The sequence below is a fragment of the Monodon monoceros genome, unplaced genomic scaffold, assembly GCF_005190385.1.
Source record: "Monodon monoceros isolate NGI ecotype Baffin Bay Population unplaced genomic scaffold, NGI_Narwhal_1 Super_Scaffold_1, whole genome shotgun sequence".
Taxonomy (NCBI): Eukaryota; Metazoa; Chordata; class Mammalia; order Artiodactyla; family Monodontidae; genus Monodon; species Monodon monoceros.
This window is the reverse complement of record NW_021703765.1, coordinates 81,812,252-81,928,847: the sequence shown is the minus strand read 5'-3', so window position 1 is coordinate 81,928,847 and position 116,596 is coordinate 81,812,252. Positions and strand designations below refer to the sequence as shown.

Here is a 116,596-nt window from a genome sequence, read left to right as displayed (position 1 = left end):
GCGCATGTGCAATGTCTCCCTTGCCCCAAGGATCAGAGATGTATGACCTCTTGATCTTTTAACAGGATTTAGTCCCACTCCATCCCTGCCATAAAAATGTCCAATGTCCGGTTATTTACCCTATTTCTCTTACTGGTTTTTATATCGAGGTGCAGATCTCAAAATATAGACAGGAGTCCAGTCATAAATATGTAGTCCTAGAGTCTGTTTGTCTCTTGCTTCAGCAAATGTAAACAGGGGGCTGGTGATGAATGTCTGGCCTGGAGTCCATCTTCTTCTCCCCTCAGGAAGTGTGAACAGGAGGCCCGTTGTAAACGTCTAGCCTGGAGCCCATCTACCTCCTGCCTCAGTGTGATCTCCTATGGAAGTGCCAAATAAGTACTTTTCCATGATTTCGTTCAGAACTGAAAGCTTTCATGGATATGTTGAATTTGACGTACACTTTGATGAAGGGCAAATACATATAAAAGAAATGAAAGGTGGGTGAATATTTTCTGTGGCATACAGAGGCATGAGCTGAGGCATGGGAAAATGCAAGGCTCATTTGGTTACAAAAAGCATGAGTAGGAGAATGGGATGAAATTTTATCAGTGGTTTTCACATAAAACCTGTTTTTTGATAAATTGGTATATCTGGCCAATTCTGCTAACCCAGTGAATTGCTTATTTGGCACACTGGCATTTGGCAAATTGGTTTTGGATGAATTGGACCACTTCTGGTATCAACTGACATAGACATTTGTTATTAGTTCAACTGTCATCCCCTCCCTTAGGCCCTCCCCAGCCAGCCAACAATTAAATACACCTTCCTTCCCCTTCCCCAAGCTACAAGTATTTCGCTCTGCTTCCTTCATAGTCTAAGTCTAAATCATTCTGATTATTAATTTCTTTACTTTTTTCTATTCTGTCTTCTCCCACTGCCATGAAATTCCATGAAAGCAGGGTTCCTTCTCCTTGTGGTGGCACATGGCAGGCAGGAAATATGTGTCACATGAATGCAAATGTCCCCTACAGCTCACTGATCTCTACCACTTGATAAATGGAATATTTATAAATGGAATATTTCCTGCCATATCAATAAACAAAGGATGTCACAGTCACCAAAGATTGCAAACCTCTAAAGTGAGCCCATGAGCCCTGAGGAAACTCAGGATGTGAAAATACAGGATACTGGCCCCAGAGAGCTGAAGTGCATCTCAAAGGAATGATTTCAGTGAGCCCAGACTCTTGTATCTTCCCATACATAGAAAAGCGCTAAATCCCTTAACTTGAGATGTCTGGTTTTCTTTAATTAACAAGAATCTTTCGACATTCCCGGCTACCCGCCCTTTGTTGCAAAACTCTTATATATCCTGGCTCCCCCCTCACCTCCTTGGAGCAGGTTCTCAGAGTCATCTGAAGCAGTCTCCCGGGATGCAGTCCTCATTTTGCCCCAAATAAAACTTAACTTGCAACTCTTAACGTTGTTCATTTTTCTAAGGCAAACACCCAGAGGGCACAGGCCACTTTCTTGTGCTTTCTGTATGACACTCAGCCACTCAAGATCACCCACAACTCGGTGATACACTATGTACTGGGTGTTAAGACAGCCCTAATCCTTATGAGCCAAGTGCTTCTGGTGAAAGAGGTATTCCTACAAGCAGAGGCCTCATTTAATCCTACAGATTTAAAACAGCCGTACAAGTCCTCTAAGGCTTGCCATGGTTTCCTCTCTATACTCTTTTTTGTTGTTGTTGTGGTACGCGGGCCTCTCGCTGTTGCGGCCTCTCCCGTTGCGGTGCATAGGCTCCGGACGCACAGGCCTAGCGGCCATGGCTCACGGGCCCAGCTGCTCCGCGGCACGTGGGATCTTCCCAGACCGGGGCACGAACCCGCGGCCCCTGCATTGGCAGGCGGACTCCCAACCACTGCGCCACCAGGGAAGCCCTCTATATTGTTTTTAACAGGGCAAGACACGGGGACCAGATGAGGTGACTTGCCACCCTCTGTCTTGATTTGGCTTCTTATGTATTTGCAAAGTTCATTCTTCAGGAGCCAGGCTCCCAGGAGAAGGACTGTATTTCCTGAAAACTTGTCTCTAGTGCAGTCAGGGGGCACAAATGGTGAAGGGGGGTATAGATGGTGTAATAAGATGCAGAGAAATCTTATACACACACACACACACACACCCTTCCCCCACCATCTCATTGTAGGTGGTTACAATTCAAAACACTGCCCAGACTCTCCACCCTAATGGCCGTTTTTTTTCACCCACCGCGCTAATCACCATCTGAAACTAAGTCCTTGGTGTGCCTCCAGGGCAGCACGGTTGCCGGGACAAAGTAGCAGTTCAATAAATACTTATGGGGCGATGAAAGATACTGAGGGTCCAGAATTTGGCTGTCTGTATTATAAGTCTCTACTGGGCTATTTCTTTTGGAAATTTCGGGCAATTGAAATCTTTTATTTTTATTAGCGTTCTTTTACTTATTGTGTGCCTTTGTACCCGAGATTCTTTTGTTTTTGTTTTTTAAACTTTTAGAATGCCACGAAAGAGTCTGAATTTGCTGGAGGGGGTCCTTAGAAGGAGCGAAAGCGCCCTCTGGACAAAGCCGCCGGCCTCCGTCCCTCTCTCCTCCAGCTGGCACGACGGCACCCTCTACGGCCTCTCCCAAGATACCGGACCCCGCCCCGACCCTAATGGAAGCCTAACCGGGTGCAACCAGCCCAGACAGGAGGCGGCACCCGCGGCGGCGGCGGCGGAGGGATCCGAGTCGCACGGTCGAACCACACTCAGATCGCACACTGATTGGCTGGCAGAGAACTGCCCTCGCATCAGCCCAGTACGTCGCACCGAGGAAGGCGGGCCAGAGCGCCACCAATCGCAAGGCGTTGCGGTGCATCGAGGCCTCGCCTCTCAGCCAATCGAAAAGGGGATTCGGAAAAAGCCGTGCCCAATTGGCGCTGGGCCGCGGGGCGGGGTCCTACTTCGACCTCTGAGGCGGAGTGCTGTCACCTTGATAACTCAGTCCTGCAGCAACTGTTTGTCTCCCCCAATCCCAGAATACTCACCGTTCAGTCGAGCCCCGAGCTCGACTCCTGTGGGGCTAAAGGGGGGATTTGCGTCTGAAGTGTCTGAGACATGCTTAGTCTTTCATGTAGATGTTCAGATGTGTATAGTGGGATCCTAGTATGTGCGAGACTCAATGCGCTGGGGGAATCAGAGGGAACCCGACAAAGTCCCGTGGGAAGAAAGTGAACAAATTCATCAGATCACTCAAGTTAGTGAGAGGTGCCCGAAGATAATAAAGTCACAGATTAGAGAGTGGCGGGGGGTGGAGGTGAGGAGGGGGCTACTTTTGATGTGGGCATGGTCTGAGTTAAACTTTGGGCTCTTTAGAATTACAGATGTGATCCGTGCCGGAGGCATTTGAAGCTCTCCCTGCCCCAATTGGTCCGACCACACTCATTCCCCCTCCTGAAGACAAAATGAGCTTGAGAAGCTATCAGCTTGCCTCTTTAGGGCAGGACCAGGATATGTTTGTGTTTCGTACACGCACATATCGTAGGTTTCCAAGGTTGTGCTGCCTTGGGGTGAGATCTGAGGAGCTGAGGGATCTTGCAAAGGTGACTGTGGTCGGATCCCATGACACGACTAAGCGATGCAGGCATTTCAAGGCAGGCCTGTGTCTTGTTGGAGACTTAGATCTTCACTTCCTTGCGGAATGTCCCACCGCCCCAAGGACAAAACCTTAGAAAAATGACTCTGCTTTTCCTTACAGGAATTCAATCTTTCAACATTTATGGAGCATTTCTTCTCTAAATAGTAATACACTACCTACCCAAACTCAGAGGCTGAGAAAGAGGACCAAGCCACTTACATTTTTTTGTGTATAGGATAAAAAAAGTGAAGAAATGCTGGAACTGGGTTATGGGTTAAATGTCTCTCTTTTTTTCTTTTTGCCACCCAGCTCGTGGGATCTCAGTTCGCTGACCAGGGATTGAACCCATGCGAGGGCAGTGAAAGCACTGAATCTTAACCACTAGACCACAAGGGAACTCCCAGAAATGCCTATTTTAAATGTTTATATTGAATAAAGTAATGCTTTCAATTAATGCTAATTATTTTAATACAATGTTGGAATATATACACAGTGCAATGCTTTGTGCTATTCGGGGGAAATTTTTAGGATTTATTAAAGATTTTGATTATTATGTACTTACAACAGAGGGTGTGTTTAAAGTCGTGTGATGAAAATGGTATACTTGCAAAACAGTGAATCTGTGACTGTAGAAATAATCACTCTTAGAGATAAGTTCACAGGCTAACTTGAGACTTTTGTGAAGGTGGGAGCTAGAGCCAAATTAAAATAAATATATACATGTGACTGAAAATACTAAAGCAGAAGAAGGAGGAAAGTGACACTCCAGTCATATAACTCTAGAAATAAAAAGATAATTTAACCTGAGTTCAGAGCTTCTAGCTCTGGTAAGTCTCCATAATGATCTGTTTCCTTTTCTGTTATTTTCTCCAGTTCTGTTGTCTTTTTTTTTTTTTTTTTTTTCATTTTTTGGCCATGCCGCGCCACTTGGAGGATCTCAGTTCCCCGACCAGGGATTGAACCCAGGCCCTTGGCAGTTAGAGCACCGAGTCCTAACCGCTGGACCACCGGGGAATTCCCATCCAGTTCTGTTCTTTGAAACATTTTCTAAACATACAGATATGTATAGAATATGTACGTATAGCTTATATTTGCATTCTCAGATTTTTAAAATCAGCACTTTTTAATGGTGGTATTATTTTCTGACCAGCCTTATAAACAGAGACTTGCAATCACTGAAATAAAACACTTCCAGAAGAATTTCGACACAGAAAAACAAGTGTAAGAGAGGAGAGAATTCATTGTCATAATGCAGGGCAAACTGTAGGCACTCAATACGTATTTATTCACAGATACATTTTTACCCATAATCTGATAGGGGCCTTTCTGACCTTTGTCTAGACCTGAACAGGTTTCATCATTAATCCTTTCTTTAGATTCCTTTTCTTTCTCCAATTGGTTGACACTTAAATGTTGATTTCATTCTCTTTTATGAGATAACTTTTTTTTAATAAATTTATTTATTTTATATATTTATTTTTGGCCGTGTTGGGTCTTCGTTGCTGCACGGGCTTTCTCTAGTTGCAGCGAGGGGGGCTACTCTTTGTTGAGGTGCGTGGGCTTCTCATTGCAGTGGCTTCTCTTGTTGCGGAGTGTGGGCTCCAGGTGTGCGGGCTTCAGTAGTTGTGGCACACGGGCTCAGTAGTTGTGGCTCGTGGGCTCTAGAGCGCAGGCTCAGTAGTTGTGGCGCACGGGCTTAGTTGGTCCACAGCACACAGAACACACAAAATCTTAGTGCATATACACCACTGAAGAATAACCCCAAATCCCTGGGCCCTGAATGAAATTGGCCTGCCTTGAGGAGCCCTGGGATTAAATACTACCACTCTTAATTTCACTCTGGTTAATAATGCTAAGCCTCATTGTGTTGCAACTGGAATAGATGGGACAAATGACATGTTTGGGGGGAAAAGGAAAGCAAGCTTATCCATTAGACCAGGGGTCCCCAACCCCTGGGCCATGGACCGGTACTGGTCCTCGGCCTGTTAGGAACCGGGCCGCACAGCAGGAGGTGAGCGGAGAGCGAGTGAAGCTTCATTTGCCGCTCCCCGTTGCTCCCCATGGCTCGCGTTACCACCTAAGCCATCTCTCCACTCCCTTGCCTTTTGTGGAAAAATTGTCTTCGATGAAACCGGTCTCTTGTGACAAAAAGGTTGGGGACCGCTGCATTAGACTAATGATGTAAATGCACCTTTTTGTTCGATCACCATAGATTGGTTTCCGATTTTCTGCACCAAGGGAAAGATAGGTAAAATGAAATTAACAGCCTAGTTCCTAGAAGACTATCGGCAAAACTAAACCCTCAAGAACAATATATTGTGTCGTGTCATGTAACAGTGTTACATTGTGTTATATAATAATGTTACATAGTTTTATATTTGCACTAAGTGCAACCACTTGCATAAAAATCACAGAAACACGATGGGCACATAAGGCAAATAAGTCAATTTAGGAAGTGCAGCCATTGATCAGAACAAATTTACCAATATCCTTAATAAAGGAATAAAGGAATGGTTAAATAAATTGTGGTATATCCATAAAATGGGGTACTATCAGCCAAAGAATGGTACAGCAAACTGAGGGGTATGTACAAAAAAACAAACAAAAAACAGGGACCAGAAAAGTGTGTATAATATACTATTATTTGTTAAATAATGGTATACGCATACCTACTACTGCAGGCATTTGTCATCCCTAGCAGGAGTCATAAGAAACTGATGAAGGGGTCGCCTTGGGGAGGAGAATGTGGTGGTCGGGGGCAGGGCAGGAGCAAGACCTGGTGTTCACCCAACACCCTTTTGTTCCTCTGAACTGTGTACTATGTGATCGCTTAACTTTGTCAGCAGGTCTTGAACTTTCTGGTTTCAGGACTGCTATAGATGGAATGTCTGTGTTCCCCCAAATTCACATATTGAAACCCAACCCCCAATGTGATTGTATTTGGCAATGAAGCCTTTGGGAGGTGAACTGGTCATGTACGTGGAGCCCTCATTAATGGGATTAATGCCCTTATAAGAAAAGCTAGCTCTCTTTTTCTGCCATATGAAGACACAGAAAGAGGACAGCTGTCTCTGAAGCAGGAAACGGGTCCTCACCAGACACCAAATCCGAGGCTGCCTTGATCGTGGACTTCCCAGCCTCCAGAACTGTGAGAAATAAATCTTTAGGCCACCGAACTGATGGTATTTTCGTTATAGAAGCCCAAACAGATTAAGGTGAGGAACTTTATATATTCTTTGACTTACTGAAGACCCCAAAAGCTTTTGTTTCTGTGGCTTATGAATTAGAATTCGAATCTGTCAATTAGAATTAACAATCAAGTTAGAAATAATTACCAAATTAGAAATAAAAACTGAGAACCAATATATAGGTATGTATATATATATATATTCATTTAAAAATAATAAAAAGTTCATTACATGGTACCATAAATAACATATTTTTGGAAAAATAACTATACTTTTCAAAACAAAAAAAAATTAGTGAGAAGAGTGTCATCGTTTTCCGTTTTTACAAATCTCTAATATCTCCCGTAACGAAAACAGCTGAATCTTCATCTCAGATGCAGCGGTCTATCTATTATGATATCACACGTCTTGCAGCCTCTGGAAAACTCCACTGTACATTTGTGAGAAAATGAGAGTGAAAAATGCAAACAACTTACGACTAATAGCATTTTATGTAATTAGAACCCAGACCACACTCTGAGAACCGCAGGCCTAGGCCAATGAATGAATAAAGGAATAAATGAGTGAACACTTCTTCCCCCCCCCCCCCCCCCCCCCCCCCCCCCCGCACCTTGTGGGGTCCCCCCCCCCCCCCCAGGCCCCCTGCTTTGGGAGCATGGAGTTTTAACCACTGGACCACCAGGGAAGTCCCTTCTTTTTTGTTGATTTTTTTTGTTTTGAGTGAACATTTTTAAGCATCCAAGTCTTCCTCCATGTGAGAAAAAATATATATGTGTCTATATATACACATATATTATGTATCTATACATACACACACACACATATATATATACACACATGCTTGTGGGATAACATTCAAATGATTTTACGTAATTCACACGGGGTGATCTAAGCAATATAAGGAAAGGATTTAAAAACTAAGTCAAGGCAAGGGAAAAGCAACAAATAACACACAAGGGAATCCCCATGAGGCTGACAGCTGATCTTTCAGCTGCAGAAACTCTGCAAGCCAGGAGGGAGTGGCAGGACATATTTAAAGTGACGAAAGAGAAGAACCTACAACCAAGATTACCCAACAAGGATCTCATTCAGATTCAATGGAGAAATGAAAACCTTTACAGATAAGCAAAAGTTAAGACAATTCAGCACCAGCAAACCAGCTCTACAACAAATGCTAAAGGAACTTCTCTAGGCAGGAAACGCAAGAGAAGGAAAAGACCTACAAAAACAAACCCAAAACAATAAAGAAAATAGTAATAGGAACATACATATCGATAATTACCTTAAATGTAAATGGATTAAATGCTCCAACCAAAAGACATAGACTGGCTGAACGGATACAAAAACAAGAACTGTGCATATGCTGTCTACAAGAGACCCACTTCAGACCTAGGGACACAAACAGACTGAAAGTGAGGGGATGGAAAAAGATATTCCATGCAAATGGAAATCAAAAGAAAGCTGGAGTAGCAATTCTCATATCAGACAAAATAGACTTTAAAATAAAGACTATCACAACAGACAAAGAAGGACACTACATAATGATCAAGGGATCAATCCAAGAAGATATAAAAATTGTAAGTATTTATGCACCCAACATAGGAGCACCTCAATACATAAGGCAAATATTGACAGCCATAAAAGGGGAAATCGAGAGTAACACAATCATAGTAGGGGACTTTAACACCCCACTTTCACCAATGGACACATCATCCAAAATAAAAATAAATAAGGAAACACAAGCTTTAAATGACACATTAAACCAGATGGACTTAATTGATATTTATAGGACACTCCATCCAAAAACAACAGAATACACTTTCTTCTCAAGTGTTCACGGAACATTCTCCAGGATAGGCCATATCTTGGGTCACAAATCAAGCCTTGGTAAATTTAAGAAAATTGAAATCGTATCAAGTATCTTTTCTGACCACAACGCTATGAGACTACATATCAATTACAGGAAAAAAAACTGTAGAAAATACAAACACATGGCAGCTAAACAATATGCTACTAAATAACCAAGAAATCAAAGAGGAAATCAAAAAGTACCAGAAACAAATGACAATGAAAACAGGACGACCCAAAACCTATGGGATGCAGCAAGAGCAGTTCTAAGAGGGAAGTTTATGGAGGGAGAATGACCAAATGCATGCATTTATACGTTCTCCAACTGTCAGGAGAAAAGCTTGTTGTACGTAAACTTTGATGATACAGAGGACACACTCTGTACCTCCGCACAGTCCATCCAGTGGAAAACTGGGTGTGGAGTCTGCAGTACTGAGTTTCGGTCCTGGCTCCCCACACTTCTTTTCTTTTTTTAAATTTTATTGGAGCATAGTTGATTTACCATGTTGTGTTAATTTCAGGTGTACAGCAAAGTGAATCAGATATATATATATATCTCCACTGTATCGTCAACATGAATCAGTTATACATATATCCACTCTTTTTTAGATTCTTTTTCCATATAGGTTATTACAGAATATTGAGTAGAGTTCCCTGTGCTCTACAGTAGGTCCTTGTTGGTTATCTGTCTTATGTCTAGTCGTGTGTGTATGTTCATCCCAAGCTCCTAATTTATCTGACCTCTCCACCACGTTTCCCTTTTGGTAACCATAAGTTAGTTTTCGAAATCTGTGAGTCTGTTTCTGCTTTGTAAATAAGTTTATTGATATCACTTTGTTAAAAAAATTAGATTCCACGTGAGTGATAGCATATGAGATTTGTCTTTCTCTGGCTGACTTAACTTCACTTAGTATGACAATCTCTAGGTCCATCCATGTTGCTGCAAATGGCATTATTTCGTTCTTTTTTTATGGCTAAGTAATATTCTCCCCACACTTCTTATTAGCTGTGCCATTTTGTCCAAGGAGCTTAACCTCTCTGAGCTACATACGAAACAAGAATTTGTTGTAAGTCTTAAATTTTCTCAGAAAATGGTAAACTGTAAAACAACAAAAACTATCTATCATTATGCCCAGCCGCCACTCTTCAGCACAGAGAAGATGGTTGTTATTTGAGGTTTTCTGGTTGTCATCTTTTATAGTCATTGTTTTGGTGACTAATGAAGATCTTTACTGATACAAGTTTGGAAAAAAACCCTCGAAAGCCACAACTTCACCAGGAGAGAGACCATAAAGGGTATAATGATTTCTGCCATTTGATGTTGGGCGGTATTCCTCAACGTCTCTGAGCCTGGGTTTTCTCGTTTGTATTACAGAGATAATCCCTTCTTGGCAAAGAGAGTGGGTAGCTTCAACAAGCCAGGGCAGGTAGAGCAGAGCTGACACACAGAAGGCTCTGTTTATGAGAATTACTGCTGTCACTTACAGGGGCCATGTAATCACCAACCCTCTCCTCCTGTTACCTTTCTTTTCTTTTTTTTTTTTTTTTTGGCCACGTGTGAGGCTGTGAGGCTTGCAGAATCTTAGTTCCCTGACCAGGGATGGAACCCACGCCCTCAGCAGTTGAGAGTGTGGAGTCCTAACCACTGGACCGCCGGGGCAGTCCCTCCTGTTACCTTTCACGTCAACCTGTGGGACCCTTGGTCTTAAAACTCATCTAAGAGAAAACTATTGAACACTCTGACCACCAAATGCGTGGAGTTTTCCCTCACATTAAGTATTCCTGACACCGACTACCAGAAGTTAGTGCAGACCCCACCGGTTAAAGGGTCAGTCCCACAAGACCGTCCCCCCCCCACCTTCAGATGCAGATCAAAAGTAGGTGGGTCCCCAGGTAGCCCACACTTCTGTCCAGCCTGGCTACGAATCAGAGTTTCCATGACACCCCTCTTCAGGTTCAATAATTCGCTAGAATGGCTCAGAGTACTTGGGGAAACAGCTTTATTTACTCTTACTAGTTTATTACGGAGGATGTGACAAAGGATAAAGATGAACAGCCAGCGGTAGACAGGGCGAGGTCTGGAAGGGTCCCAAGTACAGGAGCTCTTGTCCAAGTGGAGATGGGGGTGCGCCATCCTCCTGGTACAAGGATGCCTTCCCCATCCTGGAAGCCAGGGGCTGGGGAGCTGAAAATTCCAATCCCCTAATTGCACTGTTGGTTCTTGTGGCAGCCAGCCCCCATCCTGGGGCCCGCCGAGAGCCACGTCATTAGCATAAACTCCAGTAAGGTTGAAAGGGCCTGTTACGAATAGCGAAAGACGCCCCTTTCGCCCCCATCACTCAGGAAATCCCAAGGATTTTAGGAGCTCTGGGTCAGGAACCAGGAATGAAGACCAAATATATATTTCTTATTATATCATAAAATCACATCATCGCTCCCTAGGACCACCCCCCCGCATTTCTCTAATTCCAGCTCGATAACTGGAAATCCTCCAGCCTCATCTTTATCTGATGCTCTGGCCATTCCACAATGGTGTGCAGGACAGAGGACCACTGTCAAGCTGGAACTGATTAACCTGAGGGTTATCAGGGTAGATTATCCCAGGATGAGACAATTTCTAGGCCCAGACTCAAGTATACTTTGTACTGTGCAGATGAATTACTGTCCTGAGTTACAAGATTCATTTGTTTCCCAACAAATACGCATCGAGCCCCTGCTGGGCATAAAGATCCCTGAAGTCATACTTCTTCCCTCCCCAGGGGCCACATAAGCCCGCAGAGCCAGGCATTACCACCACTATGCTTCCGTGTAATGAGCACCTGAGTGATTGAAGTTGGCCCTGTTCCAGCGCTCTTTATATAATTCAGTGAGGTCTGGGAAAAATATAATGAAAGCCACAAATGCAAACCACATGTGTAATTTAAAATTTCCTAGTAGGGACTTCCCTGGCCGTCCAGTGGCTAAGACTCCGCACTTCCACTGCAGGGGGTGCCGGTTCTATCCCTGGTCTGGGAACTAAGATCCCACATGCTGTGCGGCAGGGCCAAAAAAAAATAAGTAAATAAAATAAAATTTCCTAGTAGCCACATCTTATTATTTTTATTTTAATTATTTTTTAAAAAATTTTTATTGGTGTATCATTGATGCACAATGCTGTTAGTTTCAGGTGCAAAGCAAAGTGAATCAGCCATACACATACTCATATCCATCCTTTTTCAGATTCTTTTCCCATATAGGTTATTACAGAATATTGAGTAGAGTTCCCTGTGCTATATGGTAGGTCCTTATTAGTTATCTATTTTATTTTTTGGCCACCGCCGCAAGGCATGTGGGATCTCAGTTCCCCAACCAGGGATTGAACCCTGGCCACAGCAGTGAAAGAAAGCACCAAATCCTAACCACTCCCTATCTATTTTATATATAGTAGTGTGTATATGTTATTCCCGATCTACTAGTTTATCACTTCCCACCCCCGTTTCCCCTTTGGTAACCATAAGTTTGATTTCAAGATCTGTGAGTCTGTTTCTGTTTTGTAAATAAGTTCATCTGTATAATTTTTTACTAGATTCCACATATAAGTGATATGAATCATATATTTGTCTCTGACTCACTTCATTTAGTATGATCATCTCTAGGTCCATCCATGTAGCTGCAAATGGCATTATTTCATTCTTTTTTATGGCTGAGCAATATTCCACTGTATATATGTACCACATCTTCTTTATCCATTCATCTGTCGATGGACAGTTAGGTTGTTTCCGTGTCTTGGCTATCCCAAGTAGTGCTGCTAAGAACATTGGGGTGTGTGGATATGTCTTTTTTAATGTACTCTTGCAAAATGATTAATCAGGTGTATTTAACTCACTCAAATGGGCAATGTTGTCATTCCTCCTTCCCGTCCCCACTTTCTCACCCAGCACTGATGCTGTGACTCACTGCTGCGTTGTCCTCCATGGTGTGAGGTCCCTGCTGTTCGCTCTCCCAGTGCTGGGCCAAGCCAGGGGGCCTCCAGATAACGTCACCATGACTGGCCTCAAACTGTCCCCTGGAGACCCCTGTGAGACTTTCTTTGCAATATAAACATTCCCAGGAGCAATACTCTCAGGTCATAAGTGTGTTTAACGTCTCCGTTCTCCTTTTACGTTTGTTCCTGAATGTTTGCTAAGGCTAGGGAAAATTTTTAGTACCCACAAAAGCATTCCAGTTCAGGGCGGGGTGGAGGTGTGTATATCAGTTGCTATACCCTGCTAGGATTGCCTGAATTAGCAAATAAAAATATACAATGCCCAGTTGAATTGCAGATAAGCAACAACTCTTTTTTGTTTTTCCTTTGGTGTAAGTGTGTCCCAGCTATTGCACGGGACATACTTACACTAAACAAGCATTTGTTGTTTATCTGAAACTCAGATTTAACTGGGTGTCCTGTATTTTATGTGGCAACGCTACCTGCAATCAAACAATTAAATTCAAGATTGTATGACTCTCCTTGGACTGGGGAACAGAATCACGGGATCAGCATTACAGGTCAAGATTGGGAAAACTCCACAAATGCTTGGTTGGAAGTAATGAAATACATTTAGGAAGTCTGTACAACAAAATTACCATAAACATTTATTAAGCTGTAATTTTCACAATATTTTAATTCTGTTCTGAAATCGGTCTACAAATATCTCTACATAACACCAAAGCCAGTGATTTAATAAATAAGAGGGACGTACGGATCGCTCTGCCAAAAAAATAAGCCTTATACATTTATGTCTATTTATGGTATTTGTAGAATCAGTTTCCCAAGGCTCATGAAACTAAAGTGCGCACACACCACATACGCACACACACACACCACTATATTCAAATCAAGTGGATTTATAGTATCAAATTAAATGCTACGTAAAATTTATAACCAGATACACAAAATAGAAATTTGACTCATGAATACTGTGGATGATGGGTACCATACCTCACAAATATGATTTCCAGTTAAGAGGGAAATAATTGCTTCGCTGGGTTTTTAAGTGAGAGCTAATCACCACCACAAGAAATCAAGTTAATTACAGTATTCAAAGATTTAGCACACATGCGGATATTAAACTGACACGACAATAAAACCTTTAAATATGCAAAAAGACATTAGCACATATGGTTCATAATAACATTAGTTGCCGCAGGTCTTCAGTAGACGGTGCAAAGGACGATCGGCTTTTTATGCCACCACCAGGGAAAAACTGGTCCTGGGGTATCTCCTACATAGCGAGGAATCAATGAAGAGCAGAGCACAGAATGGAGTACGCTGGACAAGGTTTGTTTATCCCCGATACTATACATCATATTGCTGGTTATCCAATACTAATTTTAAGGGTACTGTGTTAGATCCTGCAAAAATATAAACTTCTATTATTCACAAGTGAGGAGGAAAGGTTCGACTACTCAAATGGCCATACACAAAAATGATGTTGTCTTATTTTAAAAAGCTGGGGGAGCAGGTTGACACCTTTAGGACCTTAAAGAATTCCTTTTATTTTTCATTTTCTTTGGCTGCGCCGAGCAGCTTGCAGGATCTTAGTTCCCCAACCAGGGGTTGAACCCGGGCCACGGCAGTGAGAGCACCGAGTCCTAACCACTGGACCGCCAGGGAAGTCCCAGGCATTCCTTTTAAAGTGAGCTGGCTGGATGGGAGAGCTGGTTTTTGGATTAAATCAGCCAATTCAAAACCCATCAGGGAGAAGCGCTCAGGTGTCACGTTGTAAGGCAGGTATCATTCCTCAAAAGCATCTTAAGAAGCAGGGGGAAGCACGGAGATGAAGCAAAGCAGGATTCCCACTAGTGAGAAGGTGTCTTCGCCATGTTTCGGATTCTGCACTGGACATCTGACATGTTATTCCTAACCAGAAGGCTGCTGAATCACGGGGCCAGACTAACGACCAAAGTGATTTTCATCTTTCCTGCAAGCCAGCCCTCGTGGGTGTGCAAAAGTCCTATTATAACCCTCCCAAGCACTGACCCCATCCTACATGTTCACCCTTAGTTCCAACAGGTGATGTCCCCAACTAGCTACTTCCCACCACAGTCAGAAGAGCACAGACCCAGTTCCCCTCCGTCTGCTTCCTGACCCTGTGTGTATCAGGCTTCCTGTGGTCCCACGTGGCATGGTATGCTTGTTGTCTCCAGGAAACTGCGGGTATTAAAAGCCTTCTTTCAACGGCACTAACCTCTCTCCGTGCTGTCACTCGGTCACCTTCATAAGTTAAGACCCCTGGCATAAGTCACAAGGCTAGCTTTCAGGAAATTCTGTTGCTGCACTTTGCTACCAGAAATGACGTGGGGTACAAAAACAAAAACCAGCAAACCAAAAAACCCGGAAGGCAGGTAACGCTGATTGGTACTGGAAAATATATTTACAGAAGGCTGATGTGCCACGAAAGCCTCTTTGCTAGGATGTCAAGGAAGAGATTGCTCCAAACGTTATCCCCAAACACCCACAGAAATCCAGCAATCTGGAGGTAGCTGGTCCTTTTTCTCTTCTGGACTATTTTCTGTTCTCGGTATTTACTGTGATACTGAAGCACTGGGCAATTAACATTGATGCCTTGAAGATATCTAAAAAACTGAGTCTTAACTAAAACAGAGATCCACAGTAGTTTTCGTCAGGATGTTTACATACCACGTTGAAGGATGTGTTACACTAATATGTTCTACAGCCCTGAAGATATAAAAAAGGTTTCTCTTCAAGGTATGAGATATGGTACAAAAATACATTTCTCCATGTACAAAAGAGAGAAAAAAGGAAGAGATGAGGAAGGAAGCTTACCCTACAAGCTTCCATGGAATGGAGAAAGCAAAAAAAAAAAAAAAAAAAAAAAAACCCAAATTATTTGGGGTTAAGAACACGCCCAAGCAAAAGTCAAATTTACGCATTAAAAAGCAGGCGTTATTCAGATCGAACATCCATGATTTCTATCAGAATTTCAAGGACTGTTCTGCCCTGAAGTGATACCTCTAGTGAACTAATTAACTATTTAACTTTTGTTAAAAATAAAGACATCATTCCATTCCTCTGAGTGTACTGAGCTATAAAACTGGCTCCACAGCCTACACTTAGCCAATCTGGAAAACAAGGTGCATATTCTCAACAGCAATTTCCAGTTGATGCTGTGGCCTGAGAGTCCACCAGCACCTAGACACGTGAGCCTCCCTCGATCTACTAGAAGTTAAAATGGTTTTCCTGCCTGGATCTCAGTACAGCACAGTGCCCATCAGGTTTCCATGTGTGAGGGTGGGTGAGAGAACAGAGTGGATGTTAGACCCAGACCCGTAATTTAAGACTTAAAAGCTTTGCGCAGAGAATGTCAATTTCCCTTCTGGCTAACAGGAGCAAATACCTAAATATGCCAGATACATAGAAGCTAAATGCACAAAAGGAAGGAAGGCAAAGATGACCTCCCTGGAGTTCTTCACACCCTGCGCTAAAATAGATTTGTCTGTAAATATCTAACTGACAAAACTGGAACGGTTTCAATGCAAAAAACACGGGGGTCAAACGCCCATGGGTAAAGATTTGCCCAAGCTAATTCTAGAGAACATGCGTTTCAGGAAGCGAACTGAATGCAGGAGAGTTTGGGTCCCGTTATTGTGCACCTTAATAACAGAAGTTTCATAAACATCCTCAGAAAACATTTGCTTCCGTTTTCCAGGTACTTGTAACCCCAAGTAAAACGTCACAGAAAGGCGGCACAGGAGGAGTTGGCAGACAGCTGAGTTTTCCCCCAAATGATACCCGGACCAAAAGGTCTTGGTCCTACCTGATCTGACAGGGGTCTCTGCAAACCTGCGTAGAGGGGCTCCTGTGAGGGGGCTGCCAGGGCACGACGCAGGTAGGCAGGGAAAGACAGTCACGACCCCTGGCAGCATCCTTTCCTTGCTCTCCTGTGCTTGTTGGTACCCAGAAAGGGGCATCTCCACTAGCCCCTGATCCAAGCCTTGCAAAGCCCCCTCTGTCCAGGACCCCACAGCTGTCTGCCCTGCACATACCTCTCTCTGCCCCTAGGGACCAGCTAAAAATGAGGTCACCCCAGACTCCAGGCAAAAAGCACCTAACACATGTACCGTAAAAATTTCAGGAAAAATAATTCAGATCTTCTCCAAGTCTGGCTTATGCCTTCTTACTGTTCCTGAGAATGCGTTATAAGCAGCAACAGACTCGAAAATGTTATTAGCTGCTATGGTTGGTTTTCCTTCTAAGGTCCTGAGTCACCCAAAACCAAGATGAAACAGATAAACAAAAAACCCCAGAGAGTGTATCTTTCCTGTATCAACCTAGCTGGCAAATGGCGAAATTAGGACATCAAATAGATTCCTGAATGAGCTTACCCAGGCGGCTCCCGGCATCAAACCCCAAAGACATTTCTTTGCCCGGTCCTTGAATTTCCCTTTACAAAATGTTGAGGTTAAGATACATCAAAGTACAGAAGGGGGAAAAAAATCTTAGGTTTTCTACAAATAGTGATTTCTTCATTTAGAAATAGGATTGAAGGGGGCTTGGCTGGGGTCACTAGGATCCAAAAGATGTTTAGTTTCATCCTTGAAACCCAATGGCCCACATTCAGAAGCGACAACATTCATCAAATCGACATCAACGAAAAACAACGTGAAATGAAGGTCACAGCTTTGGAACCTGAAAAGACTGCACACAGACCTCACCCACCAATCCCTACGCTGCAAAAACAAATGCTTGCCTTGAAACTCTTCCAAAAGGTCGAATTAGCAATTTCTTCCCCTCCATGTAAAGTTTTAAGTTTATTAAAACTTAACTCCATCTGCCTGTGTTAAAAAACCTTACAAAAGGTGTATTTAAATGCTTGAAAAAATTAACTTTATGCTCTATGCACAGATAAACTTCTCTTCCTGTACAGCTAATATGGTTATATCCTTTGTTTAAAAAAGATTTTTTTCCACTAATGACACTTGGTGGGTAGTTCTATACCAACGATCTTGTCCCATTCTTCTCGGAAGATGTCCTAAGAGTTGACACGTGGCTGGAAACACCCTCACAAAGCGCCACTCTCCTGCTCAGACATGTTTATTAAGATTGTTTGGGGTTTGGCGTTCTTTTTTTCCTTCTTCTTTTTTGTTTCCGGAGAGAGGGCGCTGGGAGGAGGGGACCCGGCCGGCTGGCTGGTTGTCACTTGCCGTTGGAGCGGTCAAGACTCTCCAGCACTCGGTTGAGACGGATGTTGAGCAGTCTGACCTGGTTCTCCAGCTGTTCCAGCTTCTCCTCCACGCTGGGGCCACTGGGGCTGCTGCGCCAGTAGAAACCCATGGGCCCGGTCATGAAGTAGATGGCCACCACGAAGCACAGCGGCAGCACGGCATTCTCGGGCTCACCCTCGTACTTGTGCAAGATGTACACGCACGACATGGAGAACAGGATGACCCGCACCACCCAGAAGAAGCGGCCGAACACCACGTGCAGGACACTGAAGGTGAAGCCCAGGGTCAGAGACAAGAACCAGTAGGCCAGGAGGACGACGCCCACCAGCAGGAGGGCACGTGTGGGGCTGTTGGCCACCGAGCTTGGATTGAAGTACTGGGACAGGTTCGAGACTGCAGGACAGAACAGAGGGACAGCAGCCGGTTACACGGGGTCAGGGGGTTCTCTGCAAGCTGGGGGTGGGCAGCTCAGCTCACTGGCTGCCTCTGCCTCTGCTACACCCAAGGAATTAAAGTTGGCTGCCTCATTAGCCTTTATACCAAGTCCCGGGAAAAGACAGGATAAGACAGGGCAACGCTGTCATATCGTGGGTTTGAAACACCTTTCAGGTGGGGCAGAGCCTGAAAACTGGCCTTCAATTTCCTTTCTTCCTGTCTTCCATAGTAACAAATGCCCAGTGTTAGGCTGGGCACACGGCTGCCTAGGATAAGGGCGTTTCCCAGCCTCCCTTGCAGCTACATAACTAAGCTTTGGTCAAGGAGAGGTAAGCAGAAATGTTTTGGGATGGCTTCCTAGAAGTAGTGGGAATATGCCCTTTACACCTCTTCTTCTTCTGCCTGCTGGAATGTGGATGTGATGGCTGGAATAGAAGCAGCTGTATTGTGTCATGAGGGAAGGGAGGTCACCTATTGGGGAGCAATAAGATGGGAGGGGCCTCGGACCCGAGGAGAATGTGCTACAAAGCCACCTACCTGCCTAACCACCTACCTGTGAACTTTCACATAAGAGAAATAAGCTTCCATCTTGTTGAAGCTGCTGTTATTTGGGGTCTCTGCTACTCACAGTCAAACCTAATTGTAACTGGTACCCACACATGAAGTTCCATCTTAAGAATGGAGTGAGGGCTTCCCTGGTGGCACAGTGGTTGGGAGTCCGCCTGCCGATGCGGGGGACACGGGTTCGTGCCCCGGTCCGGGAGGGTCCCACATGCCGCGGAGCGGCTGGGCCCGTGGGCCGTGGCCGCTGGGCCTGCGTGTCCGGAGCCTGTGCTCCTCAACGGGAGAGGCCACGGCAGTGAGAGGTCCACGTACCGCCAAAATAAAAGAATGGAGTGAAATGGAGGACTTGCATCTTCTGCGTGCCTGACTTAAGAAAATTTTCAAATAGAAAATTTAAAAGGATAGTAAAATAAATACTCCTATCAAAACCACCTAGGTTTAACAATGGTTAACATTTTGCTCCATCTCTAGTCACATACCTTTTTTTTTTTACCAAACCATTTGAAAGAGGCGCACATCCTACTTCAGCATGCAGCTTTCTTTACTAGTTTTATTGAGATATAACTGACATACAGCACTATATACGTTCAAAGTGTACAGCATGACTTAACTTACATATATTGTGAGATGAACACAAGTTTAGTTAGTATCCATCACCTCATATAGATACAAAAAAAAAAAAAAGTTTCTTCCTTTTCCTGAGAACATTTAGGATCTACTAACTCTCCTGATAACTTTCAACTATACGGCAGAGCAGTGTCAGCTACAGTCATCATGTTGTACATGACATCCCCAGGACTTATCTATCCTACAACTGCAAATTTGTACCTTTTAACCATCTTCCTCTAATTCCCCTGCCTCCCACTTGCTGTCTCTGGCAACCACAAATCTGATCTCTCATTTTATAAGGTTTTTTTTTTTAATTCCACATATAAGTGAGATCCTACAGTATTTGCCTTTCTCTGACTTATTTCACTTAGCTTAATGTCCTCCAGGTCCATCCACGCTGTTTCAAACGGCAGGATTTCCTTCGTTTTATGGTTGAATAATACTCCATTGTATATATACACACACCAAAAATTCGTTGTTTTTTTTTTTAATTTTATTTATTTTTGGCTGCGTTGGGTCTTCATTGCTGTGCGCGGGCTTTCTCTAGTTGCGGCGAGAGGGGGCTCCTCTTCGTTGTGGTGCACGGGCTTCTCATTGCAGTGGCTTCTCTTGTTGTGGAGCACGGGTTCTAGGCGCACGGGCTTCAGTAGCTGTGGCTCACAGGTTCTAGAGTGCAGGCTCAGTAGTTGTGGCGCACGGGCTTAGTTGCTCCGCAGCATGTGGGATCTTCCCGGACCAGGGATCGAACCTGTGTCCCCTCAACCGGCAGACAGATTCTTAACCACTGTGCCACCAGGGAAGCCCACACCAAAATTTCTTTATCCATTCACCTGTCAATGAACACTTAGGTTGTTCCCACATCTTGGCTATTGTAAATAGTGCTGCAATGAACATGGGGGCGTAGTTATCTCTGTGACAGGGTGTTTTTGTTTCCTTCAGATATATTCACAGGAGTGGAATTGCTGGATCATATGGTAGCTCTATTTTTAATTTTTCTTTTTTTTTGGCCACGCTGCATGGCTTCTGGGATATTAGTTCCCAGACCAGGGACTGAACCCGTGCCCTTGGCAGTGAAAGCGTGAAGTCCTAACCACTGGACTGCCAGGGAATTCCCTATTTTTAGTTTTTTGAGGAACCTCCACACTGTCTTCCGTAGTGGCTGCACCAATTTACATTCCCACCAACAGTGTACAAGGGTTCCAATTCCTCCACACCCTCACCAACATTTGTTATCTCTTATCTTTTTGATAAAAGCCATGCTAATAGGCATGAGGTAATTAATATCTCATTGTGGTTTTTTGTTTGTTTTTCTTTTCGCAGTACGCGGACCTCTCACTGCTGTGGCCTCTCCCGCTGCGGAGCACAGGTTCCAGACGCGCAGGCTCAGCGGCCACGGCTCAAGGGCCCAGGCGCTCCGCGGCACGTGGGATCTTCCCGGACTGGGGCACGAACCCGTGTCCCCTGCATCGGCAGGCGGACTCTCAACCACTGCGCCACCAGGGAAGCCCTCATTGTGGTTCTGATTTGCATTTCCCTAATGACTAGTAATGTTGAACCACTAGTAATGTAGTATTGATACATTTCTTGTTAGCCATTCATACATCTTTTTAAAAAATTAATTAATTAATTAATTAATTTTTGGCTGCGTTGTGTCTTTGTTGCTGCGCCCGGGCCTTCTCTAGTTGCGGCGAGCAGGGGCTACTCTCTGTTGCGGTACGCGGGCTTCTCATTGCGGTGGCTTCTCTCGTTGCAGAGCACGGGCTCTAGGCGTGCGGGCTTCAGTAGTTGTGGCACGCAGGCTCAGTAGTTGTGGCTCATGGGCTCTAGAGCGCAGGCTCAGTAGTTGTGGCGCACGGGCTTAGCTGCTCCGCGGCATGTGGGATCCTCCCAGACCAGGGCTCGAACCTGTGTCCCCTGCATTGGCAGGCAGATTCTTAACCACTGCACCACGAGGGAAGCCCAGGCCTCCAATCCTTATTAACGATGGGCCCCTTTGTGCCAGGGCAGAGCCAGGTCCGAGGTTGCAGCCTGGAGGAGGCGGGCAAGACCCCACTCACGGGATCTCAGAAGGGAGATGCGTAACACACACACACGGGAGGGAGATGTTACAGCTGAGGGTGAGAACTGAGGACCAGGTTCCTCACACAGGGTAGTCAGGAGGGGCCTCTTGAAGGAGGTGTCACGTACCAGAGACCCAAGCATGGGAAAGATGGGAGCAGGCAAAGGGCTGGGAGGATCACCCCCAGCAGGGAACACCTGGAGGGACTGGAAGGTACCAAAGACCCCAGCGTGTCCAAGAACAGGATGGGGGCTGGGCAGATCCTTGCTGCTTGCAGTGTCCTTGGTGTGAACCTGGTCGATTCCAAGTGCAGCAAGAAGTCGCTGGGCAGCTTTAAGGACAGTGACCTGACCTGCCTTCTTTGTTTTTTTTTAAAATCACTACTATAAAAGCAGTAATTAAAAAAATGGCTCTGAGAACGGACCCTAGTTAGGAGCTGTGCAGGGAAGAGTTCACCCAGCAGGCCTGAGGCCACTCTTTAGAAACACCTGCTGGCAAGGTGGGCCCTTGGCTGGCATCTGGGAACTTGGATTTCTGGAGTGTGAGGTTGTGATGCATAATAAGAAACATGTATTTGGTGTCCATCCCCATTTCTGGCACAGGCTCCTAAGACCCTTGGAATTCCCTAAGTGACAAGTGCAATACAAGTGTCTTGTTAATTCATAGCCCCTTTCACCCACACCTGTGCTTGTTAATCACGTGATTCTGGAAAGCCTCTCAGGATGTAGGCTGGTTGCCAGGGGAACCAACCAGATGATTAGAGGGTTGGGCCCTCTAACCTCCAGGAGGGGCTGAAGGTTTAATCCATCACCAGTAGCCAAGGAGACAATAGAACTCAGAACTGGAAGCTCCGAGTCCCTGCCCACCAACTCTGCCCCATGCATCTCCTTCACCTGGCTGTTCCTGACTTATATCCTTTCATAATAAACCAGTAATCTAGTGAGTGAGTAAACAGTGAGTAAACTTTCCTGAGTTCTGCAAGCGGCTCTAGCAAATTAATTGAACCCACGGTGCGGAGGGGTCGTGGGAACCTCTGATCTACACTAGTCTGTCAGAAGCACGGATCTGTGACTGGGGTCTGAAGTGGGGCCGATTGTGGGACTGAGCCCGTGACCCGTAGGATCAGATGCTACCTCCAAGGAGATAGGGTTAGAATTGAGTTCAACTTGTGGGCACCTGGTCAGCGTCCTGGAGGGCTGAGTGAATTGCATACACATTGCAGTGAGGGCTCCCTCCTCTCACCAAGAAGAGGGCCTCCCTGGCTTGGAGGTTTTTACAATCAGTGTGGTTCACGCTGACGCCTGTTTTCCTTCGGGGAGTCGGGAATTTGGAAGGTGCAGGCAGAGAGCGCCTACATGACCAGCTGCCAATAAACACCCTGGAGGCTGAGCCTCTATTGGGCGTCCCTGGTAGATGACACCTCATTCGGGGAATAAAGGGTATCCTGTGTGACCCCCACCCTGGGAGAGGGCTCTGGGGGCCTGTGCCTGGTTCCCCCAGACTCCACCCCGTGAGCCTTTTCCCTTTGCTGACTGTGCCTTGTGTCCTTCACTGTAATACACCACAGCTGTGAGGATGGCCGCATGCTGGGTCCTGGGAGTCCTCCTGGAGATGCACAGAACCTGGGGATGGTCTAGGGGGCCCCGACACAGACTGCTGCAGGCTTCCTGGAGAGAGGCAGCAGCCTGGACCAGGGCCGTGAGCTTGAATTCAAAGGGTTCCAGCAGCTGCCATCCAATTCCTAGACCAGGGCAGCAACCCCCTGGGGGGTCACACATCGCTCCTTCAGCCCTTTTGATGATTGTGTGAGCGTCGCATTCCCTGTACGAAATCCCTTTCTGTCTAAGTAACTGGAGTAGTTGGTTACGGACCCCAACAACCTAGAGACTCCACCTCCAGTCCCCGAGGTTTGCCTGGGGGCACACAAGTTGGCACTGCCCACCTGCACCTTATCCTAAATAGCATCTGGGAATCTCAGCTACTTACACACACAACAATGACAGTAAAAAAGGTCCTCTCGTATCCTCACTGCCCCCCTAGTTTTCTCTTGTGCCACCCGCCGTGGGTACCACTCCCATAATTTGACAAGCACCAGAATGAAACGGTGCCTTCAAATGAATGCCCCCCACCTACCGTCAAGTCCAAGGACGTCCAAGAGCTCTGCCCAAACTTTCCACAGGGTTTCCACAAACATGTCCACTCCCAGCACGAACCTCTCGGTCAGCCTCGTCAGGAACTGCAGAAACGAGAGAGAGATCATTACCGACCCGGCCAAAGCTCCCTCCTGCCTAGTCCGGCCAAGCTTACACTTGGACGAGAAAACACAGCCGGCCGATGACGAAGGCCACCCCAGGACTGGCCGAGTAGCCCAGGGGACTGATGGAGCTCGGGACTAAGTGTCCAGGTGCCAAGAACCAAGCGAATCTAGACAAATCTCCCTCCGACGGGGGAAGGGATGCATCGGGGGAGCCGGGAGCTCTCTGCAAAACTGCTCACTCCACCTCCGGTTCCTCCTGGAGCCCTTCTAGGCCGACTCTTCTGTCAAAGTCTCTGCCTGATTTCTCATTTTTAAACAGTGGGAGATGCTGCAACCAACCTATTTCGCCCGGAGGCTGGGACGTTGCTGCATGGGAGCAACTCTGAAGGGCGAGAACTGTGGTTCTCACACTCAAGTCCCATCAGCATCTCCCTAGCGTGTGCAAACAGTAGAGAGAGGCCACGTCCATCCCAGCTTTAAGGACCCAGGGCTACTGAAGCTCTCCGAGGATGAATATGAGGTGCACTTTCATTTCACTGTATTTAAAAAAAATATTTATCTTTTTGGCTGCGTTGGGTCTTAGTTGTGACACGTGGGATCTTTCGCTGTGGTGCCCGGGCTTAGTTGCCCCCACGGCCTGTGGGATCGAACTGGAGTCCCCTGCATTGCAAGACGGATTCTTAACCACTGGACCACCAGGGAAGTCCCATTTTGCTGTATTTTTTTAAAAATAAGTGATATTAAAAAAATAATAATAATAAGTGATATTCTCGGACTTCCCTGGCAGTCCAATGGTTAGGGACCCGCGCTTTCACTGCTGAGGGCCCGGGTTCAATCCCTGGTCAGGGAACTAAGATCCTGCGTGCCGTGCAGTGCGGCCAAATTTAAGAAAAAGTGATATTCTATACACATGGTATAAAGTCTCACTCCCCGCAACCCAAACCCCCTTCCAGTGGCAGCGCTGTTACCACTCGCTTGCGGATCCTCTCTTAGATGCACCGGGTGAGGAATGGCAGAAATATTTCCCCCATAAACGGCAGCATACATGTACAGTTCTGCCGTGTCTCTCATGGAACACTCAGCCTTGATTATTCAACTTCAGGCAGGACAGAGCGGCCTCATTCTTTGCAAAGATGGCATACCTGCAGCTGCCTATCCAGTCCCCTATGGGTGGGCACCTAGGTTATTCCCAGCTTCCCAGGGGGACCCGAGTGTTGCAAGGCTCACGTGCGGAGGTTAAATGCCTCGAAGTGAATTGGTTACAGCATTTAAAATTGGATATCCTGGTTGGAGCCATCCTCTAGGACAGGGGGAAAGAGGAGTAGTGTTGAATCAGTGGCCATGAGAGCAAAGGATGCCATTGACCTCTGTGCTACTGCTGTCGCTTGGCTGACAGCATGCGGGGTTGGGAGCTTAACTGTCTGGGTTCAAGTCCCAGGTCTGCCCCTTATTTGCTGGGTGGCCGTGGGTAGAATATATATGTGTTATATACCAGGGCTCCACCTGACAAGTGGAGTTATTAAAAGTACCCATCTCAGCTGGTTGTTCTGCGCGTTAAATGAGATTTGTGTGAAATGCTTTGACGCACCCAACAGAGGTTCAAACTGTCTACTGACATCCGATTTTTTTTTTTAATTTATTATTTATTTAGGCTGCGCTGGGTCTTAGTTGAGGCATGAGGACTCTTAGTTGCGACATGCGTGGGGGATCTAGTTCCCTGACCAGGGGTTGAACCCAGGCCCCCTCCAGTGGGAGAGCGGAGTCTTACCCACTGGACCACCAGGGAAGTCCCCGATCTTCTAACAGAAGCTTTGACCCCAAGACTCTTCTGCAAGGACATCATCCTTTTAGCCTTAAATTTCCTAGCTGCAAGCACCAAAGGGATTTGTATATTTAAAAAGACCACATGGATAAACCTGACATATCCACACAATGGGATATTATTCAGCCATAAAAACGAATGAAGTACTGACACATGCTTCGACAAGGATGAAACTTGAAAACCTTACACTAAGGACAAGAAGCCAGATACAAAGGACCATAAATTGTGATTCCATGAATAGGAAATGTCCACAAATATAGGAAATGTCCACAATAGGCAAATCCATAGAGACAGAAAGTAAATTAGCAGTGGCTAGGGGTTAGGGAGAGAGGTTGAGAGCTAAAGGATTTCTCTTCGAGGTGATGAAGATGTTCTACTGTTGACTGTGGTGATGGTTACACAACCCTGTGAATATATGGAAATTATATATGAACGATCTACTTTAAATGGATGAACTGTATGGTATGTGAATTACACCTCAATAAGCTGCTATTTAAAAACTGGAAGGGTACTAACATAACATCGTAAATCAACTGTACTCCTATCTAAAAAGAGGTTTTTTTTAAACTGGAAGAGTAAAAAAAAATAATGGAAGGGTTGATGTTAAAAAAAAAAAAAAAGGAGGAAGTATGTGTGTCTGAGAGAAGAGAGGGTCACTGTCCGTCTCTTTGGCAGGGGTAGGTGGGTGAGGGGATTTCAGAGAATGTATCATCACCTGGAGAGAAGGCACACTGGTGTTGGTTTAGTTATAATTCTTTTTTGGTTAGAGATTTACTGACATATCATTTACATACCATAAAGTTCCCATTTTTAAAAGGCACGATTCACAGCTTCTTTTTAGAAATTCCCCATAATCTAACGTTAGAACATTTTCATCGCCCCAAAAGGAGTCTTGTCCCTGTCAGCAGTCACTCCCCATCGCCTCCCACCCCCAACCTAGGCAACCACTAATCTCCTTTCCATCTCCATGGATTTGCCTTTCCTGGACTTTCCATACCAGTGGAATCAGGCAGTCCGTGACCTTTTGTGCCTGGCTCCTTGCACTCAAAATAACATTGTCAAAGTTCACCCGTGTTGCAGCATGTATTGGTACTTAATTCCTCTTTCTTGCCAAAGAGCATTCCCTTTCAGGGATCTACCGCGTTGTTGCTCCTGTCGTAATTCTTTAAAGTACGCGTGATTTGTACACGTTTGCCAATAAGTAGCAACTTGTACATTTTGTTCAAGTGGAGGAAAGAGGAAAGAGCTCCATACCAAAAGCTACTGGGCTTTTCAAGGGCACCAGCTCTCCTAGAAAGGGTGTGAGGAAGTACTTATTTGGGGAGGAAGAGACAACAGTTGCTGCTGTTGCTGACCCTGTCTGTGCCTCCACTTTCTCAGCTGTAAAATGGGACTAAGATAAGACAGCCATAAGAACCCGTAAAGGCCTCAGGACATGGGAGCTGCTTAGGTTGCTTGTGTCAGACCCGAGGATTTGCTGGGTGGCAACCCAGCGCTCCCAGCAAGGATGGAGGTCCGGCCCTCTCTCCAAACGGAGCCATCCCCTTCCCACCTAACAAACGTCTTCAAGCAGGTGCTCAGAAACCCACAGGCTCAACCAGGGTCTGGTCTGGCTCAGAGGAAAGTCAGGCCCACCCTGGGGACCGGCCAGGGCAGGACAGGGTGTTGCAGGGACAGACCCATTGTGGGCCTTTTGGACTGAGTGGTGGGAACCACACTTGCTCTCTGCCCCGGGGGCTGGCACCACTCACTGTGGCTTCCCCTTGGGCAATGTGACTCCTTGGCTCCCTTGTCTGTGTGAAGACACAGGAGCCCTCAGGGAGTGTTGCGGGCTGCACCGTGTTCCTCCAAATCTCAGCAAGGGTGAAATGGGATCAGTATGAGGGACCCTGATCCAACAGGACTGGTGGCCCTACAAGAAGAGATGGGGACATAGACACACACAGAGGAAAGACCATGTGAGGACACAGGGAGAAGCCGGCCATCTGCCAGCCAAGGAGAGAGGCCTCAGGAGAAACCAGTCCTGCCAGCACCTCGATCTCAGGTTTCCAGCCTCCAGAACTTCCAGATGATACATTTCTGTGTGAGCTGCCCAGGCTGTGGTCCTTCCTCATGGCAGCCCTGCAGACTAAGACGGGGGTTCAGCGGAGCCCAGACCCTGAAGCAGTTCACAGAAATCACGTGAAAAGCTGAACCTACGACACAGGTTGTATGTTTCCTACAACCTATAAAATACGGCCAATATCTTATAACTATGAATGGAGTATAACCTGTAAGAATTGTGAATCACTATGTTGTACCCCTGAAATTTATATAATATTGTACAATTTGTATAATATTGTACATCAAGTATACCTCAATAAAAATTTTAATAATAAATTAAAAATTTAATAAAATTAAAACAAAACAAAACTTGGGAGTTCCGTGGTGGCCTAGTGGTTAGGATTCTGCGCTTTCACTGAAGAGGCCCGGGCTCAATCCCTGGTTGGGGAACTAGGGAACTAAGATCCCACATGTGCGCAGCAAGGCCAGAGAAAATAAATAAATAAAAATGAAGAGAGAGAGAGACTTAAAAGACAGATCAGTGAAATGCAAGTGTGGACTCTGGATCCCAATTCAAACAAAGCAGTTATGCATAAAGACGTTTTGAGTCGATCAGGGAAATCGGAAAATGGACTTGGGTTGGTTATTAAAGAATTGTCGGGGCTTCCCTGGTGGCGCAGTGGTTAAGAATCCGCCTGCCAAAGCAGGGGACACGGGTTCGAGCCCTGATCCGGGAAGATCCCACATGCCACGGAGCAACTAAGCCCGTGTGCCACAGCTACTGAGCCTGTGCTCTAGAGCCCGCGAGACTCAACTACTGGAGCCCGCGAGACTCAACTACTGAAGCCCGCGCGCCTAGAGCCCCTGCTCCACAACAAGAGAAGCCACTGCAGTGAGAAGCCCACGCACCACAACGAAGAGTAGCCCCTGCTCGCCGCAACTAGAGAAAAACCCACGCACAGCAACGAAGACCCAATGCAGCCAATAAATAAATAAATAACTTTTTAAAAAAATAAATTAAAAAAAAAAGAATTGTCATGAGCTGTGACGATGGTACTATGGCTACGATCTTTGCAAAATGTTCACCTGTTAAAGACGCGGACCGAAGTATTCAAAAGTAAACCATTATGTCTTGGATTAGCTTTAAAATATTATGCCAGGCTTCAAAATGGCAAAACTGAGTGATGGGCACTGGGGTTCATTATACGTTTCTTTCCCCGTTTGTGTCTGTTGGACAATTTTCAGGATGAAAAGTTAAAACGAGGGAGATTCAGGCGAACCAACTCAGGAGGCCTGCGGCCGTGGCCATGGCTACGGGACAAAACACAATTACTCCAGCTCAGGGTTTCATCGCCCTCCTCCTAAATCTGGAGGACGTCCCGCATCCTGAGTTCTCCTCGACCCTACCACCCCCAGGCACGTGCAAACTGGCTCCCAGGAAATCAGGCTGTAAGGGCACACGTGTCTTCACGAACAAGGCAGAGAAGGGGCGAGTCTCTGCAGTTCAGAGGTTGCCCAGGCATCTGAGGAACACAGTGAGAGACGCAGGTTACGTGAACTGAAGGTGCTGGAACACACGTGCAGACCACCTGCAAGAATGAATTACAAAGGGGAAAAGCCACCTCCAGGACGGAAGGCCTCAACTGAAGATCAAAGTCATGGGACAAGCCGACACCCTGTGCCTTGATGTGCTGCCCCAGCAAGGACACAAGACCCTCGCGTAGAATTCCTGCTGGAATTGTAATTCCTCAATCTAACCCTGGGGATGCAATCAGGTAAGATGAATCGTACGAAAATTCAAAAGTCAACTGGCCTGTCCCAACCCCACGGAGATACCATGTCAGCCCCACTAAAGTGGCTACACTAAAAGAGACAGACAACCATCAACAGATGAATGGAGAAAGATGTGGTTCACGCACACACACCACCCCCACACACATACCCCGGAATACTACTTGGCCATAAAAAAGAATGAAATTTTGCCATTTGCACCAGCTTGGATGGACCTGGAGCGTACTACGCTTAGTGAAATAAGTCAGACAGAGAAAGACAAAAACTGGGGCTTCCCTGGAGGTCCAGTGGTTGAGACGCCACGCTTCCTGTCAAGCAGAAACAGAAACACAGATGTAGAGAACAGATGTATGGATACCAAGGGGGAAAGGGGTGGTGTGGGAGCAACGGGGATTGACACATACACACTATTGATACTATCTATAAAACAGACAACTGATGGGAACATACTGTAGAGCACAGGGAACTCTACTTAATGCACTGTAGTGTCCTAAATGGAAGGGATATGTGTATACGTATGGCTGATTCATTTTGCTGTGCAGTAGAAGCTAACACAACATTGTAAAGCAACTATACGCCAATAAAAATTAATTATATAAAAAAAAAAAGAGGGCTTCCCTGGTGGCGCAGTGGTTGAGAGTCCGCCTGACAATGCAGGGGACACGAGTTCGTGCCCCGGTGCCGCAGAGCGGCTGGGCCCATGAGCCATGGCCGCTGAGCCTGTGCGTCCGGAGCCTGTGCTCCACAACGGGAGAGGCCACAACAGTGAGAGGCCCACGTACCGCAAAAAAAAAAAAAAAAAAAGAGACTCCGTGCTTCCATTGCAGGGGGCGCAAGTTCGATCCCTGGTCCAGGAACTAAGATCTTGCACGCCGGGTGGCTAAAAAGTTAAGAAGAAAGAAAGAAAGAAGGAAAGACAAATACTGTAATGATAACTGTTATATGTGGAATCTAAAAAATACAACAGTGAATATAACAAAAAAGAAACAGATACAGGAGAACACACTAGTGGCTACCAGTGGGGAGAGGGAAGGGGGGAGGGGCAAGATAGGGGTAGGGGTTTAAGAGGTACAAACTACTGTGTATAAAATACATAAGTTACAAGGATATACTGTACAGCACAGGGAATACAGCCAATATTCTAAAATAACTATAAATGAAGTATAGCCCAAAAAGATATTGAATCACTATGTTGTACACCTGAAACTAATATAATATTGCAAATCAACTATATTTCAACTAAAAAATAAACTAAATAAAATGCATCCAAGGGGTGGGGGGAAGACAAGAACATGTGCTGGCGAGGATGGGGAGAAAGGAATCCTCATACACTGCTAGTGGGAACGTAAAATGGTACAGCTGCACAGAGGTTCCTTGAAATGTTGAGAGCTGCCGCATGACCCAGCAATTCCACTCCTAGGTACATACTCCAAAATACAGAAAACATATATGTGCATAAAAACTTGCACATGGGGCTTCCCTGGTGGCGCAGTGGTTGAGAGTCCGCCTGCCGATGCAGGGGACACGGGTTCGTGCCCCGGTCCGGGAAGATCCCACATGCCGCGGAGCGGCTGGGCCCGTGAGCCATGGCCGCTGAGCATGCGCGTCCGGAGCCTGTGCTCCGCAACGGGAGAGGCCACAACAGTGAGAGGCCCGCGTACCGCAAAAAAACAAAAACAAAAAAAAAACTTGCACATGAATGTTCAAAGCAGCACTATTCATAGAATCCAAAAAGTGGGAACAACCCAAATGACCATCAACTGATAAATGGATAAATAAAAAGCCATAAGAAGGTATGAAATACTGACACAGGTTACAAAAGGGATGAACCTTAAAAACATGATGCTGAGTGAGAAAGAAGCCAGATGCAAAAGACTACACTGTATGATTCCATTTGTAGGAAACGCACAGAATAGGCAAATCCATAAAGACAAAGAAGATGATGGGTTGTCAGGGGCTGGGGGAGGTGGGGTGACTGCTAATGAGTATAGGGTTTCTTTGGAGGGGGGATGAAAATGTTCTAAACTTGATTGTGGTGATGGTTGCACAGCCCTGTGAATATAATAAAAATCACTGAACTTTCAGTGAATGAATTGTATAGTATCTGAATTACAGCTCCATAAAGCTATTAAAAAAAAAGACATAAATGTCAATGTCATAAAAGCCTCCCTTACCCCCAAATGGGTGAAGGGACTTTGACAGACTAAAGGGAACTAAAGAGACAAGCGTTGATTGGGTGCTGGCTTTTTTTAAAAAAGCTATAAAGGAAATGCAAATATGGGCTGTATATTACAAAATATTATTGTACTAAATTTAAGTTTTGGGGTGGAGGGGCCACAGTATTATGGGTTTGTAGGAGAAAGTGTCACGATGTCTGCAATTTACTTTCAAAAAAAGCGTGTGTATGTGTGTGCTTGTTAGTGAAAGAGAAACAGTTTGGGGGGGGGGAAATGGTGAACCCAGGTGGAGTTTCTAGTTGTTCCTTATTCAATTCTTTCAGCTTTTCAAAATAAAAACGAAATGTTATTTTGATTGTGGTGATGTTTTCAGGGGTATATCCATATGGCAAAATTTACCAACGTGTACACTTTTGTCCCACGTTAAATATGTGTAGTCTATGTCGACTACCCCTCAATAAAGCTGTTAGAATGTTGGTGGGAAAAAAAAAAAGACTGGAAAGTGTCAAAGTTACTCTGCTCAAAATATTTGCTTACAAAGCAAAAGAATGTAAGCCTCTTAAAAAAAAAAAAAAAAAGACCAACAGTTCAATAATGGCAAAGGAAAACAAAAAGCAGTTCTCAGAAAAGAAGATGCCAATGTATTCTGGATAAGTGAAAAGACCATCTATCTCACAGTAATATAATAAAACCAAAAAGTTTACTGACACTTCGTTGGAGAGGGTTTGGGAGCCAGCCCTCACACGTATGATGGGAGTATAACTGGAAAACAATTCAGTAATATCTCTCAGTACTAAAAAAGTACATGAACTGGAACTGTGCATAAAGGACACGGCAATCAAAACTAATTTACGCTGTCAGAGTCAGGAGAGGGGTTGTCTTGGGGCAGGGGGATTTCGACCATACTTTTCTAGATCTACATGCTGGTCACATGGGCGTGTTTGGTGTGTGACAATTCATTATGTTGTATAACTTACACAGAAAAGTGCACCAATTATATTTCAATTAAAAATTTTAAAACGCACAGATCCTTTGGCTCAGCAATGACTTTTCTAACAATTTACAGATGAACTTGTCTAAGCACGCCCCAAAACATTTATACAGAAGGACCTTGATTGCAGCCAGGATTCACGAGGCAAAAGACAGGAAACTAGTGAAACACTGGCCATCAAGAGTAGGTTGAACGACGGTGCTTCCTTACACTAAATTACACCAGGCGAATCCTTCTTATATAAATATCTTCTACCATTTACTAAATGCTTATTAAGTGTCTGGTATTGTACAACCTGACTAATCACATTCAACCCTCCAATTTACCTCCTTTGCACAAATGACACACACAAAGGTCAAGCAACCTGCCCAAGGTCACAGAGCTAGTGAGACGCAGAGCTGGGATTCGAACCCATGTCTGTTGGAGAGCAAGGCCCATGCTCCAAACCAGAAGAAGGTCAGGGGTTAACTTTAGACAAGTCCCAGATAGAACATGGAGTGTTTCATTAAACGCCCTCAAACTTCACAACCCACTAAGCAGGTCTGGCTCGCTGAAAACAACGGTCGCTAGCAGATCCAGTTTCCCCCAAGCCTGGCCGGTCTAGGCTACACTAGGCAGGAAGTATCGGGGCACCCTCATTCTAGATGCCACAATGATTAGGGGAATCAGGAAGGGTCATGATGCTGGAAGACCAGTGAGGGTACCAGTGTGGTCCCCAGACCCACTGTGCCTGGTTCAAATCCTGGCTCTGCCACCCAGTCTGACCTGAAGCCGGTCACTTCCCCACTCTGTGCCTCAGTTTCCCTATGTGTAAAATGGAAACATTAATAGTACCTACCTCACAGGCCTGTTCTAAGGATTAAGTGAGTTACTCTACCTATAAAAGGACTTAGAACATTGGACCACCTATTTGCTAGAAGGGATGCTGCCCAGTTCATGAATTGCTGAATAAAACCGATTAGATCGTTTTTTAAAAAGGCGCATTTGGGGACTTCCCTGGCAGTCCAGTGGTTAAGACTCTGCGCTTCCACTGCAGGGGGCTCAGGTACAATCCCTGGTCAGGGAACTAAGATCCTGCGTGCCGCTTGGCCAAAAAAAAAGGAAAAAAGGTGCATCCTAAACAAATAAATTAGTATTATTGTCATCCCTACTGAAGGCACAAAACTTCATTTACCACAAAACTTCCGTTCTGACCTCGAGATTCTCAGATTCTTTGCCAGAATACAGCTGTCTTATTGGCACCAACCCATATTAAACTCTTAAGTATCTATTTTGTATTTCACGCCCGCGGACCTTATATTCTCAGATAGGACCGTCGGCCAAGACATGGGTTACTTGTGCTTACTTACCCTCCTCAAAAAAAGTCACACTTCTTTTTGCTGTAAAAGGAATGATTTCTGCCTTCAAATGGCTCAGGGACATGGCAGGAGGGAAGTGCAGATTCACCCTTTACACTCAGGCAGACTGGATGGCCACCTTTCTGCACTCAGGTGTTTTTGTTTCCTCCCTCCGTGGCCACCTACAAAGAGATCCCGCCAGAACCCACAACCTCTACGGAGGCTCAGAACACCCATAGGAGATGGTGGTCAGACGTTAGTTTTCCCAACAAATTAACTTGTATTTCACCTCATCCAATTAGAATATCCGGCCAATCTGATCCGGGCTTTAATGTTCTTTTCTTTCCCCTCCACCTCAAGCACCAGAAAACTTTTTTTAAACCCTGAAAGCCCTTTCAGCGGGGCTTCGCAATGTTGATTTGCTCCTTGGCCAGGATATTAACTAACAACAGTAGCTCACACTGATTCTGCCATTACTCTGGGCCAAGAAGGTACCAACGAGTCATAATTACAAACTCATAACCAAGAGGATATTATCATTAGCCCCATTTCAGGAATAAAGAAACGGAGGCTCAAAAAAGTGAAGCCACTTGCCCAAAGCTATCCAGTAAAAGCTGGAACTTGAACCCAAACTTCTCTCCGCTCCAAAACCCCAGGACTGGCGCAGAGCAAAGGAATTAAGAGGACGAGCAGTAAGGGCTGTACTCAAGGAACCACCTGACCACAGGTAACTGTCCCCCTATTCACTTCCCCTTTCTCGGGGGACTTTTACCCCGAATGGCTACCGAGGGCAAAGAAGGGAGAAAGAACTCCCTGCGCTTCTCCGGAGCGCTCAACACCATCCCCAGGGGTCTGAGTCTCCTCAACAGCTCCAAAGTAAACAAAACGTTCCAAGTGAAAGGCCCAGCACACAGTAGGTGCTTAAAAGGGTTGTTACGGTGCCAGGTTGCCAAAGCAACAGAGCAGACTGCATTACTCCCATTCTTAAAAAATAATTTAAAAAGTAAAAAGCCTAAATATCTTCAAAGCAGAAGAAGGAGGGCCTCAGGTGCTCAGGGGAAGTGGGTCGGGTGCAAGGCTACGGGAAATTCGGGGTTGCTGGGGAGAGCGCAGCAGCGTGGGGAGAGGGCGCGGGCGCTGGCTGGCAGGGCGCCCCCCGGCCCTCCCCCCCGCACCGGGCAGCCGCCACGATGCCTGGCTCACAGTAGGCGCTCATTCAAACGTGTTGAATGAATGAATGAGAGGCGCGGCCGGCGTCAGCGCCGCCCAGAGGAGGCCCGGGCCGCGCACCCCCGGGGGCAAGGTCCAAGGAGAAGTACCGCATGGCACAGAGGGCGCACCGAGGCCCTGCGCCGGAACCGGCCCCCAGACCCGACGCTGGCTGGGCAGGCCTGGGCGGCAGGCGGAAGGCTCTGGGGCTCAGACCGGGCTCCCCGGCCCCAGACCCGGGCCCCCCTCTTCCCGCGCCCCGGCCGGCCTGCAGCCCCGGAGGCCGCGCACGGCCCAGGCGGGCCCCGGGTGCGCGGCGGCTGCGGCAAGGTGACCGCGGGCGCGGGCGCGGCGCCCACCTTCTGAGCGGCGCGCACGTTGTCCTCGCCGAACAGGCTGCTGACGCTCTGCGAGAAGGTGTTGACCGTGCGGCGGTAGCTGTTCTTCTCGGTGCCGCCGCGGCCCCGTGCCCCTTGCACGCCCGGGGCCAGCAGCCCGAACAGCAGCAGCAGCAGGAACCCAGCCTGGGCCCGGGGTCCGCCCGAAGAGCGCGCGCCCATCCTGGGGCCGGTGGGATGCGGGGTCCGGGAGAAGGGTGCGAGCCGCACGGTGAGACGCCGCGGCTCCAGCGGGGACCGCGTTGGCGCGCTCGGTGGCCAAGCACCGCACCTCTGCCCGCGCCGCCGCCGCCGCCGCCGCCGCCGCCGCGCCACCTGCCCCGCCCCGCGCGCACAGGCTCGAAGGCCCCGCCCACGCCGCGCCCCGCCCCCGGACGTGGGACCCGCCGGCGACCCGGCCGGAGCGCGAGAGGCGGCTGTGAGGTTGATGATCTCCACGCCCCCACCGCCCGGAAGTCTTCCCTGACCTGGTGGAGCTTGAACTTTTTCTTTTTTAAAAAATAATTTTTATTTTTAACTTTTCTATAAAAAGCAACCCAAGCTTGTAAAAGTGGAAACAGCCCCAAAAAGGACGAGTGCAATTGATTGGAAAATATGAACTGCAAACATTTTATATACCGCTGAATTTATAATGACACCCCAAAATTGGCCACCGTTGCCGATGGCATGGGCACGAGCTTATTCATTCATTCTGAAATGTTTAAAAGAAAAGCATTAAGCATCCCTCCTGCCCTTCTTCAAAGAACTCTATTTCAGAGTCACAAAATAGTCGAGGACCGGAAGTTCTTTTTAGGAAAGTCCCGCTAGTAAATGAGGAGGGAGTGAAAGAGATTAGAAAATTAGAAATTAGAAAATCCGTTTGCACTCCTTAATGAAATGACGGGTCCAGGCCACAATCATCAAGACACTAAAACCAAAAGGTGGCAGGTCGGTGGGGAACTTAAAAAAGCAGGGGCCAGGACCTGGTCAGGACCTGGACCCGCCAGTCTTAGTGGCAGAAGTACCAGCGCCACCTATGATGGATTCTTGCCAAACACTTTGGACCCAAACTTGATGTGGCCTCCACATCTAACCAACAGTTTACAGGAAATATGGGGGATGGAGGAAAAAAATTAGAAGCAGCAGAAGCAATCAGCTAAAGCCAGAATGTGGAGCATTCAACAGGATTAACGACCCAGTTTCCTCAATAAGTAAATGACATAAAAAATAAAAGCAGGGGGGCTTCCCTGGTGGCGCAGCGGTTGAGAGTCCGCCTGCCGATGCAGGTGAAACGGGTTCCTGCCCCAGTCCGGGAGGACCCTACATTCCGCGGAGCGGCTGGGCCCGTGAGCCATGGCCGCTGGGCCTGTGCGTCCGGAGCCTGTGCTCCGCAACGGGAGAGGCCACAACAGTGAGGGGCCTTGTTTGCATCCTAAATCAAACCATGTCTAACCAGACATTTTTTGAGACCACCAGGAAAATAAAACTTAACTTTTGTCAACCCAAAGAGTGAAAAAATTGCCTCTTTTTGAACTTACATTTTTCTAGGTTCCTGGTGAGGTTTTCATATATTCACAGGCCTTATACTTCTTTTTTCTAAAGGAAACTTTTCTTTGTGTTGAAGTATAGCACACCAACAGAAAAATACACAAATCATAAGGTGCCTCTCCATGAATTTAAATGACACACAAGGTGACCAGCACCCAGGTCGAAAAAAGGAACATTACCAGCGTTGCAGAACGGCTCCCTTTGCCCTCTTCCATTCACTATGCCCCCTCCAAAATTTAGGGGATTCATTTTGCCTGTTTTTGAACTTTATGTGAATTGGATCATAAAGTATGATCTTTTGTGATTGGCTTCTTTTGTTCAACATTATATTAATGAGATCCATGCTGTTGTGTATTTGCCTTTTCTCCTTTTGCTTTATAAAGTGTTCTTTATAACTTCTGGAGATAATACTTTGGTATATAATACTTTAGAAGAAAATATAAGAGAATGTTCTATTACCTACCTAATAATCTGAAGATGAACACACTTTTTATTTACTTAAATAAACATATTTAAAGAAGAAACTGTAGATCACTATCATCCTAAGGAATAAAACCTATGAAAACACAGGTTTGATTTGCTCATTATAACGTTTTCCCCCCAAATCCTTTTTACTTAACTAAAAGCATGTTCATATGTATACTATGTAAATCCTCTCACGCACCACTTGTGTGTTCGTGGGGGCTTTTTTTTTTCACACACACACTGTATTTTATTTTTACAAGAGATGAATAAACTGACACCAAGCACTGTAAATGGATGATCGCAACAAAAGGGGGGTTTGTTTTTGTCTTTGGGGGGAAGAGGGGAGCTCATCCAAATTAATCACACTCTTCATTCATTCATTCAAACCAACAACAATTTATTGCTTACCTGCTCTGCAGCATATCTTGTTCTGCGTTGGCTCAGGGGCCCAGCCGCTCCACGGCATGTGGGATCTTCCCAGACCGGGGCACGAACCCATGTGCCCTGAATCGGCAGGCGGACTCTCAACCACTGCGCCACCAGGGAAGCCCCAAATAAGTCTTAAAAATAACTTTATCCTTTCTAAAATTCTAAAATAACGCCTAGTGTCTTCACTTTTTTTGTGATATAATTTAAATGTTTGCCCTTAACCAATTAATGCTTTTAACAGAAAAAAGGAGACAATATAGATGTTCTAGTCGCAAGATACAGGATTCAGAAAATACATTATTTCCCAGTGCGCTACAGACAATGGGATGTGGTCATGAGAATTCAAAGTTGTCTAATAGATGCCTTCTTTTAGTTCTACCTGTCACTGTAATGGAAATATTTAGGGCCTTTTTATTACACAACTGTTTCTTGTAGGAATATCAGAAAATGCAGATAAGCAAAAAAGAGAGGGAAGAAGATTGTATTGGGGCAGGGTTATATTTTTAAAGGTGACAGAACACTCCCATTCCCAAATAGCCAAATTAATATTAGTATTTAGAGACTCAGACCAAACCTCTGTGAGAACAGTCCTGGGCTTAAACTGAGTCCCTCCTCTAACTTGGTCCCGCCTCCGCCGCCGGCCGGCCCTGGCTTTCAGCGTGGCCCCTCCTCCAGTCCCGCCCCCAGGGATTCCGTTAGTTTCAGCTCTCGCGAGAACGCAGCCCGGAAATTTTCCGGCCGGAACGTTCGGTGGGATCCCACGTGGGTTGGGCTTCATAGTGTGCTGGTCGTAGGACCTGCGGGAGCAGAACAGGAGCCGGGCGCCATGGGGAAGCTGCGCCGGAGGTACAACATCAAGGGACGTCAGCAGGCGGCCCCCGGCCCTTCGAAGGGCCCTCCCGAGCCGCCCCCTGTGCGGCTGGAACTGGAGGGTAAGTAAGGTGCCCCCGGACGAGGGCTGGGATTCGGGGGAGGGACCAACCAGGGCCTCGGGGCAGGGCTGGCCAATGGGGGCCGAAGGGCTCCCGGACTATGCCCTGCCTCCGCGACTCGGGCGGGCGACACGGAGAGACACCCCCCTCCCAGGTGATACAAAGGAAGGGGGAATAGTGACAGTTTCGTTTTAACTGAATTTGGAACAATACCTGGAGTTTTTTTCCAGTGGGGTCCAGCCCAAGTATAGCTCTAGGGGGAGTTTGGGCAAGGAATTACAAGGTAATTCCATCCATTCTAATGGCTTCGATTGTAACCTCCCTACCAGCGACCCCTAAGTTTGTATTTTTCAGCCCAGACCTGTCTGCTTAGCTCCAGGCTGCTTAACATTTCTGCCCAGACTCCGTTTTGTTAGGAATGGCTACTGTGTGCCAGGCACTATTCTAGGAGAGTAACAGAAGAGGAGATTAAGGGAGAAACTCCCTGCCCTGCAGAGTTCAGATGCTTCTGGGAAGAGACAAGCAAAGATAAAGACAAAATACATAGGACGTTTTGCATACATTTATACTAAAGAGATAAAGCACAAGAGGTGTTTGGGCAGGTTGCAGTGTTTCATGGAGGTGGGGCGCGGCGGGGAAGGCCCTATTGAGAAAGCGTTGAATCCTTTTTTAAGACCTGAAGGCAGTCAGAATGGCTGAGTGGAGATGAAATTTTAAATGGGGCAGAAAAAAATAAAATAAAATGGGGGCAGGATCTTGTAGGGCCTGGTGGGTCATGGTGAGGATGGTGGCCCTGCAGAGTTGAGAGCAGAGGAGGGACACAGGATGGACTTAGGTTTTTTTTGTTTTTGTTTTTTAATAAATTTATTTTATTTATTTATTTTTGGCTGCGTTGGGTCTTCGTTGCTGCAAACAGGCTTTCTCTAGTTGCGGCGAGCGGGGGCTACTCTTCGTTGTGGTGCGCGGGCTTCTCATTGTGGTGGCTTCTCTTGTTGCAGAGCACGGGCTCTAGGCGTGCGGGCTTCAGTAGTTGCAGTACGCGGGCTCAGTAGTTGTGGCTCGTGGGCTCTAGAGCACAGACTCAGTAGCTGTGGCGCACGGGCTTAGTTGCTCCGCGGCATGTGGGATCTTCCCTGACCAGAGCCCGAACCCGTGTCCCCTGCACTGGCAGGCAGATTCTCAACCACTGCGCCACCAGGGAAGCCCAGGGCTTAGGTTTTAACAGCATCTCTTTGCTGTGTTGAGGAAGAGCAGTAAAGGGCAGAGAATCTGGTTGATCTGATAGTAGGCTGCTGAGTACGTTGACTCTGGCAGGAGTTGATGCTTGGACCAGGGAGGCTGCAGTAGAGGTGGTGAGAGGTGGTTGGATTCAGGATGTATTTGGAAGATGGAGCTCTGTTCTGGCTGTGCGCGAGAGCAAAGGACACGTCAAGAACAAATCCCAGGCGTGCGGCTGGAGGCTGGAGGCTGGAGAAAGCAGGCATGGGCAGCTTGCGGGGAGGCCAGGAGCTTGGCTTTGGATAGGAGTGGTTTGGGGGGCCTGTCAGATATCCAAGTAGAAGGGTCAGCAGACAGCTGCTGAATCGGACGCTTGAGAGAGGCAAGTCCAGGGGAGATAGCAGTTTGGAGTCATCTGTGTATAGATGATATTTATTTGAAGTCTGAAGACCAGACTGGCTCGCTGAGGCAGTGAGTCCGGTCCAGTGAGGTGGGAAGAGAACCCTGGGAGAGTGTGGTTGTCCGGGGACCAAGAGGAAGACCTGCCGTCTGTGTCAGATGTGGCCGTGGGATCAGGCAGGGAGAGAGAGGACCGTGGATGTAACACTGGGGAGGCCATCAGCGACCATGATGGGTCCAGTTTCGGGTGAGAGTTGGGCTGAAGTGATTGAGTGGGTTCAGCTGTCTTGCAGGCCCCTGAGACTGAACACATTCCAAAGTTGGACTCATCCAGCTGCTTGTATAGGATCCGTGAGGGCCAAGCAGATTTAGGTGTTAGGGAAGAGTGAGTCTAGATTCAGGAGGTGGAGGGAGGGAGAGAGAGCCGGGGCCGCCGGGGAAGCCTGCTTCCCTCGACCCGCTAATCAGCCTCTTCTTCCACACTCTCCTCTTGGACCCGGAAGGCAGTGGGGTTATAGGAAAGATTGTCAGAGTGGGAATCTGGAGTCCAAATTCCTGCCTTGGAAGTTGCAGGGATAGGCTGGGAGTTGAAGCAAATCGCCTGACATCTCTGTGCCTCAGTGTTCTCAGCTGTCAAATGGGTCCAGCAGTAACAGTCATCCTACCTGCTCTCAGAGTCATGGAGGTGGTATTTTGGGAGAATATGTTTGTGACTGAAACGAGAATGCTTTGAAAAGTAAAGACAAGCTGTAGAGATGTGACATTGTCCTGTGATGGGCGTCATCCATTGTAACAGCAGTGACAACTCAGGAAGTGAGATGGCCCCTCTAAGAGGGCAGAAGACCCCTGGACTGACAGTTGGGTGAGAGCAGAGTGACCCGAGGTCTCTTAGACTCAAAGATTTGGGGAAAGTGGCTTCTCACCCCAGAACAAGACATCTCTGTCTATCCCCACCTTTCTCAGGGGCCAGAGGGATCTTACAAGAATATAAAGCAGGTTACCTTCTTCAAAGAGCTTTCCCCGATCCAATATCACCCTTTTTCTTATTTTTGTTTTTAGCACATCTCCCACGCCCCCTTTTTTTCTATAGCACAGTGGTTCTCAAATTTTTTGCACCAAGACCCCTTTTATATTCCTAAAAGTTGAGGACCCCAAAGTGCTTTTGTTAGTGTGGGTTGTGTCTGTCGATATTTACCGTATTAGAAATTAAAACCGAGAGATTTTGAAACACAAGCGCGTACAAGCACACACTCCTTTAGCTGTCACCACGTCACACGATTTGGAGCCTTTGGAAAATGCTGCTATACACTCTTTTCTTTTTCTCCCCCTGCTTTTAATTTGTTTGAGAACCGCAGAATGGATGGCTTGCGTTGCTTGAAATAGCCTCGTTCTTCTTACTGAGGAGCACACAGCCTCTGCGACACTTGGTGATGTCATCGAGTCGTACAAAGCCTGAGCAGTTAATGAAAGTCAGACACTGCCTGTACGGGGACTCCAGCGCTGGCTGTCAGGCAGAAATAGGTGCTCCCCATGGTGCTGCAGTAGGTTTGAGTTGAAGAGTGATAAGGGAGCTGGATTTTGGTCTGAAACATATACTTTCAAACTCCGAGTTTTTTTTTTTTTTTTTGGCCACGCCACACGGCTTTTGGGATCTTAGTTCCCTGACCAGGGATTGAACCCGTGCCCCTGGTGGTGGAAACGCAGAGTCCTAACCACTGGACCACCAGGGATGTCCCAGACTCCACCATTTAAAAATGTATGTGACGCAAGCTTGGTACTCAGTCCACTGTACACGTGTGAGAGAGCGTCTTTCAGAGTTATTGTAAAGATGGCCCCGCTGAACACAGGGCCCCGCTGGGAGGGAGGCGCTGTTGCAGCCTGTTCCCTCCTTGCTGCGCCCCCATCCCTCTCCCCGCAACGCGAGGACGGCTGACCCGTGGCAGGTGCTGGGTGGACCGGTGGAATGAAGGTGTGACGGGCCTGCGCCCCTGTTCCTATGCGGGTGCCCGGGTGGCTCTCACTGTGGGCAGGAGGGTCAGCCCGGAGGAAAACGGCGTTAACGCAGCATCTTGAGACTCGCAGGCGTCCGCGCTTTCTGTCCTCCAGGGCTGTGGGTCAGGCAAGCGTGTCTTTTCAGATAAGGACACGTTGAAAGGAGTCGATGCAAGCAACGCGCTCATCCTGCCTGGCAAGAAGAAGAAGAAGACCAAAGCCCCTCCCCTGTCCAAGAAGCAGAAGAAACCCCTGACCAAGAAAGAGCGGAAGATGCTGCAGAGAATCTTAGACCAGAAGGAGAAGAAGCGCCAGGTATGCACGCTCTGTCTGCACGGCGAGGGATGGGTCGGGGTGTCTGTGACCCCCGACGTGATCCCTGTGGCTGGACTGTCAGATAGAACTTTCCAGAAGGAGGGACAAGTTCTATGTCTGCAATGTCCAGTACAGTGGTCACCAGCCACACGTGGCTGTTGAGTGCTTGAGATGTGGCCAGTGTGGCCGAGGAATTGGATTTTTAATGTGATTTGGTTTTAATTAACTTAAATGCAAATAGCCACGTGTGGCTAGTGCCCCGTATGGGACACACAGATCCAGAACCTTTCCAGTCCTTGGGAGATGTGCTACTTGGGTATCTGTCAGTCTGGGACAGGTCCAGCTTTGTGGAGGCCACATGATTGTTGAACCAGGAGTTGGTTGATCAACATGCTCACTTTTTATTTTCCCCCCTCATTCATTTTGTTGTTTATTTTTTAACTTCATTCTGGAGAATTTTAACCTTTTTTGCTTAATATTTTTTTAAGGAGAAAATTTTGTAATGAGAAATTCAAACATATATAAAGGTAGAGACAACAGTGTCATGGACTCCAGTGTACCTGTCATCAGCTCCAACAGTTGTCAGGCTCATGGTCAACCTTGGTCGTCTCCACGGCCGGTCACTTTCCCACCCCCTGGGCCAGAGCCCAGGCAGCATCAATCTGTACTAGTTTCTGTGGCTGCCTTGACAAGTGACCACAAACTGGGCGGCTTAAAACAATGGAAATGTGTTCTCTCAGTGATCTGGAAGCCAGAAGCCTGAAATCGAGGTGTCAGCAGGGCCGTGCCCCTTTTGAAGTCTCCAGGGGACGGTCCCACCTGGCCTCTTCCAGCTCCTGTGGCTCCGGATTTCCTCGGCTCATGGCCACATTGCTCCAGTCTCTGCCTCTGTCTTTATGTGGGCTGCTCCCCTATGTGTCCCTCCTCTGTGTATCTCTGATAAGGACACTTGTCTTTTTCTTGATTTTTTTTGTTTTTTCTGTTTGTTTTTCTGTTTTGTTTTGTTTTGTTTTTTGCGGTACGCGGGCCTCCCACTGTTGTGGCCTCTCCCGTTGTGGAGCACAGGCTCCGGACGCACAGGCTCAGCGGCCATGGCTCACGGGCCCAGCCGCTCTGCGGCATGTGGGATCTTCCCAGACTGGGGCACGAACCCATGTCCCCTGCATTGGCAGGCGGACTCTCAACCACTGCGCCACCAGGGAAGCCCCTATTTTTCTAAAAAATGTTTTGGCTGCACCATGCGGCGTGCAGGATCTTAGTTCCTGACCAGGGATGGAGCCTGTGCCCCCTGCAGTGGAAGCGCAGGGTCTTAACCACTGGACGGCCAGGGGAGTCCCAAGGACACTTGTCTTTGAATTTAGGACTCACCTGGATAATTCAGGATTTCATCTTGAGATCCTTAAGCTAATTACCCTTAACTTAAAAAGGCCCTTTTTCTGAATAAGATCCCATTCTGGGACATGGATATATGTTTTCGGAGGGCCACCATTCAACCCATATACATATCCCTGAATATTTCAGTTTGCATCTCTAAAATAAGGACCGTTTCAAATTACCACAATGCCATTAGCATGTCTAAATTTTTTCAAAATACCATTAGATATCCAGTAAATAGTCAAATTTCTAATTGTTTCATAGATGCTCTCCACCCGCATCTCTTGTCTTTCCCCCTTATATTTGTTGGAGAGATTGGTTTGTTTGTCTCAGAGACTTTCCCATGGTCTGGATTAAAAACTTTTAACCTCTGATATAAACATGGTCTTCCACCCTCTGAATTTCCTATAAATTGGTATTTGGGTCTGGGGCAGTGACTCTTAACTGGGACAGTTTTGCGCCCCCCGCCCCGGGAACATTTGGCCAAATCTGGACATATTTGGGGTTGTGACGATTTGGGAGACGCTACTGGCATCTGCGGGGTAGAGGTCTGGGATGCTGTTAAACAGCCTGCAGTGCTCATAACATCAAAAAAATGATCTGGCCCCAAATGCCAGTAGTGTGAAGACTGAGAAACCCTGATCTAGAGGCTTCAGGAGATTCTCTCTCGTTAGTCTTTCTGGCAAGGTGACCACATGGCGTGCTGTGTCCACCAGGGGACACACAGGCCTCCCGTTAGCAGCTCTGACGCTTGGTCCCTGGAGCCCTTCATGCAGGGGAGGCTCACTGTCCTGTGCGTGTGTCCTATTTGAATGCTGTGAGCATCTTTTCTTGCTGTTCTGTACGTTGTTTTTTATCGATTACGAAATGTGTGTGTGTGTATGTGTGTGTGTGTATATATATATATACACACATAAACACGTATAAAAGCAGATATAAAATATCTGTGTAATTTCAAGAATAACAAAACAAACACTCATGAATTGCTCACCCAGGGGAAAGGAACCAACTGGACCCGCCCCCGCTCACTGCTTTATTCAAGGCAGAGTGGGGACCACTTCCTGTCACACACTCAGCTGTTCTTCCCTTGTACTAACTGCGGGAAGTCTTGCGTTATACAAATGGGCCCTACTTTATTATTTCATCTCCCGTTGATGGGCATCTGGATAGTCGATGATCTTCCCTTACGACACACCGTGGTGCAAAGAGAGCCTTGTTTATCCAAGCCCAGACTCCGTAAGGGGGCAGAAAGCCACCCTAAGCTCACGCGTCTGTCGGCGTTAAGAACTCCATGAAGGATGGTAATTGCAGTTCGACCTTTGGTTTAAAAAAGACTGTAGGTGTTAGTGATGCTGGAATTTTATTTAGAGTCTCAGCTTCCCTTCTGATGAGGGGATCGTGATGCCAAATGTGTAACACACTCATTTCCTTCCCCAGCGAGCAGAGATGCTCCAGAAATTGAGCGAAGTCCAGGTTTCGGAAGCTGAGATGAGACTGTTTTACACCACGTCCAAACTGGGCACTGGGGACCGCATGTACCGCACCAAAGAGTGAGTCGGCTGGCTCCTCCCTGAAGCCCGTCCTTCCCGCCAGGGCTCCCAGGGGGGCTCAAGGGTCATGGCGTCTTCTGGGGTTATGAGAAAATACATTTGCAATGACGCGTGTGCTAAAATGCCTCAAACGCGTAGAGGCCTCAGACGATGCAAACTATCCTGCCGTGCGCAGGATGCTGGCGCTCTCCTGCGACGCTGAGTCCTGCCTTACAGGTCCTTCCAGCTTTTGCAGGGACGAGTAGCCTAGAAGTTGTCATCAAGGAGGTCAAGGATTTGATTTAGCCCATTAGCAGGTTTTGTTCGGTTCACGTAGCATCATTAGACATTTGGATCTTTTGCACATGTATGAGTCTCCTAGGGCTGCGGTAACAGGTCACCACAAACTGGGGACCTTGAAACAAGAGGCGTTTATTCTCGTGGTTCTGACCGCCAGAAGTCCAAAGTCAAGGTGTTGGTGGGGTTGGTTCCTGCTGGAGGCCAGAGAATCTGTTCCAGCCTCTCCCCCAGCTTCTGGTGGTGCCAGCCATCCTGGGCGCTCCGTGGCTGGTAAACACGTCACCGCAGTCTCGGCCTCATCGTCACGTGGCATCCTCTGTGTGTCTTCCATGGCCTTCTGTCTGTGTCTGGGTCTCTGTTTTCTTTTTTCTTTTTTTTTTTTTTTTTCTGGCCACGCAGCATGCGGGATCCTAGCTCCCCGACCAGAGATTGAACCCATGCCCCCTGCACTGGGAGCATGGAGTCTTAACCACTGGACCACCAAGGAAGTCCCCTGGGTCTCTGTTTTCTTATAAGGACACCAGTCATTGGATTTAGGGCCCATCCTAATCTAGTATGACCTCATCTTAATGACATCCTGAAGACCCTGTTTCCAAATAAGGTCACATTCTGAGCATCTGGGTGGCCATGAATTTTGGGGAGACGCTATTCAACAGTCAGCATTTAAGAATTAGGAGATTTCACATTAAAATCCAGGGTCCCCCCGGTCTTGACCAGTTGGATGATGTGGCCGCACCAGCTGGCCTTCCCACAGAGCAGCCGGCGCTAGATGGGGCCGTGTGCTCCCCCCAGCCCACGCCCCTGCCCACTGCTCTCACACTTGACCCTCTCTGCTCATTTCCGGCACTGGCCTGTTAAGCCTTGTGCATTTAACGACTGCCTATCAAGTGCAAACTGCATCTCAGGCTCTCCTGTGGGCCCTAGGAATAGAGCAGTGCACAAAAATTAAATTTCTTCCCTTAAGAAGCTCACGTTCTAATGGTGGGGAGATGGGCAGTGGTCCAGTGAATACATATATATTTAGTGCTGGTGAGCACTAAGCAGAAAAGAGCAGGTGGAAGAGGATGGAGGGGATGGGGGAGGTGATTGAGGCTACACAGTAAGGGAGAGTCCTCCTGAGAGGCGTCCTTGGAATCGAGTAAGGGAGCAGTTGTCTTCAGGGAGCATGGACAGCGGGTGCAAAGGCCCTGCGGCAGGGAGGGGCGTGGCCTTTGCGTCCTGGCCTCTGAGGAGCCTGCAGCAACCCAGAGCTGCCTCAGGTTGACTGGCCCGTCCTAGGCTCTGACTTCTGGCTCTCCCGGCAGGAAGCCCGACAGCGTGGCAGCCCAGGGTCTGGAGAAGGTCAGCAGCCTCAGCGGGGCCCACCGGAAGCGCCACCACCAGGAGGCAGAAGAGGAGGAGTCTGAGTCCTCAGCAGAGTCTGGACCCGAGGAGACCCCAGCGGACGAGCCGGCAGAGGCCGGTGCAGGGTCGCCCCCATCACATCTGCCACCAGCTCCGCCCGGGGCCAGGGGCCAGAGCCCAGTGCCCAGCGGTCTCCCTCCACCAGCTCCTCCTGCGGCAGCCTCTGCCCTGGCCAGGCCCCCGGCAAAGCCCGCCGTCTTCGTCCCCGTGAACCGCTCCCCTGAAATGCAGGTCGGCCTCTCTGGTGTTTGATTAAGGGCTTAGGTGCTCAGGTCAGTGCTGTGAGGGGGCTGAGGGTGCAGAGAGAGGGCATCCCAGGATCTGAGCAGGTTGCATTGCCTTCTGTGCCTCAGTTTCCTTGCCTGGAAAAGGGGGATAGCTGTACCCACCTTGCAGGGTTGTTGTAGGGCTGACGAGCGGGTGCCCGGCACGTGGTCGGGGCTGCTGAGATGGGTGTCCGCTGCCCTTATCATCGTCTGGTCACCGTCACCTTCAGCCTCTGACCACAGGTCCTGGTCCAGGCACCTGCTCACTGGGACAAGAGCTTGGGCTCTGGAGTCAGTTGACCTGAAATGGAGTGCTGGTGCCCCCACCTTCCAGCTCATTCTGGGCCTCGTTTTCATCCGTAGCATGGGGGTACCCGTCTACTCACAGGGACTCCAGCTCTCTACACTTCGTATCCTTGTCTGGTAAAATGAGGGTCTCACTGGGTTGTCATGACAACAAGATTCAGGGAGATGAAGCCCGAGGCCCATGGAACGCACTTGGGGAGCCGTGAGGCTGGTGATGCCGCAGGGTCTGGCCCATCACGGGTGGTGGTTTCGTCCACGCGTTTCCACGGAGCACGTGCTGTGGGCCAGCACAGGAGGTGGAGCGATCTGCAGTCTCGGAGCTCTCGGTCCAGGAGGGGAGACCGAGGTCGACCACACATGGGACAAGAGCCACGGAGGGCAAGATCGGATACCATGAGGGGGGATCACAGGAGGGCCTGGCTTCATCAGGGAAGGCATCCGGGTCGAGAGTTCAGGGACCAGATGAGAGCATGGGGGCCGTCCCACACCGAGAAGTGCATGAGCAAAGGCCTGAGGCAGAGGGTTCCTGGGTCTTAGAGCAGCTGTTTAAAACCACAGATTGGATTGTGGAAATGAGGTGATTTCAGTCACAGGTACATTTGTGTGCTCATATGTAAGCAATTAGGGTGAGCTGACTGCTCTAACAGACCCTGAAGTGCCACTGGCTTCATGCCACAAAGGTTTCCTTGTAGGGGACGTCAGAGCCCAGTGCCATCCTCTGCGAGTTGGGGTGTGAGATTCTGCTCCACACGGCCATTCAGGAACCCGGGCTCCGCCATCCAGTGTCCCTGGTGCCCCCTGGGGTTCATCCCCTGCCTTTCTCTGTGGTTTTTCCACGTGCATGTTTTTAAGCCTAGGTTTGCCTGTTTTTATAAGCGGCCTCACATCATATATATTTTTCAGCACTTTGCTTATTAGTCGGCATTGTGTCACCAAGGTCCATTTGGGTTTTGTTTTGTGTTGTTTTCACTGCTATAGAACATTACGTTGCGTGAATAGAGCACATTTTAAGTACCCTTCTCTGGCTGGGCATATGGGTTGTTTTAGCTTTTTGCTACCATCTTCACTGCTGATTTAAACATTCTTGCCTTTTTCTCAAAGCCACAGGTACAAAAATTCGGGGGGGGAGCAGCGTTTACAAACTGGAAGTCACAGCCATTGTGGAGTCATGAGATGGCCAGCACCTTTTTTTTTTTTTTTTAAACCAATGGAATGGAATAGAGATAGAGAACAGAATGTTTAAAATTAGCGTGCTAGCATGCTTCACACATAACAAGGGCAAGCAGGGGTTCATGAAACTTCTCCCTCACTATGTAATACTTGTGTGAGCATGTGTATGTGTGTGTGCACGCGCACCCACGTGTGAGTACCTAGAAGAGGAATCGCTGTATCTCACATTCTCGATTTTGGTAAAATTAGCACCCGGTTGTTTGCCGAAGTGATTGTGCCGTAAGTGTAGTCTCCCCCCAGCAGCAGGCAAGAGTTCCTTGTGCCCAGAGGGGCTTCTCTGCACCACGCTGTCCCCGAGGACCCAGCCCATGTCTCTGCCCCTCCCCAGCCGTCAGGGCTTCCATCCTCCAGCGAGCGCACCTGTCCCCCTTGGCTGGATGCCGGCTGCTGCCTTTATAGGAACCACGTCACCCTACGTAATCTTGCTTTGAGCAAAGCCCCCCATCCCCTCCGCCCTTCTGCAGGGGACGACAACCCCCCACCCCCATTCCGTGAGTGCCGACTTCCCCTCTCTCGCCAGGAAGAGCGGCTGAAGCTCCCGATTCTCTCTGAAGAACAAGTGATCATGGAGGCAGTGGCCGAGCACCCCATTGTCATCGTGTGTGGCGAGACCGGCAGCGGGAAGACCACCCAGGTGCCCCAGTTTCTCTACGAAGCAGGCTACAGCAGGTGGGGGCTGGCCACAGGGTCCCCACAGGTCCCTCAGGTGACAGTGAGACGTGGCCCCTGGAAGTTGTTAGGAGCAGGGCTCCTGGGTATCTAATTCCGGCTCTGCTGTTGCCGTGCTGTGTGACTTGGGGCAAGCTCCTTAACCTCTCTGGGCCTCAGTTTCCTCAGCTGTGACATAGGGTTCATCACTGCACCTACTTCACGGGGTTGTTATGTAGATGAAATGACTGAATTTTTGTAAAACGTTTAGGTTGGTCCCTGGTGGGAGGGATGGCGTGTCAACTCCTGTTGGCCCTTCTGACCCATGTGTGTCAGGGTCCCCAAGACCACTCCCAGGTTCAGCAATTTGCTGGGAACACTCCCAGGACCCAGCATGTAATCGTACTCACGGCTGTGATATATTACAGTGAACGACACAAAGCACAGCCGGCAAAGGGAAAGGCTCACGAGGTGAAGTCTGGGGGAACCAGGCCCAGGCCCCCAGAGCCCTCTCCCAGGGCGGGGGTCACACAGGAATGAAGCTTCATTGCCCGTGTGAGATGTCATCAAACAGGGACGCCCAGTAGAGGCTCAGCGCCCAGGGTTCTTACTGGGGCTGGTCACACAGGCAGCCTCTGCCTGGTACCTACCCAATTCTAGACTCCCCAAAGGAAAGCAGGTGTCAGCATGAGCCACCTTGTTTGTACAAGCAGTTCAGGCACAGTGAGCCCCTCTTGTCCGTCAGGGAGAGGCGGGAGCCCTCCTGAAATCCAGGATCCCAGACACCAGCCAGGGGCTGCCCTGGAAGCAGAGCTTTGTAGGGAGAGCAGCCTCGGGCCTGCTGGGTCAACTCTTTCCTGCCCAGAATCCACCACCCGTCCCCTGGGTAGGTTCTGTGGAGGCACGTGTGCTCGGCTGGGTTGGACAAGCCCCCCGGCTGCAGGCTCAGGTCCACCTAGGCCTCGTTCTTGTTTGCGGCTGCCTGGACCCCTTGGCCCCGTGATTATCGGAGCGTCTCCTGTAGAATGCCCTGTGGGCCGTTCCCTTTTGCTGTTGTTAAGTGATGCTGCGGTGCCTTGCCTGGCGCCCGTGTCCCGTCACCCCCAGTGAGGGCCGCTTCCGGAGCCGCATGTGACTTCGGGGCAGACGGGTGGGGCGGAGCCCTCCTGATGCCTTGTGTCCTCCTCCCCCAGTGACAACAGCATCATCGGCGTCACAGAGCCCCGCCGAGTGGCCGCCATGGCCATGTCCCAGCGAGTGGCCAAGGAGATGAATCTGTCACCACGGTGAGGGCTCTGCCTCCTATGGGAGAGTTGGGGGTGGCCCTCTGGCCCCACCAGACCTGAGCCACGGCGCAGGCCCTCGTTCCCCCGGGGGGCGCCGGCAGGGGGCGCCACGTCTGCATCTAAGCACAGGGCGGTTCCTTACATGCCAACAGTAGGACCCTCCTGCCAGGGGCGTCGTGAAGCAGGGACAAGCCAGCCAGGCCCTTAGTGAGGGGACAGAGTGGCCCTTACAGGCCTTGAGGGCAGAGCAGAACAGCAGGTGGCCGAAGGCAGGCAGGAGGCGAATAGCGTGCCCGGGTTAATTTACAGCCTCAGGTTTCCAGGAGGAAAGCCCTCTCCTGGCAGTAAGGCTGCAGGACTTGCCTCGGAAAGCAGTTTGAACACAGCATAGCCCTGGCCTGAGGATGGCTCCGCGCCGTGTTGATAATGCAGACGCCTGCGTCTCAGCCCAGACCGTCCAGTTCAGGCTGGAAGGGGTGGCGTGTCCAGTGTGGTCTGAGGCTCAGAAAGCACAGACCTGTAGGGAATACCCTGGCAGCCCAGTGGTTAGGACTCCACGCCTTCACTGCCGAGGGCCTGGCTTTCATCTCTGGTCAGGGAACAAAGATACCACAAGCTGCGCCACGCGGCCAAGGAGAAAGAAAAAAGAAAGCACAGAATCGTATAGAGGCAGAGTGCCCGCCATCCACACTGGCATCAGATGTTTACCGACCAGGACCTGCCATGGGTCAGGCCCGTCCTGGCTCTGGGGACAAAACCCTGCCCCCGCTGGGCCCAGCACGCAAACTGGGGAGCCTTGTTCTGTTCGCATCTTAGGTGGGCGAGGCGCCCCCAGCTCCCCTCCCCGGTGACAGCCACTACTGCACATTTCCTGTGGATCCTTCTAGACAGTTCTGTGCACAGACAGGCAGTTCTGTGTGTCTGTATTTCTCGCTGTCTGGCTGCTGCGTGAACGGTTCATACTGTTCACGCCCTTCTGTATCTTTCTTGTGCCATTTCAATGCGTACCTTGAAAATTACAGTACATACAAAGCTGCCCCTTTCATTCTCTTCAACTTTTAAATTTATTTATTTATTTATTTGTGGCTGTGTTGGGTCTTCGTTTCTGTGCGAGGGCTTTCTCTAGTTGTGGCAAGCAGGGGCCACTCTTCATCGCAGTGCGCGGGCCTCTCACTATCGTGGCCTGTCCCGTTGCGGAGCACAGGCTCCGGACACGCAGGCTCAGCGGCCATGGCTCACGGGCCCAGCTGCTCCGCGGCATGTGGGATCCTCCCGGAGCAGGGCTCGAACCCATGTCCCCTGCACCGGCAGGTAGATTCTCAACCACTGCGCCACCAGGGAAGCCCAATTCTCTTCAGCTTTTTAGTGTGAAATCTTCAAGCGTGTACAAAAGTGGAGAGACTAGTATGATGAGCCCCCACGTACCCAAGACCCAGTTTGGAGCAAGTCTCAGGTCTTGCATCATCTCAGCCTCAATGTTTCACTGTGCGGGGCTGAAAGATCATGAGTCTGGGGTTTTTTTGGGTTGTTTGTTTTCTTGGCCGCGCCCCAAGGCTTGGGGAATCTTAGTTCCCTGACCAGGGATCGAGCCCGTGCCCCCTGCAGTGGAAGCGCAGAGTCCTAACCACGGGACCACCAGGGAAGTCCCTGGTTTGTTTTTGGTTTTTTTTAAGAATAGGATTTTGAAAACATAACTGCAGTACCGCCACTAAAGAGTGTATCATAACTCCAGAGTGTGCTCCGGTCCGTGTTCCCATTTCCCGGGTTGTCTCCTAAACAGCTTTTACAGTTGGTTGTTCACATCGGGCTCCAGCCAGGGTCCGTGTGCGTGTTTGACTGACGTGCTCTTCACTTGCCCGTGACAGCTACTGGAGAGGGAGGCGGGGTGGGCCTGTGTCCGGGCCTTGCTGGGGGAGCCGGTGGGTCCTCCCCTCGGCCGCCTGCCCAGCGGGGCCAGGCCTGCTCCTCTGCCCACCTTGGAGTGGCCGCACGGCTGCAGCCCCAGGCAGCTGCAGCTCTGGGGGACCGAGCCGTAGCCTGTGCCCACAGGGTCGTCTCCTATCAGATCCGATACGAGGGAAACGTGACCAAAGAGACCAGAATCAAGTTCATGACCGATGGCGTCTTGCTCAAGGAAATCCAAAAGGTTGGTTGCTCATCTCGCGTCACAAAGCAAGGCTGGTAAGCCTGGGGGCGGGGGGCTAGGCTGTCACCTGGGGTGTGAGCAGTGAATGTTGGCAAACCACTGTGTTTACCACCGTGCTGCTGTGTGACCTTGTGCAAGTTACACAACCTCTGTGATGCTCGGTTTCTCCATCTGCAAGCTGGTACCTTCCTCCTAATTGCTTTGAAACAAAAATCGTGTGACGCACGAAAGCACCTTAGCACCCCACCTCGTAAGTGCTCGTTAAACGGGAACTTGTATTTTCAGTGTGGTTTGGTTCACAGACTGTGTGTTAGCCAAACGCACACTGCTTCTCTTGGGCTGTATGACGTCCCCCGGGCAGGGGTCACTGGGAGAGCAGAGGTGACTCCTGCCTCGAGGCCACCTGGGACGGTGGCTGTGAGTGTGTTGTGGCGTCGATGGCCCCTTCCTGTATGGCATGCGCTGGGCTCTTGCCCCTGGTCCCCAGCCAGCATCCCCTCGTTCCTGTTTCCTGCCTGCCCTCCCTGCCCCATGGGCATCTGCATTTGGTAGCTCAGCTCTAAGAGATCGTAGCTGCCTTTTCTCTAGAAATTTCTCTGCCCGGGCCCAGGCCCCGTGCTGTGTACTTTACAGATAGTAATTGTCATCGAAACTTCACCATGACCCCGTGAGATGGGTCCCGTTGTCCCATTTGACAGATGAAGAAAGAGGCCTGGGAGGTGAAGCAACTGGCCCGGGGTCATAGGCCAGGACTCCCCGCAGGCCAAGTGCTCTCAGATCTGTGCTGGCTACCAGAGGGGCTCCTTGAGCAGGCACGTTGGGGTGCACAGTGACCCTGGGGTGCTCAGGCCCGGCTGGCTGGCCTCACCCCCAACCTCCCCCACCAGGACTTCCTGCTGCTCCAGTACAAGGTGGTGGTCATTGACGAAGCCCACGAGAGGAGCGTGTACACTGACATCCTCATTGGCCTCCTGTCCCGCATAGTGTGTCTCCGGGAGAAGGTAGGTGAGGGCGCCGGGGAGCCCCGAGTCCCAGCCCACGGCTCCCACAGCCCACGGCGGTCTACACCCGGGCTGCTGCCGTGAGAGGGTCTCCCGGGACAGGACCCCCCCAGGCCCGGTGCTGGGCTGTAGGTCTTCGTGTAAACAGACCCTGTGTGATCCCTGTCCTGGATCCAGCCTCATCCACTGTGACCCTTCCCTCTGTCCAGAGCAAGAGGCTCAAGCAAGGAGACCGTGGTGGGCCAGGCTCCACTGCAGCCGGCTCTGAGACGCCAGCCGGGTCTTTGGAACCCGCAGCGCTGGTGGGGCCACCCAGCCAAGCTTATGCTCCGCATGCTCTGAGATGCTTGCCCTGTGCCCGGCCTAGGGTCTGCCTCTGCCTGCATCTCCCCCACGCCAGATCAGGCAGGGGCGGACGTCAGAGGGATGCTGCCCTGGGGTGGGAGCTCTGTGGAACAGTCCTGTGCTGGCCCCTGCCAGTCCCGCCGAGAGGTTGGCACTTCACCACGCCCAGTTCTTAGAAGTGCAGAACCTTTATCAAGTAGACATCAGGTCTGTGTGTGCTGTGTGCCAGGCACCGAGCACATCACAGTGAACAGGACAGAGGTTCCCGCTTTTGTGGGGTTTCCATTTTCATGAGGGCAACTGACAGTAAGCAAACTCAGAAAACCTGTGAGCTGGTGACGGACAAAGCCGGGGAGAGGGAGCAGTGCCAGGCGGAAGGTGGAGGGTTGGTAGTGAGAGAAGACTCACTGAGAGGGTGACCTTTGAGTGGGGGGCTGGAGGAAGTGAGGGAGTGAGGAGGGGTACTGGTGGGAGGAGATTCTGAGAATTGAGAATAGCCGGTGCAAAGGCCCTGGGGCAGGTGTTATCCTGATATCTTGGGGGGGGGGTTGTGACTTTATTTTACATAATGGATGCCCTTACAGTGTACAATTCAGTGGTTTTTAGCATATTCAGAGTTGTTATATCATCACCACGATCGACTTTAAAATATTTCTGTCACCCTGAAAAGAAGCCCTGTGCCCTTTGGCTGTCACCCCGTCCTCCTGCACTCCCCCATCTCCAGGCATCCGTCAGGGCACTTTCTGTCTCTGTGGATTTACCTATCCTGGGTATTTCATGTAAGTGAAAAGACACAACATGCGGCCTTTTACCTATTCTGGGTATTTCATGTAAGTGAAAAGACACAACATGCGGCCTTTTGTGACTGGCTTCTTTCACTTAGCACATTTTCAAAGTTCATCTCCATTGTGGCCTGTGTCAGTGCTTCATTCCTTTTTATGACTGAATCATCATGTGTGGAGGGACCACATTTCATATAGCCATTCATCTGTTGGAGGACAGTTGGGCTCTTTCCGCGTTTTGGCTCTCGTGAACGTCCGTATCCGGGTCTCCGTGTGGACTTGTTTCCTTTCTCTTGGGTCTGTGCCCAGGAGCAGAGCCGCCAGGCCCCATGGGAGCTCTGCGTTTAACCATTTCGACCATCCCAGACCGCAGCGGCTGCGTCCCTTATGTTCCCGCCAGCAGGGTACAGGCTTCCGGTTCACATCCTCGCCCACGCTTGGCACTTCCCATGATTTTAGTCCTCGCCATGGTCTTGATTTGCGTGTTGAGGACTGTCAGGCAGCCTAGGGTGGCGGAGCGGAGTGAGGGAGGTGGGGAGAACAGGAGATGCAGGGAGGTACGCGGGCTGGGGCAGACGGGGCCTTTGGTCTGTGCTGTGCCTCTCACCTTGGCTTCTGTTCGCCGAAAACGCTGAACTTTGGGGTTTGGACCTTACGAGCCTCAGGGGACAGCTTCCAAGGGCTCGAGAGCAGAGCCCGCCAGGGGGCACAGTAGGTGCTGCCTAGGGGGCTGGGAACCAGGCACCCGCCACCGCAGTCACGACGCCGAGGGGGAGGGAGGGCTGAGACCGCCACACCCGTTGTGCCGGTGTGCCAGGGGGACCCCAGGCTCGGCCCTCCCGTCTCATCTCACACCATCAGAGCTTGACTTGGAGGAGTCTTTTTTTCATTCCTTTTGGCCACGCCGCACGGCTTGCGGGGATGTTAGTTCCCTGACCAGGGATTGAACCCACGCCCTTGGCAGTGAAAGCACTGAGTCCTAACTACTGGACCACCGGGGAAGTCCCTCGGGGCTATCTATCTTTTTTTTTAATAAATTAATTAATTTGTTTATTTTTGGCTGTGTTGGGTCTTCGTTGCTGCGCGTGGGCTTTCTCTAGCTGCGGCGAGCAGGCCTACTCTTCATTGCGGTGCGCGGGCTTCTCATTGCGGTGGCTTCTCTTGTGGTGGAGCACGGGCTCTAGGCTCACGGGCTTCAGTAGTTGTGGCGCACGGGCTCAGTAGTTGTGGCTCTTGGGCTCTAGAGCGCAGGCTCAGTAGTCGTGGCTCATGGGCTTAGTTGCTCCGCGGCATGTGGGATCTTCCCAGACGAGGGCTCAAACCCGTGTCCCCAGCATTGGCAGGCGGATTCTTAACCACTGCGCCACCAGGGAAGTCCCTTTGGGGGTATCTTAAGGGCTCCTTTAACAAGCCACTGCCGCCCACTTCTTTCTTAGATCTTTGGCAACCAGAAAGAGGATTGAGGATTGAGGCGAGGTGGGGCTGGAGGGAGGCCAGGAGGGCAGGGCAGGTCTCCCCCAAGGGCCCCCCGCTGCCCCCCGTCAGTGCTCCTGGCCCCGGGCGGCTATGGGTCCCTGGGTCTCTCGTCCCCCAGAGGCACTTGCCGCTGAAGCTGCTCATCATGTCGGCCACGCTGCGGGTGGAGGACTTCACCCAGAACCAGCGGCTCTTCGCCCAGCCGCCCCCCGTCATCAAGGTACCGCCCAGGCTGGGGTCTCAGGGTGCCGGGGGAGGCCGGGCCCCTCTGTCGACTGCGACAGAGCGCAGGACGCCTGCTGCGGGGGAGGTGGGTGGGATCATAGCACCAAACGGAGACCTTCGTGGTCAGAGAGTTCAGGGAATGGGAGGGCCCGGGCCTGGGCTCAGGTCACCCCTGACTCCCGACCCCGACCCTGTGCTTCCCTGGGCGTCCTCGTAGGTTGAGTCCCGGCAGTTCCCGGTGACCGTGCATTTTAACAAGCGGACGCCGCTGGAAGACTACAGTGGGGAGTGCTTCCGGAAGGTGTGCAAGATCCACCGCATGCTGCCCGCAGGTGAGGCCCTGGCCGGGAGGAGGCCGGCCCTCCCCTTGCAGGCCCGGGGGTGCAGGCAGCGGGGACTCAGGTGGCCACTCGGCCTCGCTGTGCCTCAGTGTCGTCACTGGTCCAGAGCGCTCACAGCACCTGCCCTGCCGTGTTCCGCCCCAAGGATCGCGAGGCTTCAGGGACTAACTGGGTAGGGGGTGAGGGGGTGGAGGGTGCCTTTTGTCCCCACAGACGCAGGGCAGGTGAACAGGTGTGTCCCACCTGAGTCTCACTCCTGACCCCCTCACAGTTCTCACCGTATCCCCGTGGCACGTGCTCCGTTAGTTCCGTTCACCAGGTGATGGACCCTTGAGTTGCTCCCACTTCCCCGGAGGAGAGCTGCTTTCCCCGTGTTTTGGGCTCATACCGGGGGATGGGGTGCCGGCTCCCACGGCAACTGTTGAGCCCCTTGTCCCAGCGCCCTCGGTGTGCGGGCAGCTGCCCGTTGCTCGTCTGGGCCTCTGCAGCCCTGGTTTGATCAGCACTTCCTTGCGCCCCAGCTCTCAGATCAAGGCCTGGCACACGGTCACGGCCAAGGCAGCGTCTGCTGCGTGAACGAGCGGGTCACGGCGGGGCTGGCTCTCCCCACAGGCGGCATCCTGGTGTTCCTGACGGGGCAGGCAGAGGTGCACGCGCTGTGCCGCAGGCTGAGGAGAGCCTTCCCGGTCGCCAGGCCCAGGCCTCCAGGTAAGCCCAAGCTGCAGCCCCTCACCCAAGAGGCTGCGGGCGGTCAGCCTGGGCTTCGGAGCCTCCCCCGGGAAAGCCGGCCCTTTGCCGCCCTCCTGTCTCCCCAGTGAATGGTGATCGATGCAGTGACCCTACCCGGGACCCTGATCACCTGGCACCAGCCACAAGATGGCCTGCTCCCTAACTTGCTCATCTTTTCCCAGAAAAGGACGATCAGAAAGATTCGGTAGAAGAAACACGGAGGTTTAAGAAGTCGAAGGCTCGGGCGAGGAAGGCCAAGGCCACGGTACGTAGAGACCGGAGGGGGCAGCTCAGACTCTGCAGCCGCCTTGTCCATGTGGTGGCCGCTAGCCCCGTATGGCTGCACAGATGTAAATTTAATTAAAACCAAATAAAATTAAGATTCAAGTCCTCAGTCGTGTTAGACACACCTGGGGCTGTGGGTGGCCTTGTTGGGCAGCAGGGGTCTAGAACCTTCCTACCGTGGAGGGAGGGGTTGACTGGTGCCGCTCTGGAGGCTGCAGGGTGGGCTGCGACTTAAAACATTCCAGGCTCCCTGTACTGGGGGCCTGGAGGAAGTTTCTGGAAGGCCCAGCCCCGAGCCCTGAGCAGGGCCTGCATGGATGCCCAGGGCAGTGGTCTCAGGGCTGCACGTATGTTAGCTCGTAGCATCCTCACGGCAGCTCTTCGAGAAGCCCCGTGATCATCCCCAGATGAGGATACCGACGCAGGACGGGGTCGAGTGACCTGCCCAGGGTCACGTGGCCGCAGGCGCTGCTCGCAATGCCGGTCTCTACGCAGGGTCCCTCGCAGCACGCGGTGCTGATGTCTTGTTTACCGTAGACGCTGCCCCAGATCAGTTTGGACAATTACTCGGTGTTGCCAGCGGGCGGAGGTGACGAGGACAGGGAAATGGACGAGGTGTCCCTGGGCTCAGACCTGGACCTGGACTTAGGGGACGACGGGACGGACGGAGGTGGGACCCGCCGCGGCCTCTGCTCCCACCGCGTGGGCTTGGGTCGAGCGATGGGCCCTCTCCAGCAACGAGCCCCAGGGGAGCTGGGGTTCCTGCTTGCTCTGTCCCCTGCTGTCCCCTGAGCTCCTGAAACCGCCTGACACAGAGGAGGCCCTCAGGTCTCTGTGGTGCCGGTTGTAATGGGGGCGCCAACCCCGGGCTTGGCTTTGCTGGGTGAACACAGGCCTTGGGGGTTTGGGGGGGGGCCAGAATCAAGCCCTTAGGGGTCCCCACACAGGGCCTGGGGCTCTTCCGAGGAGGAGAGACTGCAGCGTGGCTGGCTTTGCCGACCCTCTCTGCCAGTGCCCAGGGTTGAGCCCTGGCAGCGGGGCTGCAGGGGGGCCTCCCTGGCGGAACGGGCAGGGTTGCTGGGCAGCAGGGGAGCTGGGTGCCACAGGCCTCTGCCTCCCCTGCAGGTGAGCAGCCCGATGCCTCGCTTCCCCTCCGTGTGCTCCCTCTCTACTCTTTGCTGGCCCCGGAGAAGCAGGCGCAGGTAACCGTGCGGGGCCTGGGATGGATGCCCGGTGGGGAGCGCCCAAAGGCGTTGAGGTGGGAGCAGGTCAGGCGCCGGGTCACCCTCTCCGTCAGCTGTCTGATCAGCGCCCCAGACTTTTGAGAGGGTATTGGGATCTCCTACTCGGAGGACAGAAACGCTTCCCTCATTTAGTTGGGGAGCAGTGGCCCAAGGCGAGGACAGTCACCTCCAGGCCCTGCCCCGCCTGGCTGACTTCTTCTGACCTCTGTCCCACAAATTCTTTCCTGACTCTGGTGGGACAAAGGTCAATTTTCTTGTTGCTCCCGTCCCCCCATCCTAGGTCTTCCAACCTCCCCCAGAGGGGACACGGCTGTGTGTTGTGGCCACCAATGTGGCCGAGACGTCCCTCACCATCCCAGGCATCAAGTACGTGGTGGACTGTGGAAAGGTCAAGAAGCGGTACTACGACCGTGTCACCGGCGTGTCCTCCTTCCGCATCACCTGGGTCTCCCAGGCCTCGGCCGATCAGCGGGCAGGACGCGCGGGCCGGACGGAGCCCGGCCACTGCTACAGGTGGGGCTCCCGGGGGCCCCTCCAGTGACGTTGGGGCCACTGTGCAGTGGTCACCCACCCGCGGGTGAGGAAAGGGGGGTCCCGTGTCCCGCTGGAAACCGTCCTTCGCACCCCCTTTTCTGTTGGCTTTCAGGCACTTGCGTTATTCCGTTATTCTGCTGCTGACGTCAGGCCCTGTGTTTATTAGCACCTCGATTTTTGTTTTGTTTTGTTAACACCTTTTTTGAGGTAAAGTTCACATACCATAAAACTCACCATTTAAAGTGTGCGATTCTGTGGGTTTTAGTATATTTACAGTGTTGTGCAGCCATCGCCACTATTAATTTTTAAACGTCCTCTTCACCCCCAAAGAGACCGCATTTATCAGTTGTACCCATTAATCAGTCCCTCCCTGCACCTCCCTACCACTCCCGACCCACCGGCGCCCGGCAGCCACTCATCTACTTCCTATCTCTCCAGACATGCTCATTCTGGACATTTTCTGTAAATGGAATCAGACAATATGTGACCTTCCGTGTCTGGCGGCTTTCACTCAGCATCGTGTTTTCAAGGTCCATCCACGCTGTTGCCTGTGTCAGTGCTTCATTCCTCTTCATGGCTGAGTAACATGATGTTGCGTGGAGGGACCGCATCTCACTGTCCATTCATCTGTGGATCGACTCTTGGGTTGCATCCACATTTTGTCCACTGTGAATAGTGCTGCCGTGAACATTCATGTACAAGCATTTGAACGTCTGTTCCCATGCCTCTCGGGTATATACCTAGGAGTAGAATTGCTGGGTTGTACGATGACTCTGTGTTTCACATTTTGAGGAACGACCAGACTGTTTTCCACGGCGGCTACTCCATTTTATCTATACATTCTCACCAGCAGCGTGCGAAGGTTCTCATTTCTCCACATCTCACCAATGCTCGCTATTTTCTACTTTATAAAAATGAAAGTACGAGCTGGTATCTCACAGTGGTCTTGGTTTGCGTTTCTCTAATGACATTGAGCATCTTTTCACGTGCTTACGGGCCATTTGTACATGTTCTCTGGAGGGATGTCTATTCAGATCCATCATTTCTTTTTTTCTTTTTATAGTATTTGTTATTTTATTTTATTTACTTAGTTGGTTGTGCCAGGTCTTAGTTGTGGCAGGCAGGCGCCATAGGCGGGCTCTTTAGTTGCGGCTCATGGGCTCCATAGTTGTGGCATGAGAACTCTTAGTTGCAGCATGCATGTGGGATCTAGTTCCCTGACCAGGGATCGAACCTGGGCCCCCTGCATTGGGAGTGTGGAGCCTTAACCACTGCGCCACCAGGGAAGTCCCTATCATTTACTTTTCAGTCAGGTAGTTTGTCTTTTGATTGGTGAGTTGTAAGTGTTCTTTGTATAATCCTAGTGTTGGATCCTTGTCAGAGGTATCATTAGCAAGTATTTTCTCCCAGGCGGCATGCTGGGTTTTATTTGTTTGTTTTCAATAGCTGTATGCTGTTCTTTTCAACGTTGCTTTACGTTACAAAAGAAAAGAAAATTGAGAAACTATGCCAAGAAAACTCGTAAGCAATAAAGTAGTTAAAACGTCCCGAGTGCCGTGTGCCAGGCAGTTCTAAGCAGTCTTATGTGAAGATACCTGAAGTATCTTCACCAGTCCCAACGGGGCAGCTGCTGTGTTCGCCCATTTCACAGGTGAGGAAAGTGAGGCAGGAAGAGGGTAAACACCTTGCCTAGTAAAGTGGTGGAGTCAAGATTCAATGCCAGGTAGTTGGGCTGAGTTTCTTCCTTATTCACTTAACATTTCTTAGTCTCCGGTGCTTCCTTCTGTTCAGATTGTATTCATCTACGGTTTTCGGGGACTTTGAGAAATTCCCCACTCCTGAAATCACCCGGAGACCTGTCGAAGACTTGACCCTTCAGATGAAAGCGCTCAACATTGAAAAGGTCAGTTGCAGCCCTAGCCCTGCCATCACCCCACTGATCTGCCAGGGTACCTGTGTCCGGTCTGGGGGGCAAGGGTGACCCCAGCCCCTCGCGGGCTGTTCCTCCTTCCCTGCGGCCCTGGAAGCGCTCGGAGCTCAGCCCTGTGGTGCTTGCCCAGCCCCCCACCTCCTCAGTGCTGCACCCACTGAGTGTGTCCAGGGGTGCCCGCCTCTGCCCTGCTCCGGGAGGGCTGGCGCAGGCAGAGAGAACCGCCCCCGTCAGCAGTCAGTCCCAGCCCTCCCTTCCCCCCAGCCCCTGACAACCACGAGGCTGCTTTCTTGCTGTCCCTATGGATTTTACATTTTGGACGTTTCATAAAAATGGAACCATATGATATTTGTCCTTTTTTGTCTGGCTTCCTTCACTCAGCATCGTGGTTTGTTTTTTTCGGGGTTTCTTTTAGCCAATGTAAACTTCATTTATCAGTTCAATACACAGTAAGATGATATAAAAGATAGGATCATGCTTTTCATTGCTAAAAGTTTTTACATTAGTTATGTGTGGTATTTTATTTTCAGTGTCAAAGAACCTAGCTGACAGTTTGAATCAGAGTCAGTTTATTTCAGCAAATATTATAAACCGATACCTGTTTTATATTTCTGTTGTTTGGACCATCCACAGCTGAACTTAGCAGTGTCGTGTTTTAAAGGTTCGTCCACACTGTAGCACGTGTCAGAATTTCGTTCATTTTTATGACTGAGTCGCACTCCATCGTATGGACGGACCCTGGTTTATCCGTCTATCGATGGATAGCTGGGTTGTCCCCACCTTTTGGCTGCCGTGCCTAGTGGTGCTGTGAACATCTATGTACGGATGTTTATCTTAATGCTTGTTTTGAGTTGGTCACTCTAAGCTACCACCCTCCCTGACCCCGGTCACTCCCTGTCCCTGATCTGTCCCCGGATCATCTGTCTGGGCACATTTTCTCCTGTGATGACGTTTATTCTCGTGTATACTCACTGGTCGTCTGCGGCCCCTTCTGGCTGAATGAAAGCTCAATGGAGGCTGAATCCTTGTCTTGTTTTTCTCTATCTCCATCGCCAAGAACAGCGTCTGGTGCACACGAGGTGCTCAGTACATGCTTCTGAGTGAGTGGATGATGTGAATGAATGAAGGAAGAGGGCCTGTGGAGTTTCCCCGGCACGTGGACTTTGCGTGTGTCCAGGCCCCCGTGTCCCATGTTCTGAGCGTGAGTGGTGCTCGGACAGCAGGCGGTAGGAGCCCCGTCCTCCTGCCAGGCCTGGTCCCCTGCTTCCTCCTCCCTATTCACCTGTCTCCTGCCATGTCTCCCTGTGTCCCAGGTCATCAACTTCCCCTTCCCGACGCCCCCGTCCGTGGAGGCCCTCATCGCCGCCGAGGAGCTGCTGATCGCACTGGGTGCCCTGCAGGCGCCCCCCAAAACAGAAAGGTAGGGCAGGAGCTCGGGGGAAGTGGGGAGCCCAGGTCCCGCCCCGTTCTCTGCCCTCTCCCCTCTCCCCTCTCCCAAGCTGACCGAGCACCAGGCCTCTTGGTGCCAAAGGCTTCTCACGGAGCCTCCCCGCACCCATCACAGACCTCCATCCTCCAGGGTGAAGCAGCTGCAGAGGTCCCAGTGGAGCTGCCCCATCACTGAGCTGGGCAGGACCATGGCCACGTTCCCCGTGGCACCGCGCTACGCCAAGATGCTGGCGCTGAGCAGGCAACACGACTGCCTGCCGTACGCCATCACCATCGTGGCTGCCATGACTGTCCGGGAGCTGTTTGAGGAGCTGGACAGGTGGGGGCCGGGGGCTGGGCATTCGGGGGCCGCCTGCCCTTGGCTGAGCCATGGTGTGGAGCCTGGCCTCCGGGGGCATCACTGACTTGTTGAGTGGTCTTGTGCGAGACCCTCGCCCGCCCTGCGCCTGGCAGTGTTCTGATCTCTACCGATCTCTGTTTCTGTTTTTGTTTTTGTTTTTGGCCATGCCGTGTACCTTGTGGGATCTTAGTTCCCTGATCAGGGATCAAACCCGTGCTCCCTGCAGTGGAAGCGCAAGAGTCCTAACCACTGGACCGCCAGGGAATTCCCACGATTGTGGTCATGTTGATCAGTGACCCCACCAGGCATTTTTGGGCCCACCCTGGGTAACTGGCGTGTTCCCTGCCTCTGCAGCCGTGCGCGGCCAGGGCAACAGCCTCGGTGGTGTGTGTGTTCGCAGGCCAGCTGCCAGCGACGAGGAGCTTGCCAGGCTGAAGGGCAAGCGGGCCCGGGTAGCCCAGATGAAGAGGATCTGGGCAGGGCAGGGAGCCTTTCTGAAACTCGGAGACCTCATGGTGCTGCTGGGTGAGTGCCCTGCGTGGCGTGGAGTGTGGCTGGTGGGGAGGTCACGCGGGGTGGGATGGGGCAGCAAGAATGAGTGACGCCCCCCCCATCCACAGGCGCCGTGGGAGCCTGCGAGTACGCGGGCTGCTCTCCCCAGTTCTGTGAGGCCAACGGTCTGCGGTATAGGGCCATGATGGAGATCCGGCGCCTGAGGGGCCAGCTGACCACTGCGGGTACGGCCCTGCGCCCGGCAGAGAACTTGACCCTGTGGACGTTAAAAGTCGCTTTTGAGCGACGTCACCCACGTACAGTCGATCTCCGTTATTCACAGATTCCACGTTTGCGAATTCACCTATTCGTTAAAATCTGTTTTAATGCTCGCCACCTTTGTGGTCCTTCGAGGACACGCACACGAGCAGGGCAGTGACATGTGCACGCTCTCCCGTCAGGCTGTCTGTCCGTCTCATCCTTTCCTTGGTGACATCCCTCTCGTCACCCTTTGTCCCGGCTCTGGCCTGGACCAGCTGTAGGGTCCGGCCCTGGTTTGCTTCTCCAGCAGTGGAAGGGGCCCCTCTTGTTGGAGTCAGGGAGCAGCGGACGGTTCAGCCTCTGCTTTCCGCTCCTGTTGGTCTGAGTGGTGGTGGGGACCGGACCCGTTTGAAGCCACATCAGGGCTGGGCGTGGGTGGCAGGTCTTCTGCGTCCTGTTCGTGTTCTGCCTTCTTCCTGTTTCTTTCCTCTTCTCTCGCTTTTTAAGTTAAACAACATAGGTGTCACTGAAGGTTTTGTAGGGAAGACAGATTTACATTGCAAACCTCAGAACAGAAAGCCCTGGACTTCCCCGGCGGTCCAGTGGTTAGGACCCCATGCTTCCACTGTAGGGCCACGGGTTCGGTCCCCGGTCGGGGAGCTAAGATCCGCAAGCCCACTCTCCCCACCTGCGTCCCCCGTCCTGCTCCTCTCGTTTTTTCCCTGCCGCCTCCTCCCGCCACAAGCAGCAGGGCCCAAAGCCCCACCTCCTTTCTCCCCACCTGCCAGGTGTTCCAGAGCTTCAGCTCCTTCTCATGCAGAAGAAGGAGGCCTCGCCCTGCGTCTCGCGCCTGGGCTCAGCAGCGCAGGGCCCTCGAGGGGAGAGGTGGCCTCCACACTTGTCCTGCTCAGAGAGCGTGACTCTTCTGTCACGTCTCCTGGCTGGGCGTGCTCCCTGCCCCAAGGCCAACAGGGAGTCAAGTGTGAGCTCTCACAGCAGCACGGTCCGCCGCCCACAAGGGAATTGGGGTTTCGTCCCGAGGACGAGGCAGACATGGGTGTGGGTGGGCATCCTCGGTGGACGGGGGCCGAGATGCGCAGGTCGCTGAGGCCAGAGCTCCGAGCTGAGCGGCGTGGGGCCTTCCAGAAGGCCGGGCGGAGCCAGCCCCCGCCTTGCCTTCCTCACGCCTCGGTCTGCCCCCAGTCAACGCCATGTGCCCCGAGGCCGGGCTCTTCGTGGACCCCAAGATGCAGCCGCCTTCCGAGAGCCAGGTGACCTACCTGCGGCAGATCGTGACGGCCGGCCTGGGTGACCACCTGGCCCGCAGGGTCCAGAGTGAGGACCTGCTGGACGACAAGTGGAAGAACGCCTACAAGGTTGGACGCTGGCTCGGGGACGGGCAGCAGGGCAGTCGCTGCGCCCAGGCCCCCCACCCTCCCTGCCCTCCGTCTCACGTCCTGGCAGCCTGGGCACTCCAGACGCCCAGCTCTGGGCAACGTCAGGATGCCTGTGAGGGGCAGCGGGGGGACCCTTGGGTGTGGGTGGGCCTGTCCTCCCGGGTCACGGGTCCCACTGCCTCTGGGAAGGTCCCCACCCAGGGCCAAGGTGGAGTGACGGTGCAGCCACTTCTCCCTTTGGGCGTGAGCTTCACCCCGACTTCACTGAATGGAGATAGAAGCACATCTCATACAACTTGCCGTTTTAAAGTGTACAATTCAGGGGGGTTTAGTCCATTCAGAGTTGTGCACCCAGCGCCACAATTAATTTGAGAACGTTTTTATTATCCCAGAAAGACTCCGGATAGCCATTGCGCTCACTCCCCATCTTCTCTTGAGTCTCCCCACCCCGTGAATCTGTTTTCTGTCTCTACGGATTTGCTGTCCTACGCGTTTAACACGAGTGGGATCCTCCACTGCGTGGCCTCTTGCACTGGCTTCCTGCGCTCAGTGCTGCGCTTTTTGGCGGGTTGCGCTGCTGCCAGTGTCAGTACCTCTCACGGCAGGGTACGCGCTCCGTCGGTGGACACACGCCTCCAGGGTGGCCGTTCGTCGGTTGATGGATGCTCTCCTTTCCTGGCTGAGGGTGTAACTGGATTCAGGGGGTCAGCCTCACCTGGCGCTCACGCATGCCCCAGACTCACGCCCACCCGCCGTCTCTCTCGCAGACCCCCCTCCTCGACGACCCAGTCTTCATCCACCCCAGTTCCGTGCTCTTCAGGGAGCTCCCTGAGTTTGTGGTCTACCAGGAGATTGTGGAGACCACCAAGATGTACATGAAAGGTAGCGCAGCTGGCCAGCCCCTCGCCTGACCTGTGTGGCTCTGGTGAGCCGTGTCGCTGGACCCTTGAGGGGAGAACCCATGAGCCCTTCGCTGAGCCCCCATCCCTTCTTTCCCGGGCCCCCAGGCGTCTCGACTGTGGAGGTTCAGTGGATCCCGGTCCTGCTGCCTTCTTACTGCCAGTTTGACAAGCCCCTTGAGGAGCCACCCCCCGCCTACTGCCCCGAGAAGGGGCGGGTGCTGTGTCACCGGGCCAGCGTGTTCTGTGAGTCGGGGTGACTTCCCGGCGGCCTTGGGCTCCACTGGACACGTGGTCCCGCCTCCCGCGTGCCCTGGGCGGTGTGTGTGTCCTGCGCCATGTCGTCCCAGGCTGTGGGCCCCCTTGGCAGGCGGGGAGGGGATTGGCAGGGGAGGGTGGCGTGGGGCTCCATCGTGGCCCCTGCTCACTGGCTCACGGGCCCCAGGTCGCGTCGGCTGGCTGCTCCCCGCGGTCCAGGTGGATTTTCCAGAAGGCCTCGACTGCTACAAGCACTTTGCCCAGGTTCTGCTGGAGGGGCAGGTAGGCGACACAGCTCCCTCGGCCCCTTCCTTGGCACCTCGGGTGGGACGTGAGCCCCAGATCTCTCACCCCATCCTGTGGTCTCTCCCCAGGTCTTCCACAAGCTGGCCTCGTACAAGGGCTGTTTGCTGTCCAGCCCCAGCACGATGCTGAAGACATGGGCCAGGTACAGTCTCTCCCGGGGGCATCGGCTCGGCAGGTGGTGGTGGAGGGAGCTGAGACTAGTGTCCTGGGGCCGCCGTAACAGATCCCCACCCACTGAGGGCCTTAGGACGACAGGAGTCTCTTCTCTCGTGGCACTCCCGGGGACTCGGGGTGAGGCTGTGGGTCCAGGAGCCCCTGCCAGCCAAGTTCTCCAGCCAGCACTTGGTTCTGAGCATCCGCTCTGTGCCGAGCACGTCCTCGTGTTAGGGTCGAGCCATGACCCTGTCCCGTGGCGTGTCCCAGGGTAGGGAGGTTGTCCCCAAACAGAACAACTAGTACAAGTGGCAGGGGTGGCACAGCTACGAAGGGTCAAAGCAGGATGTGGAGGTGAGGCGGCGGGCGGGCGGGCTCAGTCAGGAAAGGCTGACGGAGCAGCGTCAGGGGAGGCAGGGCTGCGCGCCGGGCAGGAGTCTGGAGGAAGGTTCCAGATGGACAGGCACGGTGTGTGGGAGCAGCCTGGGCGGGCGGGTCAGAGGCAAGTAGTGGGAGGCGATGGAGTCTGGATCCTTCCATCCGGCCAGCACCCCCAGCCTGCTGGAGGGAAGGGGACTTCCTGCAGTTCCTGGGCAGGCCTGGCAGTGGTGCCAGCGTGTGGGCCTCATGACGCCCCACGTCCTGCCTCCCCACCCGCAGGCTGCAGCCCAGGACAGAGAGCCTCCTGAGAGCCCTTGTTGCTGAGAAAGCCGACTGCCGAGACGCCTTGCTGGCTGCTTGGAGGAAGAACCCCAAATGTGAGTCTGACCAGGAAGGGTGCCCCGTGGCGAGGGCATCGCGGGGGGGACAGGGTGGGGCCACTGAGGGAGCCCAGGCTTAGCGGGAGGGTGTGCCCTGCAGCAGGTGGGCGGGCACAGAGCCGCTCTGACCGTCCTCCCTCCCACCCCTGCAGACCTGCTGGCCGAGTACTGTGAGTGGATCCCGCAGGCCGTGCACGCCAACGTCGAGAAAGCCTGGCCGCCTACTGCTGACTGCTGACCCGGTGCCGGCCTGCAGGGCCGAGGACTGGCCTGCGGACCCAGGGGGCTGGCAGTGGCCGGTGTCCGTCATGGTCACCCTGACCCCAGACTGCGCCCAGGAGGCAGGTGGAGCCCCTGGACACTCTTGGTCATCTTGGCTCGATTCTGGGCACAGCTTGCTGCTGCCCTGGGCAGTCCCACGCGGGGTGACTTTTGTAACTCTTTATTACAGGGTGGATCATGGTTTTATCTCCCATGCTGGTCCTGCTTTAAACTTGCTCTGTGGACGACATTAGTCCCTTGTAGAGCAGCAGGCGACCACGGGCCCTTCCTCCGCTCCCTGTTCCCTGCGGGTGTGGTGCACCCTGCCCACAGCCCGCGAGGTCCGCCAGGGCTCCCGCCGGCTCCTGTGGAGTGGGCGTCCCCTCCCCGGAGTCAGCTCCCTGCTGGCTACGTTGCTGTAATAAACCTTGACTGTGACAACAGGTGTATACCGCGTCTACTGAGTTCTTTGGGCCAACCTCTGAACGTGGGGGTGGTCCGGGGACATCCTGCTCGTGCGCGTGCACACACGTACGTGGAAACTAGTTTGGATGGATGCTCATGAACGTGTTAGTGGTAATCCTGTGGCACAGTGAGCCTGTAGAGGTTGATCATTTTTCTCACTTTTACTTAGATATTTTTCCTGAATCAGTTTGTGTTAATATCAACACATAAATTCGGGAATTTCCTGGTGGTCCACTGCTGGGGGCACGGGTTCGATCCCTGGTTGGGGAACTAAGTTCCTGCAAGCCGCGCAGCACAGCCAGAAAAGTAAAAAATAAACACAAATTCTGTAATATAAACACACGTAAGACAAAACAACAGAGATACGTGTTTAATATTCCAAAACTATTCACTTTCTCCACAGCCTAGCTACTAACCCTACTGTTCCCCCAAACTAGGCGGTCTCCCCTACCCCACTCCTCCCGCATTTAAGCCATCTGCAAGGTCTGTTAGTCCACGTCTGGGATGTGTCCAGAACCCCCTCGTGTTCCGCACTTCCCCTGCTGTGCCATCCCCACCTCCGCTTCCAGCAAGCCTCCAACAGCTCCCGCTGGGCCATGGCAGTGGCTTCCTGGCGGGTCTCATGTCCACTCTTCCCGTCTATGGTGGACTCCACATGGCAGCCAGAGGGAGCTGTTTTAAAACCTAAGTAAATCATGTCATTCCCCTGCAACAGGCCTTCCAGTGTCTTGAAAGATTCAACCCTCTCCTTCCCTCATTCATTAAACCTGCACAGGGCTTTTTTCTGTCCCCTCAATGCAGATTCCTCCCCCTACCCCCCTTCAGCCTCAGGGCCTTTGCACCTGCCATTTCCTCTTTCTGCAGACAGGCCCCCCTGACACTTTATCTGCGGCAACCTCCACGTCCTCGCCCTTTAGTCTCCATCTCATCACAATTACCGTATTCATAAAGCTCATTGCTACTTGCTTATTGCTATTTACCTAGACTGGAATACTGAGGACAGGAGGGCTGAGAAACCTTGCCCGGGGTATCCGGGGATACAAGGGTACTTGACACTACCTGAGCACACAGGCGCTCGATGTGTCCACATTTCTCGGCACTAGGTGCTCAGGAGTTACGGAATGAATGGACAGTTGCAAAACCCTCCTTAGAAATTCAGTGTTTCCTATCTGCTTGATGACGTGAATCACTACGAGTGTTTGTTTAAAAACGCGGCCCACTGCTGACCTGAATCCGAATCTCCAGGGGAGAGGACACGGGCATCTGTGATTGAGACCAAGGGCGTTTGACTAGCGCCGCCCTCTCCAACGGAGCTCCCTTCTTAAGACAGCTGATGCGGGGGCTTTGGGTCCCCTTCCCTGCTTTGCCTTCTGGTCGTGTGGCTGTGATCCAGAGGGGGAAAAGTTAATTTTAGGCGGAAAACGTGGAGATGCCGGGGATTGAACCCGGGGCCTCATACATGCAAAGCATGCGCTCTACCACTGAGCTACATCCCCAGACCCGGGGAGCTGTGTGCTGGAAGTGAGGATATAGGAAGTAGTGACTTCGCTCCTCCACGTCTCTTTCGTTCTGGAGGCTCAGCGCCTTCAGAGACGCAAGTAAGTCTTTCCCGTCCCAGGAAGCCCACCAACCAGGGGCGCGCGGCACTGCGCCCGTGGAGACCGGTGTCCGGAGTAGATGGGTGTAGCAGCCGAAGAATGGTGTTTCTTTATGGGTTTGGCGGGAGAACACCTATCGTAGCTCATCCTCGTTAGTATAGTGGTGAGTATCCCCGCCTGTCACGCGGGAGACCGGGGTTCGATTCCCCGACGGGGAGGCTGTGTGATTATTTTAACTCACTCCAACACACACACAAGACATTTGGGGCATGTTCTCCAAAATGTATATGACTATGATAGACAGATATGCGTGGAAGCGTGTAAATTTGGTTTTCGGAATATGTCCATTTCCTCAAGATAGGGGAGAATACTGTATAGTCAGCCATGAGCACTATAGGCTCCCTTCTATGTAAGAGTAAATATACATAGTGAGTATATTCGTATTTATGATAGGATTACAGCAACAACGAGAGCGAACTAGCTCCCATCATGCACCAGGCAGTATTCGTAAGTGCTTTACAGGTGTGCACCCATTTAATCCTCACGATAAGCCTAGGAGGGGCTATTTTATCACATCAGACAGATGAAATGCAGGCACAGAGCGTGGATCCGGTAACTTGTCCGAGGTCACATGAATCAGTCTGGTCTAGACCCTGGTTACTTCCGGGGAGAAGGACTGGGATAAGGTGGGAGTGACTCTGCCTTTCCGTTCGGTAGTTTTCTGGACTGTTTGAATTTTATTTTATTTTTTTCCACTCTCCTTCCCTTCCTTCCTTCATTTCTTCCTTACTCGATTTTTATCAAATTGGTACACTTAGCTTTTCAAGAACTACTACGCTTTCGTGAAAAGCAGCAGTAGGGTCCCCTGCTGTATCCCCTTGCTCCTGAAGGAATTTAGGACATCCCGTTTTGGTGTACTGTTTATTTTGAGCTGTCAGCACCTCACTGGTCTCCTTGCTGCCACTTGAGCCCCTCCTGTCCATTCTCCATACAGCAGTCAAGGGAGACTTTAAGAGGTAAATCATATCACTCACTCCCCAGCAGCTTTCCAACACAAGAGAAAGTACAAACCCTTCACCGTGGCTTTCAAGGCCGGCACGATCTGGTCTCTGCCCACCTCTTTGTCCTCGCCTCCTATCTGCTGTCCCCTCACCCTCTTCACCTCTTCCACGCTGACTTTCCATTCATATAACTAGCCGGGCTCTGTTTCAGCCTCAGGGCCTTTGCATCAGCTGTTGCCTCTATTCCAGAGGCTCTTCCCCCAGCGGGCCCTTCATTCTCCAAGTCTTCTCAGCACTCTCTCCTTCTCTTACTGCCCCCATCCCAGGTGTTCCATCCCATCACTACCATTTATTTTGCTTCTTAGCATTCCTATTATGACGAACTATTTTGTTACTGTATTTGTGACTGGGTTACAGGGTCATTAGGTACTTAGCAAACACTTATTAAATGACTTCACATCATGAAGGACGTCCACGCTTGTTCATCCTGTCCCAGACAACACTCCCCAGCCACCCATCTCCCAAAGGGCAGGGAAGCAGAGAAAGCCAAACCTGGACGCCGACCTGTTGATTTCCTCATGCCTTGAAGCTGAGCAGTTGCCACAGGTGGGGTGGCCATGCTTGGAGACCGGATCTCAGTCACTGCCCCAAGGAAAGCCCATACGGCCTCCCACATGCCTTGGCGTGGTCAGCATCCCTGCCATGCCTTGGGCTGCTTGGTGAGCTGCACCCAAGGGGAGACCTTGTTCAGTTGCGCAGAGAAGGGAGCCTGAGAAAGCGCAGCTCTGAGCCAGGTGAAATTCGTTCTTTCCTTAATTCAGCAAATATTTTTAAGCACCTATTAGGTGCCAGGCACTGTTGTCGGCCTTAAGCGATACAGCAGTGACAGAGGTTGATGAGTTCCCTGCCCGTCGTGGGTCTGTCATTCTAGCCCGGGGGGACAGATAATGGACAAGGAAAACAATACCTAAGCTAACAGTAAACAATAAAGGGCTGGGGTCGCATAGGGAGGAGCGATCAGGGAAGGCTTCTCGGAGGCGGTGGCTTTGAAGGACGAGAAGGGGCGGGTGCGGGGCGATCCTGGCAGGCATGCGTTCCTGCCGACCCTGGTTCCTCAGCAGCGGATCCCCAGATCGAGGACCCAGGGCCATTAGACGACGAGGAGGCCAGAAGCGGAGGTTAGCGACGGCAGTAGCCGAAATAGCTCAGTTGGGAGAGCGTTAGACTGAAGATCTAAAGGTCCCTGGTTCGATCCCGGGTTTCGGCAGCTTAGTTTTTCTTCCCATGTGTCGGGGGAAAAGAAAAAAGACGAAGTGATTCTTTCAAATGAATAAAGGGGTTTCATTTTCTTTGTTTTTGTTTAAAACATCTCCGAGCAGTATCGAAGGGAAGCCAGAGGGTATGGGAACCTCTTTACAACTCCCCAACTGGAAAAATCCGACAAGACCAAGAGTTCCTTAACTCCGTTTCTTTCACTTCATAGGCACTTAACCTCTGTTAGATGTCTGTTAGTTAATTTTTGCTGTTTATTAATTTTTGCTCTCTGAACCCTCACGGCTAAATCATGGACCAGGGAGGAAAAGTACTCTTTAAGATGGAATTAAATAAAGTGGGATTTTTCCTTCTTTTGTTTTGTAGGAAAAGATGAAATATTTAACCTTTTGGAACATGTAACTGTTTAGGGAACGCTGAATGTACCTTTAAGGGGAGAACCGAAAGGCTTTTGGTAGGGCTCGTCCTCGTTAGTATAGTGGTGAGTATCCCCGCCTGTCACGCGGGAGACCGGGGTTCGATTCCCCGACGGGGAGATGCGACCTCTTTTCGAACTGCAGTACATTTTCTCATTTCTCTTCCAAACAAATAACTTTCATAGAAATTCCTTATTCTTTGAAAGAATCAACCCGGCAGGCAAGCGAGATTTGCACCGGCGGTTGTCTGTCATCCGCTTGGTCGTAGTCACGGACGAGCATCCTCCCGTCACGTGGTCACAAGAAAGAAAAAAGACAAAGTTCTCACGTTGAAGTGGAATTTTCCACTTTCTGCATGCCACAGCGCCGCTGTCAAGTGTTTGGTTTATATAATGATCTCCCAGAATAAAACTGTCAACTCCTAAGGCCAGGAAATGCTCATTCGGCTGCAAATTTTTTTTTTTTTTGCAGCAAATATTTCGTCTTCTTATGTCTTGCGCCGGCCCAGAGGTTGGCCCTCAGAAAATGTATATGGATTTGAGACAGGAGGTACGGTGAGTCTAAACTGGACGGTTTTTTTGGTCTTACTTCAGTTGCAGACTCAGCGTCCTGCAACATGCCTATATCACCCTTCCCAGGCTCCTAGTCTTCATTCATTTATTTGTCTGTTCATTTATTTTTTTTCACATTAATTCCATACATATTTACTGAGTACTTATTATGCTCCAGGCACTGTTCAAGGCTCAGGGGATAGAGCAGGAAACAAAACAGGCAAGGCTCTGCCCTACTGAGCTTAGGACCAAGGCATGGACACAGACAATTGGCAAATTGTATAAAAACAGATTCTGAGACTGATAAATGCTACGGAGAAAAACAAAACAAATAGAAGTGATGCGATAGCGAATGCATGGGATTCACAGGTCCCTTCTTTTTTTTTTTTTTTTTTTTTTTTACTTTTTTTTAAATTAAAAAAAAATCTTGGCCACACCGTGCAGCATGCAGGATCTTATTTCCCCGACCAGGGATCAAACCCTTAGCCCCTGCAGTAGAAGGGCAGAGTCTTAACCACTGGACCGCCAGGGATGGCCCCATAGGTCCCTTTAGAGAGGTGGCCAGGAAGGCCTTCCTGAGGACCCCGCCAATGAAAAGAAGCCAACCATGAGGAGATCTGGGGAACAGCTTTCCAGACAGCGGGAATGGCAAGTGCAAAGGCCCTGAGGTGCATAGCAGCCTGGTCGCCTGAGGAACAGCTAGGAGGCAGGTGTGGCTAGAGTGCCCATAGAGAGGAGCAGGGGCGTAAGGGAGGGACGTTACGGGCGGTCAACAGAGGCCAGATCACCGAGGGCCTTAAAGGCCAGAGTTAGGAGCATGGATTTGATTCCAAGTTTTACACAGAAAGCAAACATAATCGGGTTTGTTTGGAGCAATCAGGGGCACCTGCTGAACTGACTACAAGCCCTCAGCTCGCTCCCGAACCACGTCCAAAATACCACCACTTATGTTGCCGTCCTTCTTCCGTTCTGTGGCTAAGGTCGCTTGCTCTCATGGCTGCCCTCTCGAGCTAGAACAATAAGGAGAGAGGATGGCTTTCAACGGAGCCCCATTCCGCAGCTCACCCCATCGCCCTCTTGCTCCTTTCCTGTTTCACCCAAACAGTATCAGCAAAGCGTCAGTTCACACACGGGGTGAATATGAGAAGTAGTAGGTCTTCGCTGGAGTTCATATAATAACAGCATTTTTAATAATGGGAACTGGCATTTCAGAGCACGGGCCTCGTACCAGGCACTGCTCTACACCTTCTCTGTGTAACTCATTCAGTGGTCACGACCACCCTGTGAGGCAGTTACTATTCAAATCCCCATTTCACAGATGAGGCCCAGAGAGGGGAGGCAATGAAATCACAGCTGCTGGGTCCAGTGTCCCGGGCACCAGCTCATCTGGGGCTTGACCATGAGGGGCTTCAGGTACTGGCAGGCTGTAAGGGAGATGATCAGTTAAGGACTGAGGTGGCAGTGTATTTTGGGGTGCGTTCTCCACATCATAGTAAAGCGACTATTTCTTGCCGGGAAATCTCAAGTGCTGGTGGAAAGAGGCGTAGCCTCAGTTTTCGGTGTCTCCTTGTCTCTCACCGAACCAGTGAGTGGCACCTTGATGACTTGAGGGACACTCCATAGCGTTGTGACTTCTCTCCCCTTGGGGAGCACTCTGGAAAAGAGGTGCTAATTGACAGCTAAGGAATGGTTCTTTTCAGTGAGCTACCTCACGGAGATTCCTTCCTTCCTCAGCGTTTTAGTGGGGGTGGATCTGTTTTTTTTTTAGTTTGCTGGTTTTTTTTGAATATATCCTTTTTTAATTGAAGTGTTGCGTTAGTTTCAAGTGTATATACGTATATATTCTTTTTCAGATTCTTTTCCACTGAGGGTTCATGTTGACATTCAGAGCTCTTTTTTTTTTTTTTTTTGTCTGAGTTGGGTCTTCATTGCGGTGCGCAGGCTTCTCATTGCGGTGGCTTCTCTTGTGGCGGAGCACGGGCTTCAGGTGCGCAGGCTTCAGTAATTGCGGCTCGCGGGCTCAGTAGTTGTGACTCGCGGGCTCTAGAGTGCAGGCTCAGTAGTTGTGGCTCATGGGGCTCAGTAGTTGTGGCTCGTGGGCTCAGTAGTTGTGGGTCACCGGCTCAGTAGTTGTGGCTCACGGGCTTTAGAGCGTAGGCTCAGTAGTTGTGGCATGTGGGCTTAGTTGCTCTGCAGCATGTGGGAATCTTCCCAGACCAGGGCTCGAACCCATGTTCCCTGAATCGGCAGCTGGATTCTCAACCACTGCGCCACCAGGGAAGTCCCAATAGTCAGAGTTCTTGTTGGAGAAAAATAAAAAGAAAAATAAACGGTCTGCAAACCTCACAGTCACCAAAAGTTGGCATGGTTTTAAAGACCAGGAAACCGGAGATTTCTGGGTGGAGGTGCAATGCGGGCAATGTCCTTATTTATTGGAAAGAAACCCTTTTATTTTCTGTTCCTTCTCTTCTGTCTGTGAGGAGCAACATTCAAGAATAGGTCTGTCTCCCTTTGCTCCTTGGCTCCGGTATCAGCTGGAATTTCAGCTGCAGAGCTGTGAACGACGGGTCTAGTTGGGAAACATAAAACGATTGATTTTGGTTTGCTTTAAACTTTAACACCCATTTAGGTATACAACATTTTAATTTAGGAAAAAAAAAAAATCTAAAGAATAGACTACAGCAGAGAATTTCAGAAAGTGAAGGGAAAGGGGAGGGGGATGTAGCTCAGTGGTAGAGCGCATGCTTTGCATGTATGAGGCCCCGGGTTCGATCCCCGGCATCTCCACTGTACCGTCCCTGATTTTTTATTTATTTATTTATTTTCCCTCAAATTTCTGCCCCTGTTCATCATACAGACACCATGGACGTGATTATAACGGGTATTACTCCTCCGGTCACTACTTGGAAGTGGGATTTTCACAATAGGTGGGATCTGCCCTTCTTGAAGTCCCTAACACTCCAAATGTAATTTTATTAGAAGAGGCAAAGGGAAGCAGTTACAAGAAACATGTAAAGGCAAAACCTGACATGATGACTGAAACCACGGAAAAAGTGAGAATGATCATTTAGGGAAGGTACCCTACGCTTCCTGGCATTGTGACTGCAGTTAAAGGCCTGGAGGCCTGGCGACTCATTCCCAGCCATCAGACGGCAAGCGTGGGCGTCATTCAAAGGTCTGAGCCCTTGCCCTTCAGTTGTGCTCTCAATAACTCCTTCTGAAAATGGAGCCATTTTCGGAGGGAGCCACCCAAAAGGAAACCAGCAGACACGGCAGGCGGGACCGTGCCTCCCGCTTCCTCAGCGACAGGCCACGTATGAACGCATGAATGGCTGTGGCGCACATACTGTTTAAACCTATGTTTATACACTGTACTTTATCATTAAAAATAAAAGCTATTTTATTAAAAGAAGGGGTCCTGTTGCACTCTGGGTTCGGTGGTTCTTCGTCTGCGGAAATAATGAGTTTCTCATCCATCAAATCCTGTCTCTCATTTGATTTGACCTCATGTTTTAAATCATAAAAACATCTCATCTTAGAGCTGGAGGGATCTGACTCTGCACAGCCTTAGTTTTTTGAGATGAAACAAATTCATGAAATGACTCCCAGTTAGGGAGTGGAGTACTGGTGACCGGTTCTCTTTGTAATGAACTTCCATGAAGGTTATTTCTCCCTAAATGTCAACAAGGTTTTAAGAGGACAAAACGTTGAGGTTATCTCTAAAGTTATCAGGCCTCACGTGAAATGAATCATATGATTCTGTTTTACTTTGTATCTTACGCTTAAATATTTCTAATAGCACAATGACAAGGAAAACACCATAAGGATAAAAGAACAAGGTGTGCTGAGAAATGGAGCTTTCTAGAAAAGATGTCATAAATCTTTGAAAAAAATGGTTTTCAATGATTAGATTTGATTTTACAATTAAAAAAATCAAAATCCATTATATGAGGTACCAAAGGTAGTCACATTCTTGCGACTTCCCGGCGGTCTAGTGGTTAAGCCTCCGCGTTCCCACTGCAGGGGGACACAGGTTAGATCCTGGTCTAATATCTAAAATTTAAAAACTAGCCAAATTCATAGAAACAGAAAGAATGATGGTTGCCAAGGGCTGGGGGTGAAGGGTTAGTGTTTAATGGGTACAGAGTTTCAGTCTTGCAAGATGAAAAGTGGAGATGGATGGCGGTGATGGCTGCACAACAGGGCAAAAGGTGAAAGGTAGCAGAACATGCCCCTGACGTTATTTTGAGCTACCAGCACTTGAAAAACAGCAAATGCAAAGCAAGGCTTTCACCGAACTCCCCTTCTCCGCCCAAAGACAGATCCTTCCAAAGGAACTCCATGGTCCTAGATCCCCTCCCCAGGAGTTTCACCAACCAGGGAAGATTGGCTCTTGACACAGGAGAGACTAAAAGTTGATACCAAACTGCGTCACAAGCTATCATATCTCTATCCATTCTTCTATTCTTCCAGTAAAAATCATTTACTCTCCCTTAAGAGGACTTTCCCTGTTAAGATGGTATTTAAGCCTAAATTCTAAAGTCACATCTTTGAGTGACACATTTTCCCTCCGGGGTATCTCCGATATATTCAAGACGTGTGCATGTTAATAAATTATTGTGCTTTGTTTTGTTTTGTTCCTCTTGTTAATCTGTCTTTCATTACAGGCATCTCAGCTAAGGACTCAGAAGGGTAAAAGGAAAATTATTTTTCCTCCCCTACAATATACTTAACACTACTGAACTGTACGCTAAAAAATGGTTGAGATGATATATTCTGTGTATTTTGCCACAATTTAAAGACAACAAATTAAAACACAAAACAAAGGCCCAATAAGTTAACTAACTTCTTAACGTTCCTATACTAGGCAAAATTGGAACTTTCTGACTGGTGGGGGATGAAATGGGTTATTTTGAAGCGGGAGCAGTTTGTTTTCTGCCACACAATGCAAATACACAAATGTAAGCAGGAAAAGGAACAGAGCCTCTAGGGCTTCTTCTTCTTCTTTTTTTCCCCCCCTAAGGCGCAGATTCCCTTGACTTCCTTTTATGGTTATATAACTGATGACAACATAAGGCAAACCTTTCCCATCCAGCTCTCCGATTTCACCCTTTCCCTTAGGAGGAAAATGTTTGCTGGTCGTTGTGCGAACATTCTCATGTTGCTAAGTCCCATACAAGGTTGTGTGACCTTCAGGGGAGCTGAATCCTTTGGGGGAAGGAGGAAAGGCAGGCGGACAAACAGGCACCAGTCCGACCCCCTGCAGCCCAACACCCAGGCCCTTTGTGAGCTCAGCTCATCACGTGCTCACGCCTGCCCACCAATCCCGCCTTGTTGCTGGGTCTCTGTCACTCTTCCATTGGTGCCAGCTCTGACGCAATCCCTTCTGGGGCGCCTGCAAAGGATGGGTCAGTGGATGAAGGAGCTGAAAATGGATCCAGTGACTCAAGCTGCTTCTAGCACGTTCTAGCACATTGCATTCTAGGTCAGGGGATTTTAGGAGCGTGACTTGATACCCGATTCCTGAATCCAAGTGGGACATTCAGACTTTGGGAGCCCTTCTCAGCAAATAGAAAAGCGGTTGTAACAACAGCAACAAAACTCCTCTGTACAGCAGGGTTTATCAACCCAATGGATTACTGACATTGGGGACCGGGTAATTCTGTATTATGGGGGACCGTCCATTGAAGGATGTTTAGCAGCATCCCTGGCCTTTATCACTGGGTGCTAGTGGCATTCCTCACCCCCAATACCACAGTATGACAACCACAAATGTCTCCTGGGAATTCCCTGGCAGTCCAGTGGTTAGGACTCAGTGCTTTCACTGCTGTGGCCTGGGTTCAATCTCTGGTCAAGGAACTAAGATCCCGAGAGCGGAGAGGGGGCCAAAAAAAAAAGTCTCCAGACATGGCCAGATGTCCACCGATGGGCCAAATCACTCGTGGTTGAGAACCACTGCTCAAGGTAAACAGCAGCCACCTGTCTTTGGGGTGGTCATTTTTCCCTCCCCTCCCCCTCACCTCAGTGCCCTTGGACAAATGTTTATTTCTATGTGCTTCAACCGAACCCACAGTTAGACTTAAGTTAGGGACCACAGGGGTGGTGCAGAGAATTTTTCTGCTAGAGACAACACGGTGTTCTCAGCTCGTAATAATGTTGTTTTCTCTTTGGAGATAACCCCGGGCCCATTCCCCCACCCTCTGAGCCTCTCTTCTCTCTCCTCTCCCCCCTCTTTCTCCTTCTTTCCCTCCCTTGCCTCTGAAATCAGGCCTGTTTTTCTCTGTACCTTTTGGACCATGAAAAAAACTATGTCACAAAACTCGTGACTCAGCCTTTAAACAACAGGAATCACAAGGCTTGCAGGAAAGGAACAGCCCAAAGCAAACAGGGTGTGGTTTGAAGCCAGGTCTGGTCACCTGAGAAAGTGTCTCAGCTTTTTGTTCCTCTAAAAACTTCTTTCTGAAATTTAGGGAGAAAAAAACTTTATAAAGAGCCTTGATGTTCTGTTCCTTTAAACTCCCTTTCCAAAAATTTAGAAATAACTTTCATGGAAGTCTGTATTGGAAGTCACTGTGAAACGGCAGAAATGCGCCTCGGGGTGGGGTGGGAGGCTCCGAGGAGCTCCAGTTCTTTATGTCTCAGCTCAGAAAGAATTCAGCGAGAGGCAAAGTGATAGCTAAGGAGTGATTTATTAGAATAGGACGCTCGTGAGGCTTCCAAGCGGGTGGGCGAGAGGGGGCTGCACCCCGAAAACTTAGTGGGCTACAGTTTTAGAATCCAACAAAAAATAGGGAGGGGGAAAAGACCACCTTCTTCCTCATTCTTGAGTAGATGTTAAGCTTCCGTCATCAGCTCCTCCTCCACGTCAGGCGGGTTTTCTCATCCCTCCATAGTCAAGTCAGGACTGTCACGGCACAGTGGAAATGAGCAAAAAGGTGGTAACATATATTAAAAATGGTAAATCATCTCAGGTTCCAGTATAATGTCACCCTCTCCTTATATGTTTGCTTTTAGTACGCCCAGAGGAGCATGTCCTAGGGATCATTAAGTTACTGAGCTCACTGGGCAGGATATGGGTCTCCTTCCACCGTTGTTTGTTTCGGGGCATGTCTCATGCTTCTGTTGCATGGGTTTTTTGTTAAGCAAGCCTGCTGGTTTTGCGGTTAAGTAAACCTGCTTTCTTGAGTGAAAGACCCCTTAACTTACTTTTTTCTCTACTTACAATCCCCTAGTGGGATTAACTATAATGTTTCATCACCAACTTTGTCTCTTTACTCTGTCCCTGTCAACTGGGGTCTCCTGCTAACCTGAAAAATGACATTTTATTTTTATTATTCATTCTAATTTCCCAGTAATAAATTCATTCTGAAAAAAGTTAAAAATGATAGAGGTTAAAGTCTGTTTTGAAAATTGCTCAGAGCTTTTTCGTAAGTACATACCCAGGTTACCAAAGAAAATATATAGCAGTTTTGTTCTGATTCACGTTTTAAGTATAATGTTTAAATAATGTTCATAATTTCAAGCAGGAATGTAGTCTTTTCCTAACGGCAGAACATTTTTTAGTCAGTTGCCCCTTTTTCTCTCTCTATATTTTTGAAGGCTTTAAGGGTAAAAATTAAAAACACCCTCCTCTCATTTGTACAAATAGGGAATATTTCTAGAAGAGTCCAGAAAGAACGGTGGCTGGGGAATTGAATGCATGAGGAAGATTTTCCACTGTAAACTTCAAAAAAATCTGTTGGCATCATGTTCGTATATTTCAAAATACTTGAAAAATCTGCTGGAGAAAGGACATAGAGATCATAAAATAGATTGTCATAAAAAAAGGAAAAAGATCTAACTGACGATCTTTTTCTCTTCTTTTACCCAAAGGGAATTTGCCTAGAGAATTAAATTTTATATTTGGGATATTAATTTTTTTTCCCAGGAATAAACAGAACTTAGATTCAATAAGTATCTTCTTAAAATCTCGGGCTTAAATAAGTTTGATTTCTGATTTCTGAGCTCAACTAAATGTCAACAGAATTCAAATTCCAACGCCTCCCTGTTGATAATCAAGCACAAACCAGGAAGGCCGAAGAGCAATCTAGAAAGTTCTGTCAGCTTTCAAGTCCAGCGCAAAGAGTTTTACACAGCTGTGTGGAATTGCCGCTTTTCTTTTCAAAATTCAATGTAGACCTGCCATAGGCATTTCTCCCTTGGAAACTTAGTTTTCACTCCTGTGTTCTGAGGAATTCCTGAGGCTCCTGACGACCCGTCTGAGGCGGGCTTGAGGCCGCGGCCCTGGGATTTGTCGAGTCATTCGTCTTGTCTCGGTGCCCGCCCGGTGGGGGATGGGCGCGGCCGCCGCAAGTTGGGGGGCTGGACTCCCAGAGTAGGCCTCGCGACGGGCTGAGGATGAGGGAGAAGTTCAGGGCAACAGAAACACTACCCATATCTAAATATGACTCACAATAAACACCCCTCTTTATTCGCGGGGGGGAGGGGCAGGGCGGGGTGTGCGCTGGGCAAGCGGGACCCCGACTCGGTGTGAGGCGCTCGGCCGGAGCCCTGTACGCCTAGGGCGGGCCTCGCGAACGGCGGGGCCCGTCCGGGCCGGGGGGAGGGGGCATCAAGGCCGGGCGGTGGAGACGGCCCGCTCCGGACGTCTGAGCGACTCCACGCCGGGTTTTCAGGCCGCCCGCTTCCCACTCTCCCTCCCCTCAATTCGAGCCCGGGGCAAGTCCGCGGACGCAGCGCTCAACGAGCGCGCTGATCCCTCCGCCAGGCCTCTCGGGACGGCGGGCCGCTCCGCGCCAGATTCGGCCCCAAAGCTCCAGTCTTCACAGGAGAGCATTTTATGAGTGGAATTAGTTGAGTCTGGGGTTTCTCTTCAGAGGGCAGGAGGGCTGCGAAAAGTAGTCCCTTCTCGGCGTTTCTGCGGAAGGATCTATCGGAGCGGCGCTACCTGTAACTATATAAGGAAGCGCCGGCGAGAGCGGTGCGCAGGCATCTTCGTGAAGTTTGGGAGTCGAGTTGCGGTTTTTCTGCGTTTGCTGCCGTCACCACCATTTGGTAAGGAGGGGGCCCGGGGGTCTCGCGGCCGCGGGGGGCGCGGGGTGTCGACTTGCCCGCTGCGGCAGAGGGAGCAGCCGAGGCCTTTAGTCACCCGGGGCCCGCTAGCAGCAGGGTAGCCCTGAGAGGGAGGAACGCGGCAAAATGGCGTCCGTTTCCCGTCCCTCGGTGGGAGAAGCCGGACTCCGAAGCGGGCTATGAGGTGGGAGAGAGAAGATGGGGGGCGGGGGAGGGGACTGCGGGTGAAACGGAAACGCGAGAGGCCCGTGAGGCCTCCGTGGCGGCGGGGCCCAGCTTTTTGGGGAACGGGGTTGGGCAGCGTGTGAGGGAAGCGAACATTAGGTCACGGTTTGACTCGAGCGAGAACTCGGTTTCCCGTCCCAGTAAGGGGACAGTAACTGCCGATGCCACGGAGCCGTTCTGCACCCGCGAGGGGGGAGGGGACCCGCTCGCCAACGCGGTTACGAGACGTCATCCCTTCCGTGGGCTCGTAATCGAGGGTGGGGCCGCCTGCTGGTATGTGTGGAGGGAGAGTTTTTCTGGTCTCGGGGCACAGGGTTTGGGCCTGGGGTGGTCGCTGCCGTGTTGGCAGGGGACAGACAGCCAGTGGGGGGGGAGGGTAAGTGAGGCCCGCGAATTGACTGCTTTTCTTAAGTGCGTGAAACGTTGGCTGTGACCTTATTTGTCAAGCTTTTGAGTTTTTGGGCACGTTAGTCATTTGGTTAGTATATAGTGACGTATAATTTTGTAGCATTAGGTATGTGTTGACCTCTGAATTATCTGTTAAACGCTGGGGTTATTTTTTGTGTTAATTTTTTTGTTGCAACAGACAATGCAGATCTTCGTGAAGACCTTGACTGGTAAGACCATCACCCTGGAGGTGGAGCCCAGTGACACCATCGAGAACGTCAAGGGGAAGATCCAAGAAAAAGAGGGCATCCCCCCAGACCAGCAGAGGCTGATCTTTGCCGGCAAACAGCTGGAAGATGGGCGCACCCTGTCTGACTACAACATCCAGAAAGAGTCCACTCTGCACCTGGTCCTTCGCCTCAGAGGTGGGATGCAGATCTTCGTGAAGACCCTGACTGGCAAGACCATCACCCTGGAGGTGGAGCCCAGTGACACCATCGAGAACGTCAAGGGGAAGATCCAAGAAAAAGAGGGCATCCCCCCAGACCAGCAGAGGCTGATCTTTGCCGGCAAACAGCTGGAAGATGGGCGCACCCTGTCTGACTACAACATCCAGAAAGAATCCACTCTGCACCTGGTCCTGCGCTTGAGGGGAGGTGTCTAAGTTCTCCCTTTTAAGCTTTCGACAAGTTTCATTGCACTTTTCTTTCAATAAAATTGTTGGCATTCTCAAATAGTGTAATTTATTTCTTTTTAATAAGTGTTTGCAGAAGATTCTTTTTAATTAGGGGTGGGGTGTGAGGGATCAAAGTTTTGGTCTACCAGATGATTCTGTGGTAACCTAGAGGTAAGCAATGTCAGTAAAAGGTGGCCTTAACATAGAACTGTAGTGGGTGAGTATAAATAAAACCCAGACAAGTTGGAGGTTGCAGTTAGAATTTTCCATGTGGACGCTTAGATGTAGATTTACTTGTAAACTACTGACTTTAAAAATACTGAGTTTGGGTGTGGTACCTGAGAGTGGGAGGGTTTCTGGAATACCAGCAGGGAGGAGCTATTAGAGGGCCGGAGTGGTGGAAGGGAACCTACAGAAAAATCAGTTTTAGTACATAGCTCTGTTTAAATTCACATTGAGCTGCATAGAAAGTCATTTGACCAGATGTTGTTTTTTAAAAAGGATGTAATGTTTTTTTGAATTTTATGTTTCATACAGCAGGTTCTTACTATTGTATGCATATTAGTGTATATATGTCAATCCCAGTTTCCCAATTCATCACACCACCACCCCCTGCCACTTTCCCCTCTTGGTGTCCATAAGTTTGTTCTCTAGGATGTGGCAGTTTAATTTTTACTAAAGTCTCATTAGGCGTTATGCTAGAAAGTTTAGGAGTTAGTAGTTAGAGAAGTAAAGCTATTGTCATAATTTTTGCTAAGATAAAGTCAAGATTCCTTAATTTTCTGAGACTAGGTGAAAGATTTGTATATAGCTAAATTGGTGGGTGAAGCCATTGGCTCTTGGTCTTTTATAGTAGTGACTTACCAGTCAGATGCTACTGGTAAGTATCTTTGTCATAACTAGAGCCAAAGGTGAAAGTTGCAGGGAAGCTGGTTTAATATAAGGAGCTGGCACTGGTTGGTAGGTACCCTAGAAGTCAGAGGCTTATTTGAAGGACTCGAAATAAGGGATTGTTCTCTCCAAAGAGCATCACTCCCGCTAGATTCTCCCTTCCTTTCCCACTTTTAGGGTATGCATGTGTAACTTTGATGCAGAGAAAATTCTGTATTACTGCCAGTTCTAAAATACCCGAAGTCAACAGGGTTAAGTCCTCGCTTTAGCGCATCACAACTAGGAAATGCCATTTGAAAAGTTTGTCTTAGGCAAATCCGTTTCTTATTGTGGGTTTTCACTTTATTGACACCAGAGCATGTATAGTTCACTGGATTTCCGTGATTCACCCATGCAAATGAACATACAGGTCGAGAAGCAACATTACAAAAATCCTTGGAACTCCACCAACACCTGTAACCACGTCCAGTCGCTGTGAGTAGTTTTTGTGTAATTTTATTGCTCATTAAAAACAAGTGGTCATAGCATAGGGGTAAAACGTCAATAGCATCTTGAAAATGACCGCCCTGCAGGACAGGCTTTGCAAGGTTCCTAAGGAGGTGTTAGTGATGAGTGCTTTGTCTTCGAGTGTGAGGCGGTCAGTGGCTAGTGATGCTTCAGAATGTGGGGCTGGGTCAGCTCGTGGGGGGGGGGACCATGTGTGCGACACGCAGTTAGAAGGATCTTGGCATTAGAGCATAAAGTTGTGTGGGTGTCCTAGGGGTGGGGATGCTCAATGGAGAACTTGCTGAGGAACACTTGGCTCCTTCCTGTCAAGTTTAATGAAAGGAATTGCTAACTACAGGTGTAAACACTAGAAAAGATTTGAAAAACAGAAACACCAAAATCAGTGATGGTACAAACTATATGTAAATATATTAAATATCAAAATATGCATAAGATATAGTACAAACATTAAAATCATGATAAAGGAAGTGAAAGTTACACATAAGCTTACTCCCAGGAAAATGAGTATATTTGCCTCTTACTGTAATTACAATGTATACATTATTTTATAAAGTCAAAGGTAGCCCACCTAAGTTCCTAAGTAGTTAACTAACCATATTCCTTCCCAGTGATAACTAATTTTAAAGTTCGGTATTCCTTTGGGCTTTCCTCCTGTGTAGTAAATACATATAGATGTATACATAAATACAAATAGGACCATTCACAGCATAGTGTTTCTCAGCTTTTTTTTTTAAACTAGGTAATTATGGACATCTTTCCATGCCAGCATATCAGGATCTCCATCATTTTTAATACTCCAGCTAGTATTTCATTGTATAGATGATCATCTGTGACTTAATTTAACTTGTCCACCAACATTTGATTCTAGGTTTTTGCTGTTACAATCCTGCTGTAAAGTACATCCTTATACACGTCTGTCATATACTAATATTTTGAAAGGATAGCATAAAAATACAAGATTTCTATTTAATAAGGCTCTTGGGGATAATTTTAAAAATCAGCCTTAAAACATTTTTATAATGATTACTGTATTTGTTACTGTCATATTTTCCTACTTTTATTTTTTTGAGTTGGGTCTTCGTTGCTGCATGCAGGTTTTGAGTAGATAATACGTTCATGTGTTTCAGACATATAAAAAGTTTAAAACAGTATATAATGAAAAGTTTTCAATTTTGTCTCCCAGCCACTTGGTTCTCCACTTCCCCTAGTATGTGCTTTCAGAGTTTCTCTGTGCATGTACAAACGACTACTAATTATTAATTCCCCTTTATGCAAAAGGTAGCATACTGGCTCGCAGTCTGTCCTGCACCATGCTTTTTCACTTCATGTCTTTTATAGTTTTGACAGAGTTCTAATATCCTTTCATTATAAAGGAAAAATACCTTTCATGTAATTTTCTCAAGAATAAAGACCACGAGAGCAACACAATCCCTAGTGAACATTTACAGGACCCTTCACCCAACAAATACAAGCATGACAGGAAAAATAGTGATACAGTGTTGAACGAGGAGCGTTTCTATCATCAAGGGATTCTGAGGCTGAAGAACAGGGATGCTAGACTTGCTCAGTTTCGTTGAATGATCTTAAAGCACCCCAAAGTTTGGTTTCACACGTGAGTTAATACTACGTAAGGATTCATTTACATAGATGTGATTGTGTGAATCTTGAATAAACCAGAAGAAAAATGCGTGGCTCATATTTGTTTAGTGTTCCTTTTTATGTTTCGTTTGAAAGCACAACGAAGTCCTCGTCAAATTATTATAAATATGGTCCTCAGAGAAGTATGCTGTTTAGAGATTGGCAAGCGCTTGTTAACTCAAGGATGTCAGCCTTAGTGTGCAGTGATATCTCTGCCGGAAGAGGGAGCTACTGGAACAGACTTTGGTTTAGTCATGAAGCCTGCAGTGCCCCCGAGCGGTGTGGTTGACTAGGCAATTTGTGCTTTTACTTTTCTATTTCTCACAGTGGGTGGTTTACTCATTAGTAAAAGTTCATTTACTGTCCTCCCAAATGCCTTTTACTTTATCCTGTTTCTGCCGGTCCTGAAGCCATCTCCATTTTTTAAAAAATTTGTTTTTTGGCTGCGTTGGGTCTTCGTTGCTGCATGCAGGTTTTTCTCTAGTTGCTGAGAGCAGGGCTACTCTTCATTGAGGTGCGCAGGCTTCTCATTGCGTGGCTTCTCTTGTTGTGGAGCACAGGCTGTAGGCGCACGGGCTTCAGTAGTTGTGACGCACGGGCTTAGTTGCTCCGCGGCATGTGGGATCTTCCCGGACCAGGGATGGAACTCATCCCTGGTTCAATTGCATTGGCAGGTGGATTCTTAACCGCTGCGCCACCAGGGAAGCCCCAAGCCATCTCCTTTTCCATTCCAGCTGGAATGACTCCTCCATAGCATCTAATGTAGCTATTATTCAACGTAGATTCTTTGTTTCTTACAGTATCTCATCAGATCTAACCCCTCAAAATGCCCTTCTCCCTGCTTCTCTTATCTGCTGACCACTCTTTTTCCCCATATGCTCCCTGACATTTTCTACATCCTTGTTTCACTCCAGCTGCTCCCTCTTTCTAAAATACCACCTTTCCCCTATGTCTGACTTTAATAAAAACAAGTCTATAGCCTTGGCTGCAGTAAGGAAAGAGCTGGGTTCCTGGGACAGCACAGAGAGGTTATATTGCAGCCCAGAGAAGGTGTGTATAGGATGGCAAGAGGTCACTGGCAGAATTTCCTGAGGCAGGAGGCTGGCTGAGCAGCAAGGGGCTATCAGCACAGGTTTGTGGAAAGTGTAAGCATTCCTCAGAAACCCCCAAAAATGCCAGGGAAGGGAAACTGGTAAGTGGACTTCCTAGAGGCGGTCACACACAATGCAGAACAGACCGGACATATGGGCTTTAAAGGAAATGCTGACTCCTCCACGCTGGCCCACACAGATGCTGGGTCACAACTCCCTGCCCCCTCCTCCCTGTTGGTCATTCCCCTGGCATAGTCCAACCTGATGGGCTTCACTAGAGTTTTCAAAGCCCCCCGTCCAAATGCTTGAGACTGTAAAAAATACATTGTATCCAATATATGAAAATTACAAGATTGAATTTAAATATTTTAGAATCTTCAAAAGGTAACACATAAACTGGCACAGACTTCAATGCTGACATAGGGACTTGTATTTAATGGGGGTACTTTTTAATGCAAGATATAATATGAAATGCTTTATATTTGGCTGTGGCATCCAAAGTAAAAATGTCTAGAGCCTACATGGGTCTTAAAATGGCCCTGTTCTTTTCTTTCATTTAAAAAGAAAATTGAAAACAGATTAGACTTTTTTTTTCAAATGTTTCCCTGCCAAAAGAGAATTTTGAACGTTTTTGGAATAAATCATCCCAAGAATGTCAGTATAGCTGATTTATTTTTTGATCCAGGATCCAGTAAAGATTCATGCTTTGCATTGGTTATTATATCTCCTTTATGTTTCTCTCTCTCTCTTTTTTTTGGTTTGGTTGTGAAATGATTCTTTATTTATGTGCTCCTTTATTGAAACACTTCCCTTTCTAGTTTTTAACTAACTGGGCATTGCCTGGCACCACTGTTGATGTCATCTTTCATGTCGTGATGGTGGTGGCCATCAGCACAGACTGGGCAGTCCTCAGGGTCTCTTGATGGTTCCAAGAGAATTCTCTAACCAAAGACTGGTGCTGCATCTGTCGAGCAATGTTGACAATCCCATCCAAGTGATACTCCCACTGTGCTTAATGTTTTTCTGCTTCTTTCTGTCTCTTGGCCGTTCCTTGGGGACTTTGATGATCAGTGCAGAGGCAAAACGAACCACCTCAGTCTGAGCCTGTTGGTTCTGAATGGTCAGTTTCGCTGTCAGTCATCCTCAGACGCTTCCAGTCACTGGTTGCCTTGGTAATGTCATCACCAACCTTTTTTGGAGACAGACCTACGGGGCAGATGTCAGGGGTCACTGAATTCCCCACCAGTGTACCTCAGGCACACAACTTTGAGAAACCGTGGGTAGGTGGCTGTACTTTAACCATATCTGTGTTGTCAGGCCTGAGGGCCTCTTCTATCCTAGTCCAGGGGAGAGCTAACCTTCTCTCTCTTCACACAACACCCCTCCTCTGTCTCTCTTTTTCTTTGGCTGTTCAGCGTGGCCTGTGGGATCTTAGTTCCCTGACCAGGGATTGAACCCAGGCCCTCAGCAGTGAGAGGCAGAGTCCTAACCACAAGACTGCCAGGGAATTCCCCACACCCTCTCTTTCTCTTAATCTAGAACAACCCTATGTCTTTTGTATTTCCTAGGACACTGACTGAAGAACCAGGCCAGCCGATTTAACTAATGTCTCCCGTTTTGGATTTGTCTGATTGTTTCCTCGTATGTGTGTGCCGTTTTGAAAAATATACATAATAGAACACATTTATTGTCTCCCAATTTGCACTCCACCTGTCTGTCCCTTCATCTTTCTGTCTCAGCTAATAGCTCCTCTGTGTCTTCCTGTTCCAGCCAAAGTCTCAACCTCTCTTTCATCCATCCGGTCCAATTCATCAGCAAATCCCATCCACTCAGCCTCTAAAACATAGCCAGACTCTTGTGGCTCTTTCTCCAGGACAACACCCTGATCCGAGGCACCCATTTCTTTCATCTTAACCCCCGAACTGGTCTCTGCCCCCACTTGGGCCCTGGATGACCCACCCTCCTCCAAATAGTGTGGGATGTGCAGATTTCCAGAAAGTTGATGTCTTGAGCCTATGTTCCTCATTCCTCATTTCGGACTCTCTCTTTGGGCAAATACAACAATCAGGAGGGTGTGAGGGGCATGGGGAGGGGGATGAGGCCCAGGGGACCCCCAGAAGGTGACAGTGTGTCAGCACATGGACCACCGGCCCTCGTGTCCAGGTCTTCCTGCTTGCTGGTTTGCCATCCCAGTTAGTTATTGAAAACAAGAAGCCTTCCCCTGCGTAAAAATCCCCAAAGACCAGCCGTCCTATCTCTTGGCCTCATTGCTGCTCTTCTGCCCCTATTCATTTTCCCTTAGCTGCACAGTTTTCTTTACGGCTTAGGAACAGCCCGAGGCTTTTCCTGCTTCAGGGCCTTTGCACTCAGCTCTGCCTGGAATGCCCTCCCCTGGATCTTCCCATCAGAGGACCCACCTCCTCTCTCAGGTCTCAACTCCAACCTCCTTTCCATGACCACCATTTTAAACGAGTCCACTGGCTCTCAACTAGTCTCATCCCATGATCCACTCCTAGGTCCTTCATAACGCTTCTCAGTATCTGGAATTTTCTGACTGGTTGGATATTTGTCTACTGTTAGTTCCCCTACCTGTTAGCATACTGATAACTCAGTCCTCATTATGCATGGCACTCCAATCCGAAAATTCTTCGTTGTCCTTTTATTTTTTTAATTTTTTTTGGCTGCTCTGTCTGGCATGTGGGATCTTAGTTCCCGACCAGGGATCGAACCTGTGCCCCTTGCACTGGAAGCTCAGAGTCTTAACCACTGGACCGCCAGGGAAGTCCCAGTCTGAAACTTCTTAACGACTCTGAGACCAAGGCACGGTGAACGTCCAGATTTTATTGATGTAGAAACTGAGGCACAGAGAGGTACAGGGAGGGCACCAGGCATTCTGGCCACAGTTCCACACTCTTTTTTTTTTTATGTTATAGAATATATATTTGTATAGATTTTTATTTTTTTTTGTATTTTTAATTTTTTAATACAATTTTAAAGGTTACTTCCCATTTACAGTTACTACAAAGTATTGGCTCTATTCCCTGCATTGTACAGTACATCCTTGAGCCTACCTTACACCCAATAGTTTGTACCTCCCACTCCCTCACTCCTAAATTGCCCCATCCCTCCCCTCCCTACTGGTAACCACTAGTTTGTTCTCTGTATCTGTGAGTGGGCTTCTTTTTTATGATATTCACTAGTTTGTTGTATTTTTTAGATTCCACATTTAAGTGATATCATACAGTATTTGCATTTTTCTATCTGACTTACTTCACTTAGTGTAATGACTTCCAAGTCCATCCATGTTGCTGCAAATGGCAACATTTTGTTCTTTTTTATGGCTGAGTAATATTCCATTGTATCTATATGTACCACATCTTCTTTATCCATTCATCTGTCGATGGACACTCAGGTTGCTTCCATATCTTGGCCATTGGAAACAAGGCTGCTAGGAACACTGGGGTGCATGTATCTTTTTGAATTAGTGTTTTTTTTTTTTTCCGGTTATATACCCAAGAGTGGGATTACCCTGCTCCACGGTCTTAACCACTATGCTCTCAGGTCCCCGTGGAAGCACCACGAAGATTGGGGCTTTTTCTGTTTTATTGCTCTGACCGCAGCTCTCGGTGCTTGGAACCCAAAGCGTCTGATTCAGGCTCTGATTCCAAGAAGAAGCCTTTTATCTTCTTGCTGGGCTGGGTGGTAGAGCCATCACAGCAAGCCCAGGGCCTCAAGAATGGTCTGTCGTGTCTCACATTTAGGAGCGGCAGGATGAATGGCTTCAGGGAAGTCTCAGGGATGATTCATTGGCGTGGATAAAAGAAAGACAAGGCCAAGTTGTAAGAAGTTCATAGCTCGATTCCAAGAAGCTAACCACACATGGCTATTTACATTTAAATTAATTAAAATTAAATAAAATGTGTTCATCCATTGCACTGGCCACATGTTAAGAGTCTAGTAATGGGGGAATTCCCTGGTGGTCTGGTGGTTAGGATTCGGCCCTTTCATTGCTGTGGCCTGGGTTCAATCCCTGGTCGGGGAACTAAGATCTGGCAAGCTGTGTGGCAAGGCCAAAATTAAAAAAAAAAAAGTTTAGTAGAAACATGTGACTAGTGGACATGTTTCCATCGTGGCAGAAAGTTCCATTGGATGGGGCTGGTGTAGGTGGACCATCACTTAGTTAAGCATCCTTCTGCTGTTGGCTATTCACGTTGCTTCCAATATTTTTCTACTATAATCAGTGGAAAAAGATAATACGACTATTCTTTTTATATATTTTTAAAAATTAATTAATTATTTTTTTATTTTTTGGTACGCGGGCCTCTCACTGTTGTGGCCCCTCCCGTTGCGGAGCACAGGCTCCGGACGCGCAGGGTCAGCGGCCGTGGCTCACGGGCCCAGCCGCTCCGCGGCATGTGGGATCTTCCCGGACCGGGGCACGAACACGCGTCCCCTGCATCGGCAGGCGGACTCTCAACCACTGCGCCACCAGGGAAGCCCAAGACTATTCTTTTTTTAAATAAGTTTTTTTTTGTTTGTTTTGTCCTCACTGCGCGGTTTGTGGGATCTTTGCTCCCCGACCAGGGATTGAACCCAGGCCCTCGGCAGTGAGAGCTCAGAGTCCCAACCACTGGGCTGCCAGGGAGTTCCCTATATGGCTATCCTTACACATAGATCTTTGCCCGTGTGTGCATGTATATCTGATAGATACGCTTCTCAAGGGAACTTGTGGGTCAAAGGGCACATGCTTTTTAAATTTAGACAGACTTTGCCAAGTCCCCCTCCAAAGAGGTTACACAAATTTACACTCTGCCAAAAATAATCAACAGCCCCTGTTTGCCCACACCCTGGCCAGCACTGGGGCTTTTCAAACTTTGATCTTTGCTTGTCCGCTAGGTGAATAATGGTATCTTACAATAGTTTTAATTTGAAAATTATTTTAAGTTTCCCCTAACCTTATTCATTATTTCACTGGCAAAAGCACTTTCAATATGAAGAACATTTCTCCAAGTTCTCTGTATCTTAGTTGGGGACTTTGCCCTTCAGGGCCGCATCTACTGTTTATATTGATTGCCTCACCCGTCACTGGTGTTGAACTGTGTGCTGCTAATTATTAGCTATGGTGGATTCAGAAGGAAGGGTAGAATTGGATATGGAACGCCCAAAGCTACGACAAATTATAAAAGGGCCCGGCTGTCACTTAAAAAACAAATATGATGTTTCTCATAAGAGACTCCATCATCAGGTACAGATTGTTCATTTAACTGCACAGGTAAGGGTCTGTCGCTTAGTCCTTTTCCTCATGAGTAATTGACTTTTTGCTCTCGGAATGCAAATCTGCAGTGGCAGATACACAGGGCTGTTGACTTTTAAATTATATAACATTTAAAGATAATTTTGGTCCACCCATGTTCGGAGAAGCACTATTCCATAGCCAAAAATGTGGAAAGAATACAAACGTCTATCAACGGATGAATGGATAAGCAAAAGGTGGTGTATCTATACATTAGGATATTATTCAGCCATGAAAATGAAGGGAATTCTTTTTTTTTTTTTTTTTTTTTTTGGTACGCGGGCCTCTCACTGTTGTGGCCTCTCCCGTTGCGGAGCACAGGCTCCGGACGCGCAGGCTCAGCGGCCATGGCTCACGGGCCCAGCCGCTCCGCAGCATGTGGGATCTTCCCGGACCGGGGCACGAACCCGCGTCCCCTGCATCGGCAGGCGGACTCCCAACCACTGCGCCACCAGGGAAGCCTGAAAAGGAAGGGAATTCTGACACAGGCTGCAACATGGTTGATCTTGAGGACATTGTGCTAAATGCGATCAGCCAGTCACAAAAGGGCAGATAACGTGGGATTTCAGTTTTATGAGGTCCCTGGAGACGTCAAATTCATGGAGACAGAAAGTAGAATGGGGGTTGCTGCCAGGGGCTGGGGGAGGGAGATGAGGAATTGTTGTTTAAGTGGGACAGAGTTTCAGCTGGGGAAGATGGAAAAGTTCTGGAGATGGATGGTGGTGATGGTGGTACAACAATGTGAATGTACTTAATGCCACTGAACTGTACACCTGCAAGGTGGTTAAAATGATTAAAGAAAAACAGTGCACACATGGAAAGGTGTTTAGGAAATAGGTGGAGAAACAGAAAATAGTCATAGAGGCTCCCATTTGGGAACTTCTTCTATTAGGGATTGAACCCATGCCCCCTGCAGTGCAAGCACAGACTCTTAACCACTGGACCGCCAGGGAGTTCCCTGTTACGTGTCTTTTTATTTATTTATTTATTTAAAATGTATTTATTTTTGGCTGCATTGGGTCTTCACTGCTGTGCGCGTGCTTTCTCTAGTTGTGGTGAGCGGGGGCTACTCTTCATTGCTGTGCACGGGTTTCTCTTGTTGTGGAGCGTGGGCTCTAGGTGCGTGGGCTTCAGTAGTTGTGGCACGCGGACTCAGTAGTTGTGGCTCGCGGACTCTAGAGCACAGGCTCAGTAGTTGTGGCGCACGGGCTTAGTTGCTCCGCGGCATGTGGGATCTTCCCAGACCAGGGCTCAAAGCTGTGTCCCTGGCATTGGCAGGCGGATTCTTAACCACTGAGCCACGAGAGAAGCCCTCTTATGTGTCTTTTTAAAATCACAATTTAAAATGTTTAAAAAGTATTTTTAAAAAACAAGCGCACAAAATATGTCATAATATTAAGGTTCAATAGAGCTGGATGCTGAATATTTTATTCCCTATCCTTTCATGAATGTTTAAAATATTCCACAATCAGGAAAAAATTCTGAAAGTAGTTCTTTAGGATACATGGGCAAAAAAAACTATGATGTAGAATCTTTTTAGCTTTTATGTAAATCTTTAGACTGTAAAAGCAGCAATAAGGCTTTATCTTTTTAAAATTATAAATTTATTTATTTATTTATTTGGCTGCGTTGGGTCTTCACTGCTGTGCGCGGGCTTTCTCTAGTTGCGTGAGCCGCGAGTGGGGGCTGCTCTTCGTTGCAGTGCATGGGCTTCTCATTGCGGTGGCTTCTCTTGTTGCAGAGCACGGGCTCTAGGCGCACGGGCTCAGTAGTTGTGGCGCACGGGCTTAGTTGCTCCGCAGCATGTGGTATCTTTCCAGACCAGGGCTCGAACCCGTGTCTCCTGCATTGAGCACAGAGTCTTAACCACTGGACCGCCAGGGAGTTCCCTGTTACGTGTCTTGTTGCAGAGCACAGGCAGATTCTTAACCACTGTGCCACCAGGGAAGTCCCATGTCTTTTTTTTTTTTTTTTTTTCCTGCGGTACGCGGACCTCTCACCATTGTGGCCTCTCTCATTGCGGAGCACAGGCTCCGGACGCGCAGGCTCAGCGGCCATGGCTCACGGGCCTAGCTGCTCCGTGGCATGTGGGATCTTCCTGGACCGGGGCACGAACCCATGTCCCCTGCATCGGCAGGCGGACTCTCAACCACTGCGCCATCAGGGAAGCCCCCCCACCATGTCTTTTTAAAATTAAAAAAATACCTAATACATATACACGATTAAAAAAAATTCAACAGTATTGCTTTGATTACCTATTGCTGCTTCATAAACCATTCCGAACTTAGTGGTGGAAAACCACTATGATCTATTATGATGATCTCCCATGGTTCTGGGGTGAGTGGGCTCAGCAAGGTGGTCGCTACAGGGATCTCTCATGTGCTTGGGGTCAGAAATGGCTGGAGGAGTCAGGGAGGCTTCCTCCCTCACTCGTTTGGCATCGGGAGCTGGTTTTGGCTGGGACCTCAGTGGGGGCTCTTGCCAGAACTCTACACAGAGCAACTTCATGTGGTTAGGGGTTCCTCCCAGCATGGTGGCTGGGTTCCAAGAGCCAGCAGCCCTTGAGAGCCAGGTGAACACTGCATCACTTCTGCCACCTTCTATGCTTTAGAAGCAAGTACAGCTAGAAGGTACAACTTCAAGGTCATGTTATTAAAAAGGAACCTGGTTGTCCTTCACTCACTTTCCCTCTGCCCTTGGGCTTGAATGGGGACAGGTTGCCAGTGAGCCAGCTCTGACTCTCGCGGGTGGGGTATGTGTATGGCAGAGCAGCGAGACAGCTGCCTAAACATTCAAGGGGAAGAGAATTAGTTTCTACCTTTTTGTTCCGGTTTTTGCTTTCTTTCCCCGCCCCCCGCAATGTGGTTAGAAAACACATAACATATAATGTACCATCTTAACCATTTTTAAGTATGCAGTTCAGTAGTGTTAACTATATACACGTCATTGTACAACAGATGCCCAGAACTTCTGCATCTTGCAAAACTAAAAGTCACTGAATAACAACTTCCCACCCGACTCCACCCAGCCTCTGGCAACCAGAATTCTACTTTCTGTCTCTATGAGTTTGACTACTCTGGGTACCTCATATAAGTGAAATCATATAGTATTTGTCTTTTTTGAGACTGGCTTATTTCACTTAGCATAATCTCGTCAAGGTTCATCCATGTAGTACCATGTGACCGGATTTCCTTCCTAATTTTTAAGGCTGAATAATATTCCATTGTATGTGTATACTACATGTTGTTTATCCATCCATCAGTGGACTCTTGGGTTGCTTCGACCTCTTGGCCGTCATAAATAATGCTGCTATTTGCATGGATGTGCAAATATCTCTTTGAGATCCTGCTCTGAATTCTTTTGGGTATATACTCAGAGATGGAATTGGTAAATCATATGGTAATTCTATTTTAATATTTTGAGGAATTGCCATACTGTTTTCCATAATGGCTACACCATTTTACATTCCCACCAACAGTGCCCAAAGGTTCCAATTTCTTCACATCCTTCCCAACACTTGTTATTTTCTGTTTTGTTTGTTTGTTTGTTCATTTTGCTTTGATAGTAGCCATCCTAATGTGTGTAAGGTGATATCTCACCATGGTTTCGATTTGCATTTCTCTGATGATCAGTGATGTTGAGAATCTTTTCATATGCTGGTTGGCTATTTGTATAACATCTTGTAGAAATTTCTATTCAAGTTCTTTGTCCATTTTTAAATTGGGTTATTTGATTTGGGGGTTGTGGAGTTGTAAGAGCTCTTTATATATTCTGGATTAACCCCTTAGTAGATATATGATTTGCAAATATTTTCTGCCCTTCTGTAGGTTGCCTTTTCGCTCTGTTGACTGTGTCCTTTGGTGCATAACAGGCTCCACCTTTTCAGGGATAAATGTCAAAGAATTCACAGGCATGATTTAAAGCTACCACAAGCATGAAAGTGTTCTGGCGGGGGGGCGGGAAATGTCTCCCTCTGCTCTGACTGCCTTCCACAGAGATAACCTCTGTTACTGGTTTCTTGTGAAGCTTTCCAGAGGTTTTCTCTGAGGCTTTGTGATGTAAAGTTTCCATAGAAGTTGTGCACAGTTTGTATTTATGCAAAATGAACTATGAGGTGGACCTTGGATCCTCTGGAACAGGTCTCTCAGGACCTCATAACCCTCATTTGTAATATAGGACAGTTGGAGTGGGTGATTTGCAAAGACCCTACATCCTGGATGAACACGGGCCACATGCTGGAGAAGAGCACTTTCCCATGTGCTCCTGGAGCCTCCTTTCACTCGGTTTATGGAGGTTTGGTCTTGCCTTTCGCTCTGAGCAGAGTCTGAGTTGCTCATTCACCGGGAATCTAAGAGTTTGTGTTTTGTTTCACTTAAATAAGAACACATTTCCTCTTGTCGGGCTTCCCTGGTGGTGCAGTGGTTGAGAGTCCACCTGCCGATGCAGGGGACACGGGTTCGTGCCCCAGTCCGGGAAGATCCCACATGCTGCGGAGCGGCTGGGCCCGTGAGCCATGGCTGCTGAGCCTGCGCGTCCGGAGCCTGTGCTCCTCAATGGGAGAGGCCACAACAGTGAGAGGCCCGCCTACCGCAAAACAACAAAAAACATTTCCTCTTGTCAGTTCTGTGCCTGGCAAAACTCTAATTTCACTTCTTACTTTTCAAAAATTGCAAAGGATGTGAAACGTGGCACAGGAAGAAACAAATTTGCTCTCTTGGCCTAAGATTCTTCTCCAATCTGAGATTCATAGTATTGAATGAAAAAGGTTCTCAGACTCCAGTGAGTGTCATGATGGGCTGGATTGTGGATTAACAGTGCAGAATTCTTGGAGTTTCAATCCAAACCTGCTGAATCAATCTTTGGACTTGGCTATAAATATACAACTTTACTTATCATGGAAGAAAAGATCTAATTTACAATAGCAACCATAATGATGAAATATTTAGCAGCAAACTTCTCAAGAAATGTGGAGGATATAAATATAAAAGGTGTTAAAATTCTACTATTAAATATAAAAGGAAGCTTGGATGAGTGGCGAGATGATCTTTGTTCTTAGAGAAGAAGAATCCATTTTGGAATGATGTCAGAGTTCCCTAAATATAGCCAGAAATCAGTGCAATCCCAGTTAAATAACCAACAGGAAATTATGGGGGACTTTGAGAAAATGGTGCTGAAGTACACAGAAAAAAATGAATACATGAGAATTGTCAGGAAAATTCTGGAAATGGAGACTAGAGAAGGGAGATTAGCTTTACCAAATATTATAATGAATTATAAAGGTGGAGTATTAGATACAGTTGGCCCTAGAGAAGGAATGGCTGGATTGAGCATTGTCATAAGAGAAAAATCCAGAGAGAGATGAAAGTATATAAAGAAACTGGCTTGTTAAAGATGGTGACTTCATTCAGTGGAGAAAGGACTTGTAATACATTGGATTGGCATAACTGGATTCCTTTCTTACTCCATAGCCGAAAACAAATTAATTCCAAATGGAGCAGAGATATAAAAATAGAAACACCTACAAATCACTGGAAGAGAATGCAGATTTTTAAAAAATGCTTGGTTTGGGAGACTTTTCTGAATATAACACAAAACTAACAATTCATAGAAAAAGTAAATCTGATCACGAGAAAGTAAAATTTCATCTTTTGCAAAATATTGAATGCAAAGCTGACTTGGAAAATATATTTGTAACTCTGATGTTAGGCAAAGAATTGGTGTCCTTCATATACAAAGAGCGAGTGCTAACAAACAAGCCAGTAGAAGAAATGATCACAGGAGGTCAACGTGAAGTTCACAAATGGCTGATAACTATACGAAAAAATGTTCGGCCTCATTTATAATGAAAAGAAGTGCGGAGCCAAGCAGTTAGTAATTTTTCACCTCTCCAGTGTGTGAAAATGAAGAGTTTGATAATACCCAACTGTTGAGGATACAGAAAAGGTTCTTATGTATACTGTCACTGGGAGTATAAATGGGGATACTCTTTTTGGAGACTGGCTTGGAAAAGCTTTTCAAAATGAAAAGGGTGCATACTTTGGATCCAGCGGGCTCAGGGCTGGGTGTTCAATCCCATGGAAATGCAGGTGGCACTGGTGGTTGCCCCACCAGGATCTTTCTCCTCCTTCCTCCTCTGGGGCAGAACCCCCTCCTCTACAACGCACGTGTCCTGCGTGAATGCTGATGGGCCCACCCAGCAAGATGTAGACAGGGCCTCCAGCAAGCCCCTAAAATAAGACTTCTGGTAACTTTTTTTTTTTTTTTTCTCGATACGCGGGCCTCTCACTGTTGTGGCCTCTCCCGTTGCGGAGCACAGGCTCCGGACGCGCAGGCTCAGCAGCCATGGCTCACGGGCCCAGCCGCTCCGCGGCATGTGGGATCCTCCCGGACCGGTGCACGAACCCGTGTCCCCTGACTCGGCAGGCGGACTCTCAACCACTGCGCCACCAGGGAAGCCCTCCACGGTGAGTTTTAAGAAGCTCTGCCTGCCTGCGGGTGGAGGATGGAGAAGACAGTTTAGGCCAGTTGGGGGATGGGTCTGTTGTCCCGGCAGGATGATGGTGTTTCAGTGATTCTCAAAGTGTGGTCTCCAAAATAGCAGCGTCAGTGTCTCCTGGGAACTTGCTAGAAAATGCAAAATTATAAGCCCATCCAGACCTACTGAATCAGGCCCCCTGGTTGCGGGGGGCAGCTCTTTGGGTCCCCCCCACCACCATCCCACCAGGTGATTCTGAAGTGCCTCAGGTGTGAGAACCACTGATCTAACCAAGGCAGTGGAAATGGTGCATTCATTTACTAGCGCTGCCATAACAAAGTACAACAAACTGGGCGGCTTCAAACAACAGAAATGTATTTCTCAGAGCTCTGGGGGCCAGAAGTTGGAAATCAAGGTGTCGCATGCTCTCCAAAGCCTCTACCGGAGGAACCTTCCTTGCTTTTTCCAGTTCTGGTGGCTGCCGGCGTTCCTTGGCTTGTAGACCCATCACTCCAGCCTCCCCTGTGTCCCCTCCTCTTATAAGTACACCAGTCATTGGATTTAGGGCCACCCCAATCCCGGATGACCTCATCTTCACTTGATCACACCCGCAAGACCCTATTTCCAAATAAGGTCACACTCACAGGTCCTGGGGGTTAAGACTTGAACATATCTTTTTTGGGGGACACAATTCTACCCACTACAGATGGAGAGAAATAAAAGGATTCGAGAAATATCAAGACAAGAGAAATCTTAATGGTTAGCTGGGGGTAGGAGGGAGAGAAAACAGAACGAAGAGGAAAAACGACTCAAATGCTTTTACATCAATAACAAAGCCTGGGCTGACGCTGGTGTCTTGTTGCTCTCTGAATGAGTTCCTTCGGGTAGAGTTTCAGGAACTTGATTCCAGTATCTTAGGACCGGTAAACACCTTGCTGAAATAAACTCCTTCCCACCTGAGAACCTGTCTCCCTTCCCTGCAGGGCAGGTCTGGGGAGAGAGGAGCTGGAAGAGAAGATGCCCTTCGCCCATGGAGCCCCCAGCTGATTGCACTAACTTCAATTCAGGCCACACTTGAGAGCCAAAATCAAAATCAAGGTCACAGAGCCCCGGGACATCTGAAGCTGCTGCAGATCGCAGCGGCCTCAGAGGAAAGGATGGAATGGGAGACCATGGGCCTGTCTCCTGGTAGAGGAGCTGGGGGACCCGTCAGCGTGGGAGTCCCTCCCTCCCAACCACAGGCTGCACTCAAAGCATTTGTTCTTCTGGAAGATTCTTCTCCTCCCTTCTCGCAGTCCCCAGGAGTTCTGATCCCCTGGAGGGCTTGTGAAGACCTAGATACTGGGCTTCGCCCTAGAGTGTCTGACTCAGCAGGTCTGGGGTAAGGACCAAGAATTTGCATTTCTATCTTGTTCCCATCTCTCAGAACGGAGAACCACAGCCCCAGATGAATGGCTCTGAGCCCCCGTTGCACGTGGGGGTCACACAGGGAGTTAAAAACACCAACCCCAGTGCTGGACCCCGGACCCCGAAAATCTCCGAGAACGGGGAATGAGCTCTGACTTTGAAGCCCCCCAGGATTCTAAAGGTCAGCTAAGTTTGAGGTTGACACCATTCCCTCACTATGATTGGCTGAGAAGTGGACACATGACCAAATTTTGGCCAATAAGACACGGGGGTGGTGTGCTGGGGGACTTCCGGGTTGATGGCTGCCAACTTGCATTGCGCAGGTGCTGGGGCGGGAAGATGGGAAGAATGTGGGTGCTCAATGATGTCCATCCTTGACCATGGAAACTGAGAACCCCAAAGCTGCTCCATCTCAGGACTTCCCCCTTTTGTGGAAATAATAAATGTCTTCATTGTTAAACGGCTCAGGTTGGTGCTTTCTAGTACTTTCAGCCAAAAGCATCTCAATGGCTGCAGATGTGAAACCCTCTGGCAAGTAGCCAGCAGCCGCAGTCAACAGCTTTATTGATTTACTTATGCAGTGAATGTTTACTGAGTGTCTTCTATGTGTCAGGATGGTTCTGGGTACTGGAGAGCATGAGAGAGGTCCCTGCTGTCGTAGAGCTGCATTCCAGCGGGGGGAGACAGACACAAAAGCAAGTCCACAAATAAACCAACAGAATAATTTCAGACAACGTTCAAGAAGGAAAATAGAGTGGTTTGCTGGAGAGTGAGGGAGGGTGGGGCTTCTCTGGGAAGGTGACATTTGAGCAGAGAACTGAATGAAGAAGAGCCAACTATGTGAAAAGGGGCAGGGGAAGGATTCCAGGCAGAGGGCACAGCAGGTGCAAAGGCCCTGGGGTGGGAGTGAACTTTGTTCAAGGAACTGAAATGTGGAATGTGAAGGTGGCATGATTATGCCAGCAGCCTTCAGGGAAGTATCTAAAAGCACACAAAAGCCCCACAGTCCAACTTTTTCTCTCTCTTTCTCTCAATTTCTTAGGGCTTTTGTTTTCAGGTCCAAAGTGTACTAGCCCTGGTTTGTTGAAATCTGAGTGGAGTTTTTCAGGCTTCTCTTCCTAACTCAAGAGAACCACTTAACCTCTCACCGTGTGTGGCCTGCTGTACACTGGCTTTCTTCAATCAAAGCCAAGTGTTCATGCTTCAGCCTAACTAAACAGCTCTGTCTGCAGCAGGTCCCCATCTGTTTTGCTGTTTCTCCTGACAGAACATTTTCTGTCCTGCCCAGAAAACTGCAGCTCCTGTCACGGCCCCTTCCTTTACAACACCCACCTTGTCTGCCTGGGGCCTGCCGATGCCTGGGGACACATCCCACAGCATCAGAGCAAGAGGACGGCCGCTGTGCCACCAAGCAGGAGTGTTGTTGAGGCCAACGTTGGTACAAAGAATCCTTTAGGATAGAAAAGGCCTTTGCCCTTTTAAAAAATTCACTCAACTGTAGAACAGCAAAGTTGCCATTTTCTTTCCTCAGTGGGGACACTGCTTCTGGACACGAAGTTGAGGTGTGTGCCAGGGGTGGCTGAAACCCAGGTCCAAGCAGGTTCTGGAAATATTCTTTGGCAAGAAATGGATGGCAACACCATTCTGCACACGGCTGCCAGCAGCAGAAACTCCTGTTTGGGCAGACATGGGGTGGTGCCGAGAGGGACCACAGGACACTCACTCACAGGGTTCTTTGTTTAACTGTGTTTACTGCGAGTTTCCTGTGAGCAAGGGGGACACGGTCTCACACAGGTCCCAGACCAGTGGGGACAAAGATATTATTCTCACACCACTGAGTCTATAATGCCACCTGCACCTGAGAAAAATGCTCTCAGGGAAAGGAATCTGCTTTGGGGAGGGTGTATTACAGAGGTCACAGAGTGAACCTTTTTCAAAGCAAACAGGATCGAGTTACTTCCTGGTTAAATCCTGCACTGGCTTCCCGTTGCCCAGGTATAAAGCCCAGACCCCTCTCCAGGGCCCACAAGGCCCTGCAGCTCTGGCACTGGTCCAGGTCCCCCACTTCTCCCCCTGCCACTCCCTGAGATGCAGCCTCCCTAGCCTCTTGTGGATCTTCTGATGTGTTCAGCCTGTGCTCACCCCAGGACCTTGGCACGTGCTATGCTCACTGCTCTAAGCACTTTTCACAGGTCCCTACGTTCTCCCTCAAAGTCTGGCTCCAATGCCACCTCCTCAGAGAGGCCTCCCCTGGCCGGCCCATCTCAAGTAACTCTCCTTATGACGTCTTCTTGTTTTATTTTCATGGCACTCTAATTTTACCCAGCCTGATTGCTTATGTCTGTGCCCCCCACTGCTATGAAAGCACCACAAGGGCAAAGACATTGCCTGTCTTCACAGCAGGGCCCAATGCATGCCATGGTTTGTGGAATGAATGAATGAATGATTGAGGGACCTGACCCCATCTGGGCCAGCCAGTGAAGGCTTTCTGAATTGACATATGGTGGAAAAGGAGGGCCTCACCTCTGCTTTTTTTTGGGGGCCTCACCGCGCGGCATGTAGGATCTTAGTTCCCTGACCAGGGGTTGAACCCGTGCCCCCTGCAGTGGAAGCCAGGAGTCTTAACCACTGGACCACCAGGGAAGTCCCACCTTTGCTTACTTTTTGACCTCACATCTCATATTCTCACCTCTCCCCTCTACCAACCTGAGATCTTTCAGTTTGTTTGTTTTATTAAATAAGCACGCTAAAGTTCTAAGGGCTTCACAGATAGGAGCTCACTTGGTTCACTCCACAGCCCTCTGAAATAGGTATTATTAGCCCCATTTTACAGATGGGGCAATTGAAGTCCAGAGAAGTAAGTATCATGCCCACACGTGAGCCGAGATTTGAACCTGGATTATCTGGCTCCAGACTTGCTGTTTTTAATGACTATTCTTTCTTGCCTCCAGGCTTTTCCCCAGAATGCTATCTCTAGGATTCTCTTCCTCTTCTCTAATTAATTCCTTTTTCACCACAGAATCAGTTCTCATATCTGTCAGGGTCCAAGCAGGAAGGGGACAGTGCATTAAAACTGGGAGATTTTGAAGAGGTTTTAACACAGGGACTGTTTTAAAGGTGTGAGGAAAACAAAAGGAGTTGTGAAGCTGTTCTCACTCCTAGGGCTGAAGGTCGGAGGGGAGGGAATGACCTTGGAACCTGGAAGGAGAGGGGCTGCCTTACTTGGAAAGGGTCGTGGCCAGCCTGAGCGTTTCTGTTATCTGTTGCTGCAAAAAAAAAAAAAAAACAAAAAAAAACACCCCAAAGGTAGTGACTTAAAACAACAAAAATTTAGTATTTCTTATCACCTTCTGGCTTGAATAGTTCTGGAATGCCAGGATGCCGGGCAGGTCCACAGATGCTGGCTGCCAGCTGGGCTGGTGGCTGGGGGCGTGGTCCTCACTCACGTGGCTTCTCCACACAGCTGCTTGGGCTTCCTCACAACATGGTGGCCGAGTTCAAGAAGGAGTGTTTTAGGAGGTGAAGGTAGAGCTGCTGATGGCTTAAGGTCCACTCTTGGAGGCTACCCGGGGTCACTTCTGCCACAGTCAACCTGTGGTTGACAGAGGTCACAGTGTCAGCCCAGATTCTGGGGGAAGGAAAATGGATTCTCAGTAAGAGGAGTAGCAAAGGAGCATGAAGAGTATCTTTACTAAGAACATACCACCAGATGAGGCTGGAGAACGTCTCATTTTCCCTCACTCAACTTCTTCAGATCTCCTGCCTCCCAGTGGCCAGAGCCAGCTAGAAACCAGAGGACAAGGGAGGCTGCTGACCTGGCTTCTGAGGGTCACCTTCTTAGGGAAGACATCAGGATGGAGAAGCAGAAGGTGGTTCTTGAGGGACAGAACGATATCCTGGCATAGGACCTCCCACTCTCAAGCTCTGCGAGAACTCTCTCTTTTTCCTTTGTTTGTAATTCTAGACCTCCGTGATTATTTACTGTCAGTCTCTCCTCCAGTACTGTGAGTTCCAAGAGGGCTGGGATCACGTCTGCTTCGCCTGCCACTGGATCCCCCAGTGTAGCACTGTGTCTGGCACAGGGTAGATGCTCAATGAATATTTGTTGAATGACTGAGCCCTTCCTGATATGACACAGATTTCTTCCCTGGCTTTACCCCTCACCCCCGATCCATCCATCCCAAATACACCTTCCATCCGTCCAGGTCTCCCTGGCTTCCCCAACCCAAGTCACTACAACCCAGGCTGCACAGGGCAACCTCATTCTCATCCTAGCAGAGCCACACTTTTTACTCTTGACCCTCAAGCAGCAGTCAGGGAGAAGTATTTTTATTCTTTAAAAAAAAAAGGGAAATTGTCTTAGTTCGCTGTGTCTGCTGTAACAGAATACCGCAGACTGGGTGGCTTATAAACAACAGATATTTTTTTTCCTCATGGTTCTGGAGGCTCGAAGTCCAAGACCAAGGGGCTGGCAGATTCTGTGTCTGGTGACAGCCCACTTCCTGGTTCATAGATGGTTATAGGTTCCCTGTGTTCTCATGTGGCTGAAGTGGTGAGGGAGCTCTCTGGGGTTTCCTTTATATGAGCACGAATTTCATTCAAAATGGCTCCAACCTCATGACCTAATCACCACCCAGAGACACCCCCATCTCCAAATACCATCACGCTGTGGCTTAAGATTTAACATATGAATTTTTTTGGTGTGTGTTGTGTGTGTGGGAGGCACAAACATTCAGTCTATAGTAGGAACAGACACAAAAGTAGAGAAAATCGTACCATGAACCTCCATGGACCCATTTTTCAGATTCAACACCTATCAAGTTTTTTTGTTACAGCTGCTTAATCCATCCTCTTCACTTTCTCTTTTAGTGAATTATTTTGAAGCTACTCTCAGTCACAATGGCCTTTCTCCCCTACATGCTGCAGTATGCACCTCGAAAATACTTCACTTAACAGTTATCACCCCTTCAAAATTAGCAATCATTGAAAGCTTTGCTTTTTTGGTCGCACTGCGCAGCACGTGGGATCTTAGTTCCCCGACCAGGGCTCGAACCCGCGCCCCATGCAGTGGAAGCGTGGGGTCTTAACCACTGGACCGCCAGAGAAGTCCCATATATTTTTTTTATTTTTTATTTTTTGGCTGTGCTGCGCAGCTTGTGGGATCTTATTTCCCCGGCTAGAGATTGAACCTGGGCCCCGGCAGTGAAAGTGCAGAGTCCTAACCACTGGACCGCCAGGGAATTCCCTGAAAGGTATTTTAAAATCTAAGTCAGATCACTCTGATTTAGGTTACTCTTCTGCTATGAGATCTCCACGGCTGAAATTGGAATTCTTTACCATGGCCTAAGAAAAACCTAACAATTTATTGCACAAACTTTGAGAGTAAAAGGGGGAGGGTGCTAGTAATAATCATATTGGGACAAGAGACATAAACTGGGCGGTCATGCTATCTGAGCGGCCTGCCCTTCATGGCACCGTCTCTGCTTATCTGTTCCTTGAACAGATGGGACATCTCCTTGCCACAGGGCCTTTGCACTTACTGGGTATTTTGCCAAAATGTCCTCCCCAGTCTCACCCTTCTGGTCTCACCCCTCCACCCCCTCATTTCTCTGTGGTGTTATCTCATCTGTTTCTCTCATTGGCACTTTATCATCATATAAAATCCTTATTTATTTGCTTAGGTGTGTTTTGTTTTGTTTTAAAATCTCTCTCCCCTGCTAAAACGTGAGGCCAGGACAGAGGGGACCTGTCTGTCTTGTTCACTATTCTATCCCCTGCCCGTAGCACACAGTAGGCCTGGTACAGAGTGGGAGCCGGGTGGATATCTGCTACATGGATGGATGGATGGATGCTCATCCCTGCAGGTCCGGCGGGGCCGGCGACCTCAGAGGAGCCTCCTGCGTCCTGGGACTGGAACCATCCTCACGTCTCCAGCCGTCTGGGCTGTGGGAACAGGCAGAGGCTTTTCTCTTGTGATCCGGCAGACACAGAGCAGAGTCGTTAGCTCCTGGTTGCCAGCTGAGCCCTCCCACACACTTACACCTTTGAGATGGAAGGTGGTTTTGCGTTGGAGACTTAGCTCTTGCCAGAGAGACATACATGTCTCAAGTTCTGAGATGCGGGGGCAAAGGTGAAGTTCAACTGACAGCTTTTAGTGAAGGAAGACGTCTGGAGACTCCCAAGGTGGTGGATGATTCTGCAGGGAGTCAGGGTTTTGTAGGGGCTTGGCTGGGTCTCCTAGGGGAAGTGGTGGTGGTGGTGAGACTCTGGAGACCTCCACTAACATTAACATGCACACAGCTGCAAGGGTCTGTGTGTTTCCAAAATGGCGGCGGTGATGGATGTGGATACCTGGGGTGGCACCAGCATCAGTGCAGGCAAGAAGCGCTTTGACATGAAAAGGGGGAAATGTGGTAGCCCTCATTTCGCCGTGCGTGGTCAGTGGCTACCGTATAGGGCAGCGCAGCCCTGGCATGTTATAAAATTTACCCATGATTATGTTCACCATTTATTGATCTTGCTTGTCTGCTGGAATAGAAGGTCAGCAAGGCTTTGTATGTTCACTGCTGGGTCCCCAGCACCTAGCAGAGTGCCTGGCGCATAGTAGGTCGATATCGGCTGAATGAATAAGAGCAGCGAATGTGAACTCTGGGTCTGTCTTCACCCGGTGGCGACCTAGGTGGCAGACGTGGCCAAACGTGATTGCTTCCTCTTCCTCGCTGGCTTTTGCTTTTTTCCCTGTGCTTTCTCTCACTCTCCCCAACTACTTCCTCTTTCCCCTCTCTCCACTTTTTCTTCAGCAAAGAGAGTAATGATTCATGTCTGGGCTCTGGAGCCAAGCGACTTGCTTCCATCCCTGCCCTGCCACTAACCAGCTATGACTCTTCTGAATCAAGCCATTCAGCTTCCATGCAATACCTGTCATGCATTGCCCCAGGCGGTAATAATAATTCTCCCTGCGCTGAGGTGGGGCGGACCAAGTGTGGCAGCCTGCAGGCAGTGATGATCCCATGTAAGAATGGCACCTCGATAAGTGTGTGACCAGGATTAGCTCATTTAATCCCATGACTACGCCAGGAGGTGGGCGCTGTTGAGATGATCTCTACTGCATAGATAAGGAAGAAGCCAGGGCACAGAGAGGTTAAGCAAGTTGCACAAGGCCACACAGCTATGTAACCTGGCTGCAGGTTCTTAACCATTGGGCTCTTATAGCTGTTGTTTATCAATGACTATTGATTAAGGACCTACCGTGTTCCAGGCACTGTTCTAGGAGTTGGGGATACAGCAATGAACAAAATAGACAGATTCCTGCCCTCGTGGAGACTTTTTCATTCCAGAGGAGGAAGAGAACCAATAAAACAAGCAAATACAGGAATAATGTAGTGTTGGATGGTGGTAAGCATAATAGAGAAAAATAAAACAAGGCAGGGAGATGGGGGGATTGTGGGTGTGGTTGTAATTTGAGAAGGTTGATAGGAAGGAAGTCTTTGCTCTGAAGATGACATATAAAGAAGGACTTGAAGGAAGGGAAGGTGACCACGTGGAGGTTTGGAGAAGAGTGGTTCAGCAGAGGGACCAGTAAGTGCAAAGGCCCTGAGGCAGGGGCAAGGCACCAGGTTTGAGGAACACCTAGGAGGTGGAGCAGAGTGGGCTGGGGGAGAGGGGGATGCGAGGTCAGGGAGATGAGGGTGACCCACAGAGCTCACAGAGGGGGCTGTGGTGAGGACTTGGCTTTTACTCTGAGTGAGGTGGGAACCACAGGAAATATGCTATACTTCATATAGCACACAACCCACTCGTGTAAAATGTACAATTCAATGGGTTTTAGTCTATTCACAGAGCTGTACAACCATCCCCACAATCAATCTTAGAACTTTCCGTCACCCCAAAAAGAACCCTTAACAGTCACTCCCGATTCTCTCTGCCCCCCAGCCTAGGCAAACACTAACCTGTTTTATGTCTCTATGGATTTGCCTGTTCTGGACATTTCACGGAAATGGAATCATACTGTATGCGGTCTTTTTTTTTTTTTTGGCGGCACGCGGGCCTCTCACTGCTGTGGCCTCTCCCGTTGCGGAGCACAGGCTCCGGACGCTCAGGCTCAGCGGCCATGGCTCACGGGCTCAGCCGCTCTGCGGCAAGTGGGATCTTCCCGGACCAGGGCACGAACCCACGTCCCCTGCATCGGCAGGCGGACTCTCAACTACTGCGCCACCAGGGAAGCCCTGTATGTGGTCTTTTGTAACTGCCTCTTTCACTTAGGGTAATGTCTTCAAAGTCATCCGTGTTGCAGCATGGATCAGTACTTCATTTTTTAAAATCAAATAATATTCCATTGTGGGATATTCCACGTTTTATTTATCCATGTGTCAGTGGGGGGTATTTGGGTTGCTTCCACCTTTTGGCTACCGTGAAGAGTGCTGTCATGTACACGTTTTTGTGCGGACACAGTTTTCATTTCTCTCATGTATACCCGGGAGGGGAACTGCGGGGACTTATGGCAACTCTGTGTTTAGTCTTTCGAGGAGCTGTTTCCAGACTGTTCTCCACAGTGGCCGTGCCATTTTACAATCCCACCAGCAGTGTATGAGGGTCCCAATTTCTCCACCTCTTTGCCAACACTCCTACTAACTGTCTTTCGATCGTGGGAGGGTTTTGAGCTGAGGAGGAACGTCATCTGACTTGGCGTTTACAGGATTTCTCTGACATGCACGTTGATAATATTTTACTATCATTAATCTTTCTAAGTTTCCTTCTGCATCATTGTCTTGCCTCATCCTGGCAAAGCCTCTCTCTGAAACATGATGAAGTCTTTTCTCTGGCTTCTTAGGTCACCGCCCCCTACTCCCCCAGTGGATGTGACTCCCCACAGCGAGGTCACGGCTGGTCATGTGTCTCAGACATCCTTTCATCTCTGCTTTCTCTCTTGTCAAGTGACAGTGTGGCGTGACATGAGAACGCTCTTGCCGTGGCCTTGGGGGCTCTCTTGGGTAAGCATCACGTACATTTGGACCTTGAAGACTTGAAAGTTAGATTGGGTGAGATGGTCAAGGCGAGCCAGTCCTTGCCTAGGGAAGCTGGGTATCAAAGAAGGGGGTGGCGTCAGGGCGAGCACAGACCCCAGATTTTAGTTAATTAGTTAATTCCCAAGAACTACAAAAGTCAGCAAACAATCCCCACAGCTGATGGCCGCTGAAGGCCTTAAGGAATTCAATGAAATTATATTAATTAATGAATGAGTTGGTTGACTAATTAAAGGTTAATTATTTCAAGGCTTTATTGAGTATGTACTAGGTGCCAGGCATTGTTCCAGGTGCTGGGGTTACATCCATTCGCAAAAACAGACCAGCTTCTGTCTCTTGGGAGCTGGGGAGAGAAAGAAGTAAACAGATAAACAAATAAGACAATTTTAGATAAAATGGGGTGATTTGATAGAGAGTGACTGGTGGGTTGGGACTTTCATTTTGGACAGATTACACAGGGAAGGCCTCTCTAAGGAGCAGGCTTTAAAGTGAGACCTGCAGGAGGAGAAGGCCTCAGGTGTGGGGAAGTGTATTCTAGGCAGAGGGAACAGCAAGTGCAAAGACCCTGAGGCTGGAAAAAGCTGGGGCTGTTTAAGGAACAGAAAGAAGGCCCAGAAGCCTGGGGTAGAGAGAACAAGGGGCAGAGGTTGGGACATGGGGGCAGAAAGGTGAGCAGAAGCCAGGTCAGTTAGGACCTCGGGGCAGCAACAAGAACAGCTATCTTCATGGTGCTGTCACCTTGGGGCACTATTCTACGCACTGTCACATCTTCCCAACTCATTTAATCCTTGCGATAGCCCTTGGAGAGAGGCTCTTATTATCCCCATTTGACAGGTGAACAAACTGAGGCACAGAACGGGCCAAGCCACTTTCCCCAGGACTCTAGGGTAGGAAATCCTGCAGCATGGACTTCTTGGAACCTGTCCCCATCTGACACCACAGCCGCCTCATCTAGCCACCTTTCCCCCAGCCATCTTGATCTAGGTCGGGGGTTGGCTCCCTGCTCCCGGTACCCTGGACAATGTCGGGTCTCCCAAGGGGAACACAATGCCAGGCAAGGCTCTCTGGCTAGTCACAGCAGGTGCCTGATAAATACTGACTCAGGCCAGTCTGTGTTGCTTAAGGGTGGGCCTGGGAGAAGGCTGCTTCCTTCCAGGGTTGAAGAAGAGTTTCAGAAGGCCTCATTCTGAGCCCTCAGGGACTGGCCTGCCTTACGCAGGGGCTGGATACACTGCCCTCCTATCCCTGCGTGGCCCCCACTAGAGACTGAGGGGACTGGTCTACATCAGGGATCCAGAGGTCCAGGTGGGGTGGAGGGCTGCAGGCATTAGGAGCAGGTGGGTGGGGCTTGAGGACTGCAGCGGAGCACGCACCCAGGTTTCATTTTCTTGGAGCACTTATCTGCAATCCATCGTTCATTTGTTCACTTGCCAATCTGTCTCCCTGTTCGTTAGAAAGCGGGGCCTTGGGTTTGTTGACCTAACCCTCTGTGCCTATTTCCTTATCTGTAGAACGGAGTCGCTGTGGGTCAGGCACTTAGCACAAGGACCCCACCTAGAAGGCTCCTCGCTGATTCATTCTAAAATGTTCCTTGGGAGCAAGCGTTCCCAGCCAGGCAGCGCTCAAGCTTTGTCAAGAGACGAAGCTTCTGCCTGGAGCATTCTAGCGCCTGGGATGGTCAGAACGCAAGAACATATGAACATGGAACAGGCCAGGTGGTGGCCCGGTGATAAGGGTGAGGGGTGAGGGGAGAACTGGCCGCTATTTTATTTCACACAGGGTGGCAGGGAAGAGCCTTTCTGATAAGGTGGCGGAGCAGTCGTGAAGGAAGGAGCCGGGCAGATATCTGGGGGGGACAGAATTCCAAGTCGTAGGGGTACAAGGTCCTGAGGCGGGAGTCCGCTGGGCTTGTTCCACGGAGAGAGAGGCTGCAATAGCATGTGTGTGCGCACACGCGGGAAGGTGTGTGGGGCGCCCTGGGGGGAGAGGAGGTCGCAGAGCTGGGGGCGGGCGCTCCGAAGTCCCTGCCAGAGTTGGGCAATTCGTACTAAATACGAACAGCGACGACGCTCAGGACAGAGGAAGTGGGAGGGGAGGAGGGGAGAAGAGGGGAGGAGGAGGGTCTGGGAGGCAGGGGGAGGAGGGAGAGGCGGGGGGGGGACGAGGAGACAGAAGAGGAGGGGGGAGAAGATGGGGAGGCGGGATCAGGGACAGGGGTGAGCGGGGAGCAGCTGGGAGTGAGGAAGGGGAGAAGAGTTACGAGGCGGAGGGGGGGCCAGGAGCAACGCTGCCCGTAGCCCACAAGATCTCCGCGCCTCCCTCCCGCGGAAACGGAAGCTAGAGCTTGGGGCCGGCGGCCGTGGCCCCGCCCCAATCGGACCATCTCTCCGCGCCCCGCCCCGACCACGCCCCTTGCTAGCTTAGGCCCCGCCCCTCCCCCCCGCCTGCTGGCGCCCGCCCAGATCCTGGTGCCCAGGGCGTCCCGGGGGCGGTCCGCCCCGGCGATGGCACATAAAACCGTTGGCCACCTGCCGGGCCGCTCCTCCGTGTGCTGCGGTCCGGGGCCCGCCGTGCCGCTGCGGCCCGCGTCCGCGGAGTCGCTGCTTCAGTCACCTTCGTCCCCGCCTCTGTCCCTCCACAGGCGCGGAGCTCCGCGAGCACCGCGCGGGCGCCGGGGCGCGCAGACATGGGCAGCCGCTCTAGAGCGCGCCGGGTGGCCGCGGCGCTGGGCTTCGCCGGGCTGCTGTGCGCCGTGCTGGGCGTTATCATGATCGTGATGGTGCCCTCCATCATCAAGCAGCAGGTCCTCAAGGTGGGTGAGGGGCCCGGCCGGAGGTCAGTGCACGCGGGCCCCTCCGGGGCTGGAGGGCGCTGGGCGCCGAGGAGGGCCGGGTGTCCTGGGCCGGGGCCCCTGAGCACCGGAGAGACCAGAGGGCATGAGGAGGGGCAGCAGGCCACCTTCCCAGAACCTCCCCGACCCAGGACGCAGGCTGAGTTTGGGGGCCAAGGAGGGCATCCAGGGCTTTTGCTGGAGGCGCAGGCCCGGGTTGGGGAAGCCTGAATTAGAGACCACCTGGGAGCCTCACCTCACCTTAAGGGTCTGAGGTCCAAGGCGGTGCTGGAGTGTGGCCACGTTTCTGGTACTGCCTGGAGGAGCCCAGGAGCGGGCTCACATGCTTCTTGCCTCTTCTATGGCAGCCTGTGACAGTGTGTGGTAAAACTAGGGCTGCACTTTGCTTGTTTCCTGTGAGCACAGGAGGACAGGAACCCTCCGTGCACGTGCATGTGAGACTCACATGGGTGCCCAGGCCGCTGGGTCCTCAGGAGAGCGGTCTCTGCTGTCCAGAGCCTCCCCATACAAACCCCTTCTCAGGGGCAGAATGGGCTGCTCTGTCCTTCCCGGACGCTGCCTTCCTGATGCAGATTGGCAGTGATAAGCCGCTTTTCTCCCCAGATCCACACAGAGGCAGGCATAAGCCCAGGGCTGCATAAGCAGGGTCCTTGGGGAGTCCACAGCCTGAGAGCTTTCCTGCGATCCTAACCTTATACACCGCTGCCCTTTCAACCAGGGAGACAAATTAAGGCTGTCAGCTGGCCTTCAGACCGTCAGACTCTGCCCTGGGTGTCTGGCGGCATTTTTGAATGAGCCTGGAGTTACTGAAGGACAGGGAGATTGCAGACTATCACACCTGAGGTAAAAGCATTCAGCTCTTTGAAGGAAAGGCCAGCACCTGCAGGGCCGGGAGGGGAGACTGAGGCTCACCTTGGCCCAAGACCCAGCCAGACGCATAAAGATGTGGCTGTCATCACTTGCTAGTTGATTTCTCTTTTCCCCTTAACCGGCTTCTTTAGGCGAGTTTCTTGAGAATGCGGACTTGTCCCCATTTCGTGTCTGTGCCCCATGCCCAGCGCAGGATGCTTGGGAGATGAATGAACGAGCGAATGAATGAAGGCTGCATCTGCTTGGACCCGGCTGCCATTTTTTGGCTTTAAAGATGGAGCAACGTTTGGTTTTTCTCGAGGTCTCTGGTGAGCAGTTGTCTGAGTCATCTTGGCCACACTGTGTCCTTTGTTTTGTTGTCAAATCTTGTCCCATTAAATCCTGTAATCTGATTGCAAGGAGATCCTGGCCGATGGTGACATTGAGCTGCGAGTTTCTCTTAGTGTTTTTTTTTTCTTGCCTGTGAAGTGGCGGGAAAAAGTTTCTTGGGGAAACCTGAGAGCGGCCAGAACTGCTTCTTTCTCTCCCGTGGTGGCCAACGGGTGTATCTGTTTTGCTTTTCAAAGTAGCTGTGAGAGCTTTATTTCAGTGAAAGCCGGCTGTAAATGCCCGCCAAATTTGTGGTTTCTGTACTGTGTGAGCCCTGGAGAGACCATCACTTGGGTGCTGTAAGCGTGGCAAGCCCGTCGTGATCCCGTGCAGAGAGCCTGTTGCTTTGTGGGTGTGGGCACACCCACATGCCCTACCTAATTTCCCACTCCTCCTCAGGGCTTCCAAAGAGGAAAGCGCCACTGTCCTCAGTTGTCCCGGAACTAAGATTTCTGGGCTTAAACTTGAGTGAGAGCCAGCCAGCGTCCTCCGTGAATATCCCAAAGGTGATTGGTTTGTGGCCGAGTGGCGTGAAGGCACGGAGGCGAGTCCAGCCTGTGACAGTTTCTTCTTGGACAGCTCAGGCTGAGCCCTGGCCAAGAGCCTTCCCTTGGAAGAAGGGCATCTGTGTTCAGGGGACCGAGTGGGTGGGATGCTAGGAGAGGGAGGGACGGCCCGCTGGTGTTTTCTTTGGCTGTATGTGTCCACGTGCAACTTGAATGGGAGGGCTTGTGCTTTGATTTCTACTTTTTTTTTTTTATGCTTTGGGGTTAAAGAAGTCCGTGCATATAAAATACATGGATTCTTGTTTGTAAAAAAAAAAAAAAAAAAATTCAAGTGGAGGGAAAAAAAGGTTCCGCCCATTTTATTCCCCTCCTGGGATAGTACCGCCGTCATCCGAGAGTATCTTTCTAGATTTTTATGGAGATACACATCACAAGCATGATTTAGACACATTAATATATATATATTTACATATATTGAACTATAAACTACGTCGAAATAGCCTGCAGTTTGCTTTTCAATTCACAGCTCTCGCTTGGGAGTTTTTCCATGTCAAAACATTTAAATCGGCCACACTTTTCACTGCTGCATAGTATTCCTTTGAGTGGCTGTACACTTAATTACTTACCTGTTTGTCCGTTGACTGATCATTTTCTCATACATACTTCTCTGTGTACCTGGATGAACATTTCCACCAGGTACATTTCTAGAAGAGAAGCCTCTAGTCCAGATGGTATGTCCAGTTTGCATTTGGACACAGCCTAATGGCCCTTCTGAAGACTGAGGGCATTTATAGTCCCATCCACAGAGTATGGAACTAGTCACTCCCTCACATCTCTGCCATTATTGGGATTACTGATTTCTTATTATAATTTTTTTGGGGGGGGGTTAATCGGATGTGTGTGATTTACATTTCTCAGGTTACTGGTGGGGTTGCATAGGGGTGCGGCTCGTTTTGAAACCGATGTCAGTTTCCAGAGCTCAGGGTTTGCAGACCTGGCTGTGCCATTTGCTGGCTGGGGACCTCAGGCCAGTTACTTCACCTCTGAGCCAGGGCATGTGTCTTCAACTCTGAGGCAGGGGTTGGATTTAGTTTGTTTCCTGGCAAGATGATAAAGTACAAAGGCGGTGACCTGTGTGTGAAACTGCTCTGAATGTACCCGGTTTACACAGCTCGTGGCAGTTTCGGGCAGGAATCCTGACCGCC

The 116,596-nt window shown here is 49.6% G+C and overlaps 4 protein-coding genes, 5 non-coding genes and 1 pseudogene across 17 annotated transcripts in view; 7 read left to right on the top strand and 3 right to left on the bottom strand.

Moving 5' to 3' along the window:
* Nucleotides 1-17,733: 17,733 nt before the first annotated feature.
* BRI3BP (BRI3 binding protein) lies at nt 17,734-35,841 on the bottom strand. Its single transcript, XM_029231737.1, has 3 exons — nt 35,534-35,841; nt 23,681-23,783; nt 17,734-18,273 (listed from the first exon to the last, which is right to left on the bottom strand). The coding sequence occupies exons 1-3, from the start codon at nt 35,732-35,734 to the stop codon at nt 17,852-17,854; spliced, it is 726 nt and encodes a 241-aa protein (XP_029087570.1). The 5' UTR covers nt 35,735-35,841; the 3' UTR covers nt 17,734-17,851.
* A 2,888-nt stretch (nt 35,842-38,729) lies between these two features.
* On the top strand, nt 38,730-69,248 carry DHX37 (DEAH-box helicase 37). Its single transcript, XM_029227909.1, has 27 exons — nt 38,730-38,925; nt 42,680-42,849; nt 45,661-45,773; nt 47,357-47,687; nt 49,779-49,927; nt 51,100-51,192; nt 53,242-53,338; nt 54,226-54,339; nt 57,061-57,162; nt 57,385-57,499; nt 58,121-58,216; nt 58,420-58,502; nt 59,060-59,192; nt 59,648-59,724; nt 60,047-60,279; nt 62,092-62,203; nt 63,544-63,650; nt 63,810-63,998; nt 64,420-64,544; nt 64,640-64,756; nt 65,976-66,148; nt 66,937-67,051; nt 67,177-67,314; nt 67,514-67,608; nt 67,701-67,774; nt 68,446-68,543; nt 68,699-69,248. The coding sequence occupies exons 1-27, from the start codon at nt 38,820-38,822 to the stop codon at nt 68,782-68,784; spliced, it is 3,441 nt and encodes a 1,146-aa protein (XP_029083742.1). The 5' UTR covers nt 38,730-38,819; the 3' UTR covers nt 68,785-69,248.
* A 1,448-nt stretch (nt 69,249-70,696) lies between these two features.
* Nucleotides 70,697-70,768, bottom strand: TRNAA-UGC. Its single transcript has one exon. It is a non-coding gene; the product is annotated as a tRNA-Ala (tRNA).
* Nucleotides 70,769-71,016: 248 nt separating this feature from the next.
* TRNAD-GUC lies at nt 71,017-71,088 on the top strand. Its single transcript has one exon. It is a non-coding gene; the product is annotated as a tRNA-Asp (tRNA).
* Nucleotides 71,089-73,065: 1,977 nt separating this feature from the next.
* TRNAF-GAA lies at nt 73,066-73,138 on the top strand. The gene has a single exon. It is a non-coding gene; the product is annotated as a tRNA-Phe (tRNA).
* A 469-nt stretch (nt 73,139-73,607) lies between these two features.
* Nucleotides 73,608-73,679, top strand: TRNAD-GUC. Its single transcript has one exon. It is a non-coding gene; the product is annotated as a tRNA-Asp (tRNA).
* A 3,146-nt stretch (nt 73,680-76,825) lies between these two features.
* TRNAA-UGC lies at nt 76,826-76,897 on the top strand. The gene has a single exon. It is a non-coding gene; the product is annotated as a tRNA-Ala (tRNA).
* Nucleotides 76,898-82,997: 6,100 nt separating this feature from the next.
* On the top strand, nt 82,998-84,528 carry UBC (ubiquitin C). Its single transcript, XM_029234516.1, has 2 exons — nt 82,998-83,164; nt 83,994-84,528. Exon 2 carries the CDS (start codon nt 83,997-83,999, stop codon nt 84,456-84,458), a length of 462 nt encoding a protein of 153 aa, XP_029090349.1. The 5' UTR covers nt 82,998-83,164; nt 83,994-83,996; the 3' UTR covers nt 84,459-84,528.
* Nucleotides 84,529-89,866: 5,338 nt separating this feature from the next.
* On the bottom strand, nt 89,867-89,977 carry LOC114902234 (annotated as a pseudogene).
* Nucleotides 89,978-113,274: 23,297 nt separating this feature from the next.
* SCARB1 (scavenger receptor class B member 1) overlaps nt 113,275-116,596 on the top strand; it is a 78,607-nt gene continuing 75,285 nt past the window's right edge. For 6 of the 9 annotated variants that reach the window (XR_003792957.1, XR_003792963.1, XM_029219242.1 and 3 more), the window contains exon 1: nt 113,275-113,607. Coding sequence is in view for 4 of the 9 variants with exons in the window: in XM_029219242.1 (XP_029075075.1) it covers nt 113,482-113,607 (126 nt within the window). In the remaining 5 variants the exon portion in view is untranslated. Of the gene's footprint in view, nt 113,608-114,490; nt 114,825-116,596 lie in introns of those variants that run through there. The other 3 variants (XM_029219240.1, XM_029219237.1, XM_029219239.1) reach the window with 3 other exon arrangements.

What these genes read in the sequence shown, in the direction of transcription:
- BRI3BP (XM_029231737.1), bottom strand. Translation starts at nt 35,734, where the DNA reads ATGGGCGCGCGCTCTTCGGGCGGACCCCGGGCCCAGGCTGGGTTCCTG. An exon ending in ACGTGCGCGCCGCTCAGAAG is followed by an intron (nt 23,784 to 35,533) that starts GTGGGCGCCGCG and finishes TCGTTTCTGCAG; the next exon opens with TTCCTGACGAGGCTGACCGA. An exon ending in GGACGTCCTTGGACTTGACG is followed by an intron (nt 18,274 to 23,680) that starts GTAGGTGGGGGG and finishes TCTGTCCTGCAG; the next exon opens with TCTCGAACCTGTCCCAGTAC.
- DHX37 (XM_029227909.1), top strand. Translation starts at nt 38,820, where the DNA reads ATGGGGAAGCTGCGCCGGAGGTACAACATCAAGGGACGTCAGCAGGCG. An exon ending in GCGCCCCCCAAAACAGAAAG is followed by an intron (nt 63,651 to 63,809) that starts GTAGGGCAGGAG and finishes TCCATCCTCCAG; the next exon opens with GGTGAAGCAGCTGCAGAGGT. An exon ending in TTGGAGGAAGAACCCCAAAT is followed by an intron (nt 68,544 to 68,698) that starts GTGAGTCTGACC and finishes CCACCCCTGCAG; the next exon opens with ACCTGCTGGCCGAGTACTGT.
- UBC (XM_029234516.1), top strand. Translation starts at nt 83,997, where the DNA reads ATGCAGATCTTCGTGAAGACCTTGACTGGTAAGACCATCACCCTGGAG.